We start from the raw sequence: 144,179 nt of genomic DNA, 5'->3' as shown, positions 1-144,179 counted from the left end.
GACTAGTTGAAGTAATCTCATTTAGCTGGGCATCTAGATTTCTATTGACCCCTCCTGTTGGCTCAAAACCATCAGTAAGTTGTCTCATCTAGGTCTGGAGGCAATAACAGCATTGAGAGAATCTCATTCAATTGAAACATCTGTCTCAGATTTCCTTATAAAAATGGCAACTTGGGGCTCAGTCCTTGCAGAGGACCTAATATGCCATTCCTGGCATAGCAGCAACCTCTGCCCACTGAAATGATATTCTCTTTTAGCGTTACCCTCTCTTTATCCTCACCTATTTCCCTAACCAAATTTTATATCTCTCTGTTGGGATTTCTCTACTAGAAACTTTACTTCTCTGTCAGACCTTGACACTAAGGAATTCAGTATTTCTACTCACTTCCCAAATGCTAATAATAAACTTCTTTTTATCAGTCCAGCTTTTCAGGTTCATAAATTCCTTTACAAAGGACCTCTGCACAGCCAGAAGGGGGTTCCCACAGCTCCCTACCTGCGCCAAATCCCAGGGCAGATCTTGGGGAGCCAAACCTCTTCATTTGGTTCCCTAAACCAGGAAGCTGACACTAACTTCATCATCTAACTCCCTGACCACCAGGAACCCTGATCCTAATCTCATCAAACCCACATTAAATAGCAACTATTGAGAAGAAAACTACTGTTTATTGTATCTTAGGATAACCTATAAAGACTTAGTGTGAGTCACCATGATGGGAAATCAGCAGGAAAAAAATAAATAAATGCAATTTAGCAAGAAACCTAAAATTTAACTACACAGAAAAAGAAATGTTTTGTTTATATGGCTTAGCCACTTAACTCCACAAAATTATGTAGAAGATCATAATATGAATCCTATAGGAAACTATTGAACTACACAAAAATGAGCAACTATATGTGTAAATTATGTAAACTTAAGTATTCAATATTTTGAAACAAGTGTTTTTATGACAAAAAAATGGGAATAAATATAATGTTCTAATTTCATGTATTGAGTTCATCTTTATCTTCAAGAATTTGGCAAAGTGGGGGGCAGTTGGTGGTGCAGTAGATAGAGCACCAGCCCTGAAGTCAGGAGGAACTGAGTTCAAATCTGGCCTCAGACACTTAACACCTCCTAGCTGTGTGACCCTGGCCAAGTCATTTAATCCCAATTGCCTCAGGGGGAAAAAAAGAATTAGGCAAAGTAATTATATTTTTTGAAATGTGAATTTTGTTGGGCACATAGGATAAATATTAATATTGAAATAAGGCCTAGTTTCATCAGAATAATTATCTTAAAAGTAAAGGAAAAAAAATATATTGCTTTTGGCTCAGTCAGCCACATATTACCTTTTGGGAATTCATATTTGGCAAATTTCCTGATGTACTGCCCTTAAATATTGTGAGAAACGGATGGGCATTTATTTGGTTTCCACAGTTATGGAAATTAAATTGGAAAAATGAAATTTAAATTAGAAAATTGAAATCCACAAGGACATCAAAGAATAATCAAGGGTAGAAGTTATCTCCCCCAAAAGATAAGAATGTAAGTTCCTTAGGGCCAAAGGCTAGATTTTGTAATCAGGGGCAGTAACCTGAGATTTAAAAAGAATCTTTCGTTCTTCACCCCTGGGTTTCCATTGCTATTTTCCCCTTCAAGAATGGAAGCTCTTTGAGGGCAGGGACTGAATTGAATGGGGTGAAGTTTTTTCAGGGGTTAAGAAACAGAATACCTCATCTCAGTTACTTACAGGCTGCTGTGAGTTTAGCTAAAATAAGCTCAGAAAATAACCCTCAACTACTTCCTTACTTATCTACTGCTTGTAGGAATACTCTTTCCTGTTAGCTTTTTGATAGCTACAGGCTTTCTTTCCTGCACTTACTTAGACTTCTGATAGTATTAGTGGTGGTTACCATCCCACACAATATGATACTATCTTGTTTGATGACTTTAGGAATAAAAAAAAATCTATATAAATATTAAACTAGTTATTGCCTTTCCTTATGAGCAAATTTCCATTTTGGTGAATATTTTAGTCGATTCCCTTCTAATTGATAACCTTCTATTAGATTTTCAGACAATCTCAAGAAAACCATCAGAGACATAGAGAATGCAAATACCTCTGGAGTTTTCTCATCTAATTTTGAATCCTTTACATAGATATGTATGTATGCATATATGCACACATATATATGTATATACGTGTGTGTGTGAAAATTATAGGACATCTCAATATATAATATTTACAAATAATATAATAAAATAATAAAACATATAAACTTTCTTGAAGTGAAAATTCATTGATTTTATATATATATATATATATATATATATATATATAGTGAGAGAGAGAGAGAGATTTTTTTTTTTTTGCTGAGGCAATTAGGGTCAAATGACTTGTCCAGGGTCACACAGCCAGGAAGTATAAAGTGTCTGAAGGCCAGATTTGAACTCAGGTTCTTCTGACTTCAGGGCTGGCACTCTATTCACTACACCAACTAGCTACCCCTTGCTTTATATTTTGAATCCTCTAATGTTCGGCTGTGCACATAGCATTTTTTTTTCTTTTCCCATTTTTTACTTAAGTTTGAAATTAAAAATAAAAAAGAAACTATAGGGTCTCCTTAATATGATCCTTGATTGAAATCAATCCATTCAGAATAAATTAAGTGATGGAAAAAAAGCCTAAGTCTTCCTTACATGAGCTTAAAAGTACTGTTGATAATTGTTACCAACATCCTTATTATTTGCATCCATTGATAAAGTAATTAAATAGTTTTTCTCTGGTTCTTTTTAGCAATAGATTTTCCTTTTTGAGACTGCCTCAAAAACATATGGAACAGAACATTTCAAGCAACAAGATTAAGTAGGAATTTTAACACATAAATGACTTCATTATAAGGTTCAATAAAAGTAACTTTGATATCTACTAACTTTGAATGAAATTCAGAATTTAAGCCAAAGTGTTCTTACTTTATTTCCAAAGATTGTGTAACAGGAACAGAGAGAATTTAAAATAGTTGTCAGAGATATCATCTTAATCCAAAAATGTTACACCTGTAAATGTTTTCAAAGATTTGATATGACTACAACTAGATGTCTTCAAAAAATTATCTTAATTATATGAAAATTAACTAAGATTATTCTGGCACAGTTAAATCGAAATGGGAAGAGAAGAATTTTTTTTTAATTGAAGATTATTTTTTAAAATTACAAAAAGATTTGGTGACTAACTGGGTAAGGTCACCAAAGTTCAATTTATTAAAATGAGATTAACTCTTTTAATAAATTCATTTCAGTTGGTTTTAAAACTCTGTCAAAAATCTCAGGGGAGGGTGATTCTAATTTATTTTTATACCTCATTCTTATTTAGCACTTCATACTTTGCTTGTATAAAATGCAATGGGTTCATGTTAAAAAAGCATGTTTACTTAAAGTATTCAAGTATTCCTCAAATAAGATTTAACTCCATTGCTTTGTCATGGTGCACAATCCTGAAAGAGATCAAATCCTAACAGGTTTCACAAATTAGACAAGTTTCCAATTTGTCCTGGTGTTTGTCATCCTAGGAGCAACTTGCCTACATTTTGAAAACCTTGACCCCAAAGGGAGGCCCACCAGGTGATTTTCTTTTAAATCAGCAATATCCATTAAACAATTTACTATTAAATAGTATGCTCCCTGTTAAGGGACTGTGCACAAAAAATGAAGTCAGGTATCCTTGAATTGTTGTATATTTCTTCCAACTATTGATATCTCAAGTGCTGGCATCACATAACTGCAATTTCAGCAGAGAGAATTTTATCTTTTAAAAGTGATCAAATGTCCATCATTTGTAGAATGGCTGAATAAGTTATGGTATTGTTGTGCCACAGTTTCCCTAAATTATCCTGCCTTGGTTTCCCTAATTGTTCTACCTCAGTTTCCCTAATTGTTCTGCCTCAGTCCCCCTGGTTGCAAACTCCTCCCTACCTCAACCATTAGGATTGATATAACTTAGGGCTGGCTACTCTAAGGTTATAAACTGTAAATGTTTAATCTCAGATAGGGGAAAGATCTTCTATTTTAGACATCATGGCTCCAGACCTTCCCAACTTATCAGAATGTCCAGTGCTCACTCTGCCTCCCCACCTTTTCTCTTTGTTGTCCCTTATCACTAAAGTTCTATTAAAAAAAACTCTGGAATCTCACATTCTATGCTAAATGCTTTAAGATATCAGTCCTGGAACCAAAATGGATCCTTTGGTCCCAGAAAATCTCTCTCTTTCAGAAATCCAAATAAAATATTTAAAACTCTCTAATCTCTATCTTGCCTCAGTTTCCCCAGAATTACAGTATATGAATGCTATGGAATATTATTGTTATAAGAAAGAATCAGCAGGATGATTTCAGAAAGTCCTGGAGAGACTTACATGAACTGATGCCAAGTGAAGTAAGTAAAACCAAAAGAACATTATACATAGGACATGGCTCTTTTCAACAACAAGGTAATTCAGGTCAGTTCCAATGGTCTTGTGATGGAGAAAACCATTTGTACCCAGAGAAAGAACTGTGGGTACTGAATGTGGACCACAACATAAAATTTTCACTTTTTTGGTTGTTGTTTGCTTATATTTGTTTTCTTTCTCATTTTTCTTGTATTGATTTTTCTTGTACATCATGATGATTGTGAAAATATGTGTAGAAGAACTGCATATGTTTAATACAGATTGGATTACTTGCCATCTAGAGAAGAGGGTAGGGGGAAAGGAGAGAGAAAAAATTAGAACACAAGGTTTTACAAAGGTGAATGTTGGAAACCATCTATTATATACATAATAATCATATATTACTAAATACATTAATGTAACATATTACTAATAATTAATTAATACATTCATATCTTTTACTAATATAACTCATAATAGTACATTATACATAATAGATATTTACATAAAATATAATGTTGGCTACATAGACATTTGAATCAAGACCACTAAACTACTTCCCAGCAGATCTCCCCAAACGGATATTAATCCCCAACTCAGAGAATCAAAACCGCCATCTGAAGTAAATATCCTTCAGGCAACCCTAACTTGTGGATGAACCCTTTCCATACTGGCTACTGGTTGCTACTTCAGGCCCATTTTTCCTGCTTGCTAAACCATGCTTTTTGGAGGATTTGATGGTAACAGTACTATTTAACCTCATATCCGGGATCTAGTGATCATTACGGATTGGTAGTTTTTAATTTGGGGATGGTTTATCAGCGGGGGGTGGGGACACCATTAAAAAATGCAGACTTAATAACAAGAAACGATTTTAACGGACTCATTAGAACTCTTTCGGAAGGATTTTTCCATTATGGTTTAATATATGAATGAATTTGACATTATATTAATAAAGAAAAAGATATATATATATTGTTTGATATTAAGGAATATTAAATATAAAATTTATACATATAATCAATGATCTGACATACTTATAACAACCCATTAGACATGATTTATATTTCCCCCAAATATTTCCTTCACTTTCTGTGGTCAGAGGAGTTTTGATAGGGGGTTGGTTGTATGTTATGATGTTATGTGTATGTGTGTGTATGTGTTTATGTGTGTGTTTGTGTATGTGTGTATGTGTGTTATGTGTTGTGTGTGGTATGTGTGGCGGTTTTTAAGACAACAAAAGTACAAATATATTTATAAAAGTTTTCACCACTAAACCCCCACCCCCTAAATTTTATCCTTCCAAACCCCAAAACGGATGATATTCATATGGTAACAAAACCTAAAATAGGCTTTAAAACAAAAAACAACTGGGTTTAATCAACCCCCACTACTCCTGTCAAACTTTCTTATATAAATTCTTCAAAATACCTCCAAATTTATAAACCACACATACAACCTTTTTTCTATTCAAATTTTAATTTTATAAAAAAAAACGAAAAAAACCTAAAATAAATTTAATACTGACATAGTATACAAACTTAAAATTTCAAAAAATTTCGATAAATTTTAAAATTCAAACTCACTGTTTGTTAAAACGAAAAGCACTGAAAAGTTTAGATGGGACTTTAATCAGTTCCACAAGCACAACTTGGTCCCTGGCCTTACTGTTAATTTTTTATTGACCTACAATGCAAGTTTCGCAACCCAGTGGTATGCCTTAACTCCATTAAAAATAAAGGGCTGGTATCAGGGCACAAAAACAGCCCATGACACCTTGTTTAACCCAACCCCACGGGTTACAGCAGGACTAATTTGAGCTATAAAAAAGTTTGATAAATCATAATAAATAAGGGTTTAAATCTTGCCAGCCACGTCTCGATTAACCCAAATTAACAGAAACAGGGAAAGGGTGTTTAACACCAAAAACAAATAAGCTAAAATTTATCTTAAATCCCCTAGGATACTAAAATCAACACGTGACTTTAAAACTGAAGACATAAAGCTAATACAAACTGGGATTAGGACCCCTTGTTAAAACCTAGGTAATTAAATAACAAATTACTTTAAGAACTACTAGCAACCCTTAAAACTCAAAGGACTTCGGTGCCCTAGATCCCTAGAGGACCTGTTCTATAATCGATAAACGATAACCTCACCCCTTCTCGCCAACGGTCTATAATGTCACTATTAGGGGCCCAAAGTGAGCAAAATCATCAAATCATAAAAAGTTGGTCAAGGTGTAGATAGAAGGGGGAAGTAATGGGTACATTTTTAAACTAGAACATAAACAATTGTCAACTGAAACAAAGACAGAAGGGGATTTAGTAGTAAATTAAAATAGAAGCTTAATTAAATAGGGGCTAATGACCCCCCCACCCTCCCAATAAAGTAACTTTTAATACCTAATTACACACCAAAAGGGAGAAAATGTAAAGGTAAGTGTATGGAAGGTGTATTGGAACAAAATGAACAACAAAAATTTAGCTTACACCAAAGATTTCAGCAATCCACCATTTTAGCTGACCAGTCCTAAAACAACATTTAAACTATTTATTACACCCACAAAACATTTATCATAAAAGGGGTGAACAGACAAAATATAGGCACAATAGAGAGGCCGTGAGGGAAGTTGAAAGACTTCATCCTACAAGCAATAAAAGAAAGTTTTCACCTTTTACCTTTTGCATAATGTTTGCTGTCAAACCGGACAAAACGAATTGAAGCCCGCCTCCCAAATTAAGTGAGTATTGAGAAATTAAGGGGCCGTCTGTGTAGCCAGTGAGATATTTTACAATAGGGTGAAAAGCCTATCGAACTTAATGATAGCTGTTGTCAAAAAATGAATTTAAGTTCAACTTTAAATTTAATTAAGTACCCATAAACATCATTTAAATTTAAATGACTCAAAAAGAGGGACAACCTTTTGATATGTAACAAACTTTCATAAGGATAATAAAATCAACACAAAACATTGTGGCCTAAAGCCACAATTAAGAAAGCTTAAAAGCTCAAACATCCAATACTTAATTCCCATATTTAATAAAATCCTTATTTTATATTGGACAATTCATTTTTATTTAGAAGATATAATGTAATAGGTAACCTGAATGTTTTTGCACAACATATTTGACAAAACCCTTACCTTAATAACAAATAATCATAACTACATACTGTATTTTATATTTTTTAACCCAACCCAGGTGTTATATAAAGGAAAGATTAAAAGGAATAAAAGGAACTCGGCAATGAACCCCGCCTGTTTCAAAAACATCACCTCAGCACTTACCAGTATTAGGGCTTCCTGCCCAGGATCGAACTTTAACGATCCACCGTGCAAAGGTAGCATAATCCTTTCTCTTTTGGGGACTAGTATGAATGGCACCACGAGGTTCCTGTTCTTACTCCCCAATCAGTGAAATTGACCTTCCTGCAGAGGCGGGGATGATTATACAAGGGAGAAGACCTGGGGCAAGTCTATAACCAACAAATATAATATTTAACCTATTGGAATAACATGTTAATCTATGAGTTATAGTCTTTGGTTGGGGTGACCTCGGGCATAAAAGAACCTCCGAATGAAAAAACCAAGATTAACAAATCTAATGTAATTCCATTTATATTTTGATCAACGGAAAAGTTCCCCAGGGATGGAATCCCTATTTGAGGCCCTATGAAACAGGGTTTACGATGATGTTGGATCAGGAATCCAAATGGTGCAACCGCTTTAAAGGTTCGTTTTTCAACATTAAAGTCCTCATCTGAGTTCAGACCGGAGAAATCCAGGTGGTTTCTATCTTAAATTCCTCCCAGTACGAAGGACAAAAAAGGGCAAATCCATAAAAGCCCTAAATTAATATTGAATCAAATATAAAACAACCCATATACCCCAAGAAAGGGTATTAAGATGGAGCTGGTAATTCATAAAGTTTAAGCCTTTACTCCCAGGGTTTCAAACCCTCTTCTTAATAGATGTTTAAACAACCTTCTACTTTTAACCCGATTCTTCTAGAGTCGCTTTCCCTTTACCTTATTGAACGAAAATACTGGTTATATAAATTCCAAAAGGCCCTAACATCGTGGGCCTTTGGCCTTTCAACCATTCGCAGATGCTAAAACATTTACTAAAGAACCACCCCCCACTAACCTACTACCTCAAATTTATTATCCCCCCCATCCTAGCCCTCTCCATCGCTTTAACAATCTGAACTCCAACCCATACCTAATACCCTACGCCAAATCTAGGATTATTTTTCCTCTTTATCAGGCCTATCGTCTATTCATCTATTCAGGATGAGCCCAACTCAAAATATGTAATTGGAGCTTACGAGCAAGCCAAACCTTCTCAGAAGTCTCCTTTATTATTTTCCTATTATTATATTAATCCCGGATCCTTCACATTAAAAACAATATCTCCCAAGAAAACTTCTGACTTATCATTTACCAACCTAGCATTCAGTATATCTCTACACAGAGAAACAAATCAGCACCATTTGTTTAACTGAAGGAGAATCGAACTGTATCTGGTTTAATGTGAATCCCCCTTCTATATTCTTTCAGCAGAATATGCAAATATTATTCCATAAACGCAATTTAAAATATTCTTTCCAGGACCATCCCTCATACCTAATTTATCTCACCTAAACCAAATATCATTCAAAAAAACACCCCTTCTCCCTTAGCTTTTTTTGGTGCACATCATCCCTCGATTCCCCTTTGATCAACTAAACATCTACTATGAAAAAATTTCCTAATAACTCTAGCAATACTATATTTATCTCACACCATTGCTCTATCTCATTCCCCAACAAATATAGAAATATTCTGACAAAAAATTATCTTGGGATAAATAATAAAAGCCCCCTTATTTCTAGGACAATAGGACTTGAACCTTAACCAAGAACCAAAACCTTTGTCCCCATTACCACATCCTAGTAAATATAAATAAATACAGGCCCATACCCCAAAAATGTTGGTTCACCCCTTCCCATACAATGTCCCCCATTAATTCTATTTTAACCTAAGTCTTTTTGGAACCTCTAACTATTTTCAGGACCTGTTCCAAGCCTGAATAAGTTAGAAATCAACTTTTATATCATTCCAATTAACCCCCCAAAAATCCACGAGCCACTGAAGCTGCCACAAAATTTTCCTCCACACAATCTACCCTCTATAGTAATAATTTTTGCCTTTATTTACAACCTTGATCAACAAACCAATGAACTAATACCCGTTTGGTCCCCCCAACCCAGCCCTATCAAATTAGGTCTTGCCCTTCCACTTCTAGTGCCAAATCCAAATTCCACTACTAACAGGAATAATTCTTTTAACATGGCAAAACTTGCTCCTGTATTCTTCCAAACTCCTCACCTAAACATAAAAATCCAATTATACTAGCAATCCTATCTACCTTAGTAGGAGGTTGAGGAGGTTAAAAACCCACCACGAAGATTCTGCCTCCTCCATTGCCCCAACTGAATAATTTTATTGACAAATCAACCTCAAACTATCACTTTTTTATATAGCTCCCTAACCATATTTCGACACTTAACCATCAAACGTTACCAAAATTAAACTTAGGAGGCCAGAAATAAATCCACAACAACCATCATCATCCTCTTACTCTTCTATCCTTGGGGCCTACCTCCCCTCAAGTTCATACCCAAATGACTTATTTAAAGAACTAATCTAAAGCAACATCATGAAAACACTAATAGCCCCATCCCCTACTAAACCTCTTCTTCTAAACGACTTACTATGCATCCAGCCTCACTATATTTCCATCACCTAACTCTAAAATACAATGATTAAAATCCAACAAATTACTATACTAATCCCAACACAAAGTAATCTCAACCCCTTCTTCCCCTCCCCCATATTTATTACCCTCCAACTAAGAACTACAAGACTTTATCCTGCATCAACGAATGCAAATCGAACACTTTAATTTAAGTTCTCACATAAGCCCTGGCAACTTAAGCTTTCTTCAATTTGCAATTCCTAATCAAACTTCCAGGCTACTAAAGGCAGGTTCAAATAAGAAAAAGGGGCCTTCAAAGCCTTAACGGGGTGTAAAATCCCTACTTTAAGCCCCAAATGCCTTATAAGGGAAAAAAAGGCGGGGTCGAAAAATCTTAATAAAGCCCTTTTTCTAAACTGGAAGGTTTTTCCTACTATTTCTTAAAGTAACGCCTTAAATTTCTTGTTTTGCTGGAAAAGTCAACCTCTGTCTTTGAATTTCGCAAACTTACCCACATTTTACCTAATTTTCATTTCGATGACTTTTTTAAATCCTTTAAAGAATTTGGAACTTTTATTCTATTTGGTGCATGACAGGAATATTGGCACACTCAATCTCTTTCCGGCAGAATTCAACCGGACCCTTATGGGGACAGATCTACAAGTAACGTAACGCATTGTTTAATTTTTTCAGGTTTCCTATTATAATTTTTTAAACTTTATTTAATAAACCCTGCTTAATTTCCTCAATAAATAAAAACTTTGACTACTATTCATTTTCCTTCTTCTTTCATTTCCCAAAGGGGCTGGGGCGGGAGAACAAGTTTATCCCCCTTAACAAACCTTTGTCCCGAGGGGCCCTTTTTTATTTTTCTATTCACCCTGGGGTATTTCTATTTGGGGCTTCAATTTTTCAATATAAAAAAACCCCTTTCTAATATAAACAACATTTTTGCATCAGTTAAATATTTACGCGGGGTTTTCTCACTTTATTTACCAAATTTTTGGCAGGATTAAAAATTTTCTATTTTGGACCCAATAATTTAAATTTCACAAATTCTTTTATTTTCTCTGGGAAAAGAACCTTTATTTTTTATACAAAACAAATTTATTCTATTTTTGGGTCCCCTTTGTTTATGGGTTCCCTAATTTTTCCCAGGTTTCTTCCGGTATTTAATCAGCCAATTTTTTCCTTTAGGTAGTAATGTTAGCACATTCAAAGGTAAATTTTTACTAATGGCCCTTCATTTTCTCCCAATTCTAATTCATTACTAAAATTTCATCCAAAGATATTTCTTAAATTAATATACTAACTTGAAGGCTCTTGGTTCCCCTCCATATCATAAGTTTGCCCGTCTTATCAAGCAAAAACAAAAAAGGAACCCCCAAAAGTTATTTCAAGTCAACCCCATAACCATTATGACTTTCTCCAAAAGATATTATAATAAAATTTACAAATTTGCCATGTTAAATTCAGGTTTCCCTTAATCTTAGGCCATATCCTATACAGCTAGGCTTTCAAGTCTTCCCCCATTATGAAGAAACTTTATACTTCCATGATCAACACTTAATCGTCTTCAATTGTTCTTTGGCTTTACGAAATTTTAATTTAACAACAAAACTAACGCATACTAGTACTATGACGCCAAGTAGAAACCATTTGAACAATCCTACCCCAAATTATTCTGGTCCTAATTGCCTTCCTTCCTAAATTCTCATATTAGAAAATCCAACCCCTATCTATTTGCTATAGGTCATCAATGATACAACTGAATATACTGACCCAAAACCTTTCGCTAACATGGTCCAACTCAAGACTTAAATCCAGGACGCTGCGACAAAGAAGGACAACCAGTAGTTCTTCCTATAAAACCAATTAAATTAATCTCATCAGAAGAGTTCTACAAGAACAGTACCTTCTTTAGGACAAAAGCAGATGCTGTTCCTGGACGATTAAACCAAGCCACCCTGACCTCACACCCCTGGGGTCTATTTTCCCAATTAAGTTTTGGTTCTAACCACGCAACCATCGTATAAAATATCTACTCTAAAATATTTTGAAAATTGATCACACAAATACAAACATCTTTGAAAAATTAAATTACGGGAATAGGGTTTCCCCCTCAAAGCTATGCCTCAATTAGAAACATCAGCATGATTTCGTCGCTTAACTATCATTAATATTTTCGTTATTCCAACTACAACCATCGGTTTGAAATAACTATATTTACCCTCAGAAGAAATTCAAACTCCCAATCCCATTTCCCTGAGAAAAAAATGAACGAAAATTTATTTGCCCTTTCATCTGCCCTACTATTATGGCATTTCTTTAAAATTATAATCTTCCTTGTCCCATTTTTTACAACCCCAAAGGTTGCTCCTAATCGAATCCAAATACAAATCTGACTCATCCGACTGATTATAAACAAAAATAACAATACAAATAACCTGGGTCCCTTTTGAGCCTTATATCCTAACTCTTTTCTTTTGCCACAACCAACCTTTTGGGCCTTTTCCTATTCATTCACCCCAACAACACAACTTTCAATAAATATTAGCATATTATCCCTCTGAATACAACCGTCACTAGGGCTTTGAAACAAAAAAAACCTCATGCCCATTTCCCCCAAGGAACCCAAATCTTTCCCTATACTAATTATTTTGGACTATTAGCCTTTTATTCAGCCCACTGGCTTGGCAGTCCGATTGACAGCTAACATCACTCTGGTCACCTACTAATCCATCTTATTACTCCTGCTTTAGCATTATTTCTATTAACATTTTGCTATCCTCAGTTACACTTTTGTTTCTTCCTCCTAACCATCTTAGAGTTGCTGTAGCTATAATTCGTTATGTCTTCACCCGTAGTAAGCTTATATTTATAAAAACATAATTACATATCAATATTATAAATATAATGATATGACCCCCAAACCTTCCTCCACATATAAATCCCTAGCCCACCACTAACGGGGGCTATATCAGCTCTACTCTTAACCTCAGGAATAATCAGATTTCATTTCCATTCTATCCTGCTCCTATTTATAGGACTTTCTACCATACTTTCAATATCCATGATGAGGATATTGAGAGAAGGCACCTATCAACCCATCACACCCCGTAGTCCAAGGTCTCCCCGGATAATCCTCTTCTCCATCAAGTCTTTTTTCCTAGGCTTTTCTGGGCCACCACTCAAGCCTGTCCCAGCCTTAAATTAGGGGGCCGGCCCCTTGGGAATCACCCAACCCCTAAAGTACCCATTAAATACAGCTATTCTCCTGGCCAGGGTTTCTTCTTAAACCCATATAATAAAGGTGACCGCAAACAAATAATTCAAGCTCTAACAACTACTACTTTAGGTTTGTACTTTACAATTTGCAAGCTACAGAAAATGAAGCCCCCTTTTATATCTCGCGGGACGGATCAACATTCTTTGGCAACAGGCTACGGCAATGTATTTTGGTTCTCTTCCTAATCGATGCCTTGAAACTTTTTACCCTTCCACTAACATCATTTTGGTTTGGTCCTGATACTGACACTTGTAGATGTTGTATATTATTCCTATATGTTTTTCACTGATGAGGTTCTTATTTTTCTAGTATAATTAGTACTCGTTTCCAATCATTGTTTGGTAACACAGAGAAAAATAATTAACCTAATATTAACACTTTAATCAACCACCTAAACCTAGTAGTACTAATTGCCTTTTGATTCCACAATTATATCTTATCTAGAAAAATCGCCCCATAGTTGGCTTTGACCCCCTGGATCTGCCCGCCTACCTTCTCTTAAAAATTCTTCCTAGTAGCTATTACATTCTTATTATTTGATTTGAAATCCCCCTCCTACCTCTTCCCTGAGCTATCCAACTACCTACTGCTAATACTATTCTCTTCCTATCATATTTCATCATCATTCTACTGACAGGAGGCCTAGCATACGAATGGTTCCAAAAAGGCCTTGAATGAACTGAATAGGTTTTTAATCTAATTAAGATAATTGATTTCGACTAAAAACTGGTTTCAACCCATGAATACCTTTCCATTAACATAAAAACGAGCTTTTTATACTCTAGTCGGATATTAATCTTATCACACTAATATCCATCCTTTCTGAAGGTAATATTGTCCTTTTATTTTATAACATTACAATCCCCTTTCAATATTCTCAATATCATACTACCTTTAATCTTATTTTTCTCAGCCGTGAACAGGAATTGGTCCGCCCACTATTAAAATCTCAACAACCCATGGTAATGATTATGAAATTTAAACCCCTCAATTAAAAACCTTTCACAACTCATCCCCCAACATGATATTCCAAAAACCCTGAAGACTTAATACTACCAAATGTTTTATTATGCTTTTTAACAACCCCTGCTATATCACGACTCTGCTTGGTTATAATTATAAAAATTATTTTTTTTAGACCAGGACCACTACTTTCCTATCCTGCTGACTTCTTCCACTAATAATTTTTAGCCAAAATCATCTAGCACAACCTCTATCAAAAAAATTTATTTAAACTATTATTTTCTCCAACCTCTAATTATGCTTTCACAATTCTGAGCTAATCAATTTTATATCCTATTTGAAAACCTAATCCCCACCCTTATTATTATTCATGGGGCAGCCAAAGACAAATGCTGGCCTATATTTCCCTTCTATACCTTAATGGGCCCTCCCTCTCCTAGTAGCCACTTTATTTCATAATAACTTAGCCCTAACATGCTTACTATAACATTGTAGCACCATTAACTCTTCTTTCGACTTCTCTACTCTGGTTGCCTGCATAAAGCATTTATAGTTAAAATACCACTTTGGCCTCCATCTTTGGTGCCTAAAGCACCGTTAGGGCTCCCATGAGCTCTATGTTTGTGCCATTCTACTAAAAATTGGGGGTGCATCATCAATTACAGCATTCACGAACCATTTTCATCAATCTTTCCCATTCTTCCTATCCCTCTGAGGATAATTAAAATCTATCCCTGCAGACAGACCTTAAATTTCATTGCCCTCTTCTGTCAGCCCTTAGGAATTTTCAGCCTTAACAATCCCCGATAGGGTTTTAGGAGCACCGTCCTAATAGTAGCTCACGGACTCACCTCCTCAATACTCTTCTGTCTGAATACAAATTATAAGACTCCAGCCAACCTTATTCCTCGGGCTTACAAAAATTTCCCTTAATAGCCTGATGACGAAGTCTGCCAACCAGCTCAACCCCCTTCCTTAATCTTTTAGGAGAACTTTTGTTTTATGACCTCATTCTCGTCTAATTTCTCCTAATCTTTAGGCCCAATACAGTAATTACAGCCATATTCATTATATATACTTTACTTCACACAGGTAATTTACGACCAATGTCCCTATCAAAAACATTTATCGAGAACATATTTAACCTCACCTCCTACCCTTACATTTTTCCTGTCCTAAATTTATTCTTTTAATACTGCAAATATAGTTTAACAAAAACATTAGATTGTAATTAATAAGCTTAAACCTCCTTATATGCCTGAGAAAGTTAAAATCTAACCTTTGATTCCATGATTAAACCCAATTTCTTACTTTTAAAGGATATAGTTATCCATTGGTCTTGGAACCAAAAATTTTGGTAACCCAAATAAAAGTAATTAACTTTTATTAAATACCTTTTTCTATTAACCATTATTATAATTACTTTTCCTTTAATCTATAATATCTTTATACCAAATAAAACCATCAACTTCCCACCATTATGCAAAACCACAATCAAACTAGCTTTCTTTACTAGTCTCATCCCACTAATACTCTTCATTTACTCCGGACAAGAATCCCAAATTCAAACTGGTATTCCTATTAACACATTTAACATCAATAAGCTTTAAACTAAATTTTCTCCATCCATTTTCCAATTGCATTATATTTACATGATCCATCCTAAATTCTCAATCATACATACATATAAAATATTCCCCCCAAATTTAATTTCTTCCCTTTAAATAATTATTCTTGTATCCGGAAAAATCTTTTCATTATTCATCGGATGAGAAGGTAGGCCATATCATTTATCCATCGGATGATGATTCGGACGAACCGGCGCAAAAACCGCTGCCTCTCCAAGCTGTCCAACAACCAATCAGACCCTTTTCATGTTAGCATGAATAATATCAACTGCAACTCCTGAGACATCCAAATATTTTCAAAAAAATTAATACACCACCTACTTGGATTAATCCTTCCCGAACCGGAAAATCAGCCCAATTTGGCTTACACCCTTACTACCATCAATATAGAATAACCCCCCGTATCAGATTTACCTCTAGCACCATATTGTTGCAGGTATTTTCTACTAATTATTTAACCCCCACCATCAAATCAAAACCTGCCCTATATTCTTGGAGGTTACAACCCTTTTACCGCTATTTGTGCCATTACCCAAAATGATATCAAAAATGGCCCACATCAAGTCAACTAGGCCTATAGCCCTTGGCCCAAACCAACCCATACCTACATTCCTACATATCTGCACCCACGCTTTTTCAAAAACAATACTGTTCCTTTCGGCCCTTATCCTAACCTTAATGCAACAAGTTAAAAAAAGGGGACTACCTTCTTAATCCATCCTCTCAATTATTTGGCAGCCTGGCTTTATAGGAACCCCATTTTAGCAGGATTCTATAAACCAATCATCAAAATAAACACATCCACGTAAAATACATGGGCCCTATGCATCAATTATTCACCATACCCGGCCTTCTATAGAACAGTAATTCACTTCGTCTTACTAAACGAACCGATTCCACCTATTCCCTGTAATATCTGAAAACAATCCAAACAATTAATCCAATGATTACTTTGGGATTTCCAGGTTCCAAAACAAGCCCTCCCCACAACTCCCTATAAAATCCCATTAAAAACTCAGTATTTAGTTACTAATAGGCATTCTAATCTCAATTGAACATTCATTAACTAACAAAAACATCTACCTATAATTCACACCACAACTTTTCAAACATACGGATTTTCACCACATCTTTCATCATAAAACCTTTACAGGTTTACAAAAGGTCAAACATTGCTACCATACTAATTGATCTAGGTGAATGAAAGACTGGACCAAAAAGGTCAAGCCAATTTCATAGCTCCCTGTCTTCTACTTTTACTTCCCAAAAAGGACTCATCAAATACACTTCCCTCTTTTATAATTTCTATAACCTTTTATAATCCGAACTCAAACCCCAATAACCCCAAAACTACCAAAATGGTAATAAACAAAATTCAACCTAATAATACTATGCCCAACCACCACAACCATAAAAAAGATACCCCATTCCAATCCTGACGACACAATAATTCCCTAATGAATCAAATAACCCAACAGCCATACCACTTTCCTCTCCGACACCATTAAAAACTATTTCTATTAATAAACTCAATAACAAATACAAAAGTAATACCTACCCAGCTTTAGGATCTCTTCAGTGCTATAGCAGCAGTATAACCAAACACACTAATATACCCTTAAAAAATCAAAAACACAATTAACCCCAAAAACGTATTTAAATAATGATAGCACAACCCTAAACCCCATGCTACAAGACTCAAACCCCAACACAGGAAGGTTTGAAGCAAATGCCAAAACCCAAAATTAGCATTAAAGACAATACAAAATAAGCATCTTTCCATTGTTTTAGTTGGACTTAAACCATAACCTATGACCTGAAAACCATTTTGTAATTCAACACAAAAACTAATGATCAAATTCGAAAACACCCCTCCTAAAACTATCAACCCCTTTTTATTGACCTACCCACCCCATCCAACTCTCTGCATGATGAAACCGGTCTTTATTAGGAATATCCTAATTATTCAAATTTCCCGGACTATTCCTAGAAACACTATACCTCTGAACATTCACCCTTTTCCTCCGGCCCATTTTTCGTGGGTTAGGCTGATTACTACGTAATCTACCCTAATGCTTATTTTTTAATTTTATTCTTCATTTGGCCGAGGAATTTACTGGATCTTATCTATACAAAAAAATGGAACATCGGGTAGTCCCACTTACCTTATAACAGCATTTGGGTTTTCCTCCCTTGAGGAAAATTCATTCTGAGGTGCTACCGTAATTACAAACTTACTATCAGCTATCCCATTGGCACAACTCTAGCAGAATGAATTTGAGGGGGTTTATACATATGTTTTGAAAATAAAAAGCTTTTAAAAAATTAAAAAGTGTTCAAAAGTTGATTTGCAATCAAAATCATCCCTGACTCCTCATTATCATTCTCCCCCACATAACCAGTCATCAAATCTTGTCCTTCCTGGCTCCACAACATATCTTGTATATGCTTCTCCTTATCTACACTCACACAACCACCTCACCTAGAGCCTCATCAAGTCTATTTTTGGGGGGAGAAAGGGGAATGATTGCAAAAAACTCCTAACTGGCTCCTCTTTTAAAAATCACTTTCCTGTGATTTCCCACTAAAGAATAAACTTCAGTGGTTCCTTTTTGCCTCTAAATTGAAATATAATTTGAGTTTGGCATTTATAGTCCCTCCAATCTTTTTGGTTCTAACCTTCCTTTCCAAGCTAATTACACAATACTCCCCTCCAGGCATTCTACAACTTATTCGATTTGACTCAATAAACATTTTTTTAGTGCCTACTGTATGCCAGGCACTGAACTAAGTGATGGGGATACAAATAAGAAAAGAAAGACAGAAACTGGCCTCGAGGATTCTATAATTTAATGGGAGAAAATTTAGCACAAAAGGAAGTCAGAAAGGGGTGGTGTGATCAGGTGTGTTTGGCACCAGGGCATCATGTTCCATGCAGTTTAAAACGAGTTGAGTTGCACATGGAAAGGAGAAATCCTAAAAAGTCCAGATTCTAGCCCTTTAAAAAGGAAAGCTTTGGGAGGAGTTGTGTTTCACCTTCTAGACTTCTAATAACAATATCCATAATAATAACAGCTAGCATTTATATAATGTTCACTATGCACTAAGCACTTTAAAGCTATTGTCCCATTTGATCCTTATAAAAAACCTAGAAGGTAGGTGCTATTTTGTTATTCAGTTGTTTCAATCATGTCCATCTCTTCCAGACCCATTGGAGATTTTCTTGGCAAAGATACTGGAGTGGTTTGTTATTTCCTTCTCTAGTTTATTTTACAGATGAGAAAATTGAGGTTAGCAGGATTAAGTGATTTGCCCAGTGTCACCAGCTTGTGTCTGTGGAACCCACAGTTCCACAGAGTTCAGATCCAGCACTCTATCCCTGAACCACCTAGTTGTTCAAGTACTATTATTATTCCTATTTTTATAGATGAGGAAACTGAGACAAATAGGAGTTAAGTGACTTCCACAAGGTAGAAAATAGACAGGAAGATTCTGACATCATGATGATGGGATTTTAGCCTGTCCTGGAAAGGCACAATATTCAATGTTCTGCTTCAATATTCCACACAGAGCAGCAGATGAAAAGTGGCCTTAGCCAAGCTGTCTAGTCAAAGATTTTCCTATTTCCATGTCTTTCCATAGCCTGCCTGCCCTTTCTTCCCTCCCCAATCTCCACAAGCTCTTTATGTCTGGGTCTTGGAATTTCTTATTTCCATCAAAATTTGACTGTAGTACTATCTTTTGTCCAGGACCTGCCAGCTATTGGTACTTCTCCAGCTACGTTAGTTCATATTCTTTGTAAATAGTTTGTATAGACATATATATTTATATATGTACAGGTTTCTTCCATTAGAATGGCACCTTTATGAGGGAAGGAAGGATTTTATTTTGCTTCCATATCTTTAGCTATAATAGTATTTAGCAAGTATTAAATGATACTGTGTATTAAATAATGTTACCCAGAATTATAAACATTTTTGTTTTTGTTCTTCCTTTTTTGTTCTTTCCTGATATATCGTGAGTATTGATTCTGAGATGGATGTGTCCAAGCTTGGAGGCCATATTATGGATTCAGGAAGTTTGGAGATGGTGTAAACATTGACTACACTTTGGAAAGAGTCCCAAGGAACTACTCTTTAAAATTCTTAAAAATGACCACAGGACAGAAGATAAATCTAGTCCCTGATCTGACTTACCATTATACAAGAACTTTGAAGATAGTGTTAAATCAATGTGAAATACAAAATACCTGATCTGTAGACCATAAAATCATTAATACTGCTACTTGGCTAATTCAGGTTTTTTTTATGAACACTTGTGAGTTTTGTGAAAAGAATGGAAATTGTTATATGTTCTATACCTGTTTCATATTGTTTTTTCCAATATATTTTATTAAATATTTTCCAATTACATGTAAAATTTTTTTTAACTTTTTTTTTAATTTTTGAGTTTCAAATTATCTGTCTTCTACTCTTAACCTCTCCTTGAAAAGGCAAGCAACTTAATTTCAATTATGCATGTGAAGTCATGCAAAACACTTCCATATTAGCCATATTACAAAAGAAAAAGGAGAAAAATAATGTCTTGAACGTTTGCTTTAACCTGCCTTTAGAATTCATCAGTTCTCACTCTGGAGGTAGATAGCATTTTTTATCATAAGACCTTTGGAACTGTCTTGGATCATTGTTTTGATTAAAGGACTAAGTCTATGATAGTTGATTGTGCTTACAATACTGCTGTCACTGGGTACAATGTTCTCCTGATTCTAATTATTTCAATTTTTATGAGTTCATATAAATCTTCCCAGGTTTTTCTGAAACCATTCTGCTCATCATTTCTCATAGCACAAGTATTTTTATCACAATCATACTTCATAACTACTTCAGACATTATGATGGAAATTCTAATTCTAATTCTTTGCCACCAAAAAAAAAAAGAGCTAATATAAATATTTTTTGTATAAACATGTCCTTTTTTTCTTTTCTTTGATCTTTTTGGGTTCTAGATCTACTGCTAGGTCAAAGAATATGCACAATTTTAAGGATGTACTTTCAAATTGTTCTCCAAAATAATTGGACTAGTTCACAATTCCACCAATAGTACATTTTTAATTGCATACCAAATTCATCATTCGGCTCTTTCTCTCTTTTATAGATGTAAGAATTTATAGATATAAAATTTCCCCTAAGTACTGCTTTGACTGCATCCCACAAATTTTGATAATGTTGTTTCATTATCATTCTCTTTAATGAAATTGTTTCTACAATTTGTTCTTTGACCCACTAATTTTTTAGGATTAGACTATTTAGTTTCCAATTAACTTTCTTTTTGCTGAGGCAACTGGGGTTAAGTGACTTGCCCAGAGTCACACAACTAGGAAGTGTTAAGTGTCTGAGGCCAAATCTGAACTCAAGTCCTCCTGATTTCAGGGCTGGTGCTCTAACCATTGCATCACCTAGCTAGCTAACCCTTCAATTAATTTTTAATCTATTCTTGCATAGCCCTTTATTGAATGTAATTTTTATTGCATTATAGTCTGGAAGGGGAACATTTAATATTTCTGCTTTTCTGAATTTGTGAGATTACATGTTCCATTTTTTGTGAAGGGGTTATGTACAGCTAAGAAAGAGTATATTCCCTTCTATTCCTATTCAATGTTCTCCAGAAATGATCATATCTAACTTTTCTAAAATTTTATTTAGTTCTGAGAGGTAGTGGTTGAGGCTACCCATCACTATAGTTTTACTGTCTAGTTCCTCCTGTAACTCATTTAACTTTTCATCTAAGAATCGGGATGCTATGTTGATTAATATGTTTAATATTAATATTGTTTCATCATTCACGATGTTGTTTAACAAGATGTTATCTTCCTGTTTATCTTTTTTAATTGGGTTTATTTTTCATTTGCTTTGACTGAGATCATAATTACTCCCTCTGTCCTTTTTACTTTAGCTAAAGCATTCTGCTCCAGACCATTATTTTCACTGTGTACTTTTTTCTGTTTTAAGTGTATTTCTCACAAACAGCATATTGTTGGATTCTAGTTTCTAATACATTCTGCTCCTTCTGTTTTGCAAGTTTACTTCATTCATACTCAAAAGTTATTACTAACTATATTTTCTTCCATCCTATTTTCTTCTATTTCTCTTATTATCCTGTCCTTCCTCAAAAATCTATTTTGTTCTGACCACTGGCTTCCTTAATATGCCCAAATTTTTATCATTACCACTCTGTGTATCTCCTCTCCCCCCCACCCCCCACAACTTTCCTGTTGGCTAAAATAGATTTTTATCTTAGAGAGAGAATGTGTGTGTATGTGTGTGTGTGTGTGTGTGTGTGTGTGTATTCTCTTTTTGAATCAATTTAAATTAGTAAGATTCAAGCATTTGTCTCCTCTCAAACACCATTTTCCCCTTCATTGTAAAAGTTCTTCCTTGTGTGCTTTTTGTGAGATTTTCCCCACTTCCTCCCTTCCTCTTTTACTACTCTTTTTCTCACTCATTTGTCTTTTGAGATCATCCCATCATATTCAATTCACATGTCCTATCCATGTACATTCCTTCCAATTGCATAAAGAATAATAGTTCTTAAAAATTACATGTTGTATCTTTGCATATAGAAATGTAAACAATTTAACTCTATTGAGTCCCTTATAATTTCTCATTCATGTTTATCTTTTTGTTTCTTGAGTCTTGTATTTAAAAATCATTTTTTCTGTTCAGTAATGATCCTTTTATCAGGAATTCTTAAAAGTCCTCTGTTTCATTAAACATCTGTTTTTCCCCTGAAGGATTTTACTCAATTTTGCTAGGTTGTAATCTATCTCTCCTTGATAATTTTAAAAAATGTTATGTAGGCTTTTTCTTTAATCATGGCTTTCAGAAAGTCTACTAATTCTTAAAAATCATCTTCACTTGGTCTTTTTTCAGGTCAATTTGAATAATAATGGTGATAATAGGCATCTTTGACTCACCTTTTATCTTACTGGGAAGGTTTCTAGTTTATCTCCATTATATATAATACATGTAATGGTTTTAGATATTTTAAACTCCATTTATTCCTATGCTCTCGAGAGTTTTTAATGGGAATTGGTGTTGTATTTTATCAAAGGCTTCTGCATTTATTGAAATAGTCATATGATTGCTTGTTTTTTTATTGATGTGGTCAATTATGCTGATAGTTTTCCTAATATTGAACCAACCCTGCATTCCTGGTATAAATCCCACCTGGTCGTAGTATATTATCCTGGTGATAAATTGCTGTAATGTCTGCTAATATTTTATTTAAATTTTTAATCAATATTTATTAGGAAGATTGATCTGTAATTTTCTGTTTTGCCCCTTCCTGGTTTAAGTATCACAACCACATTTGTGTCATAAAAAGATTTATATAGTATTGGAATTGTTCTTTAGATATTTGATGGAATTCACTTGTGAATCCATCTGACTCTGGCTCTGTAGGTTTTCCAATACAATATTGAATAGTAATGGTGATAGTGGGAAACCTTGTTTCATTCCTGATTTTATTGGGAATGGTTCCAGTTTATCCCCATTACATATGATGCTTACTGATGGTTTTAGATAGATGCTACTATTTTAAGGAAGAGTCCATTTATTCCTATACTCTCTAGTGTTTTTAACAGGAATGGGTATTGGATTTTATTAAATGCTTTTTCTGCATCTATTGAAATGATCATATTTGTTAATTTGGTTATTGATAAAGTCAATTATGCTAATAGTTTTCCTAATATTGAACCAGCCCTGCATTCCTGGCATAAATCCCATGGGAGTATTATCCTGGGATGATTTTCTGAAATCTCTTTGCTAATATTTTATTTAAGATTTTTGCATCAATATTCATTAGGGAGATTGGTCTATAATTTTCTTTCTCTGTTTTCAACCTACCTGGTTTAGATATCAGTACCATGTCTATGTCATAAAAAAAAAAATTGGTAGGAGTCCTTCATTTCCTATTATTTCAAATAGTTTATATAGTATTGGAATTCTTTAAATGTTTGGTAGAATTCACCTGTAAATCCATCTGGTCCTGGGGATTTTTTCTTAGGGAGCTGATTAATAGCTTGTTCTATATCTTTGTCTAAAATGGGAATATTTAAGCTATTTACTTCCTCCTTTTTTAATCTGGGCAACCTTTATTTACTTTTGTAGGTATTCCTCCATTTCACTTAGATTATCGAATTTATTGGCATGAAGTTGGGCATTTAGGGTTAGGGTAACTCCTGATTATTGCTCTAATTTCCTCTTCATTAGTGGAAAGTTCTCCCTTTTCATTTTTAAGACTGACAATTTGATTTTCCTCTTTCTTTTTTCTAATCAAATTTACCAAAAGTTTATCTATTTTGTTTTTTTTTTTCATAAAACCAACTCTTTAAGTTTTATTTATTAATTCAATAGTTTTTTTTTTACTTTCAGTTTTATTAATCTCTCCTTTTATTTTTAGAATTTCAAGTTTAGTATTTGATTGGGGTTTTAATTTGCTCTTTTTCTAGCTTTTTTAGTTGCAAGCTCAATTCATTGATCTTCTCTTTCCCTTAACCGTTTTGGCTGCATCCCACAAATTTTGGTATGTTGTCTCATTATTGTCATTCTCTTGGATGAAATTATTGTGTCTATGATTTGCTGTTTCGCCTATTCATCCTTTATGATGAGATTATTTAGTTTCCAATTACCTTTTAGTCTATTTCCCCCTGGCTTTTTGTTGAATGTAGTTTTTATTGCATTGTAATCTGAAAAGAATGCAATTACTACTTCTGCCTTTCTGCATTTCATTTTGAGGTCTTTATGTCCTAATATATGGTCAATTTTTGTATAGGTTCCATAAACTGCTGAGAAAAAAAAGTGTACTCCTTTCTGTCTCCATTCAGTTTTCTCCAAAGATCTATCATACCTAACTTTTCTAGTATTCTATTTACCTCTTTAACTTCTTTCTTATTTATTTTGTGGTTTGATTTATCTAGTTCTGAGAGTGCAAGTGAGATCTCCCACTATTATAGTTTTGCTGTCTATTTCTTCTTGTGGCTCTCTTAACTTCTTTAGGAATTTAGATGCTATACCACTTGGTGTATATATGTTTAGTATTGATATTGCTTCATTATCTATAGTACCCTTTAGCAAGATATAGTTTTCTTTCCTATCTTTTTAATTAGATCAATTTTTGCTTTTGCTTGAGCTGAGATCAGGATAGCTACTCTTGCTTTTCTTGACTTTACTTGAAGCAGAGTAGATTCTGCTCCTGCCCTTTACTTTTACTGTGTATGTATCACCCTGCTTTAAATGTGTTTCCTGCAAACCACAAAGTGTATGATTCTGGTTTTTAATCCCGTCTATTATCCATCTCTGCTTTATGGATGAGTTCACACCATTCACATTTATGGTTAAAACTACTAATTCTGTATTTCCTGCCATCTTTTTATCCCAATTATATTTTTCTCTTACCTGTTCCCCTTACCCTCCTCCCCAGTATTTAGCTCATAGGAACCACTTGCCTCAAGCAGTCCTCTCCTTTTGATACCTTTCCCCTACTATTTCTGTATTCCTTTCAATTTAGCCTACCCTTTCCCCTTTCCCCTCCCACTTTTCAGTAAGAGGAGAGAAGTCTCTCTGTAAACTAAATTATCTAATATTTTCTCTTTGAGCCAAATCTGATGAGAATAAGATTCATACAATGTTCATTCCCCTCCCTTCTTTCCCTCAAATACAATAGGTTTCCTTTGCTTCTTTGTGAGATGTAATTTCCCTCTTTTTTCCTCCACTTTTCTCTTTTTCTGGTACAATTCCCTTTCCACTTCTAATTCCTTTTTTATATTATAACAGTAAGATCAAATTATACATGCACTCTCTTTGTATACCCATAACAGAAATACAGTTCTTCAGAGTGCTTTTCTTTTTACCTTTTTATGCTTCTCTGGAGTACTATGTTTGGAGGTCAATTTTTTTTTGTTGTTTAGCTGTGGTTTTTTCATCAGAAATAAATAGAACTCACCTGTTTTGCTGTATGCCCATCTTCTTCCCTAAAATAAATGTTCAGTTTTTCGGGGTAGTTTATTCTTGGTTGCATTCCAATTCCTTTGCCTTTCAGAATATCAGATTCCAGGCCTTTGATACTTTAATGTGGAAGCTGCTAGATCCTGAGTAATCCTTATTGTGGCTCCTCAGTGTTTTGTTTTTTTCTGACTGTTTATAATACTTTTCCCCTGGTAGTTCTGAAATTTAGCCACAATATTCCTTGGAGTTTTAATTTTGGGGCCTCTTTCAAGAAGTGTTCAGTGAATTCTTTCAATGGGTATTTTACTCTCTGATTCTCTTTGATTTCCTGAAAAAGTGTCTAGTCTCTTTTTTTTCATCATGGTTTTCAGGGAGTCCAATAATCCTTAGATTCTCCCTCCTAGATCTATTTTCCGGGTCTGTTGTTTTCCCAATTAGGTATTTAATATTTTTTCTATTTTTTCTTTTTTTTTGTTTTGTTTTTGTTTTGCTTGACTGATTCTTGATGTCTCATCAAGTCATTCATTTCCATTTGTTCAGTTCTGATTTTTAATGATTTTCTTCACTTTTTTTTAACTTCTTTTTGTATTTGTCTGTGATGAGCGTGTATCTTAAAATCAGCTGGAGTCAGGAATTCAGGTTAGGGGAAAATCATCTGTCTTTATTCTCAGTGAAGATAGATAGGAGGTGGAAGAGAATGGGAAATAGCAATATGTGCAGCTGAGTCAAGAAGTTAGCTAGACCAGAAGCCACACGACCAGCAGCTACCAGAATAGATCCCAGGCCCAATCTCTCCCAGCCTCTCTTCCTGTTTCTCTGCCTCCACCCACCAAAATCGTTATTTCCTATACAACACATCAGGACTTGCACACAGAATGGGCGGGGACCATTCTTTATCCAAGCATGTATATTAATATAGTCCAATTACTATTTAGCCTCACGTGCTTGGGACTTCAGTGCATCAACTCAAGCCTCAGCCCATTATATTTGTCCAATTGAGTTTTTAAATGAATTGTTTTGTTCTATTGAATTTTTTTTCCATTTCACAAGTTTTTTGTTTTGTTTTGTTTTAAGGAGTTTTCTTTTTCCAATTCACAAATTGTTTTCCTGAGAGTTTTTTTACCTTTTCCAATTCACAAATTCTGTTTTTCAGGGAGTTTTTTTTTTTTTCCCCTATTCTATCTTTTAATGAGTTATATGCCTTTTCCAAACCCTCTTGCAAAGTTTTCCTTTTCTTTTCCCATTCTTCCTCTAGCTCTCTTTTAAGATCCTTTTTAATTTCTTCTAGGAGAGCCTTGTGTGGTAGGAACCAGGTCATATCCCCCTTTGGGGTTTCATCTGGAGACAATCTGCTTTTAGTATCCTCAGGGTTTGAAATCTGTTGTTCTCTTTCACTATAGAAGCTATCTATAGTTAAAGCTCTCTTTGCCTTTTTACGCATGTTTTTAAGTTGGGATCTGCTTTTGGAGTAATAAAGGCTTTCCAAGCCTCCTCTACAGGCAGTGTGAAGTGGCAGCAGATCCACAGTGACTGTGCAGGGATCGTGCTGAGTCCCTCCTGATGCTGGGTGGGCGTGGTCAGGTCCTGTGAGACTCTGGCATTTGAAGGTTCACTCTTTACCTTTTGCCTTTGTGTTGGATGTTTTATAACTTCTCTGTTGATCTACTGGCTTGCAACCAGGGCAGTGTAGCTAAGACTGTGATAGAGTCCTTTACATAGATTCTCCACAGTGCAGTCTGTGTTACCTTGTGGAGACCCCATCCAATCCCAAGTCTGTTCAGTGTATGCTGGCCTTCATGCTCTGCCTCCCTGCCTACACCTGGCCTCCTCCTCTCCCACCACCAAAACAGACCTTTCCTGGCCATCTTCAAAATTATCTTCCTCTGGAAATTTGCTGCATTCCCAATATTTGTGGGTTCTGCTGGTCCAGCACTATTTCAGAGGCTAAACTTCAAAATAAATGTGAGGGTAGGAGAGCTCAGGAAGAAGCATGTGTTCTCTCTGCCATCTTGGCTCCACCCCTCACCACCACCACCACCCCATAGGTTTTCCTTAAGGAGTTCATTGATGGCTTGTTCAATTTCTTTTTCTAAAATAGTTATTTTTTTCTTCTGTTAAGGAAATTTATAATTTTGTAAACATCCATCAATTTCACTTAGATTGTCTGATTTAATGGCATACAGTTGGGCAAAATAGCTCATTATTGTTTCAATTCTTCATTAGTGATGAATTCACCTTTTTTTGTTCATGATTTTTTAAAATCAAATTAACCAATATCTCATTGGGCTTTCCCCCCATAAATCCAGTTTTTAGTTTTATATATTAGTTCAACAGTTTTCTAACTTTCAATTTTATTAATCTCTCCTTTTAAGAATTTCTAATTTGATATTTAATGGGTTTTTTTAAATTTGTTCTTTTTCTAGTTTTTTTAGTTGCATGACCAATTCATTAGTCTGCTCTTTCTCTATTTTATTCATGTTTACATTTAAATATATACATTTTCCCTTAAGAACTTTGGCTATATTTCTTAAGTTTTTGAATGTTGTCTCATTATTACTATTCTCTTTGATGAAATTGATTGCTTCTGTGATTTCTTAATGTAATCATTTTTTAGGATTAGATTGTTTAATTTCTAATTAGTCTTAGTTTATCTTTTCAGGGCCCTTTATTGGTATGTAATTTTTATTGCATCATGATCTGTTAAGAATGCATTTAATATTTCTGCCCTTCTGCATTTTATTGTGTTGTTTTTAATGCTCTTAATATATGGTCAGTTTTTGTGAAGATAGCACATTCTGCTGAGAAAAAAAAAAAAGGCGTATTTCTATTCTCATTCAATTTACTCCAGAGGTCTATCATATTTAAATTTTCTAAAATTATATTCACTTCAATTCAATTATTTAAATTCTTTCTTGTTTATTTTGTGGTTAAGATTTATCTAATTCTGAGAGGGGGAGATTGAGGTTTCCCTCTAGAATAGTTTCATTTAACTTTTTCTCTTAAGAATTTGAAAGCTATACTACTTGGTGCATATATATTTATTATTGATACTACTTGTCTATGATATCTTGCTTATTTCTTTTTTAAAAATTTTTTAATAGCTTTTTATTTACAAGTTATATGCATGGGTAATTTTACAGCATTGACAATTGCCAAACCTTTTGTTCCAATTTTTCCCCTCCTTCCTCCTACCTTTTTCCCTAGATGGCAGGATGACCAATACATGTTAAACATATTAAAGTATAAATTAAATACAAAAAAGTATACATGTCCAAACCATTATTTTGCTGTACAAAAAGAATTGGACTTTGAAATAGTGTACAATTAGCCTGTGAAGGAAATCAAAAATGCAGACAGGCAAAAATATAGGGATTGGGAATTCAATGTAATGGTTCTTGTAATCTCCCAAAGTTCTTTCACTGGGTGTAGCTGGTTCAGTTCATTACTGCTCCATTGGAACTGAATGGATCATCCTGTTGGTCATTTCTTATCGAACAATAATATTCCATAATGTTCATATACCACAGTTTACTCAACCATTCTCCAATTGATGTGCATCCATTCGTTTCCAGGTTCTAGCCACTACAAACAGGGCTGCCACAAACATTTTAGCACATACAGGTCCCTTTCCCTTCTTTAAGATCTCTTTGGGATATAAGCCCAGTAGTAACACTGCTGGATCAAAGGGTATGCACAGTTTGATAACTTTTTGAGCATAGTCCCAAATTGCTCTCCAGAATGGTTGGATGTATTCACAATTCCACCAACAATGTATTAATGTCCCCGTTTTCCCACATCCCCTCCAACATTCCACATTATCTTTCCTTTGCTTGTTTCTTTTAATTAAATCCATTTTTGCTTTAGCTTTGGCTGAGATAAAGATCACTACCTCTTGCTCTTTTTCTCACTTCAACTAAAGCATAATATATTCTGCTCCAGGCTTTTTTACTCTGTGTGTATCTCTCTGCTTTCTTTTGACTATTTTTGGATGTTTCATAGAGTTAATAGGTTCCATATGCCCAATTCTAGTTTTTAATGTATAATTTTCTTCAGTTAGCTTTTGTAAGTCCTTTTCCATTTGACTAATGCTACTTTTAAAATTAATTCTTCAGTGGATTTTTTTGCATTTGACCAATTATATTTTTTGAGGAATTGCTTTTTTCAGTCAATTTTTGTCCTACCTTTTCCAAGCTGTTGACTCTCTCTTGCATAATTCCCATTTCTTTTCCCAATTTTTCTTCTACCCCTCTCATTTGACTCTTAAAAATCCTTTTTGTGCTCTTCCAAGAAGGCTCTTTGGACTTGAAACAAATTCATATCTCCCTCTGCAGTTTTGCACGTAGGCATTTTGTTTTCTTCTGATTTGGTGTTTTGACCTTCCCTATCATCATAGTAATTCCTGTGGTCAGGGTTCTTTGTTTCTTGCTCATTTTCTTTTCTTTGTCTATTTTGTGGCTTTTAAAATTGTGCTCTGGTCTTGGGGCACAGGAGGCATTTGTGTCAAGCTTGTGTCCCAAGCTCCTTGTGCATTTTTGAGCTCTGGGATGCTTTAAAATTTGCCTTTGAGTTTTGGGTCATCTGTTGTTTTGTGACTTGCTCACAGCACTGGGGTAGTCTGACTTAGTACTGCCTCTTGTTTACTGGTTTCTGAGCCTCACAATTTGTCTTCTGCACTGAGACTGGAGGTTTCACAATTGCTCTGTACTTTTAAGACAGCACTGGGAGTTTTTGGTCACTAATCTGTGCTGTGGCTAAGACCTTTTCACTAGCTTGTCTTTAGCTTGACCAGCTGTACTCTCCTTTCAATCAAGACTGCCCTTTACTAAAAACCTTCCAAGCTATCTTGAGCTAGAAAATTATTTCATTCCATCTCTTTACAGAATTCTAAAAATCTATTCAGAGGCTCGATTTCAAGTTCTTTCCAAAGGAAACAGGGAAGCACTTAGCTAACTTCCTGGTTTCTCCACACCATCTTAAGTATAATAATGCATCTGCTTATTTTCAAAGAAGTGATGACATGGATTCATAGGTGCTATGTGGTGAAATGTCATCCAGGAAAAGCAAAAGGAAAAAATGATGAATAGTAGTGGTTGGTGATTTCCTCCTGAGCAGTCTTGCAACAGATACTTCTTGGTCTGATAACTATAGGAAGATCAGTAATCTTTTAGATTATTTCTAGAAAAAGTTTGTCGTTTGAAGCACTCACTCACTGGTAGAGTGAGCTCACCAGAGCAGGAATTCTGGATTTATTCACCAAACTTGTCCAGTTAAATGACTACTTCTCAATTCTGTAGCTTCTTGCCACAAATGATTCTACCAGGAGAAATCTGCAAAGTATTCTAAAGATTATGAAGTCACAGGAAACAATTTAAAAATTTTATGGACAATGATCAAATCTGATGGACATGGCTCACTTCAACAATGAGAGGATCCAAATTAGTTCCAATTGATCTGTAATGACCAGGTTATTTTTACCTTCTTTCTAAATCTGATCTTTCCTGTGCAACAAGATAATTGTATAAATATATATGTATGTGTATATATGTATATAGCATTTAGCATATACTTTAACATATTTAACATGTACGGGACTACCTGCCATCTAAGGGAGGGGGTGGTACAAAGGAGGGGAAAAGCTGGAACAGAAGGTTTTGTAAGGGTCAATATTGAAAAATTATCCATGCATATATTTTGTATATAAAAAGCTATAATAAAAAATAAAATTTAAGAAAAAAAATCTTATGGACACAGATGGGGAATCATTGCTGCCAATTAAGGCAAAAAGCTCTAAAAGAGAAAACTAGGATTGAGAACAACTTGTTAAAAAGACAGTTTCTGAAACTGTCTTTAGATTTCTGAACCAAGTTATAAAGTATAGGAATGATGGGTTCCTACCCAGAAATATAATGTAACTGTTGAGCACTATTAAGGATTTGATTGGAGATTCACAAATCTAAATGAAAAGGCATCAAATTAAAAGAGAAATATAAAAGAGAAAATCTTCTACTTAGATCCGCCATGGAAAATACCATATATAGTAGATATAGCTATAACATAGGAAGAAGAAGAATAAAAGGGTCCCAGAAATTAACAGAAGACAAAAATTCATTAAAGGAGTCAGTTTAAAATGTATTCCTCATGGCTATAAACAAATATACAACATATGTATAACAATCAAAGTTGAGTCAAGATTTTAGTAATCTTATGGTCCATATATATATGTAAAAGCAAGGAGGTGGACATGTGAGACCATGACTCATCAATCAGGATAACAGAGACACTAGAAAAAGTTCTCGTGCACACCCTCCGGGGTATGGTCTCTGTTCAAGATGGCAAGGCAATTGGTAGAAGATTGCCTGAATAAACTTCAGTTCACTAAAAAAATTCAGGTTTTCAGAAAAACTTCTGAATAATGTCTGTATTTGTGAAAGTGACTTTTTGAACGTGTGTTTAGATATGTTCCTATTAAATTCCAAGTTTTTAGATTGAGCCTAAGGTCTTTTCCTATACTATCTATGTTTTAGTTCTATTTCAATCTGCAAACTTTATATCATCTGAAAAAAATTTTAAATGTCATCTATGTTGTTCCTTTGTAGTCAATTATAGGTTTTATTCAATTTATTTTTTAAACTTCAATTGTGGGAAGTTAGAAAACTTTACTACATTATTTGAATCTAGCCATGCTTAGGAAGCTGGACCACTTCATCTTTCTACTTAAGAGACCCTTAATCTTAAAAGGACCTAGTTTACACTAACCAAAAATCTAGTGAGATCTAAAGACAGATGCAATATTTTTCTCAGATATAAATCTAATGCAACCTATATGTCTTATCTGAAAACTGGCCTCATGCTGTCCAAATCAGTTATTATTTCCAAGTTCCTTTAATTGAAATAAACACTTGGGGGAAAGGAAAAAGAGGACACCTTTTTCTGATTTCAAGAAATTACACCTTTTCACTTTTTCCCTTCCAACTTGGAAAGTCCCTCCTCTAATTGGTAATCAGATTCTCTAGTTTTGTATCTTGATTAATTAAATTGTGTTATAGATCAACTGTTTTAATGCATAAAAACCTGCCTCCCCCTATTTTGGAGGGTCTAGCACCAAAAGAGAGGAAGCTTGGTCCCAATTTGCTATGCAATTGGCATACAATTTTTAATAATCCAATGTGCTCAGAAGCTGGAACCTTTATTTCCTCAGTTATTTCATCCTTCACTTCTACAACACAAAAGTGTGAAGCTGTCTTACAAAATTTACCAAGGGCCAAACCCTTTTAAAAACTATTTTAGGAAGATTGACATAAAGAAAGGAATCAGAGAAAGGCTAGGACCATTTTTTATGGCAAATAGGACAACAGAGTCAGAGAGTAGACAATACTATTCAATATATATTTTGCTTCTGTTTCTCCATTGAAGAGATTGTAAAAAACAAAACAATAAAAAAGGATTAATAGGACAGTTATACCTAAGATAAGTAAGGAGAAAATAAGGGAGTACTAGGTTTCCCTTGAACTAAGTTACCACATTCAACTGAATGAATTAGGTACAGAATGTGATTATTAAGCTACTTAGTAGTTAGTGATCTTTATAAGGCTATTGAGAATGGGAGAGAAGGTTCAAGATTTAAAAGCTTAAATATCCTAATTCTGAACAGAAGAAAATAATGGAGTTAACAAACTACAGCGACTTCTATTTCTTGATCAATTGTAGAATGGATTTAAGGGATATTTAGTGAATAGGTCAACGGCAAAGTAAATGGAGCTGAAGTCAAGGCCTTAGTTCAACTCCACCCTCAGACATTTACTAGTTGGATCATGTAAGTCACTGAACCTATGTCAACTTCAATTTCCTCATCTATAAAATGGAGATAATAAAAGCATTCACTTTCCAGAGTCCTATAAGGATAAAATGAGATTTGTAAAGTACTCTGCCAAACATTAAAGATCTGCAACATTGCGAATTATTAACAAGTCCCTCCTACATTATCATAGTTAGGTGTTGATGGATACAAAGAGTTTATATTCTCCTTGGTGGACAGAAGATGTTCACAGATAAATAAATGCAAAATGCATAAAAAATAAAATACAAAATCATTGCGGGTGTGAGAGAGAGGCACTAACAACCAAGGAACTTAGGACAGGAGTCTTGTAGGAGATAAGGGAGTTAGCTGTTGCAAGGGAAAGAGATACTTTGTAGGGGTAGAGAGGGACAAAGAGGAGATCCATACAAAGTCTGGCCATACAAAGGCAGAGCAGTGAATGATATGATTTTATGGACTTGGAATATCAAGGAAGGCCACTAAGCTGGATTGTAAATGCTTTAAGGGAAGAATGATGTGTAGAGAACCTGCAGTCAGATTCTGCAAAGCAAAAGTTCTCATTTTACTTACAAGCAATAGAGATGTCTTGAAGATTCTTAAAAAGAATTAACATGATAAGAATTGTGCTTTGAGGAATATTGTTTTGGCAGGGAAGGAGAGAAAAAAAATTAGAGAAGTGGGACAAATTAGGTTATTTCAGTAATCCCAACTGAAGGTGATGAAGGTCAAAAATGAATTGGTTATATTAAAGTGAAGATGGCTGCAAGAGATACTGTAGAAATATAATCAACAAAACTAGGATATGGGAGTGGGAAGGAGAGTGAAACATTGAAGATGACTTTGAAGTTGTGAGTCTACTAGGAGCCTGGGAGAATGAATGTTAGCTCTGAGGAATAGATTGGGCAGTGAAGAGGAATAATGAATTCTGTTTTAGAAATGTTGAATCTAACATTCCTATGAGACATCCAGGTTGAAATGACCAGAAAGCAATTAAACTTGCAGTATTGGTGATCAGAAGAGATAAAGGTTGAATAGATTTCCGAGTCATTTATATACAGATGCCATTTTAATCCACTGGAGTTGATATTACCAAAATAAAGCGTATACATGTAAAGAAGGTAAGAGGCAGAACCCTGGACCGAATCATGTGATATCTCCACATATAAGGGGTGAGACTCAAAGGTTGAGAAGTGGAAGTGAAAACGTAGCAGCAAGGATTTTTGTTAGAAGTCTGATTTTAAAAAGAAGGGGTTGGGGGGGAGCTAAGATGGTGGAGTGATAGGAAGGAATGTAGTGAGTTTCCTTCCACAAACTCCTGTAAACATCTAGACAATGCATCAGACCAAATTTTGATAGGAAATAAAGGTGAGAAAAATTCACAGTGAGTCCCTCTGTCTGGTCTAGGTTTGCAAGAGACAGACAGGAAAGTCTGCAGACACTGGGGATGGGGTCTAGTTGGGAACAAGTCTGCTTATTCCAGCACCTAGGAAGAGGATGTGCACCAGAGCAAGACGAAGTCTCAGACCCACAGAAGGGTACCACTGGACTCATATTGAGGACCGCAACAAGGACAGATGCAACACAGGCAGTTTTGTTATCCACTACCATTTCAGGTCATCTACCTAGAGGTGGACTGAGAAGAGCTGTGTAGATTTTACAAAGGAAATAACTTTTATCAAGTCAATTTACAGCTTCTAAGAACTAGTTTAAAAATATCACAAAAGGAATTTTATCAAAGAAGTAACTTTTAATTCTCCTGATAATTTGACACCTAATTTATAAAGAAGGCCAAGCATACATATTTAGCAGACTCCAATCTGAAATATTAACATGTGCAATTCCATTTTCTGCCTCCTCAGGGTAAAACAGATGATATCTTTATCACCAGGCGGTAAAGACAGTATTGATGAACAGTGAATTAGTTTATGGATTAGTAATAGAGGTACAGTGAACCTTCAAAGTTACTCCTGAAATATCAATATCATCAAAATTAACCCTTGATCTTGTTCAGTTTCCAATTCTTCATGGGTCCATCTAGGGTTTTCTTAGCAAAGATACTGATGTGGTTTTCCATTTCCTCTCCAGTTCCAGCTCATTTTAGAAATGAGCAAATTGAAATGGCTTGCCCAGGATTACACAGCTATTAAATGTCTGAGAACAGATTGAGTCTCCCAGACTTCTAGTCCAGTATTCTATTCACTATGCCAAATAGCTGCCTAGAAACTAATCCTATACACCACTTCCAAAATAGTGCTTTGAATTTTGGCAAGCATTTACATCCTAGGGTTAAATTAAAAATTTATTTGACTGATTTTTTTTTTGGCTGAGACAATTGGGGTAAGTGACTTGCCCAAGGTCACACAGCTAGAAAATGTTAAGTGTCTGAGGCCAGATTTGAACTCAGATCCTCCTGACTTCAAGGTTGGTACTCTATCCACTGTGCCACCTAGCTGCCCCTAAGTTAAAAATTAATTGTCAGCCAAGAAAGTTAATACTATCTTAAGCAGAATTTATATAGGTAGCGACTAGAAAGATGAGATAGCCTCTGATCTTTATGATGCTACCCTGGTCAGAACTAAAGAATTAGGTTCAATTCAGGAAACCACATTTTAAGAAAGTCAATGAAAAACTAGATGGCAAATAAGAGAGGCACCTAAGACAATGAAGGGCCATATAAGGACCCAATAAATGAATCAGGGGCCTTTTAGCATGGAAAAAAAGTTCTGTTTCATTTGAATGCTTTTCATGTGGAAGAGAATTTCATTCTGTTTTGCTGAGACCCAAAGGACAGAACTATGATCAATGAATGGAAATTGTGAGGAGAAAGAATAATGAAACATCCTAGGGAAGGTTGTAGATACAAAAAGATTTCTTCACCTTGAGAATGGTGGGAAGAAAAAATGGCTAGGAAATATCATGTGGTATTGCTTGTTGAAGAGTCTGGATTTCTGATGAGCAAGATTAATTGACTGCTACCACTGCTGGCTATAAGTATGAAAAGTCTTGAAGCTTTAAGAAAAATCTGTTGCCATTAGAGAAAATAAAAGATGTCTACAACATACAGTGATTATCCAGACAGGAAACAAATGATGGTGAGCAAGGAACATAACATAACAATGAAAGAGGTAAACAATTTAAAATATATTGACATAAAATATATAGACATGTTTCACATGACTTCACATATATGAGGGGTTATCATAATTGTTTGCTTTCTGAATGACTAGGAGAATGGCTAGAAAGAAAGTGAAAACTTGAAACAAAATTTTAAAATTAATGTAATAATTATAAAAAAATACATAAATTTAGAAAATATGTTGACAAACTATAGACTCTATTCAGACTTACTTGGCAATGACTTTGCAGTTTTTGAGTAAATAGAAGAAGAAATGATGAGAAATTCTCGGCTGTACTGGCACATCTAGCAAGGATGACTGCTATTGTAGATGCCAGTATGGATGCATAGGCTTCTAATAGCTCATTAAAAATAAGCTATGTGCAACATGTTCACAACACAAATCAGACATTAAGGTGCTTCAAGTTATAAATCTAAGAGGAATAACTTGGCAAATCTGAAAGATCATTTTCAAAGGAAAAAATGATTCCCAATCTTTGTACATTAAAAAGACCTAATTTTTTCAATAGAAGGCTAAAAATTGTTTACGTGACATCCAAATTTATTTTCTAAAACATGACTAAAACTAATGGAGCTAAAGGAGATTACTAACAATTAAAAATAAAAACCTTTGTAGCCAGTTCATCTACAAAGAAAGGAGTACCATATACTCCAAAAGTCTTGGCATAAATTTAAGCTTTAATGGCTTTTAACTATTAAAAAACTGGTATAAATAAGTTTTGATTCAAAATTTACAAGCATAAAATTGCACCAAGACATTTAGACCATGCTATCTATGGAGTCAATTTAAATATGTAAGAATAAGTCAATTTCAATAGTGAAAGGAACTGAACATATATACAGGTCAAATTATACAAGCTATAATCTATGAAAAAAAAAGTCCCAAAATTATTAATTAAATTAATGCAAATTAAACCAGTCCTGAAGTTCCACTTCATATCCTTTGGATTTGTAAAGAGGACAAAAAAAAAAAAAAAAAGGAAAATGATAACTGGAGAGACTGCAGAAATTCACTGTGGGTGGAAATGTCACTCATCCAGCCACCCTGGAAAGCAATTTATAACTGTACTTCAAAAATCACTGAGCTGTGCATACTTTTTGACTCTCTGATAACATTACTAGGACTCAACCCAACAAAGGTCAAAGAAAGAAGACTCATTAAAACAAAAATATTTACACCGAATTTTTTGATATTAAATAACCAGAAGGAAAGAGGTAAGGAAAGAGACTCGTCAGAAGATGGTTGAACAAATAATTATAACACATGAATGTAAAATAATATTATTATACATAAGAAAATTATGGTTTCATAAAAAGTTGGGGAGGACTTATATGAACTGCTCCATTGTGAAATGAATGGAAGGAAAAAAGTTTACAAAGTAACAACTCCATAAACAACTTGAAAAACACTATCAATGAGATGATATATGCAAAGCAGATTGATGAAGCATGTGATCCACAGTGAGTATGATAGACTCAAAGTGCAAAATATATGCATTTTGGGATATGGAAAATGTGTGAATTTGTTTTATAAGGATTGTGCTTTTCTTTTCTTTCTTTTTTCTTTTTTGCTTTAGCAGGGTGGGATAGAGGTGGGAATATATATAAAGAAGGGAGAAAGAAGCTAACAGTGGTTAGAAAAAGAAAAGGAAGAAATAAATCACAAGTATTTTTGAAAATGTACAGAAGTAAAATAAACAGGATAGCTTTGAAAGTAACATGTTTACTACATAGATTTTTTTTTTAAAGCAAGCAATATAAATAAAGACCTACAATTTCATATAATATTCTCTTTCTGTTCTATTTGTACATGAAAATGTCTTTTTGGGGGATAGGTATGTGTTCATTAAATTGAGAACTAAAAATTAACATTAAAAATGTTTGCCTATAACTAGAGAAATAACATTTGGTATAATGGAGAGAGAAAGGATCTTAAAGCCAGGAAAATTTGGAGTCAAAACCTGCTGCCTCTCTCTCTGCTACCTCATTACATTAGCTATGTGATCCTAGGCAAATAACAAATTCTCAGTGCTCTCTTGGACCAATCATCTGAATTTGTAGAAGGTGTTTTCCCACCTAGAAGTTCTCTGTGCCATTGAAATCACAGGTCCAGAGCCTTCCCCCCATCTCTATGGAAAAAATACTTTTCTAAACTCCAAACCACATTTGTTCATTGAGAGGCAGGACAGTATAAGTAGAAAGACTGCTCACCTTTAAGTAAAGAAAGGGTGTCATACACACTTACTAGTTATATTACCACAGTCAAGTCAGTTAAATTCACTAAGCCCAAGTTCCTGCAGCTATAAAATGAGGATGATAACATCTGTAGAATTTACTTCATTGGACTACTGTGAAGCCCAAATGAGAATTATTTTCCTACTGGCAATCATATTCATTTTCATCCTTTCAACTCTCATCATCAAGACTCAATTTCTGGTCTTTTTTAGTTCAAACAATAACTTTCTAATGTCTCCATGACACCAGATTCTTTAAGGTTACCAAGTGAATCTTTCTAAAATACCACTTTAATAATGCCATTTTCCTACTCCTAAAATTACTCTTTATTATTTCCTGCAATCATGAGTCACCCTGTTTTTCTTGCCTTCTCATATTATTCTCATTTATAGAATATATATGCTCCACCCAAATTGGACTATTCTCTGTCCTGCCTAAGCTTCCTCTGTCCACTCTTTATTCCAAAAATTTTGCTCATACCATTTATTCATTCTTCCTGAAATGTCCTGCTCCTTTTGTTGAATCTTTACCCATTTTTGAAGCCCAACTTTTAAAACCGACCATTCTGTGTAAATATCTAAAAGAGGCAAAAAAAATTTTTTGTATTAATCACTTTACCATAACTTTTTAAGGATCTATTCTGGGATAATAATGACTCTAAAGCAGAAGGGGGTTATTTCAAACATTCAGTTTCTGAAATGAGAAAAATATTCGGAGAAGATGTTTTGACAAGAATACTCTGGAATGTATAACTTTTAATAGTTTTTTCATTTCAAGACAACAATAAATATAGAAAACAAAGGCAATACATTTAACAGCTATATTTTTGCAGATAGGGAAAGAATTAGATATTTAAAAGGGAACTGTTAAAATTATTCAAATGATACAATGTAACAGATAATCATTTTCACCAGAAGACAGTTTAAGAAAGAAAACTGGGGAGAAGAAATATCTGCATAGCAGGAGGTGAATATTACAAATAAAATCATTTACTCTTGAATCTAAATATTAAGATTCACACTCCAGTTATGCCACTGTATAGAGAGTTGGAAATTTTGAAATTTGACATCACTATTTAACTTCTTGCAGTAGCTGTTTGAGGTTGTTCCGACTGTAGTTGTTTACCAAGATATTCCCTGAAAAAAATAAAAATAAAATTAGCATTTACAAACAAGATGTCACCCCATCTTCAACTCCAATTCCCACATTCCAGAAAATAAAGGCACAAACCATGCTGCTACAGATCCTTCTCTTTCAAACCAAAATATTGTATGACTATAATTTTTGCTTACCACAAAAGATTCATAAATGTTGATAGCTAACTACCTCTGGAAAAAGAAGAATTCCTAAATCTCAGACTTGGACACTAACAATATTAATCTGACTTTCCCCAGAAAATACATCCCAACTCCATCTCCTATGTGCTTCCTGAATTACTGAGCCAGGAGGGAAATGGTCTTCTTACTCCTTGTTCTTATTTCTAGAATGCTCTTTTGTTGTCTTCTCTCAAACTCTGAGTTTTACTTTCCCTACCTTTATCACTTGGTTCAAATCCTTGCAACTTTGATTTTCTGGGCTCCAGCTTATTCTATTCATAAATAATTTTTCAGCTGGTATGGTCTTCGTCTCTCCTATAACACCTGTTTCATACCTGGGGACTTTACTTCATGTACAGACTTTCCTTCAAACACAACTCTCAGCAACTCAATTTTCATCAAACTCCTCGACTTCCACAACCTTCATTATCATCTGTTTTACTGATCCTAAACTGAAATTCTCCGACCACAATGCTCCTATTGTTGAATTCTTGAGACCTCTCTTTCATTAAATCTATTTTTGCCTTTACCAGCTACTGCTTCCCTACTCTTCAAGTATATCATTATCATCTTGGTCTCATTTCCTTCCTTTTATTCTTAATCTTGTAGTTTATCTATTTTTGAGCCCCCTGTCCTTTGCCAGTCTCTAAGCTTTGTCAAATTCCAAACCTGGATTATGCCTCTATATCATCTTTGCTCATTTTGTGGTGAATGCTATGAAAGAAAGTCACAACTATGGCAACAAGATTCATTATTATAAGCACATGTACATTCAATTAGACCCTAGCTGCTCTATAGTAGTTTTTTTTTTGTCCTCTGATTGAATCAAAATAGTGTTTTTTCACATGACTATTCCAAACTTTCCCTTCTTTCCTCACACCTCCAGAACTATCTTTCTCTTTTCCCCTCCTTCTCCACAAAGTCATATGACACATTCTCTCTTCTTTCTTATTTCATACTTCAATATCTACCTATCATTGCTCTTTCAGTGATGGAATGAATGGATGAATAAATAAACGGATGACAATTCTTCTGGTACTTTAAATTCTATCTCTGCCATTTTCTAAGAATTTGTCCACTTAATCATTGTTATCATTCATGCCTTCTTATCCACTGGTTTCTTCTCTGTCCTTTACAAACACAGAAAGGTCTCTACATCCTTAAAAATATTTGTCTTTACTTTTTTCTATCAAGTCCTATTCCTATATATCATCTCCTTTTCTTAACCAAACTCCCATAAGAACTATCTCTTCCAGCATCTCCATTCCCTTAAACTCCTGCGATCTGACTTGTAATAACACCACTAACCTGAAACTGTTCTCACAAAGATGAGACCTCTTAACTGCTAAATCTAAGGATCTTTTCTCAATTATTTATTTAAAGCTCTATAACTTCTGACATTACTGACCAAGACTCTTCTACAGACCCTCTCCTCCCTTGGTTTGCATGCAAACTCCTTCTTGGGTTCTTCCTCCTCCTAACTTTCTGACTTTTCCTTTTCAGTATCTTTTGCTTGATTATCATCCTATTCTTCTGTGGATAGCCCTCAAAATCTGGGCCCTCTTCAATTTTCTTCTCTTTCTATAGTATCTATCTCAGTGATCTCAATCCCTGAAGTTCGATTATCTTCCTCACTCCATTTCTCTGTTCATACTGTTCCCTATGCAAAATATAAATATTTGGTTTTGATCTCTCTCCTAAACTCTAAACTCCTAAACCAACAATTGCTAGTTAGGCATCTTTTCATGGATATCCCATAAGGGTCTCAAATTTGACAGTATCTAAAAATTTATCCCTCTTACAAATATTTCTATTTCCATTAAGAACAGTACCATTTTCCCTCAAAATTTTAAGAGATATCCCTTGATTATTCCCCTTTCTTCACACTCTTACATTTTTAGTTGCCAAGCCTTTTTGATTATACCTCTTCCTACATGCATCCCCTTCTTTTCATTCCATTTCTAACCTAGTTAAGATCTTTATCATCTCATGCCTGGACTGACATATTAGCTTCCTAATATATCTCCTTGCTTCTAAACTCATCTCCAATCTATCTTCCAAACAGCTGACAAAACTGAGCTTTCTAAAACATAGGCATGACCATGTCACTTCAGCTATGCAAAAATGTTCAGTTAGCTCTTTACTACTTATAAAGTATAAAGCCCTCAATGAAATGGCTCCAAATTTTTTTTTAGCACTCTCTTTTATAGATATTCTCTATATTCCCTCCTCTCCTCTGCTCCCAGTTATTGATGTTCTTACACCTTTTAAATTATATTTCATTATCTCTGTACATGTCTATCTTCTCTCCCCCATCACCTGAATGTAAGCTCCTTAAAAGTAAGGGCTGTTTCTGTTTTTCTAGTCCCCAGGACCTAGCATTATGCTTTGCATCAAGAAGGTACTCAATAAGTATTTATTGAGTTGAAATTCTAATGAAAGCATTTTGTGCTTTTACAGATGAACTAACCAATAACTGTGGCTATCAAAAAAGGGCTTAAGTAATTCTGTATAAATGCAGGGAGAAAAACACAATTTCTATTTACTCTATTGAATTTAAAGGTCCTTTTTCTCCAATATTGCTCCTATTTGACTCTGGAATTAAATGTGCCTGGGACATGCTACTGTGAAGGACACACACAAAATGTCTCCATCAGAGATACAGAACAAAAATGCACTCAAATAAACCTAATACGATTCATGTTGAGCTCATCCACTGAGATCTGCTAGTTGCCCAGGAACTATTTTTATGCTTTAATGAGCATACTTATAGTTTCCAGAACTTTCTTTTCCAGTGTATGAAAAATGGCCTTAAAGTTGGCCAGTAATATATGAGAATAAAACTTGGAAAGCATAAATGCTTTCCAGTGTAAATTTTGGGTATCAAGACTGAAAGACAGTATGGTACAATGGAGGAAGAACAATGGAACTCAAGGAAAGAGATATGGATTTAAATCATAGTTTCACCATTTACTATGTGATGTTGGCAAATGTGACCCTCAGTTTCCTCATTTTTAAACAGGGAAAATACCTGTTGGTAGAAGGGTCAAAAGAGATAATGTATAGAAAGTGCTTTGTAAATTTAAAAAATACTAAATGAACATAAAATCTATGACCCTAAGAGAGAGGATAGGAAAGTGCAATGAAAAGTCTAAAGCAGAATCAGGAATGGCTTAATGGACAAAATCTAATTCAATAAACATTTATTAGGGTATTTAATATGTGCTGAGCACTGTGTTAAAGCACAAGAGGAGTTAGAAAGTTTAGTTAAAGCAAGACTCGATATTTATCAAGCTCACCACTAGATACACAATTTTGAAGGTTGGGACAGTTAATTTTGTATTCCTACCAACTAATATAGTATCTGACTTGTTTACTAATTAGTAACATATGATAAAAACATTAGAAAGATAAAATATGGAGTACTATATGAAGTATTAAAGAGAAGATCATTACCAATAAGCATAGGATTTCAGGAAGAAGGTGGCAGGTATTGATTTCAAATGAAAGATAGGAATTTAAAAGGGAAGAGGGACAAGGAGGTCATTCTGTACAAAGTACAGTTTGACAATGATATAGAGCACTTGTATCATTGTATCAAAGTACAGTTTGACAATGGTATAGAGCAATTGTATCAGTGTTTATTGAGTTGAAATTCTAATCAAAGCATTCTGTGCTTTTGCAGATGGACTAACTAATAACTGTGATTATCAAAAAAGGGCTTAAGTAATTCTGTATAAATTCTGTGCATAATCGAAACTGATCCCTGATTGAAGCATATTGTCTTAGAAAACCACAAATTGATACTATCTATATTGTAATATATTTTTATTTCATTAAACAAAACATTTTAGTTACATTTTAATCTCATTTGGCAGCACTACAGAGTTGGGGTGGTGTGGAGGCAAAGTGAATTTGAGATACCATGGACATATATCAGTAAAACATTTACAAGACAAGAGGAAATTCAGATTTCTAGATCAAGAGACATATGTGTTTAGAAAGAGAAATTTGTTTAGAAAATTAGAAAATTATTTACACTGAGGCAATAATCAAATCTGTGATAATGCGTAGAATGGATAGGGAGAAGGAGATGGATGGAGAGACAGAGAGACAGACACTATAGTGGCCTTCAGAAGAGGTGTCAAACACAGGTACAGTAACTCTTCTGAGTGTAACCCTCAAGCAGATTAAAATGTAATTGGGAAAGTTAACAAAATAAAAATAAAAGAGAACATAAATGATGCTAATACGTACTTTTCTAAATCAGTATGTGATCCATAAATATTTTTATGTATGGTTTAGTGATTCTCATTTCTATTTGAGTATTACAACACTGGCTTACTGAATTAAATACAAAAATTCTCTGACACTTTTAAGTGTCACAACCTAGTTCTTTCCTACATTTCCAGTATTTTTACATTTAACTTCCTTTCATACTCTCTAATGATCCAACTAAATAGGACTACTTGCTACTCCTCCCCTAGGGAACTTCCATCTCCTTATTCTTTTCATTGGCTATTAGTGTGTTTACAATATTTTTTCTCATCTCCCACTAAATAGTTTACCTGGCTTCCTGTAAGACTAGCTTAAATCCTACCTTAGGCAAGTCTTTCTCCTACTGTCGTAGCACCAAGCTCCAGTATCCCACTGCTGATCTTTCCCCCCATAGATTATATATTTACATATATGTATACATGTGTATTTGTGTGTGTACATATTTATTTTGTAGATACCTAGTTATTTATAATATTTTGTCTCCCTCACTAGAATGTGAATTCTTTGAGTATCAAAGCTCTTTTTATCTTTCTTTGTATTTCCAGAAATTAGGACAAGCTTAATAAATGTTTATTAAATATGACAACACATATGAATAATGTGTGTGTGTACATGTATGAACAGAGAAGAGAGAAAGAATGGAGGAAGAGTTGACCAAGAAAAGAATCCTAGGAACTGCCTACATTTAGAACAGGAGTTCTTAACCTGGAGTACAAATATCCCCAGGAGTCTATGGATGGACTGCAGAGGTATTTGTGAACTTTATTTTTATTTCTACTAATTTCTAACATTTGTTATTTTCTTTGATTACGAATGCAAAAAAACAAATATTATTGTGAGAACAGATCGAGAAATTTTTAACAAACTGTCAAAGCAGTCATGACAAAAAAAAAAAAAAAAAAAAAAGGTTAAAATCCCCTGATTCAGAAGAAAGAGAACTTTAAAATGAGTGGTAAGAGAGGAAGTAGTAGAACAGGATAAAGTTAGAGAATCTAAGAGAACTATTCAAGTAATGGATGAGGAATAAGAAAACATATTGAGTTATTATTGGGAAGTTGATTTTTGAGATGAAGAATTCGCCATGGAAAAGGAAAGAAAAGTTGAAAGAGACTGAGGAATAAATCAATTGCTTGGAAGTGGTGGCAGAAAGAATTTTTGCAGTTGAAAATATGGAGAGGTTTTAAAATGGAGAAGGCAACTGTAGAAGGTGCTCACATTTTAAAAATAAAGTAGAAGAGTTATTCAAAAGGAGTAAAGAATCAAGTATCTTTTGAAATCTAAAAATTTCAAAAATTTACCCAAAAATTTATTTTTAATGTGCTTGTCAAAATTAGCACTATGCTTCCAAATGTTCAGAACTCAATTCTGACATTAATACTGGAATAAAAAAAAAAAAAAAAAAAAAAAAAAAAAGATTCTTTAAAGGAAATTCACATATGGGACAATGAAGCACATTAAAAGAGCCTTTAATCATTCAATTCCTTTGTTACATAGTACTAAAAACAAGCAAACAAAAAATTGGACAACAAATGTATCAATGATGAAAATAAAAAGGACCTGTCATGGGAATACCTCTAACTCTTATTATCTATGTGACTTTACGTAAACTACAACCTCCGTAAGCCTGTTTCCCCATCTTTAAAATGATAATTTCATACTAAATGGCTTCTTCCCTTCTCTAATTTGGAGGATCCCTTTCAACTCTAATTCTGTGATCTTTTGAGTAATGGAATTGAAATGACTGGAGAGGGAGAAATAGATCAAATACTCATCCTTCAATAAAACAATACATATTTTTGCACTTGATTCATTCAAAGCGACATGGGAAACAAAAGTAAAATATGTTTTCTGTCTTAGTATTGGAGGCAAGAGATATAACTCTGGGGAAGAAAAAACTTGGGGGAAAAAAAAGTATTGTTTAAGTGAAGTATTGAGTTTTCATTAGATAACAAATGAAAGAACCTATAAAGCTAGACCAGACCCAGAACACATTCTGCAAGGCTATATTACTTGTAATCAGTACTTACACACGAAGTATCAGAAGCCATCCCCTTATTAGAGCCAACATATTGGCATATTGAGATGCTAAAGAAAAATGTAAATATTATGACATTTTATTTGGCAGGGCTATGTATCACAGTGTGAAATGAAGTTTACTTTTGGTCACTTACAATTTTCTTATATAGCAGCAATGTAGCAGAATGACCAGATGTTCACTAGCTGTGTGACCATGGTCAAGTTACAGAATCCTAAGTAACAAATATTCTTCATCAATTTAGTTTTCCATAGAATTTTTAAATTGGAAGAAATTCTAATATGCAGTATAATGTAAGGGATAGAATTTTGAAGTTGGTGTCAGAAAAACATAGGTCCAAATGCTTCCATAGATAGTTATAAACTATGTCACCCTGGGCAGTTTGATTGCCATCTCTTGGTCTCAGTTCCTCATCTGTAAAATGAAAAGGTTGGACTAATTCACTTCTGAGGTTTATTCTTGCTCTCAAAGCTATGGTCCCATAGCCTAAGAGTTATGCTACTTTCCCATTTCTCCAATATAAAATTACTAACAAATGCTTATCCAGCTTCTGCTTGAAGATTTCCAATGCTGGGGAATCCACTATAACTAAAGTAGTCCTTTCTATTTTCAAAAATTTTGGAAATTTCTCCTGTTAAAAGCAAGCCTAAATTAATCTCTTTGTAACTTCTACCTGTGGCTCTTAATTCTGCTCCCTAAACCCATTTAATCCTATTTCTAAAAAATGAACTTTATACACTTGAACAATGATGTCAGCCCCTCACCTTCTTGAATCCCCATATACACCTTAACCTTTTCTGCTCCAGTTGAACTTTCCTAGTTTCTTTAAATAATTCTCACAAGAATCGAGGTCCTTTCCCATCTTGGCCACTATCATCGTGATAAAATCAATGACTTCCTAAAATATGATTCAAAAATTAAAAAACAATATTCCAGAAAAAGTCAGATCAGAGCAGTATACAGACTACACTTCTCAATCTTTGAAGCCCATGATCTCATTTGTTTTTTCAGTTGCCATAGTAGACTATTCACTCATACTGAGCTTACAGTTTACTAAAATTTCTAGACCTTTTCTAGACAAAATTGCTGTCTAGCCTTGCTTCCCCAATCTTAAACTTACAAAATAACTTTTTTGTAACTAAGTGTAAAACTTTATATCAATCCCTATTAAGTTCCCCTAATCAGATCCAGACCAATTTTGTTACATGTCAAAATCTTGTCAATCCTGTCTTTGGTGTTCAGTATGTTTGAGAGATCTCCTCAACTTTGTTTCATTGATGATTAACCTTTATGTGCTTCAAGCAACTTCTTACCCACCCACCCCTTTCTCTTTCTCTTTCTCTCTCTCTTTTTTTTTTGCTGAGGCAATTGGGGTTAAGTGACTTGCCCAGGGTCACACAGCTAGGAAATATTAAGTGTCTGAGATCAGATTTGAACTCGGGTCCTCAGATCCCCTACCCCACCCAGCTACCCCTCCTTACCACTCTCTAAAGCAATAGTTCACTAAGTACAATCCAGAGAAACCTTTCAGAGGGTCTACAAATTCGCAATTTTTAATTTCTAATATAGTAAATATTTACGAACATAACCCATAAAAACAAAAATTCTTTGAACAGATCCTCAATAATTTTTAATAGTATAAAGATATTGAGAATAAAAGTTTGAGAACCACTGCTCTAAAGTACTGATGTCAAAAGTTTTGAAATCTGCTTTTCCCAAATCAGATATATATGCTAAATAATATTGTTACCTACAACACATTATCTTCTTTACCAATATCAAGATAAACATAGGTAATGACTGGACTAAACCTTAAGATTCTTTCTTCATTTAATAAAAAGCAACATAAAAACTAAAGAATTTTTCTTTGGTCTCTCATTCCTTAATTTAAATCCTCTGATATTCCAATGTGAATAACTGCTTTTACAACTTAAAAAAATGGGCCATTCTAACAAACACATAAAAAGGAATATACTCTTTTATGTTCTGTCAATGTAAAAAGCAATTTGAGAGGCACTTTGACATTTCAGAATTTTGCTATTATTAAATATTATCTTCTGTAGAAAAAAAAGTTTGATTCATCATACTCAGCTTTTTCTTATCTCAAATCACATTAATCCTAAATAGGACTATTTAAATTATATCTCCCTAAAAAAAGGCTCATTTTACAAATACAAAAAGTAATAGATTTTCAAAGAATATACTAGTTTTTTAATATAATCAAAATATTAATTTATCAATAAATCAATCTTATAATTGAGTGCAAAAGATTTCCTAGCATGTAACATTTAACCATCAAATTTTTTCTATTTTTTTAACTATTCAACCAATATAAATTTTTGTTTGCTTTGAATAGTCTAATAGTTATTTGCAAAACAAAACCAAACAAAACAAAAAAGATTATGAAGGCTTTATACATGAAGACATAATGTTTCAATGGAGGTAAAAAAAAAAAAAAAAAAAAAAAAAAGGCTATTAACACCAGCACAAAATTGAACATGTTTCTGAGGATAACTGGGAGAAAGTCAAAGAACAATATATTTTATCTAAAATATCATACATGGCAGTAATGAACTTAAAATTTTGATTTTGAAAATTTCCAGGGATCCAAATAGGGTGAGGGAAAGGAGCATTCAGGAAAACCACATCCCCAAAATGAATATTATGGACTTGAAAAAAAGTCTCTAATGCTCAGGTGTATTTTTAAAAATATTTTCTTCAAAGCAAATGAAATCTGATAACTGTTCCAATTATTAATTTATCAAAATTTCAAAAAATAAAATACAAAGAATGCACAAATACCAGACCATTATTAAAAATGGATAGTGATGATTTCCAAGGAATCCTACACCTTTAGAAGGAAACAAAAACAACAAACAAAAATCAATGGAAGGAACCTTGGTGGCCAACTAGTCTGAGGCAATTGGGGTTAAATGACTTGCCCAGGGTTACACAGCTAAGAAGTGTTAAATATCTGAGACCAGATATGAACTCGGGTCCTCCTGACTTCAGGAATGGTGCTCTATATCCACTGTGCCACTTAGCTGCCTCTAGTCTAACTCCTTTCTAAGCATGCACTTACTCTACAAAATTTCAAGGCATGATCACACAGATTCTACTTAAATACCTCCAATCATGAAGAATCAACAACTTCACTACCCAGCCCACTCTTCATTTCTGAACAACTCTAATTTTAAGAAATTTTTAAATGTAATGAGCTCAAATCCATCTCCTTATTACTTTTCATTATTTACTGGTCCTAAAGATGTCTTTTTAGTCTCAGAGAGAATAAAATTAATCTTTCACTCTATACGCCTATCTTTAAATACTTGTAGTTAGTATGTTCCTTTTGAAGTTTTCTGTTCTCTAAGATAACACATCCAATTCTTTCAATCAGCATGATTTGGCCTGACTTCAAATAACTGACTTGAACCATAATCTTGGACATGTTATAATTTTCTAAAATGTGGCCCTCAAAACAAAAGAGATAATAGAATCAAAGAAGATTTCAGCAGGACTAGCAGGGGGATACACTACTAGTAAAATAGAATCCCATTAATGACCTCTATTGAGCTTGTATTAATTATCTTTCTCACATAAACTACTATATTTATCTCTTGTCATCCTATTCTTGTTTTACTGATTTCCTAAAACCCAATTTATTAAACAAAAATAAATGGCTTTTTACATGCCACTTTTAACATTTATGTAATACTTTCATGATATACTTATTCTGACCCTTGAAACAGTCCCATGAAACAGTAAGTAGGAATAATCTTCCTGTTATACAAATAAGGAAAATAGGGCTCAAATGTTAAATGATTTTTACAAGGCTAACAGGAATTCAAACTGGAGAGGATCATCTAGTACAAATTAATTTTAGAGATGAGGAAAATAAGTTTGTGGAAAGTGATTTGACAAAATTCAGTTCAGAAGAGGTTGCAAAGGGTGACTCCAAATCTAGGGCTTAACTCCAAATCTATTACTCTATCCCTCACAGACCACATTACTTCCAATAACTCAAGGCCTACTTGTTTGATCTGGCATAAGAGTGATTTCAGACCCCTCTGGATCAAGCCCACCCTCTACTCACTTCTCAAACTAAAAGTCAAGGAAAACAGAGTTAAGAAATTAGTGCCTACTAAGGTACCAGTTATTATGCTAAGTAGTGGAGATAGAAAGAAAGGCAAACAAAATGAATCTCTGTACTCAAGTAGCTCCCAATCTAAAGTAGGTAAGATATTCCAACAACCAGGTACCAATACAATACAAATGGGATAAATTGGAGATAATCACAAAGGGAAATCAACTAGCATGAATGGGGATTGGGAAGGTAAAAGAGGGAAAGGTTGACTGTTGAAGCAAAGCAGGGAAACCAGGAAAGAGGCATGAGCAGGAAGAAACATGAGAAGGTATGGGGAACAACCAATGAACATAATGAGCTTGAAAGCAATAGGGAGGAGACAAGAGTCAAATTGCACTTTATGAAGATAAATCTGATAGCTAGGTAGAGAATATGTTGGAGTAGGTAAAGATTTAAGACAAGGGGACTAAAGAGCAGACTATTATACTGGTTCAGTAGGTGATGAGGGCCTGTGCAAGAGTGAGGTAGCTGTGTCAGATGAGAGGAAGAGATGTATTCAAAAGATGTTGCACAAAAATAATCAGGAAACCTCAGTAACAGATTACATAAGGGAATGAGAGGAAGGCGTTCATGAGTGGTACCTACGTTGCAAGCTTGGGTGACTAGGAGTACGGTGGTAGCCTCAAAAGTGATAAGGAAGTTAGGGAAAAGTTTGGAAAGAAAGAAAATGAGCTTAGTTTTAGACATGCTAAGTTTAAGAAATCGAAGGGACATTAATTTTGGTATACACATCATGTCCAACTCTTTGTGACCCAAAATAGTCATTTTTCTTGTAAAAATTTACTGCAGTGGTTTACCATTTCCATCTCCAGGTCATTTAATGATGAAAAATTGAAGGTTATATGATTAGTTCAGGGTTACACAGCTAGTAAGTGTTTGAGGCCACATTTGAACTCAAGTCTTCCTGACTCCAGGTCAGGCATTCTATCCATTCATTGTATGTACCACCTAGCTTCCCATTATGCTGGATAAATAACAAGGAGTAAATAATCTGTGTTTAAAATTTAGTTGTAAATAATAAATAGGTGATTACTTCAATGCTAACATATCAAAATAACCAAGAAATATGACTACTGAATTGATATTGAAAAACTTCAAGAAAAAAAAAAAATCTAATCTGTATATTCTCCCTCAAAAACCAATTCCAGAATTTTAAAATACTAATCATCAGTTTTGCTAATTTCTTATTTAAATTTAAATTCATTTAAAAAAGGTCTTTCTCCTTCATGGAAACAAATACCTCATGAGAACAGCAATATATATTATTAGTTCCAAAACAAGAAATATCTAAAAATGACCCAAAAATGAACTTGTACAAAATCTTTATATATACCAACAAAACATCACATAATGAACTCCTCAAATAATTCAACTTTTTCAAATAAAATCAAGTCCCTTCATAATTTAAAACAAGCTATTATTCATAAATAAGAAAGTTCTAGTGATATTAAAAAAAAAAACATAAATAGAAGTAATCATCAGTAGATGACTAGCTTTCCCAATCTTTACATGGATGTCCTAAATTTCAGGAGAAATACGAATAACAAAAAGAAACAATATTAGAAATCAATTTCTGAAACACAATCCACTGGTAGAAATTCTATTATTAGGATAAAAATAAATAAATAAAAAACAAAACAGACAAGGTATCTTTATTAACTATAAAGAAAATAATCTTCCTTTTTCAGTAACAACAAGTTTTTAAAATTTTATTTTAAACTACTGGATTGTTAATTCAAATTATTAGCTATATTTTAGTTCATAGATTAAATCAGTGAACAATTGGTCAAATGCTGATCAATTTTTTTTTGAAAAATTAAAAGTTAATGTACCTGCCACTAGTCACTTAAAGATTATTAATTCATGATTTAAAAAAAAAAAAAAAAAGGATTGGTGGTGGTAGTGACATTTGTTGTTGCTGCTGCTGCTGAGAAAATAACTTTTCCAAAAATAGTAAATGTTCTTGTGATGGACAAAACTATAAAATCAATCTAGGATGTGTATTAGGGATAATGGCCTAAATACCTATCTTGTATATATGCCTACACTTAGTATTCCATTTGTTTATTTTTTTTATGTTAAAGTTAATATTTCTTTTTCACAGTTCTATTTAATAGGTATATATCTGTATTGGCCTATATTTTTCAAATTAAAAGTTTAAATCTTAATATTTCAGAAAAACACATTCATATGAAGGCTGCTATGCACTTGTTTCATTTCCAGCACATCTCTTTTTACAGAGATAATATGGATAGTATCTTCTCATCATATTACTACTAGCAACATACTTATCCTACTTGCATCCACCATGATTCTTCCCATTGTATTCTATAGTAATAGACAAGTGAGAAATACTAGTGTCCTAAACAACAAGCATACATCATTATTTGTCGTGCTAATTAGAATGGCTTTGGTTAAGCAGGAAATGTCCTGGAATTATTGAAAGAGCTGAATGATTTCCCCATACTGATACAACATTATTCCAGTTCAATTCTAGGTTGTCTACCTGCAAGACCTGTCATAAAACAGGTACTGAAAGACTAATCCAATGGAACTTCTATCTAACTGCATATCATAATCTAAGCAATATGCATATTTTGTTTATTTGGTTTTGGCAACATGCTTTACTAAATGAATATCCTTTGAATGACCAAAACTATATTAAAGCAATCCAATGGCCCAATGGCATTCTGTGCCTTACACTGTCAACATGTTATTTGTGAAGAGGTGCATTTGGAACACTCAATAACATAGGCAATCTCTAAATCTGGATTTTTTATTGATTACCATCAATGAAACGGGGGGAAAGTATATATTCTGGTTATTATCTTGTCTCATTATATAAGAAGCATTGCTATGAGTTACCCTTGTGGTTGCAGCATTTGAGATATGAGCAATATTTTAAGCCAGATATAAACTTGAGTCTTCATGACTCCAGGTCCAGCACTCTATCCACTGTGCATCTAAATGAAAAAGAATTACCTCTACAAAATTACTGACAAGTTTTAGTATTTATTTGTAGACCTGTAATGTAGGAGAGTGACCACCTCCAGAAACAAGCTATTCCACTATGGGACAGTTATTATTAGGAAGTTTTTCTATCAAACCTTTGCAACCACACATCTGCTCCTAGTTTTAAAGAGTCTACTTTCATTACTTTCATCCTGCAATCAAGAACAAACCTATCACTCTTCTACATGACAGTCCTTCAAATATTTAAAGACAGGAATAATGTGTTTCTCTTCAATCTTTTTTCCTCATCCTCAATCTTTGCTTCTCTAAGTTAAAAATTTTCACTTGAGGAAAATAACACTAGACGGAAGAGTCAATTATTCTGCCAAAAAAAGACATCAATCAAACAGAAAATAAACCAAGATAACCTTTACAGGGGGAAAAAATATCCTAAAAAGCAAAATTGTTCTAGCAATTCCAAATTCTGCCTGCTCCACAGGATGGAGCAGGGCCCTAGTGGGTTTCTAGCAGCTGTGTTTTAGTAGTAGCAACTACTGAATCAAAGAAAGTTTGAATTTAGGATCATAATATCTTAGACTTTGAGCTGAAAAATACCTCAGAGGAATTCAATCCCTACCCTATTATTGTACAGATCAGGAAATTAGAGTTAAAAATGATTAAATGACTTGACTAAGGTCACTGTTCTTAAGAGTCTAAGGAAGGATTTGAATTCAGGTTTTTCTAACTCCAAATCCAGCATCTTATCTTCTACATCATCCTGCATGTAGATCAGTGACTACATTCCCTCACTGCATTTTTTTCATTGTTTTTATTTCTCACTGTGTTAGGAATTTTCATTCGTTTGGTCATTTTAAAAATGTTTCTATCTACTATACCTCTCCATGTTTTGCTTCTTTATGGGGACTTTAACCCTTGAGAATTTTTCTTTCTTGAGAGGTGGAAGATTCTGAATAAATAATTCTGGAAGGGTTATTTTTTCTGAAATGTTTGGGGAAGATTTTTTGTAATTGTTTCTTGCAGTTACTTTTAAATTTTCTTGTGTTCCATCCACTGTAGAGTACTGAGGTCATTGTAGTCACTACTTTAAGCAAGACCTCCTACATGGGAAGTAATCTAAGACTGTTAAATAAAGAAGGTGGAGCAGGTTATGAAAGTCTTGAATGCCAAACAGAGGACATTACATTTAATCCTGAAGGTGATGGGGAACACTAGAGTTTATTGAATTAAGAAGTGACATGGTCATATGTGTACTTTAGGAAGCACAATTTGACAAATGAGTGGAGGATAAGACTGGAGAGAGGAGAGAATTGAGTCAGGAAGGTCAACCTCTACACTTTTTCAATAGTCCATGCATAATCATGGTGATCAAGGCCCACACCAGAGAGGAGAAAAAGGGGTACATAAGAAAGATATTTTGAAGGAAAAATCAACAGGCTTTGGCAAGAGACTGTATGAGGAAGAACAAAGATGGGCAGAGGGGGGAAAAAATATATGGTAGTACCCTTGACGGTAATATGGATGTTAGGGAGCTTAGCAGGTTTAAGGGGAAAGTAATGAATTCAGTTGTGGACATGTTAAGTGTAAGATGTCTATGCAACATTTAGTTTGAGATGTCCAATAGGCAGTTGAAGATATGAGGCTGGAGGCCAAAGGAAAGATTAGGACTAGACAAATGGATCTGAGAATCTTCTACTTGGAGACTTCTGATTTCAACATTATTTTTTCATGTTAATACTAGGCAAATTTGTTTTTGTAACTTGTGGAATAATTTTTGGTCTTTATGTTCTTTGAGGAGCTTAATTCTTAGATTTTTCTTTCCATTCCAGGTGATCTATTTATAATACTAGATCTCACTTTTTAATTATTCTAAATAAAAGAATGAATAAAGGTTGTGATATGTTTTATGTCACAGAAAAATTATGGATTAAATTACATAACAGAACTAAGTGGGATCACTACAAATTATGTTATCTAATTTCAAACATATCAAATAAAAGCAACAGTCATTTTATTCCTCTGTGATTGTTTATTCTAACTATCCATAATAACTACTGCAAATCCTGAGCAAATTACCTAACTTCTGTTTTAATTTCTTCAAGTATAAAATAGGAGTAATAAAAACATCTTTCAGAGTTGTGACAACCACATGAGATATCTGTAAAGCTTTTAGCACAAACTCTAGCACATAGTAGGCACTGATTAACTCATCCTTTCTCTTTCCTTCCGGGTGCATAGCTGATAACATCTTGGACTTGAGAGTCAAGCCAACCTCAGTCTGAATAGATTTCAGCTATTTCCTGTGTTGGCCTGTAAAAGCCATTTAACATCCCTGGGTCTCAATTTCCTCATATGTAAAATAAGGAAAGTGGATATGAAGAACTAAGTTCCTTTAATGCCATTCTTTATGAAACAAAAATTCTTAATTGGGGATGTGAACTTTTAAAAACAAACTTTTTTGATAATTATTATATTTCAACGTAATGGATTTCCTTTGAAATTGTATATACAGTACGGATTTTAAAAATTAGCCTGAAAAAGGGTGCACAGTGATCCAAAGAGGTCCATGACACACACATACACAAATTAAAAATTCTTGCTCTAGAATCTTTAATTTCTCACCATCCTGGTTCCTTCCCACTGCCTACAAACATACTCTCTTCCCATCCTTAATAAAAATCCTTTCTAGATCCTATAATTTCAGATAGTTATCCTATACCTCCTTCTTTTTCATGACAAGATTCCTTGAAAACTGAAATATTGTTAAATGGGCCCTCATAATCATTCCAGCTGCCTGTATCATATCTCTGCTTAACCACTAAGAATCACACCTTACTTCTATTGTCTCCTTTACTAATTATGCTTAAAATAAGCAAGTTTCCCTAAAGCAAAAATTTTATGTTGGAAAATTTAGCTATGTATCAATTTCCTTATCCCAGAATTTATATGATTACTTTGAATGCAATTTTTATTCGATTCCTGCTAGATTTTATTTGATTTATTACATGTAATTTCCCAAGTGCAACCTAGACTTCCTTCTCCTTTATTTTTAATAATTTTAAACCAAGCAACATAGAGAACTATATAAGTTCTCTATATAAGTTACATAAATTTATATAAAATTCAACTATAAAGAACTCTTTGCAGACCTAAGTAATTAACTGTTAATGTTTGGGACTTGACAATATAACAAAAATAACATATTTAGTGCTATACCAAATTATGCAAAACTTACTTTCTTGAGCAAGGAAACATTATAACAAATACATCTGAAAGAAATCTAATCAATGGAATGACAGTACAGAGAGTGAATAGAATCTAGACTTGTCAGTATGATCTGGATTCAAATGCTTTGCAAATATTTACTAGCTGTGTTAACCTAAGCAAGTCTATTAATCTCTCTGAATCATTCTTTCCTCATCTTTAAAATGTTGGAGTTGGTCTCAATGTCAAAGATTTCCTCCAAGTCTAAATCTACGATCCTATGACTACAGAAGACTATGATTCCAAAAGACTAATGCTGAAAAATACTTAACTCTTTTGGTAGACCTATAGAATAAGGCTTTCATTTCAATATATAACTAATTTACATATTTATTTTGCTTGTCTACACTATTTGTCGCAAGTGAGGGCTCTTAATTTCTTATGATTATATGTATATAAAGGTATGTAAATGGATTATTAAGGATACAAAAAAAATCAACAAAACATTTTTTTTAAATATAAAGGAGAGCAGAATTAAGTTCAAAAAATAGCAAAAACCAAGCAAAGCTATATGGGTGGCATGTTAAATTTAATTTGTATTTTAAAAAAACAAGCTATACATAAATGATTCAATTTTATTTATAAATCTGTTCTTTGGATATGGAAATGTTCTTTTGTTGATTTTTATCAAGTTTCTAATAAAAAGGCAAAAAAAAGAACACTTACTTATAACATTTCTTATTATATATTGTTACACATTCTCTCTCTGGCATTTCTTATGAAATGTTATTGTGTTTTGGAAGAAAAATAACAAATTCCACCACAAGTGTCCGAGTTGCTTTCATAATTACATTATATGGGGGTTACTTCATGGTTTAAATTCTTGGCTTTTTAAATTATTGACACAAGGCATAAGCTTCTTTCTGATGAACACAACTAAACTGTTGGAGTTTGTCAATAAGTGAAAAATAAGATATATCCACTTAATTTTTAACATTTTTCCTTAGCCACAAAAAACTGTTTAAAGAAAAGGAGGTATATAACTGCCAAAAACAAGATTCAAAATTTGATAAATGATCAGGAAGAAAAAAAAGTTGTTTAAAACAGTAGTTTCAGGATTGATAAAATATGTTCATGTGAAATTCAATGAACATATAAGTATATCATCACCATCTTCCCAATTACTGTAGCCAATATTTAATAGTTTTTTAATCTAAGCAAATCTGTTAGCCTCTCTAAACCACTCTTTCCCCAATCTTTAAAATGTTGCAGTTGGACTCAATGTCCAATGTCCATTCCTCCACACATGTAAATCTCATTATTAAAGAATACCTGAATAATAGGCTATACATATGCTATGTTTTAAATTTTTTCACAACAATATTTTGCTATAGAACAAAGTCCAAATCAAATCTCTGGCAGTCAATAACTTAAGTTTTTTTGTGGTTTACTTAGTTATCATATAAAATGCTAAAATAAATCAAAGTTCTCATGCTAGACTGGGAATTGCAATAAGAAGTTTATACACAACTAGATTTTCCATTACAAAATTTCTGCTTAAGGGAAACATTTATTTTAGCCTTAAAGGAGAAAAAAAAAGTCAGGTTTGATTTTTATGGCTCAACGAAGATATGCTTTGGGCAGCTGGGGTGACTTTAAGGGCCTTATAACTGCATTCATATTATTTCAGTCATCATATATTGAATCTCCAAAGGATTTGATTATCTACAAAAGTTATAATGCCTTCTCCTTAAAGATGTAATTTTACTGCCTAAACATTGGTGTTGACAAATTATAGACTCAACAAAGTATTACCTCTTTCAGAAGCAAAAATTATGGCTTCAAAAATGCATACTTTCAGATAGTGGATTTCAAATATCTGTGGCTCTTTCTCCATATGTATGTAGGTGTGCGTGTGTATAAGGAAGTAAGGAAAACATCTTCCTGAATTCAAATTTGATCTCAGATACTTAATAGCACTGTGAACCTGGGCAAGTAAGGAAGTAAGTAAAGTAAGGAAGACTCATCTTTCTGAATTCAAATTTGGCTTTATATACTTAATACCTCTGTAAACCTGGGCAAGTCACTCAACCCTGTTTGCCTCAGTTTTCTCATCTATAAAGTAAGTTGGAGAAGGAAATAGCAAACCATTCCAAATCTTTGTCAAAAAAAGAAAAAAAAGCAAAAACAAAAGCTATCATATAGCCAGACAAAACTAAAAAATAACAATAAAAGACAGATAGACAGATGGATGATGAAGATGGTACTTAAAGCACCAAGTAGATTCACTATATCAGTATAGGCTTCCATATATTTAAAAAAATAATAACCTCATCTACTGATGATACAGTAAGATTACAGCTTCCCCCAAACAAACTAAAAGAATTAGAAACATAACTATTAATTTCTCTTCCTCCAAACCACAACTGTTTAATTGTTAAAGAAATTAAAATTTTTAATGGCATCAATGCAATCTTAGTAGGCAAATGTGTGCATAATACATTAAAACACTAATATATCTAAGATAATAATTTGCTCTTAGTCCAAGACTTCCATCATTCATCATCTTCTCAGTTTTACCAAACTTTCTTTATCCTCATTTAATCTTTTTTTTAAGTAAAATGATTTTTTGATATCATAAATATAACTCTTCACAAAAGCCCTATTCTAAGGGATTTTGTGGTGTTTTGGAGGTAACCCTGAGTTCTTGAAGTTGATGACAATGAACCAAGCTCTTCCAGCTTCTAGCTTAGTGAAAAAGCTGCAGGTTTAATGATTCCAACTACAGAATGAATAAATGGCTTTCAATTATCAGATGACTTGAGAAGAAAAAAAAGGTTCAAAACTAGAAAAAGGCTCATTACCTGCACACTGCCCATTTGGTAATGAAATTTTTGTCCATAGTAACCCATGGGAAAAAAATTTCTAAGTGGCCCTCAGTCCTACTAGTGCCCTTCCCCTTCCAATTCCACATGAAGAAAGACAGTGGTGGAAGGAGTAGGAATGCTTCTTAATGTCTAACCTTGCCTCTTAAGCATTCTCCCACCCCAATTCTTTCAAACCATTTTCATATGACATCATCATATGATATCTTCAAGGTCTTTCTTTCACAAGCCTGCCATCCCACCTTCTCAGTTTGCTTCTTAGATTACAATACCTTTCAATTTAATGTTCCTCTATCATATATGATATCATATATGTGCTCCATTAGTCCCAACACCACTCATGTCTTTTCAAACTTTCCTGACTTCTACTCATGGCCTGGAATAAGATAACTATCCTAAGTAGGGAGTTGAGAACTAGAGTATCCAAAGTTGAGTCAATCAGCTTGATGAAATAAATTTCAGATGATTAGCTTATCCTAGATGGATTATGATGTTCCTGGAGTTCAAACCAAGTAGAGCTACTAATGGAAAGTGGAGAGTTAGCATCAAATTCCAATGGCCCCCCTGTTAGCTTAAAGACTTTTGCTTCAAGACTTTTGTTTCTTCAGCTCTTTCAAATTTTACCCATCACAGGAAAGAGGCAAAGAGACAAAGCGTTATGTGAAAGCCTCAAGGATTATACAGTATATGGAGAGTAGCAGGATGCAAAAGTGAAAAAGTTTGAAAAGGGGCAATTTTATATCTAATTTTGGAAGGGATAAAGAGTCACTGGAATTTGTTGAGTTGGAAGAATGAAGGGTCTGTTCTTTAGGAAGATCATTTGGGCATCTGAGTAAAGAATAGAATAGTGAGGAAAAGCTTGAGGCAAGGAAATCAACCAGAAGACTGTTAAAATAATTCAGGAGTGAGATGAGAGAAAGCACAAGGATGGTAATTGTATGACTAGAGACTATATGACAAATGTTGCAATGGGGTCTTCATCGGGCTTGGCAACAGACTGGATATATGGATAGAGGGAAGAGAAATGAAAGTGAAATTTCAAGGGTTATAAATGGGATAAATAGTGGTACCTTCAACAGTAATATGAATATTTATAAGGGAGGGTTTGGGGAAAAAATGAATTCTGCTTCGGACATAGAAATTACAAGCTGTCTATAGGAACTTCAGTTAAAGATATATAATAGGCAGCTGAAGATGTGAGAATGGAGGTCAGGGGAGATGTTGGAACTGGAAAAACAGGTTGGAGAATCATCTGCATAGAGATGATGACTGAAAACTGAACTTATACAAGTTAATAAGATCACCAAGCAAGTTAATTTAGAAGGAGAAGGTGGGGGGGTGGGGAGGGAAGAACACCGAAAGACCCTTGGGGTATACCTACAATTAGTGGTTGTAACCTAGATGAAAATCTAGCAAGTGAGACCAAGGAGTGATCAGAAAAATAGACGTGATGTGATGAGAGCTACATCAAGGTAGTAGCAGTGTCAAAGAAAAGAGGGACACAAATGGAGATGTTTTAAAGATAGAAATGATAGGACTTGTTAAGAGATTGAATGTGGGATTGGGGTGGGGGAGTGAGAAGAATTTGGAGTTTAGGATAAAGAACTGAGAAAGAGCAGTGTCAAGAAATAGAGGAAAGAGCCTAAAGGAAAAGGAAGTTAGATCAAGATCAAGAAAGATAAGACTGAGAAAAGGCCATTAGATTTGCAATTAAAAGATCAACGTTAATTTTAAAGAGATCAATTTCAACTGAATGATGAGATCAAAAAACAGATGTAAAGACTTTAGAAAAAGTGGAGAAGAGAGAAAGTTAATGTAGCTAGTATAAAAAATTTACTCAAGGAATTTAGCCATGAAAGGGAGAAGACATAAGAGATGATAACCAGAGGAAAATAGCTGGATTTGGGGGGATAAGAGGAAGAGGAGGGTTGTTTCAAACCCAATTAGTAAGCATTTGTTATGTGCTTACTATGTGTAAGGCAATGTGCCAAATACTGGCAATATAAAGAAAGGCAAAAAAAAGTTCCTGTCCTCAAAAAAGCTTACTATCTAATCAGGAACACAACATGCAACAATTGATCTACAAACAAGATAAACTTTTTTTTTTTTTTTCAGAGAGAAGGAATTAATATTAAGGAGGACTGAGAAGGATTTCTTGCACAATGTGAAATAGCTGAGATGTGAAGGAAGATATGGAAGGCAAGTAGTAGGAGTAAGAAAGGAGAGAATCCTGAGCCTGGGAGACAGCCAGTGAAAATGCTCAGAGTAAAAAGATAGAGTGTTTTGTTCAAGGAATAACAGAGGACAAAGACACAATATAAGAAAAGAAAGAGATGAAAATGACTAGAATGGTAGTGTGGATTAAATACTAGAGCTGGAGGAGTCAGGTAAACCTGAGTTCAAATCTGTCTTCAGACAATTACTAACTGACTATGGACAAGTCACTTTTTGTCTTGAATTCCCAATCTGCAAAATGAGGATAATAATAATATCTACCTCTCAAAATTGTGAGTATCAAATAAGATAATAATTGTAATGTGCTTAGCACAATGCCTAGATATAGCAAGTGCTGTAAATATGTTAGCTCTCATCATCATAATCTACTTGATTCTGCAGAACCCCTAAAATGTACCAAAGAGAAAAGGCAGAAGTAGTGTGAGAAAAGATTAATTTGATAACTGAGTGGAAGGCAGTCTGAAGTGGGAGAAAAGAATTGAAGCAGAAAGGTCAATAAAGAGGCTACTGCAATAGTCTAGGCATAAGATGATAGGGTAAAATCAAAAATAGCAGTGTCAAAGAAAAGAAGGGAAGATACACAGCAGAAATGTTCTGAAGGCAGAAATGCTGGGACAAGCTAACAGACTGAATATGAGATAGGAGTGGAAAAGTGATAAGATTTAGGAGTGGAGGATAACATCTGTGAACCTATGTTAATGAGAATAATAATCAGCAAGCAAGCAAAAAAATTAAGGATTACTGAAAGAGTGATAATGAATATGGACAATCTACTAAAGAAGGCATGATGGTGTGAGCTTACAGGTGCATTTAGAAGAATTTGCTTTGGGAAGTGATAAAAGAGAATATACTGGAAGAAAGACATCTGAGTGATATGCAATGAAGAAGAGGAAAGAAGAAGGAGTTTTGAATAAATAAAAGATATGTATTTTCCGATTGTATATACTTGAACTCAAATAGGGATAGATTACAGTATTTCCATACAATAATTTCTTACATACTTGAAGCAAATGAAATGCCATTTTTAAAAAATGATGAAAACTAAAACAATACAGTCAAAACATAGATGCAGTTGAGGTTACACTATTATGGAAAAAAGTTTGATGAGACACTCAATGAGCAAAGTCAGCCTAAAAACAATAGGAGAATAGCAAAGATGTTTATAACAGTCTTTTTACCAACAAAGATAGAGCAGTCACTGACTTGAACTTCAAAGTTCTGAATATGCTTATTACAGAGAAAGTAAAAATAGCCAGAAGGGAAAAGCAGATAGAGTAGACTAAGTGAAAGAGAGCAATATCATGTAGGATTAGAACAATTTCAATGAAATTGAAGTACAGATTTACAAAAAGTGATCTAAAAGGGAGGGAAAAAAATCAAAAACATGGAAAAAATTTCAAGCTTTTTTATTTTTTAAAAAAATGAACCAAAAAACATCAACAAGTATTAAACTGCATGCTAAATTCTATGTATATAAAGTATTTATGAAAATAATCTATACATGTATTGAGGTCTTAGTAGAAAATAGATCAATTTTCTCAAGCAATAGCCCATGATGGAACATAACTTCACTATGATGGAACATAACTTCACCATGATGGAACATAACTTCACCATCACATAACTGAAGGAAAGAGAATAAAACTAACTCCAGGTGTCTCCCCTCTGCGGATCCACCTACACAGTACTGAGTGGGCTAGGTACAGGGTAATCCCAAAGAAGAGCAAATATAAATGGCCATCTTTGACACAGGCAAGAGATACTTGTTTGTTGTGTGAACTTGGGCAAGTACTAAAATTATGCATTTTTTTCTCCTGAATCCACTTTTTTAATGGCAAGTAATAGCTGTGACAGAATCACAGTTAAATTAAATAACTAATGAAATGCTTTCAGTACCTATATCCTTTAAGTTTTTTTTTAATGTAATTGCAAAATAATTTCAATTCAGAAATATTCAGAAATATTCTGATCAAAAAAAGTGTCTTTTAAGGTAATAGATTTTATCATTTTCTCTTGAAGGTATCTTGAATTTTTAGTTAAAAAAACAAAAACTTGTTAACATATCCTCTCCCACAAACATCTTTTTTAAATGAGATAAAACACTTGGATGCCTTAAAAGAAATTAAGAAAATAATCCCAAACTAAAAATCTATTTGCTTATCTTAATAAGTAATAACCATTTTTATTTGTTCCATTTCAGAAGTATCCTCTGAGCTGTTTTATAGCTATCTATCAGTTATAGAAAAACAAACCAGAGTCCATGAAAAATCTAGATGACATGATCTGTCCATCACCTCAAAAAAGAAAAGGCAGTAAGCCTAGAATACTTTGTTTCCCACGTTCACTTCTCTTTAGTCCAATTCTTCTTGGTGTCCAAGTCATTCCTCATGCCTGAACTAACACATTCAACTTTCCCTATGTCACACCATCCTTCAGAATAAGAGTAGAAAGGGTTTTATATTTGTATTCCTACTACTGAAAAAAAGCAACTGAAACATAATTGGTTTGCTATTTCCTTCTCCAGTAGATTAGGGCAAATGAAATAAATGACTTGCCCAATCTCACACAACAAACAAGTATCTGAGGCTGGATTTGAACTCAGGCCTTCCTGACTTCAAGCCCAGAGCCACCCAGCTGCCTCAGAGATGAGATATAATAGCACTTGCTGATTAATCAAAATTAAAATTAATTTAATTAATTAATTAATCAAAATCCATTTCAGTTCTCTGAAAAATGTTCACAAGCAGGACTTATTTTCTACCTAGACATGAAAAAACAATAAGTCTTGCTTGTGAACATTTTACTCTCCTTTTTGTAATACAGATTTCGTCTGGTATTTAACTGTACATCATAGTATAATCTAGAATAAAACAAAATCCTCAGTCTGGTATTTAAAATCCTGAAAAGTATGGATCTCACTCACTTTTCCAGATTTATTTCATATTATTCCTTCTCCATACACTCTCTGTTCCAAACTTCCTTGCTAGCTACTTTCCATGGCATCCCAACTCCTAGCTGGTGCCTTTTGAAAGGTAATCTATGCCTGGGATGCACAACTTGGGGGCTTAGCAGATGGAATGCTGGATGGAGATAGCTTCAGACACATATTAGCTCTGTTACCCTGGGCAAACCATTTAAACCTGTTTGGCTCAATTTCCTCACTTGTAAAAATGAACTGGAGAGATAAATAATAAACCACTCTAGTACCTTTGCTAAGAAAACTCCAAATGGGTTTATAAAGAGTCAAACACAACAGAAATGAACGAAGAACAATAAAATATACTTTGCATCTAGTCAATAGCATATCTTTAAAACCACTAACTATTAATTCCTCATTATTCCTGAAAGAGTTATAAAAAAGAAAGTAGGTTTAGAGAGAATTAGAGAAAAATATACTCTTTTATTACATACTGCTTTCCACTGATATGAGAAGTGATAGTGTTTAATATCAGAATGGAATATATAAAATATTTTAATTAGTGAAACTTCAAAAAGAACTTAATTTACTCATCACTGTGGTTTGTAGCATTTATGACGCTAGAAGTAAAATGATTTATCTAAATTTGAATTGTTTTATAATCAAGTTCTTAACCTTTTCTCTTCTCTAAATGCAAATATATATGTAAGATATACATATAACTATACTTTTTAAAAGATCATCCATCAATAGAGATAGTATCAAAAGTTTTGAGCATGAACAAAGATCTACAAGATGAACAAGATCTAAACTATTCTGGAAAAATGTCAGAAACAAGGTTTAGGTTATGAAAATTCAAATGAAATTGTTTCATCATTAGGATGTTAATGCTATTAATATGTTGAAAAATCTATACTGTCTTTATTCAGATCTAATTGAAGCATCACAATTTTAATCACTATATTTGTATTCACCATGCCTACAAAATAACTAAAACATTATTAGAATCATAACCATGTACTCAATTGTGAAAAGGAATAAAAAGTTAGAAAGAAGATAAGGAGATATAAATCCTAAGTCTCTGTTTTGCTCTGCCTTTTAACCTATATAATGACTGTGTCTTCCTTTAATTATTATTACTTTAATGTTGTGGTTACTGACATGAAAAATGCCACTTCAGGCCAATGTGTCTCAATTCAATTCAGACTAAATATAAAACTGTTGCCCCATACAAAGCATTCCTGCTGATGTTTGGTGACAACAAAAGTCTTCTGACAACAACAACAACCAAAAAAAAATCCATTCTACCTATATTCACAGTCTAGTTCAGAGAAGATCCAGAAAATGTGAAGTTCTCTTTTGATGTTCACATTAAACAAATCTTATTCTATGGACACATAATTTGGGGACCTTTTATGTAATAGCTAGTTGTTTTGATTTGTTCGTTCCTGGGGGGAAAGAGGGAAAGGATTGATTATATCTAAATAGCCCTAAACAGATTCTAGAAATGTGTCACATTAGTCCCTGACAAAGAATCTTGATGATGGTGAGAATGAAGAATTGTTACAAGTCATTATTAGTGTTCCAAAGTAGACAGTCTCAGGTCTATAATTAAATTGTTATTATTGTTGTTTAGTCTTGTCCAATTCTTCATAAATCCAAATGGATTTTCTTGGCCTTCCCCAGCTCATTTTATAGATGAAGAACTGAGATAAACAGGGTTAAGTAATTTGCTCACGGTCACAGTGCCAAAGGCCAAATTTGAACTCAGTAAAATGAATCTTCCTGAATCCAGGTCTAGTGATCTATCCACTGAACCACTTAGTTGCCCATATGTTTTAAAATAGATTAGTTCAATCTAGTCACTATGAATTTTTCTTGCCCAAAGAAAATCAAGAGTCAGTGTGAATTTCTGGGAGTTTAAATGAGCCTTGCAGATGTCCCATATACAGACCAACATGATAGTCCATACCTTGCACTTAATAAACATTTGCAGAATCATGTGATGAATAACTAAACCTAGAAAGGGACTGGAAAATTATCTAGGCGAAGAACAAGACAAAATTCATCTAATTATTTGCCTTAATATACTTTTTCCTCATACTTAAATTTCTTTCTCTATATATTTCAATTTACCTACCTCTACTGTAGAAATTCTGATGCCTGTAGAAAAATATGTAATGGACCAAAGTTCTTATTGCCTATTGTGATTCTTTAGGGGGAGGGGGAATTAAAGAAAAAATTCAAAATATATAGGTGATTCTTCAAGAAATCTATGTATTAAGGAGTTCATTTATCAACCTCTACCTACAAAATTCAGTGTTTCTTTCCTGATGTCCTGAGCTTTCCATATGCACAGAATGTTGCTTCTGAATTATGAGCTGATTGATTAGATTTTAAAATCATTCTGTGGGAGAAAAATGATGAAATTTTATGATGTAACATTATACAGCCAGGGTTTAACTATCAATTCACTCTAACAGTATGTTGTCATTTTGTATATGTAAGGCACAAGGCTAATATTCTTCCAATGACCAAGGGATACTAGTTGTGTCTTTGTGATGAGATCAACAACCATTCATATCATTAATATGGGCTGTGAGCTGAGATCTGATCTACTAATAATGTCCTACCATTTATGATCCATAAAGACTATTCCAGCACCCCATCACTAGTCCTCGAACTAACACACAGAGCCTTACTTGCAGCCTCTTATCTCTTATGACTAAGTTCAAAATGTGGAATTTAGAGAAGGATCAAAGGGCATCTGTTGTTCTCATCACTTCAAATTAATGCAATGATTCTTTTTTAAAAATCAGGAACCTGACAGAACACAAACAACACATACCAGTATTCTGATAGATTATATAAATTCCTTTTATTCCCTTAATAGATTTAGGAAAATTTAGATTTGAACTTCATAAATGAAATCCAAATGAATTAGTGCTACAAGCATAATGAAACAATTTCAAAAGTACTGAAAATAAATTTGAATGTCTATGTCAGTATTCAATGATCTATATCCTGGCATTGCAATGACAGATTTTCAACACCATCTAAATTTTAGTAAATAAGTCTCAGAGAGATGCCTGAGGTCCAGAGACATTAAAGAATCTGACCATGGTCACACAGCTATTAAGTATCCGAGGCAGAATTTGAATCTGAATTTTCTGATTCTAAATCTCTCTATCTAGACTCCATAATTCTCAAATCTACCTAAAGTCAAATGAATTCTATTTTTACTATACCACTAACTATCAATTGTCCCCTAAAATGGAAGACATAGGTATAATCTTAAATCAAGAATAATCCAAAAGTAGCTTGGATTTGCAATGAATCATTTTAAGTATATATGTGTATATATATATATGAATTATGTATACATAAAATAGACACATATAGAGGCATATTTAGCATGTATATATATAATACACATGCATACAAGTATATACTGATAAGTACATGTATGACATATAAAATATGTGTGGGGTATGTGTATGTGTGTAGCCAATGGGTATGTATAACAACACACACACACACACACACACACACACACACACACACACACACACACACAAAATATATTTTGGCCTGCATTTGCATAGACTTTCTCGTTAAAGTTTGGGAGGTAGGGGTAAAAGAGCAGGGAAGTAGTTTGGAGGGAAATGGGGAAGGAAAATTCTGAAATATATTTTCCAGAAAGCAAAATAATTTATTATAAATATACAAAAGTTGAATGTTAAAGTAGATCATTTCTTCAAAGAAAGGCTTATAATGTTTTAATGCTGGATAGATGAACACCATTCCAGAATGGCCTCTATTTTGATTCTCTGCTTACACTTTGGGAGGGCAGAGTAAAATAAGAAATCTGTATCTTTTCCTTTTTCTCCACCCTCCCTAGGCATAATTGTCTACTTGGTAATCATACCACAGATATTTCTGAGTGGTAAGATCAAAATGCTTAAGGTATGATCCCAACAATAGCCCCTCCTTACTAGTTTACTATAATTATATATAGTACAATGGTAGAGGTTTGTTGTTTTGGATTTTTTTAAATCCATCCCAAGTCTAAATTAATTCTTGTCTTCAGAAATGGAAACTTTCCTCAGTCTACATTAAATATATTTCACAATAGCAGTGTAAAAATAGCTCAATGTGAATTCATATTTGCTTAAAAATGGAAAAATTCAGAAATATTTTCAATAATTTGATACTCCTTTGAAAACATTAAACATAAAAGAAGATGGACCAATGATGACACCCAAGATATGTTAAAGCCAAAAAAGAAAGACCTAGTCTCTCTGCCCTAAGAAGAAACTGTTGGTGCTGCATCTGGGGAAATGGTCGATTTGATTTAAAAAAAAATAAACTAAGAAAAGCAAAAAGGGAGAAGACAAAATATCTGCTACTGACACACAAAGATGATATATACATATATAATATATGTAACATTTATTAAGATGTTTTATTATCATGCTTGAACTGATAAGATCCAGTAACATGGACATGTAAAGTAAAATTAAAGATTTCAAAACCATGAAGAGATTTTAAAGTCATAAATAAATGGTGTTTATGTTTAATTGTGAAGCAATTTAGATTTCATTCAACCCTTCAAAATCAAAATTAAATTTATACCCCAAAAAGAGTTTTATCAATCAAAAAAGAATATTAATTGCTTTTGATATTGGCACCACAGATACATATTTTTCAGAGAGACTAAAACAGTTATCTTTAAAACAGTCATTACTTAATATTCTAAATATATTTTTTATAATTTTAACCCCAAACTAATACTGTCCTTGTTAAGGTATTTAAATAAATTTTCAGAATACAGAATGTAACACTTGAAATTTCAGATGGATATATGAGAGGAAGAAAATAAAAAGCTTGCACATACCAGTTGTGAACCATTAACTTCTGCACAGCCAGAAGAGCATTATAGCGAACCTGCTGGTCCTCATGATGCATATGGTTCATTACCAACTGCTTCCCACCAAGCTGCTCAATAACCCTGTGGAAAAGAGGAGACTGTGTGACAATGATGCAATTATTTTCAACCTCTTGCTGTTAAGAAGTAAAAAGTTCCACTAGTTATGACAGATATCAAAGGATTTTTAAAAATAATTTAATACATTAGTAACCATATCAAAAATATATGTACTTGTATCTTGCATTTTTTAATGAATCTGGATGTATATATAATATTTACACTCTATTTTAAGGTAAAAGAAAAAAGTCTTATTCCTATTTTTCTGCTATACTGTATGTGTACATATATGCACACATGCATAAAAAGCTCCATCACAAAGGCTGAACCTTAAAAGGAAGAACTTCAAGGGCAAGAAATGAGGATGACAATAATCACAGCTTACCTTTTTATAGTGATTTAAGACTTACAAAGAACTAAACATACATTCCCATTATATCTTCACAAATGATAGTTTATGTTCCTACTTTAAGATGAGGAAAGTAGGCATCAAGTGTAATAAAAAGACCATTAGAGATTTGTATCAAATTCACCATCCTCAGATGAGGGCTCATACAAGGGATATAACTGCCCAAGATCATCCATGTGGGAAATAGCAGAGCTAGGACTTGAATGCAGAAACTCTAACTCCAAATCCAAATAGGGGCAGGATTTCAACACTAGAGATAGTAGTTTGAAACTTTATTTTACTAGGAAATAAGTAGCACTAAAACTTTCTGAGTAAAAATAGTGACATCATCCTACCAGTTTACAGGAACCATTTTAAAGGAAGCCGTGCAGGGGACAGATTAGCAAGCCTCAGCACCGTCTCGAGTGGCTGAGCACAGAAGTGCCTCATCCAGACAAATCTAGTAGCCTATGGTCTGGTGTTACTTTGCTGCACGTCAGTGAAACAACACAATAATGTGCCCTTCTTCCATGGTCACCCAGTAGAACCCAAAAAGGAGATGCTTTCCATTACCTGTCAGAGCAGATGCCCCAGACCTACTCCTATTCAAGATTGATTTGGATACTCCACCCTTTCACATTTATCTACTACCACAGCTATTCTTTCCCAGTCACTGCAAAAATGCTAAAGTCAAGGAGGAAGAATTCTTAAGCTAACAAGGGAAGTGGAGGAAATCACAAGATAAAATAGACAATTTCAATAATTACGTGAAATATGAAAACTTTTGAAAAAACAAAACACTACCTCTTTTTGGTTTTTCTCTTACATAACTAACTGCTGTTCAGGTTCTTTAAAAGAGGTAATCAAGAATCTAGTGATCATAACAAGTGATTAAAATGAATGTTAAAAGATTTCTTTTTTTTTAATATGCAGAAAGTTGTAAGTTTAATTATTTTACTTTGTCCTTGATAATTCATGAACCACTACAACAAACAACTGTCCCGAAGTGTCATAAGCAGTCTCCTAGAGATGATGGGTTCTTCCTCCTGAAGGTCTTTCAAGCACAAGCTAGATGATTATTTGTTGCGTATGTTTCAGTGGGGATCCTTTTCACATATAGGCTGAACTACATACTATATATCCCTTCTATCAAATTCTATGAATTCAACTTTAATTAAATTTTTGATAAAATACAAGTAGCAAAGTCTGGCAAGCAGCTGCTAATATGTGACTGGAATTGGGGGCAGGGGAGTAGGAATGGGATGGGGGGAAAGTCTGAATATCTAGATTTGGAATTAAACTCTTTAAGGATGAATGAACTAAAAGAAGCTGTCTCATGATAGAGACAAAAAAAAGCAAGTTTAAGAGAAGTGTGGCAGTGAAAAAAGTGAAACACTGAAAATTGTGCTCTTTGCAAAATCTCCCAAAGGCCAATACTTTGAAGAAGAATAGTTTGAGATGATAATGAAGACCAAGATATAAAGGAGGGAGGAGAAGAAGGCAGGTGAGGTATAGTGGAAATAGAGGTTACTGGAGTTAAGAACATGGATTACTTTTAAAAGGTGTAAGTAACTACCATAAATATTTAGGTACCCAAGAAAGTATAGGAGGAAGGGATAATAGCCAGGAAATCAATAATCCAGATACTAAACTCACTAAAGAAGGAAAGAACATGACCTGGAGTTCAACAGACAATAGAAACTAACTATAAGTTATGCCATGTAGTTACACAAGATGGATAAGTAACAGTGAAGAGTTCTGACAAAAAGTGATGCACTGGAGATAGAAATGTCAAATTACTCCAGTATTTCTGCCAAGAAAACTTCACTGACAGTATTAAAATGAAAAAGAATATAACATAGAAAGATGAGTCTCTTAAAAAAGGTCTAACACACTACTGGAGAATAGCAGAAACAATTACAAATATTGGGCCAAAGCCAAAAGAAAGATGAGCTGCAGCTCTATATGGCAATGAAACGAAAAGTTCAATGCTACACAGTCTCCTCTTTTCCACAGGGTTAGTAAACCAACTGCTTGGTTTAAGACTACAAAAAGAGTATTACAAGGCTATACATTGTCACCTTATTTAACTTAAATACAGGGTGTATATATATATATATATATATATATATATATATATATATATATATATACATACATACATACACCATATGAAATTCCAGGATAGATAAATCAAAATCCAGAATTAAGGTTGCCAGGAGATATCAACTTTCTCAAGACGCATAGATAACACTGCTCTAATGAAAGAAAGTGAAGAATTTAAAAACCTCTTGATGATGGTGAAAGAAGAGAATATAAAAGCTGACTTGAAGCATAACATCCAAAAAACTATCATTTTGGCAAATGGTCCCATCATTTTCTGGCAAATAGAGGGAAAGAAATGGAAGCAGTGGCAGATTTTATATATTCTTGGGCAGAATGAGATCAAGTCATGTAATTAAAAGAATTTGGCTCCCTTGAAGGAAGGATATAGCAAATCTGGACAGCATATTAAAAAGCAAAGATACATATTGCCAACAAAATTCATAATAGGTATGTTTTGTTCAGCAGTGGAGGCTATGACAGATAAACTATAAGAAAAACTAAGTACCACAGAATTGATGTTTTCAAATTGTGATGCTGGAGAAGAGTTTTGAGAGTCCCTTGGAGAGCAAGACCATCATATCAGATTTAGAGAAATTAATTCGCATTATTCATTAGAAGCTAAAATACTTTGGCCACATAATGAAAAGACAGGACTCTGAAAAAGATTCTGATGCTAGGAAAGAATGAATACAAAAGGAGAAAAGGAGGGTAGAGGACCAAATGGACAGACATTGTAATGGAAGCAAAGAACATGAGATTTGGCCACATTTCTAAAATATATAGAGAATTGACTCACTTTTGTAAGAATTCAAGTCATTCTCCAATTGATAAATGGTCAAAGGATATGAACAATTTTTCAGATGAAGAAATTAAAACCATTTCTAATCACATAAAACAGTGTCTAAATCACTATTGATCAGAGAAATGAAAATCAAGACAACTCTGAGATACTACTACACACCTATCAGATTGGCTAAAATGACAGGAAAAGATAATGATAATGTGAGAAAACTGGGACACTGATACATTGTTGATGGAAGTGTGAACAGATCCAGCCATTATAGAGAGTAATTTGGAACTATGCTCAAAAATTTATCAAATTCTGTATATCCTTCGATTCAGTAGCCTTTCTAATGGGTTTCTATCCTAAAGAGATCTTAAAGGGGAGAAAGGGACCCACATGTGTAAAAATGTTTGTAGCAGTCTTTTTTGTAGTGGCAAGAAACTGGAAACTGAGTGGATGGCCATCAGTTGGAGAATGGCTGAATAAGTTATGGTATAGGAATGTTATAGAATATTATTGTTCTATAAGAAACGATTAGCAGGATGATTTCAGAGAGGCCTGGAAAGTCTTATATGAACTGATGCTAAGTGAAATGAACAGAACCAAGAGATCATTGTACACAGGAACAACAATATTATATGACAGTCAATTCTGCTGGATGTGACTCTTTCCTGTAATGAGATGATTTAGGTCAGTTCCAGTGATCTTGTGATGAAAAGAGCCATCTACATACACCCAGAGAAAGGACTGTGGGAACTGAGTCTGAATCACGATATAACATTCTCACTCTTTTTGTTGTTGTTCTCTTGCATTTTGTTTTCTTACTCATTTTCTTTCCTTTTTTGACCCGATTTTTCTTATGCAGCAAGAAAACTGTATAAATATGTTTACATATATTCTTTTTTTTTGCTTTTCTTGCTGAGGCAATTGGGGTTAAGTGACTTGCCCAGGGTCACACAACTAGGAAGTATTAAGTGTCTGAGATCAAATTTGAACTCAGGTCCTCTTGACTTCAGGGCTGGTGCTCTGTCCACTATACCACCTAGCTGCCCCATGTTTACATATATTGGATTTAACATGTATAACATATATTGAATTGTTTGCCATCTAAGGGAGGAAGAAGAGGAAAGGAGAAAATGTGGAACACAAGGCTATATGTAAGGGTCAATGTTAAAAAAATCATTCATCCATATGTTTTGAAAATAAAAAGTTTTAATTTAAAAAAGCAAAAAACAACATGAGCTTTCTGCTATGGTCCATGGGGTTAATTAGAGCTGGACAAAACTGAACAACTGAAATACAATGATAAATTGAAAGGAACAGAAGGAAGATCCACAAATAGAAGTGTGATGCAACAAGTTTTGTACAATTCTACGGAGGGCCCTGTGTTGAAAACTGTAAGAGGAAGAGATTCAGGATGAAATGGAGTTGCTGACAATAGAAAAGGGTTATAAAAGACATAAAAAGTTAAGGACAAAGGAGGAAACTGGAGAAGGACAGGACTAAGTAAGATATGGTTTAAGTAGCATAGGAAAGAAAATGTTAGCAATTAAAGGAGCAGAAAGTAGGAAATTTGCTGGCTACCGTACATTTTCTAATCATAAAGGAGAAAAGGAAATCAATTTATGTACAGCTTAAGCTATAAACTAGAAATGAAATTTAATACTATGACATTTGTATTTTAAGATTTTGATTAGTTTTCAGAAAAAAATCAAAGGCCAGGGTAGAACATTTTGCACAACAATAACAAATATGGAAAATACAAATTACATGCAATACATGTTAAGACTTCTATTGATACTACTAACTTCCTATTACTATTAAAATATCCTTATTCACAAGAATATTTTATATATTTCTTATAAATACATAATTTACTCAATCAGAAAGGTACAGTGAAAAGAGTGCTGTTTTTGATTTCCTTCACAAGCTAATTGTACAATATTTCAGAGTCTGATTCTTTTTGTACAGCAAAATAACATTTTGGTCATGTATACTTATTGTGTATCTAATTTATATTTTAATGTACTTAACATCTACTGGCCATCCTGCCATCTGAGGGAGGGGGTGGGGGATAAGAGGTGAAAAATTGGAACAAGAGGTTTGGCAATTGTTAATGCTGTAAAGTTACCCATGCATATATCCTGTAAATAAAAGGCTATTAAATAAAAATTAAAATTAAAAAAATTTAAAAAAAAAAAAAGAAAGAAAGAAAAGAGTGCTAGATTTGGAGACAAAAGACCAAAATTCAAATTCTTATTCTGACACTTGTGTGATCTTAAACAAGTCACTTACTCTAGAGGCATCAAAATCAAAGGTTGTGGGTTGAGTAGAACCAAATTGAAACACAATTAAGTAATGTTTCACAAAATAAATTAAAATATTACACAATATAGATGATTTTCTTTTGTTGTTTTCTAAGCCAACAAGAAGCTAGATGCAGGGATATGGGATAAATGTGTTTCTATTTGAATTTGATATCACTGACTTACCCTCTCTTAGCCCCATCTTAGCCCCACTGAAGCCTTATCTCCAAGGTGAGAAAAATTGGTTCAAGGATTTCTGAGGCTCATTTCAGCTTAAAATCTATAATCTTATGATCTATAAAATCTATCCTCCCCATCACCATAAACTGCTCATCTTGAGCATTAAATTTCATTTTCAACAGCAGCAACTCAACATTTTGTGTGTCACAGACCTTTTGGCAATTTTATAAAGCCTGGGACTTCTTCTGAGTATAATGTTTTTAAATGAATATAATGAAACACATTGGGTTACAAAAGAAATCAATCAGTTATCAAATATTTTTTCTACAGATTCCTTATCCCTAATATAAACCTAGCCCATACAATCAAAGCTACTGTTAAAATAGCTTTCCTGGGGACAATGGATAGGGTACCAGCTCTGGAGTCAGGAGGACCTGGGTTCAAATCTAGTCTCAGAAACTTAATGCATACTACTTAAATTATGTGATCCTGGGCAAGTCACATAACCCCAATTGACTCTCAAAACAAAACAAAAAAAAACAAAAAAACAGCTTTCCCCACTTCAACACTGTCATAGATTGTCCTAAACTTATAGTTGCTTCCTTTTACATTAAGGTTCAGAACTAAATTCCTTACCCTCTGAAGTTTCATATCTCAATCTCACCAACATAATTCAGCCTAACTAATTTTCCTTTTGGCGGACCACTCTCCCTTTTGTTCTCCTTTGATTACTCTGTCCCAAAAATGTTATTATCCGCCTAATCTTTTTTTTTTTTTTTGAGGCAACTGGGGTTAAGTGACTTGCCCAGGATCACACAGCTAGGAAGTGTTAAGTGTCTGAGGCGAGATTTGAACTCAGGTCCTCCTGACTTTCAGGGCTGGTGCTCTACCCACTACACCACCTAGCTGCCCCTTCTAATCACATTTTTTAATTGGAATGATCTACTAGAAACAACTTACTAAGTTATTCAAATTGAAACTAAATTATTCTCTTCTCTGTGAAGACTCTCCTGATTATAAGAGACAGAACTCACAATTTCTAAAATGAACAATTCACTAATACCCAACAAAAAAAATTACCAACAGATGGTCAGAGAGAAAAAAGAATATGATAATGTACAACAGTATCAAATGCTGCAGAGATCAAGGATAGTGAGACATGAGAAAAGGCCACTGGTAGCAGAGACTGCAGCAATCAACTTTATTATAAGACCACGTATCTCATCTCCTCTATTAGATACTGTGTGGTTCTTCAATTCTGTATTTTCGATGCCTAGTAGCACAGTGTAGCAAGAACTTAATAAATATTTGTTTAATTGAAAAAGTCAACCATGAGGAAAAGTGTAATTGACAGCCCTTAAAAATATGAAGAAAAGATACTTTTAAAGAAATAAAATGTATTCCATTACAACATTTTAAAATTATTAAATAATTTTGTTATTAATTAAATCAATATTAATATAATTAGATAAGTTAATATAAATAATACATAATAAAAACAAATTTAAAAGATGTTAAAATATTAATGTTAATCATTTTTCAGATACTGAAAAGCCTCCTACCGTTTGCCTCGTGGATAATGTCGTACATATTCTCCCACATCATGAGCAGCAACAGCTAAGACCTGTGGATCATCTGATACTTCCAAAAGCTTTGTCAAGATTCTAAAAACAAATAAATAAAATAGATTTTATTTTTGTGAAATTTTTAATTTATTTTAAACTTAAATACAAAATAAGAAAAAAATCTGCTGTGTACATAGCAGAACACAGGAAAAGATTCAACATAAAATACATTTTCATTTCAAGAAATAGTATAATAAATACCATATTTTGTTTTCAAAGCTGCCCAGCTTTTCTTTACTTCCTTGTTGGTTTTCTCTTGTTCCTTGATATGCACTCTTAACTTTTTTTACCCTTCTTGCCTCCTACCTACCTCGTGTCCCAGAGGTTACAACTAAACATGGATATATGTATACATTTGCAATGATACTCATAAACACACACACATATATATATATACACATACATATACTCCTCACATATGTGAGACCATACTATGCTTATTTCTTATCATCTGTTTCTCTGAAGGTAGATTGCATCTTCCTATATATATATCCAAGTTTTTCTACATTTTTCTAAATCAATCAGCTCATACTTTCTTACACCACAGAAACATTCCAACATAAAATCACATCCTATCTGAGTCATTGTCTATGAAATTTTTTCATGTTTTATTTATGCAAGAAAATTTTAATTTAAAATAATAGAAATTATCCATCTTATACTTCAACAATGTTCTCACCATTTATAATATATTTTAAGGTCTGATGTTACTGAATCTGCTTCTTCTACATTTTTTCCCCTAGTTTTCTTTAAATTCATATACTACAATTTGCTAAAATATTTTCTAAGTACATTTAAGAAGCAAGAAGGATTTTCCTAAACATAGTAAGAGCTCCCAGATGATCTTGCTTTGCAAATGTGTCTATTATGTCTATTAGTTATTTTAAAAATATTATTTTGAAAGATATTTCTGTTGATTATATCAGCCTCAGAATGGCAGTTATCTATATAATAATGAGTTGGATGCATATAGATCCATCAACACATTTATTTTAAGAAGACTACTATGTAAAATAATTAAGTATGACAAACTGGAGGCAGAATTGATTGGAAGGTACAGAATAAGACTGAATTTAAGAAAACATGGGTGTTTTTAGTTTTTGTTGGCTTCAAGTTTCTCCCATCTTTATAACATCAAAACTCTTTACTGATATGCTATATGGCTATTTCTGAGCTATACAATATCATAGCATCCAAAGAATTAAAGTTGTGGGTCAAAGAGAGAGATACAGGATAAATGTGAATAGACTACAGTAGATTACCTAATCAGATATGTATGAATAAATAAGTATCCTATAAGAACTGAGTATATTTTCTTGGCACTGCACTTGGCACTAAGGACACAAATGGAAAAATGAGCCAGTCCCCATCCTCAATAGAATTAACATTCTACTAGATGTGTAAATTAGAAATTGCAGATTATGTAACATAAAGAAAATCTACTCTATCAACAACCCAGCTAGAAGTGTAGTAACTTTGGTGACATCACAAAATTACTAAAGTATGTGCAAAGTACTCAGTTGGTAGGACAAAAGACAAAATAAAAACCCAGTCACTCTCCTTTCAAGGAGTTTACATTCTCCTAAGGATTGTTTAAAAGTACACAAATATAAAAACACAAGGTGATTTTAAGTAGTAGAGAGTAGTAACAATCTAAGAATTTTCACAAAGGAGACAAGGAGAATAATCCTTGAAAGATAAGGATTCTAAGAGACAGAGATAAGGAGATAGTGGATTCCAGGAATGGCAAGCAGTCTATTATTGAGGAACAAAATGATTTCAGAAAAACCTGGACTTATGTGAAAGTAAAGTGAGCAAAAGCAATTAGGAGAACACTGTATACAGTAGTAGCAACACTGTATGATGAACTATGAATGACTTAGCTATTCCTAACAATACAATAATCCCAGACAATTCTAAAGGTTTCATAAGGAAACCTTTTCACACCCAGAGAGAAAACTAATGAAAATCTGAACACAAATTGAAACCTATTTTTTTCACTTTATTTTTCATGGTTTTCTTTTTTTCTTTTGGTCCATTTCTTCTTTCACAACATGACTTATATGGAAATGTTTTCCTCTATCAAATTACTGTTTTAAGGGAGGAAAAAAGTAAATTTGGAACTCAAAAATTTTAAATGAATGTTAAAATTTGTCTTTACATGCAACTAGAAAAAATAATTTTTTTATTTAACAGATTTAATAGATTTTAGATTTAGATAATAATAGATAATAGATTAATAGATAATTTATTTAATAGATTTAAAAATCTATTTTTTAAAAAGTTATAAAGAAAGAAAGAAAACTGGAAATCAATTCCTATATCTGTATCCTAATGAGATTTTTTTTAAAGGAAGAAGAAAAGAACCTATTTATAAAAGTATATATTTATAGCAGCTCTTTTTGTTGTGTCTAAGAATTGGAAATTGAGAGATGTCTCTCAATTGGAAAATGGCTAAATTATGGTATACGAATATAATGGAATACTATTATGTTCTAAGAAATGATGAGTAACTTCAGAAAAAGCTAGAAAGATTTGCATGAACTGATGCTGAATGAAGTGAGAAGAACCAGGAGAACATTGTACACAGTAACAGCAACCCTGTGTGATGAACAACTGTGAATAACTTAGCTATTCTAGGCAATACAATGATCTAAGACAATCCAAAAGGCCTCCACAGAAAGAACTGGTGTTATCTGAATACAGACTGAAGCATGCTATTTTCTTCTTTCTTTCTTTTGGATTTTTTTTTTTTTTAATGTTCTAATCCTCTTGTACAAAATGGTTAATATGGAGATGTCTTACATAATTGCACACATACAACCTATACCGGATTATTTGCTGTCTCGGCAGGAGAAGGAAAAGAAAAAAAAGAGCAGAAATAGAATCTGACAATCAATTTTTTTTTTTTAAAGTTTAAAATTATTCACTATTGACTACAAAATAGAAAATTTTGATTATATCAAATTGAAAAGTTTTTGTACAAACAAAACTAATGCAGGCAAGATTAGAAGGGAAACAATAAACTGGGAAAACATTTTTATAGTCAAAGGTTCTGATAAAGGCCTCATTTAAAAATATATAGAAAATTGACTCTAATTTATAAGAAATCAAGCCATTCTCCAATTGATAAATGGTCAAAGGATATGAACAGATAATTTTCAGATGATGAAATTGAAACTATTACCACTCATGTGAAAGGGTGTTCCAAATCACTATAGATCAGAGAAATGCAAATTAAGACAACTCTGCGATACCACTACCCACCTGTCAGATTGGCTAGAATGACAGGGAAAGATAATGCAGAATGCTGGAGGGGATGTGGGAAAACAGGGACACTGATACATTGTTGGTGGAATTGTGAACACATCCAGCCATTCTGGAGAGTAAGTTGGAACTATGCCCAAAAAGTTATCAAACTGTGCATACCCTTTGATCCAGCAGTGTTTCTACTGGGCTTATACCCCAAAGAGATACTAAAGAAGGGAAAGGGACCTGTATATGCTAAAATGTTTGTGGCAGCCCTGTTTGTAGTGGCTAGAAGCTGGAAAATGAATGGATACCCATCAATTGGAGAATGGTTGAGTAAATTGTAGTGTATGAATGTTATGGAATATTATTGTTCTGTAAGAAATGACCAGCAGGATGAATACAGAGAGGCTTGGAGAGACTTACATGAACTGATGCTGAGTGAAATAAGCAGAACCAGGAGATCATTATATACCTCAACAACAATACTATATGAGGGATGTATTCTGATGCAAGTGGATTTCTTTGATAAAGAGAAGATCTAACTCAGTTTCAATTGATCAATGATGGACAGAAGCAGCTACACCCAAAGAAAGAACACTAGGAAATGAATGTAAACTGCTTGCATTTTTGTTCCTTCTTCCCGGGTTATTTATACCTTTTAAATCCAATTCTCTCTGAGCAACAAGAGAACTGTTCGGTTCTGCACACATATATTGTATCCAAGATCTACTGTAACCTATTTAACATGTATAGGACTGCTTGCCATCTGGGGGAGGGGGTGGAGGGAGGGAGGGGAAAAATCGGAACAGAAGTGAGTGCAAGGGATAATGTTGTAAAAAATTACCCTGGCATAGGTTCTGTCAATAAAAAGTTATTCAGAAAAAAAAAAAGTTTAAAATTATTTTAATGTATAATTAGGAAAAAAATAAAATATTTTTTAAAAAGAATGGAATACTATCGTTCTGTAAGAAACAATCAGCAGAATGATTTTAGAGAGGCCTGGAGAGACTTACATGAAGTGAAACTAAGTGAAATGAGCAGAGAGATTATTGTACACAGCAACAACATTATATGATGATCAATTCTGATAAACGTGACTCTTTCCAACAATGAGATGACTGATGCCAGTTCCAATGATCTTGTGACAAAAAGAGCCATCTACACCCCGAGAGAGGACTGTGGAAACTGAATGTGGATCACAACACAACATTCTCCCTCTTTTTCTTGTTGTTCCCTTGCATTTTGTTTTCTTACTCATTTACTATCTTTTTTTGATCTGATTTTTTCTTGTGTAGCAAGAGAATTGTATAAAAATATCTATATATATTGGATTTAACATATATTTTAATATGTTTAACATATATTGGATTGCTTGCCATTTAGGGGAGGAGGTAGGGAAGAGGAGAAAATCTGAAATACAAGGCTATGCAAGGGTCAATGTTGTCAAATTATCCATGCAAATGTTTTGAAAATAAAAAGCTTTAAAAAGAAAAAAAAAAAGTCAGGCTGAAGGAATTATCAGCATAGAAATGCTAACTGAATCCAAGAGAGCTAACAGACCAAGGATCAAAAGAAAAGACTTAGGGAGCACATAAGATGGCTCCAAGGGAAAGAATGCTGAAGCACATCCATATTTAGTAGGGATTACTAAAAGAAGATGCAGCAAAGGAGAGTGAGAAGAATTGGTTAAGGAACAGAATCAAGAGAGATTAGTGTTATGAAAAACTAGAGAGAATATCAAAAGAGAAGATAATATCCAAAAAAAGGGACAAAGTAAAGATAAGATGAAAGGAAATGAGGAAAGAGGCAAGCTCCCATAGGAAACAGAAAATAATTGGATCACGGTTACAAATATGGAAGGTTGGTTTTGGCAAAAAGTATTCTCTCTTAATCAAAAATCAAAGCAAATATTTAAAAAATGGAATATCATCTAAGATACCTTCTATACATTCTATCTTCCATACATTCTGTATTCATTTCTGTTAGTGAGATAAGTGTATGTGTGTATACATATATACATACACATATCTACACATGCACAGAATTCCCATTAGAATGTAAATTCCTAGCAGGTAAAGATTTTCTTTTTGTTTCTAACCTTCTGACTCCAGTAATTAGCAGATGGGCTGACTCATAATAAATATTTAAATAATGCTTATGGAATGATTGATAATATAGAAAAGATACAACCTACTATGTATGTGAGGAAAAGGAATTCATGATAGATGGTATCCATTTTCTCATCAAATTAAAAGACAAGAACCATTGTTGAAAGATAGGAAAACGGAAAAGATTCTGAGAGGAATGTGACGTAAGGTAGGAAAGGGTAGGAAATTGTAGTGTCCCAATTAGGACCCAACTGAGATGAGATATGTTTTATAATAGACCCTATCAGAATAGTTCAATAACATGCAAGTAGAAAGGAAGAAGACATATGTCAACAACTTCAGGCTCAAATTTAGTAAGAGATGAAAGTTGAGAGGATATGAAGACAAGGACATTCAAGAATAGAAGGCAGTGTATTTTTAAATTAGTGAATTATAAGATGAATATCATAAAGGGAGTAAAGAGAAAGAAGAGCAGAGAAAAGAAGGGGTATTTGTTGTGTTCCAAGTGAACTGAAGGTAGCAGTTATTCCAAATAGATTTAATTAATCAACAAGCATTTAGTAAGTACCTACTTTGTGCCAGGCATATAGGAATATGTAAGAAGATATAAATAGAAAATTATGATTAGAGTGGAAATATAATTAGAGTTCAGGACTATAAAGTTCAATTATGAGTGATACTAAGATTTATACCACTTAAGATACTAAGATTTGATTTTCATCAAAATGAAGATGCCAAAATAAAGTACAGACCTAGGTCACTGGGGTTGAAGTTGAAGAATTAGGAAATCAAGTGTTTGAGGAAATCATCAAAAGGCATCCTAAAGTTCCCTTCAGAGAAAACTAAGTCAGGTGTTACACTCCTTGAAAATGGAAGGAAAATAACCACAGGGTAGGTTAAATGAAATAAGGATGTAGACAGATGGATTAGGTAAATCTCAAAGAAGTTGCTGAGTTATGATGACAAAGAAAGGGTTTGGAAATGACAATGAAGAACAAGATATATACCAATCATTTTTCTTGACCAGTAAGTCAGGGTCTATGAGAAGAGAATATCGTAAGGGAAGAGGTATCAGGCCATAAAAGATATTCTAAAGAAAGCCAGATTTTGTGAATGAAGAAAAGATGGAAAGAGAGTAAAAGGAAAAGTTCTGGACTCAAGAGGGACTGACTGATGATAGCATGTGTTCCAGAGGGCAAAACAGAAAGACAGAGCCAGCTATTGCTCAAGATGGGTAGGGGTGAAATAATTGTAAATAAAAAACCATGTAGCAGTCATAGCAGAGAAAAAACCTTTTACCTAGACGGAGATCTCTTAATTAGAGAGAGAAAAACAAGCAGGAAAAGAACCGTTTGTCTAGGACACCACCATGAAAGATTTTCTGATGACAGTGGACAGTGTCAATTTAGTCCTTTAGTACCAAAGACTGAGACACGGTTTCCTTAAGAGCAACTCATACTGATTTACTGACCCTTGGATGGTCAATATTAATAAGGCTTAGGGAACCTCTTTGAAAGGGAGATCTTATGTCATTTCTCAGTAGAAATGAATTGCTTCATTTTTGTCTATCACTAGAACCTAAAGCAATGAAAAGCTCTTGATGAATGCTTGTTAATTTATTAATCAACTGAACTAATTTGGTCTCTTATTCTAGAAGGCTTTTTCTTTTCCTTTTTTTGTAAACAGCACTTTATTTTTTCCAATTACATACAAAGATAGTATTCAACATTCATTTTTATAAGGTTGTGAATTCCAAATTTTTTTCTCCTTTGGAGAGAGTCTACTCCCTTAAATTCCCCTCCTTAAGATAGCAAGCAATGTGATACAGGTTATAAATGTGCAATCATGTAACCATATTTCCATATTAGTCATGCTATAAAAGAAGAAACAGAAGAAAAGGGAAAAGGGGGGAGGGGAGGGAGTGAAAATAGCATGCTTCAATTTACATTCAAACTCCATAATTCTTTCTCTGCATCAGGATAACATCTTTTACCATGAGACGTCTGGAATTGTCCTGGATCATTATATTGCTGAAGAAAGAGATAAGTCAATCATAGTTTGCCATTGCATAATGTTGCTGTTACTGTACATTCTCCTGGTTCTGCTCACTTTGCTCAACATTAATCCATGTAAATGTTTCCAAATTTTTTTGAAATCCTCCTGCTTAGCATTTCTTTTAGCAGAAGAGTATTCCATTATATTCATATACCATAACTTATTCAACCATTCCCCAAACGATGAGCATTCCCTCAGTTTCCAATTCTGTGCTACCACAAAAAGAGCATCTATACATATTTTTGAATATGTAGTCCTTTCCCCTTTTTTATGGTTTCTTAGAGATACAGATCTAGTAGCGGTATTGTTGGATCAATTTGATTATAGTGATCTACTGTTTGATAAACTCAAAGACTCCAGCTTTTCTGATAAAGACTTATTTGATTAAGAACTGCTGGAAAACAGAACACCCTATACCAAGATAAGGTCAAAATGAGTTCACAGTTTAGATATAAAGGATGATAAATCAGGAGAGCAAGGAATAGTTTACCTATCAGATCTATGGAGAAGGGAAGTATTTATGACCACACAAGATACAATAATCATATAAATAAATAAAAACACCAGATCTGGCTACATTAAAAGGTCCAATGTCCAGGACTATGAAGGTAATAATACTGCAATACCTTGTGCTTATCCACACTGGTAAGTATAAAATAAGAAGATTAGTCATACAGTGTGACAAATAGTTGATGAATAGTAAATCCATAGGCTTCACTACATCTGAGCAACACAAAAAATTACCTTGCAATGTCAATTAACCAATAAGACTCCTTGGGTACCACATAGTAGGTAAAATTAAATGTCAAATTAGATAATAGGATTGTATTAAGAACTTGGTTTGAATATTTTGTCATATGGCTATCCTTAAATCTCTTTGTGATGGGACTAGATCCTAGGAAACTAGAACTTCCAAATTTAGGGAACTTCCAAATGAGAAAACTCCTTCGACTATTAATGCATACTATTGTTATTGTTTGTCCTTTGTTCTCCTAGAGGTGATGCCATGACATGCAAGTGAATTGGATTTTAAATGACAGAAGGTTGTTCAAGGTCACCTGCCTCACTTTCCCTCCAGAGTCATCTGGACCCAATGGTCAGATATAGCTAAAGATGACTGGCAATTGGCCTTGGTTAAAATGGGAGATCTTGGCCTTTTTAAGCTAAGATCTTCAACAGGTCTCAGTCTAACTGAGGCTGCTATTGTTGTTTGTACTTTGTTCTGGAAGACTAATGCAGACTGACACCTGAATTATAATTTATATAATTAGTTGTCTAAGGCACTGAGAAACTGAACAATTTGCTCAGGGACTCCAAGCCATAATATGTCAGAGACAGGCCCCGAACACAGACCTTCAGAGGGCAATTCTTTATAAGCTATACTATGCTACCTACCTCTCAATATCTGTGTCTTACAAAACTTGAGCTTCTGCTTTAAGGTTCAATATTAACAAGTAAGAAATATGTTGGACAAATATTTAGTATTACTCAAGTCTTTTATGAATAAAGATAACTTAGAAAGTTAACACCATTGATAGTTTAGTGAATAATGGTTCAAATGTCCAAAAAACAACACTTTAAATGGGCAGAAACATTTTTTATCTCTGAAAGGCTCAAAATAGCTATTTTTTTTTTTTTTTTTTTTTTTTACAATTAGGAACATACTGGCTAAATGATTCATTATTTGTTCTGGTATATTTTGACTAGACAAAGGCAGAACATGAAATATGCGGTTACTAACTCATCTTGTGACCTGAAAATATGGCTTGGTAATGACATGAAAGCAAATGTCCACTCCAATAATAATCTCAATGTCAGGTTTCAGACCACAATTGTATATAAAGCATTATTCTTTCTCTGATTACCACAGTGAGTAATCTACCTGTCAGTGCACAGTACTCATACAATAGTACTGAAATGAGGTTCTACATACATGCTTATACAAAATACTAATGGATTCCATGCCAAAAGAAAATACATATATTTCAGACCAGCTTGAATAAAAAAACACTAACAGGCAGATAAAAACCCCAGAATTTCTGGAGCAATTTAAATTGTTAAGAGTTATAAAAGTGTAAGAATATTAATTTGAGATCCATGCAAAAAAGGTCTACAAACCAGTACAAGTTTGGTGCTTTCCCCAAATATTGCTAATATGCTCACCAGCACACTAACAGGTAACCCAAATATCGGGCCCAGCATCACTACTAACTAGGATATGTATGGATTTTCTTCTTCCCAAACCCAACCCCAACTGCTGCACAGCTTGATTATGGCATTAGATGCTGAACACTAAAACAATGTTCAGCACTGCCAGAGGCAACACAGAGTCCCACTGCACCCTGACCCTTGAACCCATTATCCTACTACTTAGGGACCATCTGCTCTATTTTTGCTCCCCAAGATCTTTGGGGACTTGCTATCACCTCTGCTATTTGCCAAAATCTAAGGACCACCTGTCAGCCATACAACTGAGCTGTCCTTTATATATAATCTCATCAGAGCAGTGATTAACTTGATTTTTCTATTTGTATCCTTAGTACTTAAGGACATTCCTAGCATATGCTAAGTTTTGAATCTGCTTTTTCATTCCATTCCATTCCAGCTAAGAGGGCATCAGATGTAACAACCTGGAAAGAAAGGGGCTCCAATAGCAGAGAGGGAAATGTTTGATTCTTACAAATAAATAGCTTTGAACCTTCCCTCTCATTTCTAGTAAGTCTAAAGGTTTTTGTAAAAAGTTAGTTAAAAATCAATATTACAATAAATTATTATAAAAATTATGTCAGGTGGTTGATGAGCCAGTCAATCATGCTAGATTCTTATAACCTTGTGGACCATACTGAGGGTTTTCCTGACAAGGATACTAGAATGATCCGCCATTTTCTTCTCCAATAGATTAAAGCAAATAGAAGTTAAGTGATTTGCACAAGTCACTTGGGTCACATAGCTATTAAATGTCTGAGGCTGGATTTGAAGAAAGGTCTTCTTGACTCTAAACCCAGCACTCTACCCAATGATACACCTAGCTGCCCCTATTATCTTGAATAGTTAATTTTTAAATTAGTACCATTATTTTTAATTATACAAAAAACCTAATGACTACCATATATATGTACAAAGCCTTTAACATTTATTTAATCTGAGCTTCATTTGAATCTCACAACCACCTATAAGGTAAGAATTACAAAGAGTATCAGACTCACTTTTCAAATAATGAAACCAAGTTTCAGAAACTACTCACTGTCATAGTGTCAAGAACATAGCTGAACAGAGTTCCCAACCCAACATGCAATGCACTACATAAAAGTGCTTTCCAATATGCTCATGAATAGTCTTATTTTTAGTGACACTTGAAATTAAATGTAGTAATAACATATTAAAATTATTTATAAGATAAATAGCATAACTAGTTTAAATGTCAAAAAAATTTATCAAAATCAAAATTAATTAAATTGATTAATTAAATCAAAATAACTGATCAATCCATCTACATTTTTTAGCCCCATATTATATACAACACTCTGTGGAAAAATAGTTTCTACTTAACTACTACTTTATGTATTTCCATTTAAATACAGATGAATAAATAATTATGATGCAAAACTTAAGACTTTTTTACTGCCATTAGCTTTTTTGTAATTTTATGTAATATGTACACAAAATAAAAACTGTATTTGCAGAAGTTATTTCGTTATGCCCTGAATTCTTTGAGCATAACTTATAGTAAAACATGCTGCATAGTAAAAATAATTTTTAATTACTGCATTTTTTATCATGCAAGGAGGATTTTAGAAATCTTCATTATAAAAGTAAAATTAAATCAATATAAATTTCAGTTTAACCTGCTGATAACTTTATTTATAATTATCCATTAACATACATGGGATCTTGAAGAAATGACTACTATAACAATCTCCTTACATTTATAATTCTCTAAAATTTACAAAATGTTTTCTCGTAATTTTATGAAGTAGGCGACAAAACATAAAACTATACTACTTTTTTAAGATAGAAATCTAACAAGGAAATATTGTTTTCCTTCAAGCTAACAATACATAAAATAGACCAATTTTTAATTTGAATTTTTACTCAACATAAAAATAATCAATAATAGCTTTGCTTTAGATAAAAGGATTTTGTAATAAATGTTTTCCTTGGTGTTAGATATGTATTTTGATCAGGTCTAGATTTTTTTGTGAGATGTTTACTATTCCAATTATTTACTTGAAAGATATCATAAGCAAATAAGCAATTTTTCAATATTTAAAATATATAAATATAAAAGATTTTTAAAACTGCAATTAGATGCTATTAGAAGTACATACAACAAGGTCTTCCCAAAGTAAACCTAAACCACCTTGATACATTGTTGGTGGAATTGTGAATACATCCAGCCATTCTAGAAAATGATTTGGAACTATGCTCAAAAAGTTATCAAACTGTGCACACCCTTTGATCCAGCAGTGTTACTATTGGACTTATATTCCAAAGAAATTTTAAAGAAAGGATGCAATTGTCAATGCTGAAAAATTACCCATGCACATATCTTGTAAAAGCTATAAAAAAAAAAATTAAAATTAAAAATTAAACCCAGATCCATATAAACCAAGTCCCCTGGGCAAAAGGTGACATATATTTATTAGAACATATCTTGTTTTTATCTGTGCTATGCCATGTCCTTCACTCCAGTAGAATGTAATTACCAGCAGGACAGACTGTCTCACTTTTGTATTTGTATTTCCAATGTCTGAAGTAAAGTAAGCACTTAATAAATGTTTGCAATTTAAAGCTTTTTTAAAAAATATAAACTTATTTCAATCTACACACAAACATGAAGTATATAATTCAAGATTAATTTTTTTTTAATAGATAAGAACTTACTTCAACAACTCATAGTTCTTTTCATTTAACCTTGCAGCATTCTCCCTCCAAAATTTCTCCGATTTGTGAACAGGGCTCCATTCCAGTCTTCCTGACTTGAGTTCTGAACTGTATTCATCAAATGAGCTATTTAAAAAAAAAAAAATATATATATATATATATATATATATATATATGTGTGTGTGTGTGTATTATTTTTAATTTAAAAAGTTAAGTCTCAAAAAGTTCAAAGTTTGGGTCAAAAGATTTTCCCATAATCCCCAATAATACAAATTAAAATATTCTGAACTTCAAATGAGATATAATTATATCAAAAATAAAGAAACTACCACTAACAGAAATTTCTGGAACACTTAAAAGGATTTTTTTGAAGATTCATTTTTTTCACTGCAGAATTTTAGTCAGTTTTGTGAGATGTATTATTCTTGACTTTAATCTCTTGTTTTCTTTTACCATTTTGTGTAAGATTTTCCAAGTTTTTATTTTTTGTAATCATTAGGTATTGCCTTAAACAGATTTGGGTCTCAACTCCTGTAATTGTAGAAGAACTCACTGTTTTTTCTCTTTGTTTTTTTTATTGAATTTTTTTTAATACAAAACTTGCTTGGTCCTCTTACAATGGACAGGCCTTAAAGTAGTTGAATATAGTTATCTTTATTCTTTTTAAATGACAAAGATATTTTTCCTTTGATATATTCTGGGAATTCTATGTCATCAAGTCTCACATATTCTTTATATTCTATATATATCGCTAATAAGACCAAATAGAAGATATATAAAAATAATATGCAAAGTGAATACAAATATATAAATTACCTGGAAATCAATCTTCCATGGCACTTAGTGCTTATATGAACACAGCTAAAATCGCTCTTGTGGGAATAAACAGGAAGACTTAAATAACTGGAAAAACATTTATTACTCATCTTTAGGCTAAGACAACAGAAACTAAACTAATTCACACATTGGGTGCCATACACACCATGAAAGGGTTACTTCAAAAATCATCACATTTTTGTTAATTTTTAATCTGAAGAAACGAAATATCAAGAATCTAGAATAATGGGAAATGGAGGAGGGAAAAAGAGTAGGAATATACCATAAAACAGTGATTACTGAAACTGTCCGATACTGATCAAGAAATTTAAAAATCAACTAATAATACAGATTAAATAAATAAAATTCAAAAACAATAAAACACAGCAAAAAAATTTGAATGTAATGTGCTAAATTTTTTTTTTTTTAAAAACCCAACAACCCCATGAAATTGAAATAAGATCTAAATGTAAAATGTCCTATCATAAATAAATTAGAACAGGAGAGATCTTTCACCAAGTATACCTTGGGACATTTAATTCTCAACTAAATAAGGGTTGGATGCCATGCCAAGATAAATGAAATTTTTAAACAAAAACTAAAAGCCTTTGCACAATTAAACCAATACTGTAAGAATTTGCACAGAATCCATTAAATGGCATAAAATCTCTGCAAAAAATTTGTGTGACTAACAGCTAATATATATAGATAATTAATATAAATATATAAGAATCTAAGTCAGTCCTTAACTGATAATAAATGGTGAAAGAAAACAAGTAGTTTTCTATGAAATAATGCAAGTTTATAGGCCTCCAAAAGAAATTTCCATATTTACAAGAGAAATGTAAACTGAAGCTAAAATTATGTCCCAGAAGGTAAAGATAACAAAAGGTAAAAATGGCAATTGCTGGAAGTCTTCAGAGGATAGGTACATTAGTAAAGCACTATTGTTAGAGCTGTAAATGGTCCAACCATTTGGAAAAACCAAATAACATTGCTATGTTCCCAGAGAATGAAAAGATCCACAAGTACAAAAATATTTACAGCACTTTTTGCTAGATCAAAGACTGAAAAATTTGTAAAAGGAGAAGGTTTCTCTTTGGATGAAGCTGGGAGGTAAACTGATGAGTAGTGAGAAGATATTCTTTCCCCAAAGGAAGTATCAATAAAAGATTTTTTTTTAAATAAACAAAAACATTCAGGAATTACAAGTGAAACAATCTGGTTACTACCTTGTTTTAAATTATCTTAGGACAACTGCTTTAATGAGTCTTTTATTTATGTCTGCAGCTCTCTATATTAATATTAAGGTGATGTTCTTTCTCTTTTGTGGAAGAAATTTGGAAATCCTGGAGTTTTCTGACCTACTCAATGTCTTCCTAAATAAAGTCTTACTCAATTGAAATGGTGCTACTTCTTTCATAAAACCTTTCAAAATCTTGTACTGACTCTCCCCCAACCCTTAATCAGAAATAATCTTTTCCTCTTGGAACATTATATAAATTTTGTTTTTAAATCTTCCTAATGCCTTTGTCACATATTACTGAATATTATATCTGCATATGTGTCTTATGCACACTCACTAAATTAAAATCTTCATGAAATCAAAATCAGACTCTTAGCTTTGTAACTCACCAAAGCATTAGATTTTAACATCTCTATTAATTGTATTTAGGGGTGGGAGAGGAAAAAGACTGAATCTTTGTCATTAGAATATAATTTTTAATACTAGTCTTCCCAACTTGCCTAAAATAAACACATTTTTACATGTACATACTAAAAATCTAAAAATGAATTTATTCAAATTAAGTCAGCTTACAACATACCTAAGATCTTGGACACTTTCACCAAGTTTTTCCAAAAGAAATTTTATGTCTTCACTTATATCTTCATCATCATACTTTTGCAGTTCCAAGTTCTCCAATTGTTTCAGAACTTTGCACTGAATCATAGCCAGGGCATATTCTTGGCGAGTTTCCCTTTCAGTTGATTTTTCTAAAAGATTCTAAATTAGAAAAATGTAAATTTAAAATCATATTTAAAATATGAGGAATACAATGTATGGATGAGAAAATATGTGGCATTTATGTTAAGCATTAAAAATGAACACCTACAAGTTATATGATAATGAACTTGGGTGACAAATTTATAAGAACAGGACAAAGTAATTAATATCCCATAATATTACTAGAAAAAAATATGGGGGCAGCTAAAAGGCTCAGTGGATAGAAAACTGGCCCTGAAGGCAGGAGGACCTGAGTTCAAATCCAGCCTCAGACACTTAGGAGTTACTGTGTGACCCTGAGCAAGTCACTTAACTCCAACTGCCTCAAATACATACATACATACATACATATATAAGAAACATGAAACCATGACTACCTAAGTCCAAACTACCTAGTCAAAATTACTAAGAGTTCTAATCTTAAGAAAAGGTTAGTCACATCAATGATTCTATTTTTTAACCTAACACAGATACTTTTAGGTTCATACTTTTCTACCATTCTAATCAAGGACCTTATTATTTCACAACTGGATTATTTAAAATCATCCTTGAATTGATGTCATTCACTCACCCTGTCCAATGCCATCAGATTCATCTTCTTGAAATTCTTTTCTATGTGTCACTCCCTTGTTCAAAACTTTTAAATAATTTCCTGGTATATAGGTTCATATCATCAGAGAAAACTTTCAATGGTTGGTATTCAAGGCCTTTCAAATATTGGTTCAATTCTTATCTTTCACTATATCCTGAAAGAACCATCTTCTGCTCATCTTCTTAGAGTCCTTCACCCATCCAAGATATTTTCATTCCCATACTTGTTGTATTGATATGTAGTATGAATATGAAATATGTAGTATCATATGTGGCACCTTTCATCTAAAATCTCCCCTCTTTCTCTCCAGCTAACCTAATAATTTCTCAAAGGATTGTTATAGCATTTGTTTGACAGTCCTCACATACTACAGTTTAATACCTGACTACATGATATGTGTTCATTGATTCAGGTGAAATGAATCTTCCTTATTGTAACAAAATAACCAATAGCAAATACTAAGTATTGTTAGTCTTTAGGAATGTCCTGAAAAGTCATATATTTTGCAAATTTTCTAATAATATTAATTGGGTGTGATACATATATACATGTGTGTAAGAGAGAGACAGAGAAAGAGAGATATGGAACCTCTCTTTCTAAACAAAAGTCAATAATCCAAAAAAAGACAAAAAATTCAACGAGGGCCACATTAAAAAAAATTGTTTAGAAAATTTCAATCATCAACTAATTTGTTTTTTAAATTAACAAAGAAAATAAAAAGCTTTATCAATGCATGCAAAAAAATTATGGAAAAAAAAAGAAAGAAAAGAGATAATAGAGATTTATATGCAAAAGACAGATTTATAAAAAGAGCACTGCCTTGTTGTGGACTTTGGGAAATAACTGTTACTCAGAACTTAAAAAGTTATAGTAAAGATTCATAACAGTAAGCATCAGAAATTTTGTGAACTCTTGTTCTAGTACTATGAACTTCAAGTACTCAGAGGAGGAACAGAAAGTATTAATCTTAGCATGTGAACCCTGGGTTGTAAAGGTCAGAAATTCAAGTAACACAATAGTTATATACTAAATGTGATCATAATCTACCTAAAAGCACAGTGGGAGGCAAACACTGTCTATGGCACAAAGCCTTAGTTCAGGAAATAAAGCTGGCAAGATAAGTAAATTTAATAAGACAGTGATCACTAGAAAGAATTATTATAAATCTAGAAATATGCAACTATCCAGCATAGAAGAGTATGTAAATCACTGCAAGATATACTTCAAAGGGAAAAAAAAAAAAAAAAGCTTTTCTCCAAAGATTACATAAGTTCCTAAACTAAGTTAGGCAAAAGATTTTTTAATAAGATAAAAGATTTGAGAAAAAAAAAGAATTGGAAGAACAAAATAGCACAGAAAATGAAATAGTAAACCTTACCAAGTAACAGAACCCTGAAAACCAAAAAAAGACTAAACAGCAATCAGTGACTCCAAGAAATATTAGAATAAAATCAAAAGACTGGAAACATAAGATAAAATCTTCCTGCAAAATAACTGCTATGAAAAACAGATCAAGGTAAAATCATTTAAAAATTATTAAATTTCCCCCAAACAACAGTTTTGAAATACAAGTACAGAGTCCAGATGCCCATATCAAGATATCACTAATAAAAATTGCCAAGATGTTTTAGAACCAGAGGACAAAGAAAAAGAAAATCCACTGATTAGCTACTGAAAGGAATCTAAAAAGAAAAAGGAAAAAAAATCCAAATCTAAAGCATCCATATTAAAAAATAAAATAAAATAAAATACTACAAACTTCAAGCAGTTCCAAGTCCCAAGAAACCAGTCAGGATGACAGTTCTTGAGAGGAGCTCTAAGAATAAAATATTCCAAAAGGCAAAAGATAAGAGGTTATGACCAAGAATACCTACTTATTTTACAAAGTTGATTATAATGGAGCTGAGATTAGACTTTTTATCCCCAGTTCTTAAAATAGAGTATGGAACATAGTAAATATTTAATAACTTGTTTTAACTTGAAGAAAATCAAATGATGAATTATAGAGGGTAAAAGAATCTAAACAATGGGAGGGAGGGAGATGCAAATAGATGTCACATTGGATGGAACACCAGTCCTTAAGTCAGGAGGACCTGAGTTCAAATCTGACCTCAGAGATTTAATACTTCCTAGATGTGTGACCATAGGCAAGTCACTTAACCCCAATTGCCTCAGCAAAAAACAAACAAATAATAGAGGGTCTTTACAATATCTACTATATCTTGTAAACATTCTAATTTGTTTTCATTCTAAAGCTTGACTAATCAATCCAAATCTAATTCAAATGTTAGGAAGTTTACAGAGATCTAGAGTTGCTAAGAATAACTGACATTTCCGAAAGTAAAAGAATGTGTCCAACTAATTATTTAAAAAATTAAATTACTTGATTTGTTCAACTTATAGCAGATAATTAGGTTCACTAAATTCTTAAGCATTAAAATTTTCCTGATTCAGGATGTGGTACACTAATACACTGGTAGACTAATCACAATCATGCTCCCCAGTGGATATTTTTAAAAGATTAGAAGAATTTCAGAATGACAAAAAGAAAAGTTCCTTTTTTATCTTAGTGCATTGTCTCTAGATAGATTATAATCAATAGCTGTTTAGTATTTAAGCTTACTTTATATACAAAAATTATGCATACCCAAAAACATTCAGAACAGAAGGAAGACAAAAATGGGGTTCTTTTTATTTCAGGCCATATGAGATATTCCGTATTTGGCATAAGAGATTTAAGATCTACTGACTTAATATATAATAACTATATATAATATTATATATTATAATATTATAATATTATAAATAAATTATAGAATAATTTATATATATATAATAATATAGAATATAATAAAAATTATAGAATTAATGAAATGTTAGAGATGGGATAAGTATCATCAAAACTCTCATTTTTGCAGATGGGGATATGGGCCCAGAGCAGTTAAATGGCATTCTCAAAACTGTACAAGAAGTCAGTAGTAAGGTGGGTCCAAAATTCAAAATCTCCAAATTTTATGATTTCCAGTCCCATGTTCTTTCTATTACATTATACTATCTCCTAATACATTGAATATAGTCACTTAAATAGTCTTGAATTCAGTTTTAGATCTGTGTTTACAAATGTCACCAAAACAGTATGTCTCACATTAAAATGCCAAGGTTACAATTTAATTAATTTCAGTATAATTTAAATAATTTTTTAAAAAACTGTTAAGCATATTAAAATTATTACAAGTGAAATGTCAAGATTATGAGATAAAGCAGAACTGAAATACCTGATTAGCCTCAACATTAACCTAAAAGGATCCTTTTTAGCAGCTCTTCATAGAGGCTGAAAAGTTATGAGTAACAGGCATGCTTTTAATATGTGCAATGACTAAAAAGAATGTTGTGTCCCTTATTCCCTTAACTTTTAATGAAAACTACTGATATCTCCCTTCCCCCCTCCAAGAGAAAGGTACTTTCAGGTCATTATAAATGAAAGAAAAATCATCAGTTTACCACATGTTAGTAACCTTTTGTCTTTTTTAACCATGCCATTTCAGAAAGCACACTTTAGAGTAGACTTGTCAAGACAGAGTCAAACAAAAATTGACATGTTTAAAACTGATTCAAACAAGAGATTTAATATTTCTCTTGCCTGGCATAACCAATTTTAGACATGTCTAAATCTCTTTATACTACATAACTACTTTCCCAAACAAGGGTATGAGAATAATCTTGGCTTTAAAAATATCTATATAGAAAGAAAAAAGTTAAACTTAAAAGAGGTAACATTTACTTTCTGAGAAACTCATAAATTTTCCAGTCTTATGATACTCCTCATGGAGGGCATTGGTCACTGTCATTTTACAGCCATCTTTTAAAATAATGATAATTCTTTGTAGTTGTCTGATCTCTCCTAAAATCTCGGAGCACTTATATCTTATCTAATCTTCAATAGCTTTGTGAACTCCTGTCCTAACCATATACATGAAAAAAAACAAATATAGGTTGAATGATTTTGTGCTGTGGTTCAGTAAAAGAGGCATAATAAAACTTTTATCATCTGATTCCAATGCTCTTTCTAGGAATTAAATTTTCTCTTTGTAAAATGGATCATACATAATTTTGTGGCATATTATACCACCTTTAATCCTTAAAATATTATAACTATTTTTAGCAAAAAAAAAAAAAAAAAAAAAAAAAAAACTAATACTCATAAAAGGAATGAAAGGAACAAGTCCAATTAAAAAACAATACCATTCATTGTAACCTAGTTAAAAACTATTGCCCTTTCTCAAAAAAGCACGGACAAAGAAAATAATAAATATAAAGTGGAGTTTAACCTGGGCAAATGAAAGGGGCAAATGGATTTTCATTCATTTTTTTCTCTCAAGGGAATGGAATTTCTGAGATTTTGAGGATCTCTAAAAGAAAAGAAATAAAGTGAAGATGGATTTTTTAAATAAAGTGTTTCAGACTAAAGATTGCTGCACTTTGCTACTTCCCAAAAACAGCTTTCCACACTTCAAATCTGAATTTAAGTATTGGGATTAAGAAAATAGGAACCATATGATGAGGAACATGTTCTTTATATTTTTATTACCTTTTATTCTGCTCTTTCATTACAATTAAACCAACAGATAGATAGATAGATATAAAATAGGGGAACAGGCTATCTCTGAGAGATAATGAGTTATCTATTACCAATTAGAAGTATCCAATGAAAATGTCAGCTGATCAATTAATGGGTAAGGTACAGAGGATATTTTTGTTTAAGGTACAAATTAAAACTAAATTGATCTGTGAGGTCCCTTTCAACTTTGAGATTCAATAATATCACAATGCTACCGTAATCAAAACACTTACCCGGAATGCTGCAAGAATGATTCTAGTTACTTTCTCTTTAACAGATTCTTGAAGGATATCAGACAGAACAGGAATAATGTTATATCGACGAAGATGTTCACACATTTGAGGGCTAAATGCCAACAGCCATATTGAGAAAATCATTTGATATTGGAGTTGGAAGCCACATTTGTTACTCAAAACTCCCATTATACTAAAAAAATAAACAAATTTTTAAAAGTTTAATTATGATTAGTTATAAAATCAAAGAAAACCATAGTAAGGTTAAGAATTACATGTACATAGTTTTTCCCTCCAACAAAGATTAAGTAGTTAAAAGCTCATTAATTAAAAGCCAAACTGAGTTCTAGTCTCATATTAAGTGTCCTCCCTCATAACCATCTCAGAAACGGGGGGCAGTTACAAGGTTACAAAATGCTATTCTGGATACTTAGCTTCCTTATTGCTTTCAAGTGTCCTTTCCCCATGAGTCTAGAGACACAAACTGCTGACCACGTAGCAGTACAGCAACCTAAATGTCTATTCCTGGAAAAGATATTTCTACCGCTTTCAAGGCTTTACTTATCAGATCTATGTAAATAGTCAACCAACTTCTATCTAAGAGTTTGAGTTCTGAATTTCCAACTACTAGTTAAATATATGTCTGAGTGCATTTCAAGTTTTGTCTTGAAAACTGAAATCATCCTCTCACAAAAACCTGCCCCCCTATTTTTATTTAAGTTTAATAACATGTTTCCAGTCACTCAAGCTTGAAACCTTTAACATTTCAGTATCTCTCATCCCCTACTGTAAGTCACCTGCCAATTCTAATCTTTTCTACTTGTAAAATCAATCTTTAATCTTGTTCACTTCTACCACTTTAATTCAGGGTTTCATTCTCTCATAACCAATCTTCCTATCTCTACTCTCACTTCAGGTCATACTTCATACCACCATATATACTTTCTAATCACATCCTCTTTTCCCCTTTTCAAAACCCTTCAATGACTACCAAGTATCTACCAAAATAATAATAATAATGAAAACAAAGAAAAATAGAACAACAACAACAAAAATCTCCTTAAAAACCTGACATTCAGCGTTCTAGTCAACCTGGCTCTAGTTTATCACCATTATTTCACTTCACATTGATCTCTACCCATTCTGCATTCCAGCCCAAAAAATAGACTCATTGCTGACACATCTTCCATTCTAATTCTGTCTCTATTTCCTCCTTATGTCCCATATCACATTTCTGCTTTTTAAAAATCTTTACCTTTTTGTCAAATTTCAGCAGTTGGAAGGAACCTCAGAAGCCATTTGATCCACTTGTACAATATTAATCAAGTAATCATCTAATCTCCATTGGAAAGCAACTATCATAGTGAATAAAGCACTGGACTTAATCCTTCCTCAGACAGTGTGACCCTTTATAAACTATTTAACTTAATCTGTGCCTCAATTTTCTCACCTTATAAAAGGTCAGTTCGGCCAAAGAGGTTCTACAGGTCTCTCTTCAAGTTCTAATAAATCTATGATCCTATGAACTATAGAGAAAACTATTACCAAAACAATTCAAACCACTTTAGGAATATTTTAAATGTTGGGAGGCTTTTCTTTATAATCATGTCTAAATCTACCTCCTAACAACTTCTGCTCAGTGCTCACAATTCTCCCTACTGTGAGGTCAGACAGAACCAATTAAATTCATCTGATAAAATGACAAAACTTTACTATCCATAATATCTAGCACATTGCTTGCCACACAATAGGTACTTAATATATGTCCCCCTTCAGATTAAACATCTCAACTTCATTTAGCCAATCCTCATGTTAGGTGCACTCTTCTGAAAATTCTACTTGTCTATTGTACTTTTCAAAAAGTATGGTGCCCATAATTGAACACAGTATTCCTGACTGGGGCAGAATATGCATCTTTCAAAGCAGTCTATAACATCATTCTTTGTGGATGCTATAATATCACACTGCTAATAGCATTCTACTAAAACCCCCATCTAAACTTTCTATAATTCCTCAGCTGAAAGTGAACTCTCCTTCCTCAGTTTCTTATAGAACTTTGTATGACCTTCACTTTGGTAGAGATTGCCTAATCTCTATTACAAGGCCAAACTGCCTAAAAGATAAATAACAAATACTGGTTGAAAAGAATTTTAAAAGGCATAAAATAAAAATCAACATTCTAGAAGTTTAACTGAACCTGTTTTCCTGAAAATTACTAGCAAAAATTGCTTTTCATGCCTAAAATGCCACTTTTTCTCACAAATAAAATGATACTCACCAGTTGACACCATCAGCTTCTACCCATGCAAAACGATATTCATTAACACGGAGCATCAATTGAAGACATCCAGCAACACACTGCACATACTGGGAAGACTAAGCAAGAAAAAGAATTAAGTCTTAGAGGTAGCATAGAGTTTGAATCCATACAGACCTGGATCTAAAAGATCAAGCTGCATATATATATATATACACGGACGCATACCTTCCAACTACAAAAGACTTTTTGTTCTCAGTGGAACTAGGTAATCCAATTAACTGATCTAATAAAACAATCATTTTCCCTTGGTTCTAAGTTATTCCTCTATCATTATTATTAAACTCTCAATCAAAAACTATTTAAATAGTTAAAGAGATTGAAGGAAAAGCCAAAGTGCACATTATATGCAGTTTTCTCAGTTAAGCACAACCTTTTAAAAATATCATTTTTCCTGAAAAAGCAGTACTGTATAGCTATCAAACATGTTTATGAGGGTAAAAATTAATGATAAAATAAGAACTAAGCAATTTTTAGTGAACCTTCAAGTATAGTGGTATATAAAACTTCATACACAGTATAAAACACAATCTGATTTTTAAAATATTTCTTAGTATTACTCTTTTAAATTTATGAGCATATTCTATGTATGAATGCTTAATTCTAGTGGCCTTAAAATAATTTACTTTAAAAGCAATATATATGATTTATTGTCATTATAGATATGATATACCAAATGCCAAAATTAAGAGCTCTGTAATTAAGAGCTTTTCAAATACTTCCTGGCAACAAAATGTTTATCTGTTATCTAGCATGTTATCATGCTAGTAAATAGCCTAGCAAAATGACCAAGTCTAGATAAGTTTGGAAAAGTTCATCACCAGGCTAGCCACAAGATGATAAATTTTTAAGACACAGGAACCAAGTAATAACCATTTCACTAAGATACAGAGTATTACAGCAAAATAACGGTTTGGTCATGAATACTTATTGTGTATCTAATTTATATTTTAATATATTTAACATCTACTGGTCATCCTGCCATCTGGGGGAGGGGGTGGGGGGTAAGAGGGGGAAAACTGGAACAAGAGGTTTGGCAATTGTCAATGCTGTAAAGTTACCCATACATATAACCTGTAAATAAAAGGCTATTAAATAATAAATAAATAAACTGGCAAGGTTAAAAAGGTTGCTTAAAAAAAAAAAAGATACAGAGTACTAATCTGCATCAGCAAACCTAAACCTACAAAATCATAAGTCTTTGAAGTATCTCTGTTTTATTCTACATTAAAATCTTTTTTTCATGTTTCCACAGAACACTTTAAATTTTATAAACTATCAATGTAAAAGTGTATTATTAAACTTGCAAAATTCATTAGTGTCTATGTTTCCAAAATGTAATTTGCAGTGACAAGAAAAATAATTATTTTCCCAGTGTTGATTACTGACCACATAAACTACAACAAAGTTTGGGTTTTTTTTTTCCAAAATTCATAGGATAATATACCTAAAGCTAAAAAGAACTTAAAAGGTCATCTATTCCACCACTTAATTTTACAAGTAAAAAATCTGAGGTTCAAAAAGTTTATGTGGTATGCCCTAATTCAGGTCCCTTAAGTAGAAATACAGCATTCTTTTGACTGCACTATAATGTTTTTTTCCTAAATCATCTAAGTATCAAATAGCATTTCAATTTGTTTTCTTTTTTTATCCAATTATGAACTAGATCTTCTCATGAGGATATTCTTCTTTCAATGAATAACCAAAATTAATTCAATAACCAACAGGATTACTGTCTTAAAACAGGTACATTCTGGCCACAAATAAAAGTTCATGATCTCTATAAAGTCAATCAAGGAGGCAAAAGATTAGTTTAAATCCTTCTACTGAATATAAATAAATATCAAGAATATACATGGCAAAGGGGGGGAGGGGGCAGTAAATACAGTTCTACAGAATAGGAATCACCACCTACAAATCCAAAGAGTTATCCTTCTTGATGATAATTTATATAAGATTTCCCAAAAAAGTAGTTAGCCAAACTAACTCTTACAATCACTAATACCCCACAGAATAATCAGCCTCTTGGTGTCCAAAGCCTGGGCAATATAAACAATGCTTAAGGCATTTTCCCCCTGAGTTTTGATCTGTCTTGGTTCTACCAAGACAGAAATCATACTTCATACCTAAATGTAAATAATTCAGACGTTAATACTAAGTACTAACAAATACAATACCCAAGGAGAATAGTCTTTGAGGCACATTTCCCAACAAAGAAAAAAAGTTGATAAAGGAAAAATCACAACACTGCACAAAGTCAGAATAACTGTTGGGGGGATAAATCACAAATTGATCGGAAAGCCACAATGAATCAAGAAATAACAGAAGACAGAACCAAGAATTAATAAACAGGAGCAGAAACTAGCCACCAGGACCAGAACAATTCTAAAGATATCTATCACAAAATATCTATCAAAAAAAAAAAAAAAAAGTATCTGGAAGCAGAAGCTAAGAACTCATAAATCTCTTTCTCTGAATTATGTCCCTTGGTCTGACATATTTTCTCCCCTTTCTTCATTATATTATTACTTATTCTCACTTTCCTGGTTTCTACTCTTCCACTCAGGAACATCTATTCTAGGTGAATGACATCACATCTTCTTAAAAAGAATAAAAGAATGCTTGGCAATGATAGTCAAATTTCTCCAGAGATCCCACAGATCATACTTTTAAAAGAATTACTTAGGAAACAAATCTGTCCCATTACAACCCCTTTTCTCCCACCCATATGGTCAGTATCCACTATTCTTCCCTCAACTGCCAACTCTTCTTTAGCATTCAGAGGTGATTTGCCCAAACCATTCAGGAAAAAGATTAACATGACAATAAGAATATCCTATACAATTCTAAAGTCAAGATGGATTCCTTAATCAAAGAATATGACAAAGACACAGTCATAAAAAGAGTCTGTCCACAGCATTATGTCACTTAAAGGAACAGCAGAGCAACAATGAAAGGTAATATAGCATACCCAACTATGCACCTCCAAAGTTCTTTGATCACTTAGGTTCTCAAATCACTCTCAGTAATATTTCACAGTGAAAAGTGCCTAGATTCCCATCTCTGAGACTTACCAAATACTGAATTCAGCTTGGAAGAAAACCAAAATGACATAAGCAGAACCATACCCAAAGCAATCATTAGAAGAGTTCATTGTTCAAATCATTACAAGAAGTTATCCAGATTGACAGGGAATGCTTGACAATATCACTCTCAAGATAAAATAGTAAAGATGTAGCCTATAATTTAACATCATTTGAATGCCAATGCCCTAAATTTGGGTATACAAGATGGATATGCATCTTCTATCTTACATAAAGATGGGAGAGTTAAGCATATAAATTAGTAATTGATGCTTTTTGTTTTTTCATTAATCCAGATCATTAAGCTGATAATTCAATGGTCTCATTATATAATGAGCTGATTCAGATAAACAACAAGTTTTTAAAATGTAATCTACTTTTTCCCCAAATGTTTTTGGCTGCTTGCCATATCAAGTGTAGTAATTCTTTTCATGATGTGTTCATGATATAAAGGCATTAATCTTCAGGGTAGTCTTTGATCCATCCCTTCACATTCCTTTTTTATTAATTATGCCTTCCCATATATTTCTGATGATTCTCACCTTTTCCCACCTTTGCAGTGAATTTACCTGCCACATGTCAGAATGTGTGGCGATTTAACTTGGTGGAACGGAATTCACAATTCTCCTACCTCTTCATACTTGACAACTGATGATGACACAATAAGCTACATTTATTTTCATGGTGGAATTTTTACAAATACTTATTGTGAGTACTGTAATATAAGAAAACCAGATATCCTATGAAGTGTTTCTTGTTGCCTCTAGACGTAAATACAAAATTCATTGCAAAAATGCCCAAGATTGATGTGATTCAGCACATTTCCCAGTTCCCCAACCTCTCTTCCCAGCAGTTTGTTACAAATCTGCCATCACCACCACAGAACCATATATGCATCAAACTAAATAATCTTTTAAATGCTCTGATTCTGTTCTACTGATGCTGAGATTTCTCTCATTTTTCTTCATTTCAATAGTTTCAAAGCAACTCCTATACAGAAAGTTACACACACACACACACACACACATACACCCTTGCCCCAAAGCATTAAGAATGCCTTTTGAAATTAAGATCACATTTAATTTTCATAATGGAACTAGATTACATTCCATATCAGTAATCATCTTGCAAAAATAATTTTAAGTTAAACCAGCTTCCAAAACCCGCCTCAAGAGGGAACTTAAAATTTGGAACTTACAAAAATTATGTTAATATCAGGGATATTTTTCAGTGATTTTATTATAACTTGGAGCTAAAAATACAATGAAAGTCAACAGAAAAATAATTTTTTTTCCTATAAATATCTGCTTCACAAAGAATTTTGAAGAAAAGCCACACATTTAATGCAGGGTCATCCTATATCATTGTACTTTAAAAATGACAGTAACACAAAGAGTTTACAAAGTTCTTTCCAAGACAAATGGTTACTTAAAATTTAAAAAAAAAAATAGTAACTCAGATTTATAAATTATAAACAGAAGATAGAGCAAAGAAAGAAGAAAAAATCAAGTAAATTGCCTGAGCTCTTCCCACTTTCCAGAGGAAAATTCATTAAATCTACTCTCTAAACAAATTCTAAATAACAAAACACATAAAAAGACAAAGTCAAATTATATCATATGAAGAGGGGCTAAAGACCTATTAGAATAGATGGAAAAAAGAGAAGGATGAGTATTGTTTGAAATTTACTCGCATCGAATCTGCTTCAAAAATGGAATAACATATATACTCAGTTGGGTATAGAAATCTCTCATATCCTATAGGAAAGTTGGAGAGAAAGAGGAAAAAAAGGGATAAGAGAGCTGATAGAAGGGAGGGCAAATTGAGAGAGGTAGTAGTCAGAAGCTAAATACTGATGTGGAGGGACAGAGTGAAAGGAGATAGAGAAAAGAACAGGAAAAATAGGATGAAGGGAATTACATAGTAATCATAACCCTAATGTGAATGGAATGAACTCGCTCATAAAACAGAAACAAATGGCAGAGTGGATTAAAAAACAGAATCCTGTTATTTACAAGAAACACATATGAGGCTACTTTCAGTCTGAAAAGGTACAGTCATCATATCTTTTAACAACTAAGATTGTTGTATGTTTCACCTAGTCATCTGCCTGTTCAGTGTGGTTTGGAGAATTTTAAGGTCTTAAAGTATAACTGCTGTAAAGTCAACATTTTACTCAAGTTTCTATGCCAACTAGAAACCCTCTCAGTCTGTCATTCTCTCTACCCAATGTATAAACACTTTGGCAAGTGTATCTTTGGGTCACCTGAGCACTACTTAATGCTACTATTACCTACCCCCCTACCCTTCCTTCTGGTTAGTTTTGTTTCCTCTAGGCTCCACCTTCAAATGATGCTCAACACTTATCAACCAACTTCAAGGATTTAGATTCTGGGGTGTTGAATCCCACTGGATGCTGCATCGACAAACCTCCGGGTCCTCGAGCTCATCACACCTTTGAATGGGACACCCAAGACAGGAACAACACTATACCCAATTTCAGCAAGAAGAAATTTCAGAAAAATTGTCTGTCCCACATCCCAAAAGATCCTGGGTTCCATTTATTTGAGGGGGTAAATTATGAGGAGGTAAAACCATGAGGGTTAAAAGAGAGCCTGAATTACTGTATACAATCTGCCAGCCTAGCTTCTCCCTGACAGAATTATAAGCACACCTTTTTGATTTTGATTAAGTCTTTTGTTCAAGCAGACCTTTATTACAGCACCATCCCAGGTGGAGGTCTCTAGCATTATTCTTAGCAGAAGGTTTTGCATTGACAAATAACCCCAGTTACTATATCCAATCAGAAAGTCATGTTATGATGCCAATCCCAAGGTTATGCTTCCCATCTACTTCTATTGTAAAGCCCTGCTAATTTCTCTTGAAACTCAGCCTGCCAGTGGCTTCCTCCTTCTGTCTTTTTGTTGCAGTTCATTCTTTTTAGGGTGCTAAATTCCTTTTAGGATTAGCCCACTAGTCAAAATAGCATAATCCTGCCTTAAGAGAATCTTTCCCTTGATTAATTTTAAGTTCCCCAAGGAACTCCTTTCCTTGCTAAAAAACATTTATGGATTTAGCCCACTCTTAGCATAATAAAATCTTTGCCCCTTGGGAGGAAAAAAGTAGAACATAATAAATAATAGCAATACTGTGCAATGATCAACTACTACAGACTTAGCTCTTCTCAGCAATACAATGATCCAAAATAATTCCAAAGGATTCATGATGGAAAATGCTTATCTAGATCCAGAAAAAGAACTATGGAATCTGAATGCAGATCAAAGCATACTATTTTCACTTTTTTTGTTGTTTGAGAGTTTTTTCCATGGTTTTTTCCCCCCTTTTCTTCTGTTTCTCCTTTCACATGACTATGTAAAAATTCATTTAATTTGATTGCACATGTACAGCCTACATTACATTGTTTGATGTCTTAAGAAGGGAGGAGAGTGAGAAAATTATGGAACTCAAAAATCTTATTAAAAAGTACATTTTGAAAACTACCTTTTCATGTAATTGGAAAATATAAAATACTGTTTACAATTTTAAAATCTACCAAATTATTATGAATTTTAACTGTCTGACATGGAATATACAAAGAAAAATTACTCAAACAGTCATTGATATTTACATATTATACATTAAATGACTTATTGACGTATACAAGATGGTAGATAATAGTTCATGAACCTTTCTGGTAAGTCCCAAAGTAGCTTTGAATTAATCATAGGCAAGAGAAGATTAAAATGCTATACCATTCTGCAAGAAAAAAATTTGAACCACAGACCTAAAACCTGTTATAAAATTTTAGTTAATTAAATTAATTAAAGTTAATTGCCCACAATGTCCAGTGATTTCACTGATTAACAAAGTAACCAAAAAAAAAGCAAACAAGCAAGATGACACCAAATATAGGACCTTTTAGCAATGTACTTGGCACTTCAGTAAAGCAGATTACTTTATACATCTTAATTTAAGATATTCAGAGATTATTTCATCCTAGCAGCTGAAAGTGAGATTGTTCCTTTCAGATATTTAGAAAACTACAAGCATAATTTAAAGTTTAAAATAAGTCATTCACAACCTTAGACGAGTCTCTGAAACCATTTAAAAGAATGGTATATGGTCTATCAACATTTTTGAGTTCTTCTTGAGTTAATTTTGTAGTATTTATCAGAATAAAATTTTATTTTATACTGACATCAAGTGGCAAAAATCACACACTGCTAATATGCCAAAATGTTTTCCAACTATATCTGAAAACCTAACACTGGGGCTGAAAACCTTATTGGAAGATAGAATAGTTGCCCACCTAATAGGTTTCCAAAAGATACCAAGATCCTATCTCAAATTATGTCCCCCATCTCCAGTCACCAATATCTGAAATTTTACTATTTGAAATAGACTTTCAGGCCTCAGAGGCCTCAGGCCTTGAAATTTTTCAGTCTTAAGAATTCCCTAATCCTGAATTCTTAGGTCCCTTATAGCCTTAAAAGTACAAGTTTCATGAAATTAAGCTAAACATCAGTTTTCCAAATTTTTAAAACGAGACTTATCACCATGTTGGACATTATAAATTAGTCATTCTATAGCAGAAGGAAATCAATTGATGAAATTGAAACAATCAAAACTTATTTATGTCATATTGGACACTCACTTTTTAAAAATAGATCTGACTAAAGCAGCTGTCCTTTTCATATTCATCTTTCTCCTCTTTCTCTCCATACCTTCTCCACCTTTTAGTCAGGTAAGTCCACTTACTTCCATCACAAACTAGCAATATTTTGAGAACTGTCTCTTGCCATAGTAAAGATAGGAAATAGTTTTATTCTTGACTGAAGCAGAAAAAGTCTTCTACCAACGGAAATCCTTTCTGCATCTGGTGCCTGGTATCCATTGTCCATAATTATAACTTTGATTCTGCAAAGGTCCCCCTTACAAACTAACCTGCCAAATTTGACTCAAATTACTGATTCTTCCTGATTCCAGGTCCAGCACTCTATCCACTGCATCATCTAGCTGCCCCAAACAATAACAAAACCACCAATTTCCCAGTAATCCAAGTTTGAAATGGTGTCATCCTAAATTCCTCACGCTTACTACATATTACATATATACATATATAGGCTCTCTTGAATAATTGCCAAATTGAGTAATTGCCAAACTGTATCATTTCTATTTTCACAACATCCCCCAGATATTTTCCCTTCTCTCTACTCCTATAACTATTATCCTGCATCAGGCCCTTATCATCTTTCATAGGGCCTTAAGACAATAGTCTCCTAATTGGTATCCTTGCCTTAAGTACCTCCAACTCCAATTCATCCTCAATACAGCTGCCAAGGTCATTTTCCCACATCACAGAAGATCACATTATCTTCCTTAATCAATAAATTTCAACATTTTCTCAATACCTTCATGATCAAAAAGAAGTACTCTAATTTGGTACCTAGAGCCTTTCCTTCCCACTCTCTCTTACCTTTCCAGTTTTCTTATGTTTTATTGCTCTCTTTACACTTGATAATTTGTAGCAATACTCTACTTGTCAATTCTCCTACAAGTTAATACATTTCCCGTCTCCTTGCCTTTGCCCCAGCTGTCCCCGAAACTTAAAATGTTCTCCCACTCATTTCCACATCCTAGAATTCTAGGTTCCTTCAAAACTGAGCTCAAACCTCACTTTCCAGAGGATGTTTTGTCCCAGTTTCCCTAGTTGCTGAAGTCTTCCTCTCTATGATTATCTTCGATCAACTCCGTAACTATCTTGTCCCTTCTATTGCCAGGAGTGGTGGCACATGTGTGTAATCCATGCTACTGGGGAGACAAATATAACAAAACTATTGAGTTCACAGAGACAGCTGGCAGAGGTCAAGTCAATCAGAAACCAGTAAGGTGAGCCTCTAGAAGCTAGGGGCCATCAGGCTGCTTAAGGAATGAATATGCCTGGAATGGAACAACAGAGCAGGTCAAAGTTTCAATGCACTTCAATACTGGGACTGGCCCACAAGTGGCCACTAAACTTGCAACCTGAAGAAGAGAGGGAGACCAGTGCTCCAAAAAACAAACACACAAACAAACAACAACAACAACAAAGAAAGAGGAGAGACGCAGAGAGGAGAAAATGCTTAACTAATTAAGATCTATAATAATGACACAGGAAGAGAGTGTGTTTACATCCATACATATATTCAGTGCCTTCTACACTTGTCATAACCTCAGCAAAGTGGGCCATTTTTCCACCTGGCAAATTAAAGGGTTAGCCTCATTGCTTTTTGTTATTTCCTACAGTCCTAACACTCTATGATTCCACAATGAAGCTGCCTCAGTACAAAGTTTTATGCATCCCTGTGTTGATCCTTTGTGCCCAATTATCTGCCACACACCTGCTTCAACTACAAGAACAATTCCCTTGTATAAAAATCTTCGAGAAAAGAAGGGATGGACAATGAAAATATTTGTCCAAGACACTCCTACCCTTCTAGACATGGCTCTGAGATATACTATTTGAATAACCTGAGTGTTAAAGGCACCAGAAGTTTAGTTACTTTATAATCATAGAATATCAGCATTGACTAGGGTCATGAAATAACTAGAACACTTTAATATTACAAATAAAAAAACTGAGGCCTAAAGAAATTAAGCAGTTTGCCCACCTTCACTATCAGTGGAAAAACAGGGACTAACATTTAGAGACTTGATGAAGCCTAATTGTAGCATTTCAACCTCCCACTAAGCAACAACCAAGCAAATATTCAATCTTGCTTTGATTTTAATGATTCATAAAAGAGCTGGCCTATGGAATAATAGATGAAGAAGAAAGAAATGGACCATGTCTATGTGTTTAAAATAATTTATAAACATGGATTGCAAAAAAAGTTTGATTTATAGCCAAAACCTACAGTGGATTTAACAGATTTAAATGATTTCATGACAAGTTAAATTAAATGAAACTAGTCAACTAATTTTTTAATTATCACTTATTAACAATAAAAAATATAGTATGTTAGTTCAGGGTATTAAGATGGTATAGATACTTACCTCATTTGTAGAGACTGTTCCTGTTTCAACAGCACCACCGCTACCACTCAGTTTCTATTACAAAATAAATAACTCATTACTTAGTTTTGTTTTTAACTTTATCCTAACATATCAATTAGGAAAGGGAACTAAGCAAGTTTTCATTTTTATCTGATTTTAACTAATCAAGTACATAACAAGGAAATGTTATGAGTATAATATATAAAATATTCTGGAAAGTACATTTTTCTTTAAATAGTATTAAAAACTTGCAAATATGTGCATCCTTATAAAGGAACCATGTTATGTTGAGAAAAAAATTGTAACTAAAACACTGAATGACAATGGGGGGGGCGGGGAGAGGGGAACCCTAGAGTCACACAAAACTTCATAAGAAAAGGAAAATATTTCCCTCAATAGGATACGTTCTCAGAGGCAGTAAGGTGGTGCAGAGGAGAGAACACCAGCCTGAGTGAGCTTCAGGAGAACCTGAGTCCAAATCTGTTCTCAGACATTAAAAATTTGTGCAACCTGAGCAAGTTACTTAACACCAAGTGTCTCACAAACACCCCCCACAAACATACACACACACACATACTCAAATATACACATACACACAAATAATATACACACATAAGCATATATATGTAATTTGTATGTGTATGTATATATAAATACACATCCTGTGTGCGTGTGTATATATGACATGCCCTCTGAGTAGGACTTCAAGAAGCATTCAAAAATTCATGCTAAATCATGTTTCTCTCCTTGCACAGACCTAAGAAGACAATGAGATTTGAGTCTATGACCCAGAGCTAACAACTACTATGCCAATATTAAAAACTTACAATCAATCAAAAAAAAAAAAGTTTTTAAAATATTTAACAGAGTAATTAAGGTAGAGGAACAAAAAAATTTATAAACAAAGAGAGTATGAGAAATTTCCTAAGGAAATAAGCAAAGTTTATTTTTTTATTTGTTTACAATCTTAGCATTAGGAGCTTAATAAACATAGCTGACTGACACTACTAAAGGATAACCATGTCAAGGATGTAACTACTTGTAATTACTTTAAAGATTCTCTTTCATATGGAGATATGCATTTCTAGCCTTTATGAGGAAATAAAAGTCATTTAAACCATTTCAAAGCTGGCTTCTAAAAATATTACATAGTACTTAAAAAAATACAATTGAAAATAATCACAGTAATAATCTTTAAAGAGAGATTACAAAGTCAAACTTAGCATAAGTACAATGAAAAAACTCTAATAATTGTAGCAATTCAAAGTTCTTGAGAGACAAATAATATCCATTACACTAAAAGGTAAAATAGTACCAAGATATTATGAAAAGTCATGAAGTAAGAGTAAATGCAAAGAGAAAAGAAAAAGAAAACAAAGAAGCTCAAAGTCTCTAACCCTTGACAAACATATGCCCTATCAGGGTGACTTATCTGACATGAAGTGAATTCAATTCTAAGAAAAACTTTTTTTTGACGCTGGAATTTTCCTGGTCAATGATGATAATGCCAACATTATTTCCTTGTATTTTAAAAAGAAAAAAAGCAAAGTAGGAATGAATAACTGTAATCATAGGTTCTTGCAATAACAGATCTATAACATAAATTTTATTTCCAAAAAATTTAAGATGAAACAAAAAGGAAATGAAGCCACCCTAATACTGATTGTAAATAACAATATTGCTTTTTTTTACTATCAGTGTTCATCCCAAAAATTAAAGAATGAATCAAATTACTACACAAAGACTGACTGAAATGTTAATGCTACCACCATGCTAGAATTCTAAAATTAGAATGAGTTGTTTAAAGAAGCTTATTTCAAATACTAAAAATGTAGGATAAATCTAAAAATTTTAATTGGTTAATAAAGCACATTAAAATTGAGAGTGATGATGTATTTAAAAACCAAGGCCCATTTTTAAACTTCTATATCTTTCAGATTTTAAGTACCCTGTTATGAAGGATCTATAAAGAAACATGACTGATTTGGAATTAACTAGTTCTCTTCTAGATATAAGTATTTTTGAAACTAAGGCCAGAAAGGTATTTTACAATATAAATATAATAAGCTCATACTTCAATGAAGCCACTGCTCCAGCAAAATGTTTTATATTACTAAACATTTCCAGAACTATTTTTTTCAAAGGTATAACTATCCCAATTTTCGTTGCTCTTAAATATACTATGCAACTTTTTAAAGTACCAAGAATCAACCATAGACAATAAATGTATGGGAAATGTCATATTTCACATGCCTGAAACTAAAACCCATGTAAGTACTGCATTCACACACTCATACATCATCTATACCTTTCAAAAAGCTTATTCAAAATATACATTTAATTAGAAACCTAATGCCTTAAATGCAGCACATCATCAGTATCTGATCTTTTCCCGTCTCATGAACAAAATCATTTGAGTGAAATCCCATCTCCCATTACTCTTTATATAGAATCATCCTTCTATGATAACGCCTCTAGAACCACCAAATAGCACTTCAATGATATTCTTATTTCACTGTCTTTCATCACTTCACCTCCAGGATCCTCTTCCAAAATCCCACTCCTTATTTCATTCTGTCTGGAAATCTTTACCATCTGCCTCCCTGAAGGTTATAAAGAAAGCAGCAATTTTACTGAAAGCTTCAAAATATCCAGAGATTTAACTCCCATCTAAAAAGTCTCTCTGTTCTCTGGCTTTGACCCCACTCTTGAGAGCAATAAGTCCAAAAACTAAACAGATTTATCCCTAGTCAACAGGCCACCTAGCTATTTTTTTGGCCCAAGAAAACAAAGGAATGGACAGGCCTGGAATCATATAGAGCTAGCCCAATAATAAAAATCTCACCAAAACTATAGGTCTTAATGTTCAACATCAGGAAAATGCAATGAAGTAAGAAATCACCAACAGGAGTTAAATACAAACAAGATACTGACTGATAGAGAAATACAGTAAAAGAGAGTTAAAGAGAAACAGAATTTTACCATGGGATGCAAGTATATAAAGGAGGAGAAACAGAATATAGAAAAAGATAGTGCACAGAAGAAAAAGAGAGTAGAAGAGCCAGGTCTAACCCAAAGAATGTAGGATCCCATCAGAGAGTAGATGAAGGTTATTTGTAATATATGGTCTTTCAATTTATTATCATAAATATTAGACTTCAGCATCACAATATAAATTAAATATTCCTTTCAAAACTAAAACTGAAGTTTCTTTTACCTGTGAACTCAGCTGAGTTTTTATCCAATTGAAATAATAATTTAAGTCGCTGCCTTCCATCAATTCTTTTCCCCATGCTGCTAATTTGGCAATAATTCTTGCTGCCTAAAAACAAAGAAGAAATGCTTGAATTACAATGGACTAATAATTATCAATGACATTTTTGATTCCTAAAGATATCAAGCAAATTGAAATGTAGGAATCCCAACAGGTTTTAGAGTTTTAAAATCCTACTTATGATTGTGCTTCAGTGCTTTTCATCTTTAAAATTACTATTTGTCGCATACAATTAACCCTTTTGAAAGAGAGGGGAAAAAAAAGAGATACAAGAGAAAATTCTGATCATGTTTAAAAAAAGATATCAATAAAAAATTTTTAAAATGTGTTCTGACTCCAGAAAATACAGAAAAATATGCTCTTCAATGAGGATCAAATGAAATAATGTAAATAAAATGCTGCATAAATGTAGACTATTATTAAATAACTCATTTTTGCATTCTTCAATATTTTAAGAAGTCAGCCCATGATCTCAATAGATGTCAATATTTGTTATGATGTTACAAATCAAAATCCACTTATACCATCTTATCGCATGAGATTACTCTCCCTCCATAAATTTTCTATTATGGTTGATATTTCTTAAATACTAATGCAATATTCAGCCTGTTCACCTCTATCACTTGCTCTTGTTATATTTTTCTTTTACAATTACAACATTTTTCAGAACATCTTTTATGCTTCTTTTTTCATGCAACTCATAAGCAGAATCCCATTTTATACCTTTATGCCTACCACATAACTTTCCACTCTGTCCTTTGGGACACCTGAAGAGGGAGTGGTCCTAAAAATTACCTAAATGCAATTCATCTCAACTTTTTTTCCCTCTCAATTCTAAATCAAAAATTTTTCACACAATTCCATGTCATCATCTGGATAACAGAGCAACTAGGTAGCATATGGATAGCGTACTAAACCCAAAACGAGGAAAAGTCCTTTTCTCAAGATCAAATCTGGCCTCAGATAATTATTAACTATTTGATGTTGGGCAAGTAACTTAACCCTATTTGTCTCAGTTTCTTCATCTGTAAAACAAGCTAGAAAAGGAAATGGCAAACCACTCCAGTATCTTTGCCAAAAAAATTCCAAATGGCGTCACAAGGAGTCAGATACAAATGAAAAACAACTAAACAACATTTGTCTAACATTCTTTTTCTTATTAGATATTCCTCATGCAGAATACATTAGAATGGTTGTGAATACCAATGAATAGGTTCTGCAGTTCACCAGGATTTAATGCAATCAGTATATCAACCACAAACAAGAGCACTAAAACACTTTTCTTCAAAGTAAAGGCCTTGACTTGACCTGACCCTAAAGGATATATGATCAAATAAGAAGGTAGAAAAACAGGGTAGACCCCATTCTTTCTACAAAAGTCAGTGTGAGGCTTATTGTCAAACCTAAGCACACTCCTCCTTATCTACCAACAATTCCCTCTCCCCACACCCAAATTCCCAAACTCCTTTCTCCATTTTGAGATTGATGTCAGCAACTCAGGGCAACTCAGGAATGTTATAACCTAACTATTTACAGTAACTTTGAGTGTCAAATATGAAGAACAAAAAAAAGATCAGTTTGACCAGATTACACAATATAAAAAGGGGGCAATAAGCAAGACATGAAGCTAAAAAGATAGGTTGGAACTGCACTGTGAAGAGCTTTAAAAGAAAAAAAAAAAGCTTATTTAGATATGCTGCATCATCTATATCTATAGGAAATTCCTCTTTATTTGGACTTTATAAAATATTCTCCATGACATTAAGAAGCACCTTTTGCAACCATATTTCCTAGTTTTGTGAATCTCAATGGTGAAATTAAGAGTTGATTACTGCAGTTAGATATGCCCAGTAATTTAATCTAAAGTATAATTATTTTGGCTGGATCCTGAAAAATCTTCTTACCTGTGAACTGTGAACCCAAAATTAAACAAGAGAACAAGTGGGATTGTGTTTAAGAAATGATACTTTCAATAACCTCAAGTTGTTCCCTGACCAAAAACCAAAAAAAAAAAAAAAAAAAACAAAATAAGCAATCAACATATGTGTACATGAGTATATGTACAAGAGATGTTTATGTAGCTATAAAATATAGAATACCAAAAAAGAAAAAATGTATACTGAATTGATCCAAAGAATAATGAAAATATGTGGCAACATCAGAAAATTCAATTCAACAATTATTTATGAAATTACTTCTTTTAAAAAATAAAGTTGAGGGTCTTCATCATATTCAATGTATCCTCTATGAAGGATTTTAAATAAATAACAGAGAAAAATGTTTGTGGAATAGAACTACCGTAAGGCTATATGATTGTCTCTTATTTTTCCATTGCCTTTTGAATCAATTACAATTTTGATTTTCTTTCTGTGATACTCTACAGTTTACAGAAATATAAATATAAAATCACCAGAAGACTATACATACAAGCATGTAAAAGATGAAAAAGACCCAGACAACCTAGCACTGTTCTAGAATGCCCACAATGATAAAATCACAAATCTGTTGAAATAACATGAAGTATAATGTTAATAGGAGATCAGTGAATAATGTTTTGGTTTGGTTTATTTGAGACTATATATAGTCTTATATGATTTTTTTTATATTCAAAGGAGATACTGTATTGAAAAAAGAGTAACCAAGGCCACATTTTGTTCAATAAAGCCAAAAATTGTTTTTATAGTCAAAAAATAATAAACTTATTGTTATCTTATGTTCATTACAAGCTATTACTTCATAACATGACAATGAATGTAAATTGTTAGGAGAAAACCATCTACAAAAATTTACTTGTTTCTTTTCCATATCTTTCACGGAAGATACCCTTAATGTATAAAAATCATTCTTAAATATTTTAGAGAGAAAAGAAAGTAACTATATTAATAAGTAGTTGATGATGCCTTCTCATTTGCTTTTTTTTGGTACTAATACCATCTATAATTTTTTTCCATTCTTTTTGGAATATTCCCTTCTCTGAGATAACCTGAATATCAATTCCTAAGTACCCTTAAACCATAATAATTCCAGCATTTTCCATATTGATTGGATCAGGTTCTGCCACTCTAAGTCTGAACTCAGAGTTCCTAAATGTCATGGCCACTGCCTTTGTGGAGATAAGAGTCCCACTGTATAAGTGTGGTTGTACAAAAAATAATTCTGAATAGATTACAACAGAAACACAAATAAATCATTTCCATTTCAACTTGTTTGTTGTTCTCCATTAGTTCCAATGACATACGCCCTTTAAGTGATGGGACTTAAATTGCATATCCCTTCAGCTTGGAGAGACTCTTTTTCTCTCCATTGCTTTTCACTAATTTTCAAATTATTTATTATATTAATAATTATTAAAATTAATAACTGTTAAATATAATTTAGTTATTAAGGCTACCTAGCCATTAATCTGAAATTAATAGAGCTAACATTCTTGAAGAATAATATAGCTATGGTTATTATCTTAGAAATTGAAAAAGACATCCATAAAGTCAATTCTCTTCTACAATGGGAATTTAACCAACTGAATTCTTACCATGTGGACAGTGAAAAGATCCTGGCGATTCAACATTGGCAGAAAGTAGGACCATGCTGTAGTCTTACTACGCTTAGCATAATCAAAGAAAATACTAACTCGTTGGTGATTTTCCTAGAGAAACATAAATGTTCAGAAATGTTATTTTCGTATCACATTTTATATATGAAAATTAATGAAAATGAAATATTTTCCTCTTTATTAAACTTACAAATAGTAATATGCTAAAAAGATTGTTAAAAGACTTTTCAAATTTTCAGATCATAGATAATAAAATATATATATATTTTTATGCTAGTTTTTTGGGTTCTTTCTGTTAACAAATACCAGGTGTTTGATAAAGGCTTTCATCTCCTTATGTTGTATGTAGAATGCTTAATCTAACTTATTTTAATACATGTAAAAGTATTTCTAACAGGGACTTTATTCAGCTACAAAACAACCCAAATGCTACTTTTTATCCTTAGTCTATGAATGTTATGAAAGTTAATACTGTTCTCATTTTATGATTAAAGAACTAAGTACTATGTATGAGTTTCATAAAACATAATTTTTATAAATGAGAAAGCTTTAAATTTATTTTCCTAAACTATCACTTTACCAATCCATACTTCTCAAGAATTTATAATAAATTCCTAATTCCTACTTCATGAATTTTAAATTTATGGTTTTCAGAATATGCTGTAATCTGTTATCATATGACATATGAAGTATGACTTTACTGCTCACTACCCTCCCAATAAAGCTAATCATCTTCTGTCTCTACTACAATGGCCAAACTCAATCCCATCCCTTACATATAATCACATCATTCTTTCAAGTTTACATGTCCAACTCTGGTTATCACATTCAATTATAAAAGAAATAATGAAAACAAAAGTTCATCATTTGACTTCTCAGTCTTTATTTAAATAACCCCAGGATAAAATATGTTATGTGGTCATAAAGGATACAAACAATTCTTAAGTGCCGCCAACATAAAAAGTCTTCACAGAAAAGGCAGAATTTTATCTGATCCTAAAAATATCTTTTCTTTTCTCTAATACAAAATACCCAGTACTAAGTATAGTGTCCAACACACAGTAGGCATTTAATAGTTACTGATTATTATTCAATCAAGTGCCTTGGATCTTTATCCTTTGAAGGGAGGGAAAAGAAAGGGGAAAGAGAAACAGCTAAGTGCTAAGAGCTGGTCTTTGGGTTCAAGAACATGGGTTCCAGTCCCACCTTTGACATGCACTATCTGTAAGGTGCTCAACAAAATCATTTAACTCTCAATGTTCTAGAAGGCAGACAGGAAAATACTTGCATGTTTTTCATGTCAAACATGTAACTTTGCTTTTCCTGGACTTGAACATATTTATCCTCATCTTCCAGCAGGTTCTTCAATTTAACTCAAGAGTCAATGGTTTAGTTATAGTACTTTAGAAAATAAGACAGATCTAAATATCTGAGATCTCTTGCTTATGAACATATATCATGCTTAATTATTATCTAAGTTCAAATTTGAGGCTTGAAAAATGTGGTTATGATGGAATAACTTCATACTGATTCTTGAAATCTACAGATCAGAGGGCAGACAGTTATAAAATCTATGATAGGCAGTAGTCCATTAAATCCCTACAAGTCACATAGCAGTCCGTGGGCCTTTATGTTCTCAGGAGATGTCCTTCAACTCTCCCTGAACGATACACTCCAATAACCTACCTATTTGGCTCTCAGGGAAGAAAGCTGGAATAGAAATACAGAAGATACCTTATTCTGCACATAGGGATAATCAACCAATTTTTTAAAAAAAGCTATTAGAAAAATTTAATGCATATAGTATATATAAAGACTAATTATTACTGTAAATAAGGACATTCTGCATATTAATAACCCTAAAAAACAAGTTGTACCTACAAATAAATACATAATTACCGAATTACAATTTTCACAAGTTATAGAATTAGGAAAATTTATATATCACATGAAATCTCTAAAATTTTAGTTACTCCAAAGTAAAAAATAAAAATAAAGCTAGAATATATATTAAATGGAGTATTGGGTTTAACGTACCTGAAGCATATCATCAACCAGAGTTAGTATGTATTGAACTGTCTGTTCTTTGGAGATGTGAGTCATCAGGTTTATAAATGTTTTGGCACACTAAAAAATAAAAATACATTCAAATTCATTTTAAATAATGTAATCTATAACTTTATCAAGAGTTTCATTTTTTTATAATTATGCTTGATTAGCTAAAGTTACTCTGTATTTATACAATTATCAACTTTAAAATTGGGTGAAACAGTCTCCAAGCACAGGAAAAGCTAAATCTGAGATTAAACATCTACTATAGAAAATCAGCAAATACATAAGAGTTGTCTGCTATGTAAGAGACAATATTTAAAAAAAAAAAAACATTTTTTTTCTCTACAAATAGATTCAACATTGAAAATATTAAAATACACTGCCTCTAAATCTTTCAAGAAAGAGAATATGGATTGTGACACCTCCTAAATAGTTGAAAAGGAACACCATAATAACTAAAAAAGGTTAAATTCAACTTTTGTTTTTTGTTTTTAGCATACACTTATGGGAATAGAGCAGGATGGCATAATGCATAGAACTGGTCGTGGAGTCCAAAAAACTTAGATTCATGGTCTCATCTTGGCACATTCTGGCTCTGGGATCCTAAGCAAAGGCACAACTTCTTGGAGCAGCACTGTGTCCTCATAGTTTATTATGGTGTAAGTGTATAATAAATGTCTATGGACATATATATATATATATATATGTAGACCAGAAATTGCAGAACAGGAACTAATCTGCAATAGTGAAGAGAGTTTCCTCACTGAGATATCTCTACATAAATGAAATGCCAGATGTAATCCAAAAAATAAATATCAAAAAGAAAAAAGCGATAGGTGAGGCCTTCTGTCAAGCTACTACAGGGAGATATACAAAGATATGTTAAATGCAAACACTGCCTTGAAGAAGTTTATAAACATAATGGAGATAAGGCAAGTATACAGTTAACTATTCTAAGAGACATTTTTACTTATTCATTCACAACACTGACTAAATGTTGATTATGCAAAATATAAGTATGAGATACTTTGGGAAACCCAAAGTTAAATAAGGCAAATCCTATCCTCAAGAAGTTTACAATGTAACATAAGTATAAATCTTTTATTTGAAGACATAAAAATCTTTGAGCTATAAGAAATGATGACCAAATTGGAAAAATATAATTTTTAATTCTTCCTCACATTATAAAACTAACAAATTACATACATCAAGAAAACATGGGGAATTTCCCTATAACCTCTAGCTTAAGATAAACTATTTGGACCTAATTACAAATCTTCTCATCTTTCCTTTAAAGTATGTAATCTCAAGCTTTATCTAAGCCCATAAGGAAAACAAACGATAGTGCTAAGGGCCACAATAAAAATTTACTGGAAGCTGAAAAAACAGCAAAAAGTTTTATTGAATGAGTGGCATTCTGACCAAAAAAAGAAAAAAAACTATTTTGAATAATCAAAACATTTGGAGATTTAAGACCAAAATGTCAACTTGTATTCCATATGGAAACAAATAGATATTCAAGTAATTATCTTCATTAGTCCACCCAGGACTATTTCTCAGATTAGCTGGTTAACTCTGTGCCACAAATACTACACAGTGAGGTGGTTTTCATTGAAAAGATCATAAAGGTGATACCTGTAAGAAACATCCACATGAAGTCATATCATACAGAAATAATAATCATAAACATAAACTAATAGTTTTCTAACAAAAAATAACAAAGATTTATTATTTTCTTAAAAGAAAGGTTCATTCATAAAGGGATGCTACTGTATTTATATTTTCTTAGAGTCATATGGACCAGACATCTAAATTACATCAAAAACTACACACTTTAACCTACGAAAAAGGCCTCAAAATAAAATACCTGACTGCCTTCATTTTGAAGCATTTCTTGCTTCTCTTCTGGACTTCTTTTCATCTCAAATCTTTGAATAAATTCACAGTCTTCACCTGAAATCATCTGTCCCCTAGAAAGTAAGGATATAATTTGTTTTGTTAAATAAAAGTTGGCATCCAATGAACCTCCCAGAGGTCATTCTATATCTTCTTCTCTCTTCTGAAGCCTTCAATCCTAAAAAGTGGAAATGAAAACAGCACTAAATGACAGCTAACTCTGGTTAAATGTAAATTCTGTATCAATATTTGCACAATATGACAGATGATAAAATGAATTTTCCTTCTGCATTCTGCAGAATTGTATGCATTCTGCATTCATTGTATGATCCTGATTGGTTTTTCTTCACTGTTTTTGTTACATGATGGAGTTGAGGGAAAGAAAATAAAAATGACAATGTTTAATTAAAAAGAATCAAAAATAAAATAGTAATAGTAAAGACCCATATCCTGCCCCAAAGCAAACTTCCTGATATTCAATATATGAATGTCTTATATTTTATTTCCCATTTCATAGAGACAATAAAAGAATAACCCATGGTACTTACCGAATTTCTTATATTTGATTTCCCATTTCATAGAGACAATAAAAGAATATGGTACTTACCTATCTTCCTTCATTTCTATCACTACATCTATATTTTCATTCTTCTCTCTGATCTGAAGATATAATACTGTTCTTCTCTAAAAACTACATTTCAACCAGTTCCATTTAATGTCTATTACTTTCTATGTGTGGAAGAAATTCTTCTCCATAATATAATCTGAAACTCATTCTTCACTCCTATATTTCCTTCATAACCTCCTCTTACTTCTGTTGCAAATCCTTCATCTTTTCTTTACATTATCTCACACACAAAGTAAAATGCTAATAATTCTTATACATATATATGTGTGTGTACATGTACATGTACACAAATATTCTCTTCCCTTTGATCCAATCCCACAAATGTCTAGTAGACATTTCTAGTCATATCTTACTAACATTCCAAATTCATCAAGTTCAAAATGAAACTCATTACTGCTCTTCTTAACCAGTTCAGTTAACTAAATGTCCTTCAAAAGACTCTAAAATTTCTATATCCACCTCTCTCTTTTCATTCATAATGACATAATTATGTTATGTTCTTATCATAACCTATTGCAAACCCTCTCCTAACTTTTAACTCTTTTGAGATGCTTAGTTTAAATATTCAAAACTTTAAGACCTACTTAAAACTTTATGACCTGAATGTCCTATATATTTTCCTGGGATAAATAACAATACAAAATCCTTTAATGAGAAAGGCAATTTAGGCAGAGATTATTTTGATTTATCCCTCTAAAAGGGGGGAAAAGGGGTTAGCTTTAAGAGCAACCAAAATAATATAAAAATAGTTCCATTCCGGGTATAAGGGAGGATTCATTCCCCTTCTATGCCACTGACTCCCTCACAGTATGTATTCCTAGTCCAAACCTTTCTAAAGTTTATGCAACATTCAGAAAATATTTACCATCAAAGTGATCTAGAAGAGATCTCCTCAGAGGCACCATCATAAGGACAAGGACAATTTAAATAACACTTTAATAATTGCAAAGTACTTTATAAATATTAACGCTTCATCTTCACAACAGCCCTGTGAGATAGGTGCCATTATTATCTAAATTTTATAGATAAGAAAACTGAGGGAGACAGCAGTTAAGTAATTTGTAGTTGCACAATCAATAAGTGAGGCATGATCTAAACTTGGTTTTTCTGGACTAGAAGTCCAATATTATATACTAAACCTCTTCGCTATTCCCACATATTAGAGATTAGGAAAGTGAAGTTCAGAGACTTCAAGTGACTTGTCCAAAATATTAACTATCATAGGTCGGGTTTTACACAAATTCTTAAGATTATTTGAAACTGGGATTATATCCCAAAGAGATTATAAAGAAGGGAAAGGGACCTGTATGTGCACGAATGTTTGTGGCAGCCCTTTTTGTAGTGGCTAGAAACTGGAAACTGAATGGATGTCCATCAGTTGGAGAATGGCTGAATAAATTGTGGTATATGAAAATTATGGAATATTACTGTTCTGTAAGAAATGACCAACAGGATGATTTCAGAAAGGCCTGGAGAGACTTACACGAACTGATGCTGAGTGAAATGAGCAGGACCAGGAGATCATTATATACTTCTACAACAATACTAGATGATGACCAGTTCTGATGGATCAGGCCATCCTCAGCAACGAGATCAACCAAATCATTTCTAATGGAGCAGTAATGAACTGAACTAGCTATACCCAGAAAAAGAACTCTGGGAGATGACTAAAAACCATTACATTGAATTCCCAATCCCTATAGTTATGCACACCTGCATTTTTGATTTCCTTCACAAGCTAATTGTACAATAATTCAGAGTCTGATTCTTTTTGTACAGCAAAATAATGTTTTGGTCATGTATACTTATTGTGTATCTAAGTTATATTTTAATATATTTTAACATCTACTGGTCATCCTGACATTTAGGGGAGGGGGTGGGGGGGTAAGAGGTGAAAAATTGGAACAAGAGGTTTGGCAATTGTTAATGCTGTAAAGTTACCTATGTATATATCCTGTAAATAAAAGTCTATTAAATAAAAAAAATTAAAAAAAAAAAAAAAAAAGATTATTTGAAACTATTTTTCACTTGTGATGAAAAATACATACAATAACTGGGAACAATTTAATTCTCCTCTTCAAATGAATTCTCCTAAACCTACAATATAATTGCAGATCATTTATCTGCTTATGAGCTAACTGGTTAGGCCAAACATTATGATGATAAATAAATTGGAAATTTAACATTAGAAATAGCTCAGCAACCAATATTAATATGCTGAAATGTTTCTGAATGGAATACACCTAGGCCAAAAACATATAAATATACACCCCACACACATACAATTTACTATGATCTTTTTAAAAAAAATTCTGTTCGATTTTCAGCATATATATAATATATATATAGAGAGAGAAATATATATATTATATATACAGCATCTATGTATACTAACAAAACTCCCTATAACCACAGTTCAAAAGAAAAAGATCTCTAAATATTCTACTTCACCAACATCAATGAATAACAAAGCATTATGATGAGAGTCAAGAAATCCAATTTCTAGTTCTGCTGCTAAAATGTGACCATCTCCCTGGACACAGCTTTCTTATATGTAAAATGTGAAGGGGGTGTGATGGGTATCCTCCCCCCAAAACAATCCTGTTATTATATAATTAGCTTTAAGTTTATAACACCTTCAAAAATCTACGTAGTTTATAATTCTATGAATAAAAGCAAAGAAATCACTCTGTAACTTATTATCTAGTTGGTACCACGTAAAAGCTAGGTTACCTGGGGCAACTAGATGGATTAGTGGATAGAGTACCAGTTCCGAAGTCAGGAAGACCTAACTTCAAATCTGGCCTTAGACCAGGGGTCCTCAAACTATGGCCTGTGGGCCAGATATGGCAGCTGAAGATGATTATCCCCCTCACCCAGGGCTATGAAGTTTCTTTATTTAAAGGCCCACAAAACAAAGTTTTTGTTTTTACTATAGTCCGGCCCTCCAACAGTCTGAGGGACAGTGAACTGGCCCCCTATTTAAAAAGTTTGAGGACCCCTTCCTTAGACACTTAACACTTCCTAGCTGTGTGACCCTGGGCAAGTCACTTGACCCCAACTGTCTCAGCAAAAAAAAAAAGTTAGGTGATCTATATAAATACTGCTAAAAATGCCCAGGTCTTTTAAAAAAGGGAAATCAATAAAAGTATTTGACTCAATAGAAAAACAAATGAAAGTTCCACATTTGCATTAACTCAAAGACAGAACCCCTATTCTAATCAAAAATATAGTGCAAAAAAATTATGACTATCAAAGAACTTGAAAATACTGGTAACAATTAACCCTTATTTTACAGGCACAGAATGTTTATGCAAAGTGTTGAAGACAAACAAATGAAGACCTAAATTAAGATGCCTAGAATGTCCAAGATGAAGTAAAAACAAGTTGATGTCATTGGAAAGACTTTTCCACCATCACTTAGAAAACAGAACTGGTATAAATGTGATATCATTATGATGTGTATAATTAGAGATCATTGTTATTTAGATCAGAGTGGAGAATCTTTTCTCTGCCAAGGGCAATTAAGATATTTATAAACATCACTCACAGGTCAACCTCATCACTTTATAGAACTCAAACAGTGGGAGATGGTTCTACCTAACTTTCATCATCACCACCTGCCTTGTTTATGCAGATGACTGAGGCTGATTGTTCACTCCTGAGTTAGATGGAAAGGTCAGCATTTCACATCAACATCTAATCAGTGGTAAGATACTAAAAGAGAAAAACAAATTTTTACAATTTATAAATCTTTTAAGATTTCAATTATTAAAACACAGAAATCCAAAATTAAGTTCCAACTTAGTAGAAAACAAAATTATAAAGTATTTAATAACTAAAATATAACATAACTTAAAAACCCAGATGCATCATGGTAAGGACACACCTGTAATTCTGTAATTCCTGCTACTAGAGTAGGCTGGGGGATCATTTGAGTAAGATTAGGCCCAGTAAGTAATTCTCACTCTTCAGTATGATGATCCCCAAGATCAGAGGGCCCAAACAGAGTTCAAACAGCAGAAACTGCCTGGGGAGAGATAAAACAACCCAATCAGAAATATAGAATAGATTAAAGCTATTATGCCAATTAGTATCAGAATCTAACATGAGTAGATGCTGTATTTCCAGCTTGGGTGAGAGAAAAGACACAGTGTAAAAAACAAAAAGAAACAAACAAAAAAGCAGTGTAAGCACTCAACTAATTTTGTGCCAATAAATTAAGGCCCAAGCTTAATTTTATATTTAAAAAAAAAAGATTTCTAGTGAATATATGCTCATAAGAACTAATATAATCATAGGAAGATCACTGTGAAGTGATAAAGGGTGAGCAAATCAGATACAAAAGAACAATATATATAATTGTGTAAATGAAGATATTTTTAAATGGCAATAAAATGAAAATTTTTTGAAAATTGGAAACTGAGCCTGCTAACACTTTTAACAAAATGTAAAACTATCTAAATATAAGCTTATATATATGTACTAATAGTCACAATATATTCCTTTCCTCTGTTTTTATAAACTGTGGGAGATTCAAATATGAGCATACTGGGGGTTTCATGAGAAATCAAAGTAGAATTCATCAATTAAAAAAACTTTTAATGCAAATTTTTTTTAAAATCCAAGAGAATAAGAAGGCATTTAATATTTCAATATTGCATTATTCACCTCCACTAAAATCTTATTTCAAAGCCTCATCTCTGCATTAATGTGATCTCTTCTGAAGGCTATGCCAAGGGCACACTACCTCTGAAAGTTTCTAATAAGCTAAAAATCTTGGTAAAAGGTTAGAAATGGACTAATAGTTTTTTATCCATAGCCTACCTAAGTTAGAAAAGCTTCATCATCAGGTTGTCAATAAAGTGATAAAGACAAAAGCAGTTCTCAAAGACCATCTACTAAAATATCCAAGATTTGTAATCTGCTTCTTTTGAAAGTACCTAATCAATAAAATGATAGATGCTTCCTAAAGTTACCGAAATATGACATTTGAAAACCAAATTGGGGTGGGGGGAAGGCAAGCTAAGTGGTACAATAGTTAAGAGCACCAGCCCTGAAGACAGGAGGACCTAAGTTCAAATCTGGCCTCAGACACTTAACACTGCCTAGCTGTGTGACCCTGGGCAATCACTTAGCCTCAATTGCCTCAGCAAAAAAAAAGAAAAAAAGAAAAAAGAAAAGAAAAAAAAAAAAGAAAACTCAAATGGAATTTCAAATTTTCCCTCACCCCATCTCATGTGTGTAGCATTAGAAGAATTTAAAATTAAAGCAATTTACAAATAAATGTTCTTATTATCAAGGTATCCTGCAGTTTGTATAGGTGAAAAATCTTTAATCAAAAAGAAATACTTCAGTATATCTTTCTTTGGCAATTTTCCTTTTGCAATACAAGAACTCATTAGGGCCCCAGAATCTATGTTTTAACTTCATTCAAAATGCTATCCTTAAAATATAATAAACTTCGGGGCAGCTAGGTAGTGTAGTGGGTAGAGCACCAGACCTGAAATCAAGAGTACCTGAGTTCAAATCTGGCCTCAGACACTTAACACTTCCTAGCTGTGTGACCCTGGGCAAGTTACTTAACCCCAATTGCCTCAGTAAAAATAATAAAATAAATTTCACTTATACAATGAAAAATTCATGTGTTCATAAAAAATGTGATATAAAACAAAATTTTGGAAACTAGATTGTCATTTTAAAGAATTAAGAGTATTCTATATTTTAAATAACCATGCTATGAATTTTTATATGGTATAATGATTCCCTAATTTATCTCTTTTTAAAATTCCAATGTGTATACATCAAGTTTTCCTAAAACTTGTTATACTCTATACCGAAATTAATCCTGAAAAAAAGGAAAATAATTCATACTGAGAGAGTAAAAAATATGTGTATATATGCATGTGTAACACACACACACACACACACACACACAACATATTAAAATGCACACACGCAGACTAGAATGATAGAAAGCAAGCAGTGAAATCCAGATCCTGGAGGAGTGAAAGCTAGGGGGCCTGAACACCTCCACAAAATAGAAGCCCCCAGAGGAAGGGGAAACAGCCTGACGGAAGGACATTCCAAATGAGAAGGCTGAAGAGTCAGTTGGATATTCTAGAGTAAAAAAATCCCAGGGGCTAAGGAAAGTGCTAGGATGAGATAGTAGCTAAGGAAAGTGAGCAAAGTCCAGAATAGTTAGAGCAAGTCAGGAGGATTTAAAACATGAATGCTTAGACAACAAGCTCACATCCCATGAAGGATTAGACAACAAGGTCACATCCCACTAGGTTCTATCCCAAATCAGCAAGGTTTCAGCCAGGGCACAATGATAAAGCATATCTACTTTCTACCAGTCTAGCTTAAGTAATCACCATGAGGTCAAAGGCCTGGCAACTACCTGTGAGGGCCATAGCAATTCAAGATGACAAACCACTAAAGAAGAAAAAGTCACTGTGTAACACATGATTTTATTCTCTGTTGTAAAACCCATCTGGTGTCCTTAGACAGGACTATCTCTCCCCTGCTGCCTTGAATCAAACAGGTTTCTGTCTTAACAGATCATAATTTTTTATCTATATAGTCACTCCCCTTTCCTGCCCTGGAATAGAAATTTCATTCCTACCTGGTAGCATATCCTATCAGCTTCAGGGCAAACATGCCAAAAACCTCCTTTTCTCTCTTTGGTCCCTCTCTTCTTCTCTTCCCTCTGCTTTGAAAATGATTACTAATCTGACCAAAACTGCTACAAAATGTTGCTTGCTGCTTGTTAAATTTGCAGAGGGAGCTAGAAATTGGGATACAAATTCTACTCAAAACAATATTAACTGTTTAGGGACTACCTTAACAACAAATGGACTCCATTTGGTTAGATTTAGTTATATTTAGAATTAGTTAGATTTAGAATAAACTTTTTGTTTCCTTTTCAACCAGCATCTGACATTACTGGCCTCCAATGTGGAAACCTACTAGGGGGCAAGATTCCCAAGGAACTCAAGTTGGGAATGAATCAATACTATTACAAAAGTTGTAATATATATGTTATTTGTATATGTAATAGTATGTACAGTATATATATATATATATAGTATATATATATAGTATATATATATATATAGTATAGTATACTAATATGTATGGTAAGAATAGACCTTTTAAGTAATGAATTAATTATAGGATGCTCTAATAATTATAAAAATCTGCTAAAAAGCAACACATTTAAAAAGGAGCTAAGCAGGTTAATACAGCATCTGGGTGGTACAGTGGATAAAGCTCTTGGACTTGGAATCAGGAAGATTTATCTTTGGGAGTTTATATCTGGCCTCAACACTTACTAGTTGGGTAATCCTAGGCAAGTCACTTAACCCTGCTGTTTGTCTCAGTTTTCTCCTCCATAAAATGAGCTAGAAAAGGAAATGGCAAACCACTCCAGTACCTTTGTCAAGAAAATCCCAAAAAACAACCAAACAAGATAACAAACTAAGCTGACTCCTATGACTACATAGTAGTCACATAGAATGTAAAATTGAGTAAAACTGGTTTCCCTAATATTTACTAGGAAAATCAATTCCATTTAACATTTAATAGTATCTACTATGGATAGGATACACTGTAGGGTCAGGACCCGAGTTCAAATTTGGCTTCAGACACTACCTTTCCCAATGTTATGGGAGTGTTATACTACTCCCATGATATTTACTACCTGTGTAACAATATTGTCAGGACATTTAAGCCCTTTAAACCCTATCGGTAAAATGGAGATATCTCTTTGAGCCCTATCTCTGAAATAGAGATATCATCTAACTGGATACAAATATCAGAGTGAAAGCACTTTTAAAACTACAAGTGTCACATAAGGTATTATTAAATAACTATTCAATTTATTCTTTCACCCACCATTAAGCAATTATTGGGTACTGACTATAAGCATAACACTGGGAAAGATACAAAGATAAATAAGACTTGATCCCTGGAGCTTTGACCGTAGGGTGATGAATTCTCAATATAACTAAGGAACTGATGCAAAACAGACCTTACAACCAAAAAAAAAAGCAATTACAAATATATAATTATATATTCATATGCCCTTTTCCCAAATTTATAAAATATTCATATAAGAATAATGTATATATGCATCAGCGAATATTCTTAAGACCTACAAGATAAATAAGCAGGCTTTCCCAAACAATATTTTACATAGATTATATCTATACATGGCAAACCAACTGATATAAGGTACAAAGAATACAAGAGTTCTCCAGTACTTATTTTTTACCTTCAAAAAAGTCATGATGGTACACAACAGAGGCATAAAGGACTTCTTCCAACATATAGCAAAATCTTAAACATTCTTGAAAGATGGCAACCAAGATTTCTTTGTTTAATAACAAAGATTATTATTAACTAGCAAAACATAATCTACAGAGGTCTATGCTTACCAAAAATGCTTACTTCTGTCATGGAGCATATTTAGCACAGTATAAATCAAAGAGGGATTCTCAATAGAAGATAAGTTTCCAGAGGATTCTGTTTGGATAAGATTTTATACTAACTGCATTAACAGTGAAGAATATTCTATATGAGATCCATAGTCACTCAAAAACAGTTTAGACAAACTATCCAAATGGGAACACCAATTGTACAAACAATGTCTACTATCCAGATTATGATATGCAGTTGGATAGAAAAGCCAGAGAGAGAATTCATCAGTACTTATATCTTAGGTAGACTCTTATACTTGGAAAATGAACTGAATAGAGAAATGCATAGGAGGTGCAAGGATAGGTTATACTGCCTTTAGAAAATCAAACATTTCCCTAAAACAAGTTCATCTTTTTGACACCAATGATATTTCAGTGATGCTGGATGGCTGCAAGTTATGGAACACAACAGTCTGAATAAAGTTGCAGGTCATTCAAAGGATCATAGACAAGTACATGTTGGCCATATAAATATAAAAGATATCATCAGAGAGACACATAACTAGAAAATGAAGTGATCTAGTAGTGCAACATAAATGAAAAACAACCTACATAATCTATTCATGTCCACAAAATGTCAAGGAAGGCTCCAGAATACTGAGAGACCCACTGTAAAGGATTATTAGGACATGAACAAAACTTGGAAATTAGAAGGTACAGATTGTTATAATATACAAGAGAGAGAGTACTCGTATCAGTGAGATCACATATCCCTCAGAGGTATGCTAGTATTAGAATTATAATTTTTTTTTTTTTAAAAAAAAGCACTAGAAAGGGTGATACTCTTTAAGGAAAAAACACCATAAGCAACAAGAAAATAGAAAACAATTTAAATATCAAGGAGCTTTACAGGACCACACGAGACCTGGCAGCTTACAAATTAAAATACTATATAGCTCTTGGAACATTATACTTCAAAGGACAAAAGAGCTGGGATTGCGGACCAAAAATAAGTAAGCCAGCAAAGTTGGATATAATCCTGAATGGAAAAAAAAAAGACATAAAATGAACTGAATGACTTTCAGGTATTTATGACAAAAACACCACAACTTAATGGAAAATTCAACATATAAGACTCAGGAAAATCATAAGGAAAACACTAAAAGCCAATTATAAGGGACTTATTTTTATAAGTGAAAATATTATAAGCACTTTTAAGACTGTCATTTCTTGGGTAGTTTGAAGAAAAGGTATAGGCTGAGCTGAATATGATGGGCTGATTCTAAATAATTAAAAGAGGTTAAGAAGAGGTTAAAAAAGAGCAAATATCCACAGTGAAGAGCACTGGACTTGGATGATCAAATTACAAATACTCCCATGACATTTACTTACTACCTGTGTGATAATAGTCGAGACATTTAAGTCCTTTAAGCTCTATCTGTAAAATGGAGATAACTCTTTGAGCCCTATCTGTGAAATAGAGATATCATCTAACTGGATACAAATATCAGAGTGAAAGCACTTTTAAAACTACAAGTGTCACATAAGGTATTATTATTATTCAATAATTATTCAATTTATTCTTTCATCCATTAAGCAATTATTGAGCACTGACTTTATGCATTACAATGGGAAAGTGTTGGAATCTTTACAAACTGTTAAGCCATTAGAGTTGATAGAGACAATAATTATTTAATTTAGCATGGTTCAATATGATTGATTTGATCTTGGAAGGAGATGTTTTGGGCCAGAACTTGAAACAAGGTACTAAGTACAACTGATAGAAATGATGCTTGTGTTCACACCTTTAGAGAGCTCATAAGTATCTAAGTACTCAATGGAGTTCAGACGTTTGGGAGATTTTAGGGCTTAGTATGAGATATTCGAATTCACACCTCCCTTGAAGTTCTTAGGGCCAGAGAGCACTCTGGGAGATAACCAAGAATCCCCCTCCCCCAGATAGCAAGCAATCCTATACATGTTAAACATGTCACAGTATATCCTAGATACAATATATGTGTGCAGAACCGAACAGTTCTCTTGTTGCACAGGAAGAATTGGATTCAGAAGGTAAAAATAACCTGGGAAGAAAAACCAAAATGTGAACAGTTTACATTCATTTCCCAGTGTTCTTTTCTTTGGGTAAAGTTGCTTCTGTCCATTGTTGATCAATTGAAACTGAGTTAGATCTTCTCTTTGTCAAAGAAATCCACTTCCATCAGAATACATTCTCATACAGTATCGTTGTTGAGGTATATAATGATCTCCTGGTTCTGCTCATTTCACTTAGCATCAGTTCATGTTAAGTCTCTCCAAGCCTCTCTGTATTCATCCTGCTGGTCATTTCTTACAGAACAATAATATTCCATTACATTCATATACCACAATTTATCCAACCATTCTCCAATTGATGGGCATCCATTCATTTTCCAGTTTCTAGCCACTACAAACAGGGCTGCTGTTTTGTAAGCACTCTCCAGAGGTGAAGGCATCCCTGTTTGGGCGCCAAAATGTTGGGTTTTTTTTTTTTTTTTTTCCTTCTTTAAAATATAATAATAGGATTCTCTCAGGGAGATAACCCAGAATCCCTCTCTCCAGAAGGAGTTAGCCTTTGGGAGATCATATATACACAGGAAGCTCTTAGAGCTTTAAAGAATTTCTCCAGAACATTGACTGGGGTCAGAGAGGAGCACTCTGGGAGGAAGCCCACGAGCCCTATCTTCAAGGCGAGAGAGATTCATTGCATCTTCCAACTTGGTGCTGACTGGAGGCTGAGGAAGCAGAGGCAGAAGCCAAGGACAAAGCTGCAAGAGCTCTTGGAACCAAGCAGAGAGATAGGCCAGAGCTAACCGGGCCCAAGGAAAGAGATAAGAAATAAAAGATCTGAACTTTTACCAGCTGGATGCAATTTTGGGTGATTATTTACTTGTAACTGAAACTAAGGCTGCCTCCAGAAAACCTCCCCAAGAAACCTGCTTTCTCCCAGAGAGAACTATTATTATTATTTTAAAGAAGAGAAAAACACCAACAGGAAAGATACAATGATGGATAAGACATGATCCCTGGAGCTTTGATTGTGTAGGGTAATAAATTCTCAATATAACTAAGGAACAGATGCAAAACAAAGTCATGAAATGAAGAATATTTACTGAGAAAGCTGATAGTGCTAGAATTTATTCTCATGGGAAATGGGTTAAAGAGGGAACAATATATAGCTAGAATGGCATAAAAGTCTAAATTTATAGAAATAAGAGAGCAGGAGGTAAGATAAGGGTAAGAATTTTAGAAGAGTGTGAAAAATAAGAATTAGGATGGTAAGAGGAAAAAGAAGGGACTCTTACCGAGATATGTAAACTGAACAGGAGGGCAAGGTTAGAAGTAAATCAGATTCCTGAAGAGGTATAGACTATATAGGGTGAGAAGGATGATGAGGAAAAATAAGATAACAGGAAAAATATAGCTAGTAATTATAACTTTGGATGTGAAAGGAATGAATTTACCCTTAAATGAGAACTGAGAGCAGAACAAAAAATTTAATTCAACAATATGTTGCTTTCAGGCCTGGAGAGACTTACATGAACTGCTGCTGAATGAAATGAGTAGGACCAGGAGATCATTATATATCTCAACAACAATACTGTATGATGATCAATTCTGATGGGCATGGTCCTCTTCAACAATGAGATGAACCAAATCAATTCCAATAGAGCAGTAATGAATTGAACCAGCTACACTCAGTGAAAGAACTCTGGTAGATGACTATGAACCACTACATAGAATTCCCAAATCCCTCTATTTTTGTCCATCTGCATTTTTTATTTTCTTCACAGGCTAATCGTACACTATTTCAAAGTCCAATTCTTTTTGTACAGCAAAATAACTGTTTGGACATGTATTTATTGTATTTAACTTATTGTATTTAACTTATACTCTAACATACTTAACATATATTGGTCAACCTGCCATCTGGGGGAAGGGGTGGGGGGAAGGAGGGTAAAAGTTGGAACAAAAGGCTTTGCAATTGTCAATGCTGAAAAATTACCCATGCATATATCCTGTAAATAAAAAGCTATAATAAAAAAAAAAATTGAAAAAGAACAAATTTTTTTAAAAAACTACTTGACATGCTCTAATTTATAGAAAGCAAAAAAAAAAAAAATGTTGCTTTCAGAAAATGCTATAAGAAGATACACATAAGCATAAAATAAAGTAGAAACATATTTTTTTAAAACAGGGGTAGTAAGCATGATTTCAGATAAAGCCAAAACAGATTTAAGGTCAGGAACTTCAAAGAAACAAGAGGAAAAAAGATGTAAATAAAGGATGTAGACCTTAAACCATATTATAATGGGAGAGCACTGTTGAATGTAAAATGAATAATTTAGATCATTTTAAATTAAAATTTTCTGATATAAATAAAATCTACAAAATCAAAAATAGAAGGATAGCAGGGAATGGCTGAATAATTTGTTTCATGAATCTAATGGAATATTATTGCTCTATAAGAAACAATTAGCAGGCTGATTTCGGCAAGGTCTGAAGAAATTTATATGAACTGATGATAAGTAAAGTGAGTAGAAGTAAGAAAGCATTGTATACAACAACAACAGGATTATGTGATGATCAATTATGATGGTTCTTTTCAATACTGAGTTGATTCAGGCCAGTTCCAATAGATTTGTGATGGAGCCAGCCATCTGCATCCAGAAAGAGGTCTGTCAGGATTGAATGTAGGTCACAACATAGTATTTTCACCTTTTTTGTTGTTGTTTTCTAGCTTGTGTTTTTCTTTCTCATTTTTCCCTATTTTCATTTGATTTTTCTTGTGCAGAATGATAAATATGGAAATATGTTAGAAGAACTGCACATGTTTAATCTATATTGGATTACTTGCAATCTAGGAAAGGAGAGCAGTAGGTAGGAAGTAAGAGAGAAAAATTTGGAACACAGTTTTGCAAGGATGAATGTTGAAAACTATCTATGCGTATATTTGAAAAATAAAAAGCTATCATTATCAAAAAAAAAAAAAAAAAAATAGGGACCTGAGGCACAGAGAGCTGAAGTTATTTAAACATGATAATACAATTGGCAAGTGTCCAAGAAATAGGATTTTGAGTTCTAGTTTTCCCAACTCCAAATACAGCTCTCTATCCATTGAATCATGTCTGTTTTTAAAGAGAAATCATCTAATTCCACATATACGATGATTTTTTTTTCTTAATTGCATATTTACTGCATAAGGGGCTTTTTACTAGGAGAGATAGAAGATGAAAGAAATGAGTTAGTAAAAGAAATGCAAAATTTAAAGTTCCTCAATACATCATAATAATTTATAGAAGAAAGTTGTTTGAAGTACAGGAGTTACAAAGAAAGCAATTTGGACACTATGTTATTAAATTTGGTATATAAAAACCTACCTAATATGTAAGTGACTCATACACAGACTCAGACACTTTTCTTTCTGTATGTTTAAATGTTTGTGTTTACTGGTTATTGTTAATTTCATAATAAAAAACTAAAAAGAGGGAAAACAGAATAGAGTTACAGAAAAATGGGGAAATTTTTCACAGACAATTTCTCATAGAATGTGATTGGGTTGGAATTATTGCTTCTGGTTAAGGAAATGATGAGCTGGCTGATTTTTAAAAAATATGAAGAGACTTGGACATATGAAAGACAATGCTACTCACCCCTAGAGAAGTAAATAACAAAAGGAAAAATGTATGATACAGACTATATATATATATATATATATATATATATGTACATAAGTTCTCATAATTTTATCATCAAGGGATAATCAGATTAAGCTTCACAGTACAGAGAGCACGGGGCTTGAAGTCAGGACAATTCATCTTCAAGAATTCAAATCTGGCCTCAGAGACTTATTAATTGGCTGATCCTAAGCAACTAATTTAACTCTGTTTGCCTCAGTTTCCTCATCTGGAAAGCTGGAGAAGGAAAAGGCAAAGCACTTCAAGATCTTTATTAAGAAAATCCCAAAAGGGATCACAAAGAGTCGGGTACAACTAATCAACAACAACCTCTTAGAATGTAATCTTGAGGGAGCAGCTTTATAGCTCAATGGATAGAGCACTAAGCTTGGAGTCAAGAAGATCCAAGTTAAAATTCAGCTACTATAATCCTAATCAAAGCACTTAGTTTATATTTACCCTAATCCAATGGGGAAGGAAATGACAAATTAGTCCAGGATATTTGCCAAGAATACCCTATGGACAGCATGGTGCATAGAATAACAAAGAGCTGGACATAACTGAATAACAATTATGTTACAATCTATCCTGATCAGATCACATCTTAAGAACTGTTCTCAGTTCTTCATACCACACTGAATCCAAAGAAAAGTGACTTAATAAATAAAATGCACAAAGTTCATTGCATATGAAAACTGGTTAAGATTTTAGTCTGGAGAAAAAAAGGCTTTGTAAAGAGTTACGAGTGCTGTTTTCAAATGTTTATAGCAATGGTTGTTTTCAGTATCTTTATCCTATTAAAAATTATTGAGGATCTCTCCAAAAAGTTTTTGTTTATCTGGATTATATTTATAAACATTTACCATATTGGAAATAAAAACTATTTTTGAATTGTAGACCCTCTAAAAGGGTTTCAGAGATCCCCAGAATTCTCTAGGCCACACTTTGAGAACCACTGGTTTACAGGGTTGTCACATAAAAAAGGCATTAGATTTATTTCTTGGCCCCAGAATGGAGACCTAAGAGTAACAGGTAAGTAGGAGTTGAAAAGAGGCAAATTTAGGTTCTAATAAAAGTTTGCACAGGGGATTGGTGAGGGAAGAGATTGAATGAAGGTTTAGTTAAGAAGCTATTGCAATAGTCCGGGAGAAAAGTAATAAGAATCCAAAATACAATGAATATACTGGATATGAGAGAAGAAACTGCATTGTTCTGAAAGTTAATGACCAAGAAAAAGGTTCCATTGACAGAAATAAGGAAAATCAAAAGAAAGAGCAAAATTAAGGATGATTAGGTTTACAATGTCAGTGGGGCATAGAGATGGATTCAGCAAATAGCTATCAAAATGGAACTAGTGTTGTCATTTGCCGATCTTAACTTTCCAATTATATCACAGGAATCTATTTTCTTTTATATTCCCCATAGCAATTAAAAAGGCTTTCATAGAGGACATATGAAATACAATGAAGCTATACAGGAGAAAACAATATGTAGATGTATAGGATAATAGAAAAAAGGAAGTGGAACATCATTTTTAAAAATAACTTTATAAAAGGAAATGGAGCATTATAAAAAGTTCACCAAACTTAAATTTTTTTTTTCAGGGACCACCATTATATATCAAATCCTAAGAGTTTGTATTGAATAATGAGTAACAATTACACTGTTTAAAGTGTAAGCAGATCCAAAGGTACCATAAACAGACTCTGTCCACTCTAGCTCAAACTGACTCCAAACTAGAAAATCAGAACATATAACCAGATCCCAACATTTTACTGCCTAGAAATTATAGTAGCACACATAAACAAACAAGGAATGATTAAATGAATTCTTTGTAACTCAAATTCTCCTACTTATAAAAGTTAAAATTTGTAGCTAGAGATTTTTCTAAGTTTCATTATTCACAATGTACAGATACACATTTATATTTACAAATCAAATTAACATATCTGAATAAAAGAGGAATCCATTTTATCATAAATATCCAATCAATTTACACAATGATGCCTTTGATGATAAAATCAGGTCTCAAAAAAAAAAAAAAAAAAAAAAAAAGAAAGAGGACCTTATCCAGATGAATGAAGAGCAGTGAAAAGCCAAGGACATTATATTTTAATATACAAGATAGCCATTTATTTTAAGTAGGAAGTTTTTCCACCTACTCACATCATGGTTTTTCCAGGATCTATCACAGCAGCATGACCAAGGGGAAAACAAGCTTATTCAACTGAATGGGAAGCAGCTGACTACCCATGATTCACTATAAATCTATACTTACTGAAGATAGGATTGCCAGTTGACTTTATTGGCCCGAACTTCAGCAGCCTTGGCAGCAATGATGTTTGTTGGGACAGCATTATCCACAGCACCTCGGATGTCCATTTTGGTCATCTAAATTTGTAGTCTTGAACTTTTTCAACAGATCTTCAATAGCTAATGAATTAGATGTTCAATAATGATTGAGTCAGATGCAAAGAAAAAAAGACACCACCAGCCCCAAAGTTACATTATTCTTCTTTCATTTTAATCATTTAACATAAATCTTTCCTTTTGGGGTCTAGATGTAATGTAATTGTAATTTGGGAGTGAGGGAAGGAACAAAGAGGAGCAGTTCCATACCTTCCTGCTCTAAAATCCCAGGAGTCTAACTTTGGATTGTAGGGGAATGATGACATTTAAACTTGTACTTTAATTTTTCCAGAAAAGAATTCTCTTCAAAAAAATGTTCATTAATGTAAGGATAACATCAGAGATCATTTAAAATAACACACCAAAAAATAAAATAAAATAAAATAACACATCAAAAATTGTTTAGTTAAGTTACAAAATATGAAAAAAAGCTTCCAATTTATGCAAGTAGTATTAACTTCTATGTTCTCCTGGGAGAATGTAAATGTGAAGAACCTCTAATGTGTAAGTAAAGCCAAACATATCATCATTTTATTAATAAAAGAGTGACTGCCAAAAAATACTTTATTGGTCTAAACTTCTGCAACTTTGGTAACAATATTTGTTGGGACAGAATTATACGCAGCACCTTGGATCCATTTTGGTCATAAAGGGTAATATTTCTAATCTAAAAGATTGACAGTTAAAATTTTGAGAGAGTGGAAAAGTTATTTCTCCCGGTAGGAATGAATTTTTTCTATCATTTTACAAACATATCAATTCTCCTGCAAGATTGCGATGCAACTAATGTTTTAAGTGTAAACAATACTGAAAGTCTAATTGTGGTCAAGGACTTCTAAAGTCCTAATATAATAAGTGACTTTCTCTTCATGTATACACGTTAAAAACGCACAAAAAAGGTAAAAATCAACATGTCATTTTTTATTCTACAAAAGCAAAGGCCTCCATTTTTTAGGGCTAATCTTGTCATTTGAGAGTTTGTTAATCTAAGCAAATCCTTGTGACAAGTATTGGGCAGGCCACACCAGAGAGAAGCAGGTGATCTCTGCAATCACCTGGCCCAGGCCCAACCAGTTTTTCCAACTGTGACAGAGACAAGGATAATTACCTGACTACTAGAAGTAACCTTTATCAGAGGAGCCCTTATCAACCTAAAGCCGAAACCAAGCCAGTCCCCTCGTTCTAAGGGGGGACAAGAGGAGGAAGGGGGAGCGAGAGAGAGGAAGAAGTGACTATGTCGCAGCTCTGGGAAACGGCCGCCTCCCAGACGCTGAGGGCCCTTCCAGGGCCTCCCGGCCTCCGGGAACCTTGAAACGAGGACTCCACACGTCCAATCTTAAGGGAAGGCCAGCAGGAGAGTAAGACCGCCGGCGAGACAATTGCGGGAGATGGGGAGGAAGCAAAGCGAGTCTGGAAAGGCTGGTCAGCTGGTCCCTCACCTTTCCCTCAGTCCGCTTCTGAGAAAGGGGACCTAGCTATGATTCGTGCAAACCGAGGCCTTAAATCCCCAGATAAGGTCATCCCACTGGACTAAAGAGTGACCGAGACTCACGGTGCGGAGGCGGGCCCGGAGCGCCTTCTCCTCCACCCCCACCCTGCCCACCTCCGCTCTGAACGCGCATCCGCGTTTGGGTCCTTACCCGGTCCGGGACTCGTGGTCAGCAGAGGTCCGGGAGCGTGGGTGTGAACGGAAAGGAGGGGAAGAGAGGCCGGGAGTGCTAGCCCCAGGGCGAGCGGGGGCCGCGGAATAAGCAAAGGAAAACCGGCTGTTGCCGTCCCGAACTGACAGAGCGCGGGTCATGTGACGGCCCGGCACGTGACAAGCGCGGACAGCGGAAGCCGGGAGGGTTCTAGGGCCTAGCGCAGTGAGGGCGGCGCTAGACCTTCTGCCAGCCCTGACGGGAGGCGGGGGGGGGAGGAGGGGGAAGTAGGGGGGGGGGCAGCGGTTGGCGCGTCACCCTGCGGTCCTATCACCGATGGAGATTGTGGAGAGTCAGATGCGGGGCGTGTCGTTTGAGCCTGGTGGACCCTCACCCAGGCCGAAGATGGTGGAGAACCGCTCTCAAGGAAATCCCGAAACTCCCCTCCTATACCTTATAATACGAATGTAGATCTCGAAGAGACTTAGGAACTGCAGTGTGACCCTCTCTCTGTCTTCGGGTAGAGGATGTGCCAAAGTCGGGCAAGCCCGAACGAGTGTAGATGGGCTTATATGTGCAAGGGTCATCGAGGTTCCATTTTGTGTTTTTTCCCTCAGAGTTTGCCTACTGAGTTTGTGTTGTTGCTGTGTGTGTGTGTGTGTGTGTGTGTGTGTGGTATTGGGGGGGGGGTGAAGCTAGAGAAAAAGTGTGTGTGTGTGTGTGTGTGTGTGGTGTTGGGGGAGGGGTGACGCTAGACAAAAAGTGTGTGTGTGTGGTGTTGGGGGAGGGGTGAAGCTAGACAAAAAGTGTGTGTGTGTGGTGTTGGGGAGGGGTGAAGCTAGACAAAAAGTGTGTGTGTGTGGTGTTGGGGAGGGGTGACGCTAGACAAAAGTGTGTGTGTGTGTTGGGGAGGGGTGAGCTAGACAAAAAGTGTGTGTGTTGGGAGGTGCTGGGGACAAAGTGTGTGGGTGGAGGGCCTAGAGAAAAGTGTGTGTGTGGTGTTGGGGGAGGGGTGACGCTAGAGAAAAAGTGTGTGTGTGGTATTGGGGGAGGGGTGAAGCTAGACAAAAAGTGTGTGTGTGTGGTGGGGAGGGGTGACGCTAGAGAAAAAGTGTGTGTGTGTGGTATTGGGGGAGGGGTGAAGCTAGACAAAAAGTGTGTGTGTGTGTTGGGGAGGGGTGACGCTGAGAAAAAGTGTGTGTGTGTGTGTGTGTGTGTGTGTGTGTTGGGGGGAGGGGTGAAGCTAGAGAAGAAGTGAGATCACCGCAAAAGCCCCCTATCCCTCTGACTGGATCCCTTCCGTCAGTATTCATCAGGTTATAAAATCCAATAAACTACCTCGGGAGGTCTGTTACTCCTTCCATCCCCTTTCTCAAGTTTCAAGTGCTTTTTTTTTTTTTTTTTTTCTAAAAAGGGTTGTTAATAATTAAGAGGGAGCATAGGCTTTTGAATGACTAGTAGAAACCCAGACCCTTAGGATTCCCCCTAGAATGTTACTATGGGAGTTCACAAGAGACCCCAAAAGTTTGGGGTTCCAAATCCATGTTGTCCGAGGTGTCAAAAAAGAATTTGCAGGCTTGGACCCAACTCCAATTCAAAGGGTAAATTTATTATAATTGTAAGGCCAATTACACCGCGCTAAGTTTCAAAAGAATTTAGCAAAGAACCCGGAGAAGAAGATAAATTTACAGGAAAAAGATAAGCCAGAGATGCAGGTGCTTTAAGTTAGTGATATGCTAATTTTATGGCTTAAAGATAGAATTGAGGAGTAGTGGATTCTAGGGCTTAGAGATGAGTTGCACCCCATTATTAAGCCATTACTATGACTCAGATGGTCTCCGAAACTTAGTTATTACCGACCAAGATTGTTATCTGACAGCTAGCGTTGTTTGTGAAACATTGTGAAGCATTCCCTAGGCCTTGGGTTTATTGCTCTGTTCTCCCCAGGAGCTACACTACATGACAACTAGGTGCCTTTTGGAGACCTAATTTCAGTAAAAGAAAGTAGCACCTCAAAGGGTAGTGTACATAGGTTTTGCTACCCACTTTTTTTGTCATCTTAGAAGTGTTTGATTAAATCACAAGGCCATAAAAAAGTAGAATCCTTTGACTAAAGGGGCATAAATGATTTCCTCTTTCTTCAGACTATTCTACATATGAGGAAATTTCAAATATCAGAGTTAGAAAAAACCTTCTTTTAATCTTTTTTAACAATCTCTTTTGCATCGCCAACAAAAAGTCAACCAGTATTTGTTTAAAGACTTCCAGTTAAAGTACTATACTGGTTGATGAAATCACAGCCCTTTCAACTTTTTGGTATTTGTTATGGAACTTTTCCCCATACGCTTAAGCCTGGATCTCCCTTTCAGAAACCTCTAACCCATTGCTTTTGCTTGAACCCTTTAGGATCAAACACAGCAAAATAAATCCCTCTTCTAATGTGATAACAGCTACCATGACCCCTAACATTAAATATTCCAAGTTTAAACTTTTTTTGTATCCGGTTACTCCCTTGCTAAAAAAAAAAAAAACAAACCCCAGTAGTTCCCTTTTACTTTCAGATTAAAAAAACAAATTTCTCTTTGGCTTTTAAAGCCTTTTATACTCTAGTTCCTGCTTATCCTTCCGGGCTAATAGCACATTACTCTCCTAAATGCACTTTACACTCCAAACCATCTGGCATGCTTGCTTTTTTCATCCATATATGACCCTCCCAACTACCTTGCCTTTATAACTGTTGTCCCTCACTCCTGGAATGCACTCTTATTTCTACTTCATAGGATTCTAACCTCATTCAAAGTTCAGATCAAGCATCCCCCCCCCCCCGCCCCCCTCCAATGAGAATCCTAATTTGATTGTCCCCTTTCTAGTTGATGGTTTCTTGCCTTCCACCAGGGAAACCAAGAAGTGGTGATGAGGAGGGATAGATTTCCATGCATGGAATAGAGCCAGTAAAAATATCCAGAGATGAGTGTTTTGTCTTGTTCAGGGAATATCAAGACTAGTGTCATTGGATCCCAGAATTTGGAGGTTGGGAAGAATAGGAGGTTTTAGATGTAAGAAGACTAGGAAAGACTAAAATGGAACCAAACTATGAATGAATTTAAATGCCAAATAAAGAACTTTATGTTTGATCCTGGACCTCAAAAAGAATCGCTGAAGTTTATTGAATATCAAGGCAACATGATGGGAGCTGCACTTTAGGAAGATTAATTTGACAACTGAGTAAAGAATGGACTAGAATGTAAAGTGTTTTGAGGCAGGAAGATCAACCAAAAGACAATCGCAGTAGTCCAGATGTCAGTTAAAACGAAATAGCAAAGACACATTAAAACATGCAACATACAAATATATCAATAATATACATATAGATATACAAATGGGACTTCAGAGGAATAAAGTTGGTATTAACATTTACATACTTCAAAGAATTGATAGCAGATGTCCCTTTTTAGTTTGCTTATTCTATTTTGAACCTGCAAGTTATTTAATCTGATAGTTCAATGATCATCTATAAGATTTGATCCTTCTCAGTTCCGTGACCCCAATAAACTTTGGATGGAAAATGTTATCTGCATCCAGAAAGAGTATTATGGGGACTGACTGTAAATCAACACATGCTATGTTTATTTTTTTCCTTTTTTCCTGTTTTTTTTTTCTTTTCTGGTTTTTCACTTTTGTTCTGATTTTTCTTTCTCAACATGATTTATAAAGAAATGTGTTTTTAAAAAATGAATAAAGAAAAAATAATTTAAAAAATGAATAGAGCTGTAAAAAAAAATATTTAATGTGTGCCACAAATATCTTGTCATTAGCTAAATTCATTTTAATAGTCACATCCTAGGCTCAACTAAAAACTAAATGGATAATTGAAATAATTACTGGGAGAGGGAGAGATGTCTGAATGATTTAAATATATTTTCAATAGATCTGTGATCTTCTTGAAGTGGGTAATTCGGGAAATGCACCCTCCAGTGCAAAATACAACCTCATTCATATTTTCTAATTGTGTGA

At 33.6% G+C, this 144,179-nt stretch overlaps 1 protein-coding gene across 3 annotated transcripts; it reads right to left on the bottom strand.

Moving 5' to 3' along the window:
* Positions 1-39,956: 39,956 nt before the first annotated feature.
* On the bottom strand, positions 39,957-140,351 carry ATP6V1H (ATPase H+ transporting V1 subunit H). Of its 3 annotated transcripts, XR_004230950.1 has the most exons (15): positions 140,166-140,351; positions 138,395-138,549; positions 121,323-121,425; positions 119,441-119,530; positions 117,383-117,496; positions 113,797-113,901; positions 110,580-110,633; positions 100,423-100,520; positions 98,145-98,337; positions 92,523-92,701; positions 89,881-90,006; positions 77,519-77,620; positions 70,103-70,216; positions 67,517-67,612; positions 40,275-40,357 (listed from the first exon to the last, which is right to left on the bottom strand). XR_004230950.1 is itself a non-coding variant. In XM_003759776.4 (14 exons), exons 2-14 carry the CDS (start codon positions 138,505-138,507, stop codon positions 40,297-40,299), a joined length of 1,452 nt encoding a protein of 483 aa, XP_003759824.1. In that variant the 5' UTR covers positions 138,508-138,549; positions 140,166-140,350; the 3' UTR covers positions 39,957-40,296. The 3 variants fall into 3 exon arrangements, 2 of the variants coding, with proteins under 2 accessions (XP_003759824.1, XP_012396779.1); XM_003759776.4 differs by lacking the exon at positions 67,517-67,612 and having other exon boundaries at positions 39,957-40,357; positions 140,166-140,350; XM_012541325.3 differs by lacking the exons at positions 67,517-67,612; positions 110,580-110,633 and having other exon boundaries at positions 39,957-40,357; positions 140,166-140,350.
* Between the last annotated feature and the right edge of the window lie 3,828 nt (positions 140,352-144,179).

This window comes from Sarcophilus harrisii, chromosome 1 (genome assembly GCF_902635505.1).
Source record: "Sarcophilus harrisii chromosome 1, mSarHar1.11, whole genome shotgun sequence".
Taxonomy (NCBI): domain Eukaryota; kingdom Metazoa; phylum Chordata; class Mammalia; order Dasyuromorphia; family Dasyuridae; genus Sarcophilus; species Sarcophilus harrisii.
This window is presented reverse-complemented; position numbering and strand designations above follow the sequence as displayed.

Excerpts from the sequence above, each read along its gene's own strand:
- ATP6V1H (XM_003759776.4), bottom strand. The coding sequence starts at position 138,507 with ATGACCAAAATGGACATCCGAGGTGCTGTGGATAATGCTGTCCCAACA. Across the intron at positions 110,634-113,796 it reads AAACTCAGCTGAGTTCACAG|AAACTGAGTGGTAGCGGTGG; the intron begins GTAAAAGAAACT and ends ATTTTGTAATAG. Across the intron at positions 98,338-100,422 it reads GAAGCTGATGGTGTCAACTG|TATAATGGGAGTTTTGAGTA; the intron begins GTGAGTATCATT and ends TTATTTTTTTAG.